Source organism: Solanum verrucosum, unplaced genomic scaffold, assembly GCF_900185275.1.
Source record: "Solanum verrucosum unplaced genomic scaffold, falcon-dt-bn FXZP01000293.1, whole genome shotgun sequence".
NCBI lineage: Eukaryota > Viridiplantae > Streptophyta > Magnoliopsida > Solanales > Solanaceae > Solanum > Solanum verrucosum.
Genome location: NW_026020620.1, coordinates 198,160 through 314,291, shown reverse-complemented (window position 1 = coordinate 314,291; position 116,132 = coordinate 198,160). Strand labels below are relative to the sequence as shown.

General features: G+C 34.6%; 2 protein-coding genes and 7 pseudogenes across 2 annotated transcripts; 3 read left to right on the top strand and 6 right to left on the bottom strand.

Moving 5' to 3' along the window:
• Positions 1-9,526: 9,526 nt before the first annotated feature.
• LOC125811380 (uncharacterized) lies at positions 9,527-10,367 on the bottom strand (annotated as a pseudogene).
• Positions 10,368-33,318: 22,951 nt separating this feature from the next.
• Positions 33,319-34,399, bottom strand: LOC125811379 (uncharacterized; annotated as a pseudogene).
• Positions 34,400-34,549: 150 nt separating this feature from the next.
• LOC125811378 (uncharacterized) lies at positions 34,550-43,228 on the top strand (the record flags this gene model as incomplete). The annotated part of the gene is made up of 2 exons (XM_049490865.1): positions 34,550-35,344; positions 43,187-43,228. Coding segments are annotated over 2 exons (837 nt in total), but the record flags the coding sequence as incomplete, so codon positions are not given.
• Positions 43,229-52,785: 9,557 nt separating this feature from the next.
• On the top strand, positions 52,786-59,208 carry LOC125811377 (TMV resistance protein N-like; annotated as a pseudogene).
• A 1,677-nt stretch (positions 59,209-60,885) lies between these two features.
• On the bottom strand, positions 60,886-62,217 carry LOC125811376 (uncharacterized; annotated as a pseudogene).
• LOC125811375 (uncharacterized) lies at positions 62,216-65,995 on the top strand (annotated as a pseudogene).
• Positions 65,996-68,720: 2,725 nt separating this feature from the next.
• Positions 68,721-70,620, bottom strand: LOC125811374 (TMV resistance protein N-like; annotated as a pseudogene).
• Positions 70,621-70,794: 174 nt separating this feature from the next.
• LOC125811373 (TMV resistance protein N-like) lies at positions 70,795-73,413 on the bottom strand (annotated as a pseudogene).
• Positions 73,414-74,949: 1,536 nt separating this feature from the next.
• LOC125811372 (uncharacterized) lies at positions 74,950-75,540 on the bottom strand. Its single transcript, XM_049490863.1, has 2 exons — positions 75,520-75,540; positions 74,950-75,480 (listed from the first exon to the last, which is right to left on the bottom strand). The coding sequence occupies exons 1-2, from the start codon at positions 75,538-75,540 to the stop codon at positions 74,950-74,952; spliced, it is 552 nt and encodes a 183-aa protein (XP_049346820.1).
• Positions 75,541-116,132: the final 40,592 nt, after the last annotated feature.

Below are 116,132 nucleotides of genomic sequence, written 5' to 3'. Positions count from 1 at the left end.
GGTCTATGTCCGGGTCGAGTCTGCCCATGCTTCAGGCTCTGAGTCTGCCCACTCTTCACGATCCGAGTCTGCCCATGCTACAGGGTCTAATGCCAAATCATCCACAGGGTCTGGAGAGAATGACCAAGCAGTCTCGTCTGATGAGGCAAATAGCTCAGAGTCCACACCTGCACCACGGAATGATGACCCCTTTCCTGTAGCAGGCGTGCTAAATAGGTGGTGTGTAGAGGGTCAATGGCAAATTTATCGGGATGCTAAGATGGTCAACGACAAACAAAAGATGGCCCGACTAATTACAGAGGAGCGCAGAGTCCTCACGGGGAGCCTGCATACTGTTCAGACATTCACCGGCTGTTCAACCTTCACAAGTGTGACTGAATGGCTCAAGACCCAGGGACGTCCAGCGAGGAGATTGTGCGGGAGTTCTATGCTTCCTATGTTGCCACTCTCCGTGGTTCCATTTCCAAGCGGTCAAAGCCACTAGCGCATGACTCGCTCACTTCCACTTTGGTTCGAGGGTGCCCGGTGGACATATCACCTGCCACGATCAGATGCTTTCTCTATGGTCCTACTACGGGTCACTCTTGGTCTCTCAACACAGCTGAGTTTGACTATAGATGGGACATCGTGCGGAGTGGCGCTTTCCAGAGGAATGCTGAGGAGCGAGATGCTGTTCTACTATGGTTGGCTAGGTACATTGCTGCAGATGGAAAGCGTGCAGAATGGGTAGCCGCTCCACGGTTGGGCATCCGGAAGGCCACACTAAATTTTGTGGCCAAGTTCTTCTGGTTGCTGGTGCGTAATAGAGTGTCGCCAACAAAAGCTGATAATCAAGTATCTTGGGACAGAGCGATAATGGTTGCAACATTGGTAGCAGGAGTGGAGATCGACTTTGCCCGCATGCTGCTGGCAGAAATTCACGAGAGGGCTTTCAGAACCTCCACTACTTACCCCATCCCATGTATAATTTTTCATTTGTGCAGGGACTCTAGAGTGCCGATCTGGCATTGTGACAAGTTAGTCCACCCTACAAGGGCATTAGACATTGGCCTTATTCGAGATGAGGCAAATGTGGCAGCACCTCGCAGAGAGCCCCAGATTGAAGTACCTCCCTTGGGTACCAATCCTGCAAACACAGTGGGGTAGGCACAGGTCGGTGACTCCATGATCCCAGACCACACCGACACTGTCCCGGGCTCCTTATCTCAGGCAGCTAGTATGGTTCCTAGCTCTTCCCGGTCCACACCACAGTTAGGAGCTACTGTCGTCCCGATGGCCAGAGTACAAAAGTTAGAGGCACAGATGGCCACACTGCTGCATCACATCTAGCCGTGGATGCAAAAGTCGATAGCCGAGTCTGAAGCTAGGATGGAGCGCAGGATGGAGGAGACAATGGGCCGGAAGATCCAGGCTGTTAATAAGCGTCTTGATCCCTTTGAGTTGCGAGTCCTCGAGCGATCATCTCCGGCCATAGACCTATCTGCTTTGCAGGCTGACGTAGCCAGCCTCCGGACTGACGTTGATGCCATTCTTGCTGCACCTTCAGTTGAGACTCAGGCTGCTCCTAATGCACTGGCTGATGATACAGTGCTAGATGCTCTATTCAGTGGGACCGTCGAGGAGGGGCCTTCACCGACACATGCCAAAGGCAAGCGGCACTGTTCTCATCGCACAGAGGAAGAGAAAGCTCACAAGAGACAGCTTCGGCAGTAGAAGGAGGCTAGGAAGGCTTCGATTGTAGACAAAGAGTTGCGCCAGCAGAGGGTGCGTGAGAGAGTTGCAGGAGCATCGAGCTCTGCCCCAGTTGCAGAGGTTCAGCCTATTTTGAGGGACGTGGTGAGCACCACTGATGGTGCAGAGAGATTGTTAGAGAGCACTACTGAGGGTGCTATGATTGCTGATGTGGGCACTACTGAGGGTGCCCCCACTATTGTTCCAGCGGGTTCCGGGAAACCGGACCCCCTGCTTGTTGATGATTCGCCGGCGCTTTGAGCTACAGGTTTGCTTCACCCAATCCATTTTCTTTTAATGCTTATGTATGCATTGGGGACAGCTGCATCTATTTTTGTTGGGGGTGGGGTAAATGGATTGTGAGTGATAGGGTGAAATCTGAATAACCCAACTCATGAATCCTCTCTTGGGGTTTTCTTGCCTGTGTTTTTTTCCCCAAGGGACTGTTTAATTTTTGTCGAACCGGCATGTCTTAGGATCGTATGTGTAGAAGCATGATGAAGAAAGAAGCCTGATGGCTTATGATACCCCCCAGATTATAGGACGTATGTTAGAATTAGTAGGCTACGATTAGTTGAATGTGCTGACTCTTAGTATGACATAATCATGAACCAACTTGATAGCATGACTTAAGCTGAAACTTGAACTGGGTAATCTAATAACCTGATGATGGAACTATGTGCCAAGAGTGTGTGAGAATCGTTGAGTGTTCAAACAGTTTTTGTGCAAAGCTAGAACTTGCCTGGTTAGTCCTGCTAAGACAATTCAATCTAGAGGTTAGGAAGTGATCATAGGCCATTGTTCTGAAAAATCCACAAATCGCCTAAAAGAAGGATCCAACCAAATAAATAATGCTCCCTTTGATCCAAATAATTTGATCCTAAAATTAAACCATTTCTTTCTAAACCCTTAACTCACTTTCCCATAATCTACTATGTTGGCCCCGGTCCCTCCTTGGACATGTGCACTTCGACTTAGGCCAAAAGCCTAAGTTGAGGGTGGCTAATGTAAAAAGTAACTTCAATCTTGGCCCTGACCTGACATCGGGTATTGTGTACCTCAACTAATGGAAAATCCATAAGTTGAGGGTGACTATGAAAGAGGGAACTGAAAGAAAATTGGGTATGAAAAGAGGGATGTGAAAAAAATAAAGCTAAAAGAGAGAAAAGAAAGGATGTGACTTGTTGAAAGCTAAAAGGAAAAAAATAAAATAAAAGTAAAAAGAGCTACAAAGTCTGAAGTCACATTCGGGGTTGAAGAAAATTAAGGGAAAGCAGGTAAAATGATAGGATGACAAAAATAGGACAAAAAGAGGTTGAAAGCCGAGTGTAATGTCAAGGAGGGCAGAAAGTCACTAAGCAGTACCCAAATGTACCACACCTGACCCTGAGCCTACGTTACAAGCCAAGAAAGTCCTATACTGATCCTAGAGTCTATTTTGGAAAGTCTAAGCAGTGAAAATAAGGGCAAGCTTATGGCATTGAGCACTAACTGTATTTGAAATTACTTCTGAGCGTGAGTGTTGAATAAATCCTTGTACCATGAATGTCATTCATTCTTGGGAAAAGGGGATTTCGTTTGAAGTAAGGGCATTAGTTACATTGACGGAAAGTTGGTACTTTGGTGATAGTGAGAAGGTGTATATTGTGTGTTAGTTGGTCAATCTGTGTCATGGTGTGATCCACATGAATTGGCTTGTCGAGTCTAAGAGAACGAATGTGCACCCGAACAATGAGGAGGGTAGAGAGCCATGTGATTGCTTGGGGTTGAAAATGCTTGCTTCTATACAAGTGTCGTTTAGAGTTGTAGTGCGTCGCTTGAGGACAAACAACGAATTTAAGTTGAGGGTGTTGATATACTGTGAGTTTACGGTATTTCTAATACATTTCACTTACAAGTTGTGTGTGTCTAGGGCCTTTTTATATTGGTTTTTATGTGTTTTTATCATGTTTTGCAGGAAAGATGTTCAGGCGCGGAAGTATAGAGACAACTGAAAGAAATGTAGAAACAGGGCATTCACGGAGGTGATCTACGGACCATAGGTCCATCCACGGTCCGTAAGTGATGACCGTAGATCACTCATCATTATCAAAGAATCTCAAGCTCACAATACTTGCTTCAAATGCAGCTTCAAGCTCAACAAAAGTGTTCAAATGCCCTCACAAAAAAGATGATTCCATATTCACACACAATGGTTCACAATTTAAAGCTCTGGAATCAAATGCAATGCTCACACTCACAAAGATGAACACAATGCATGATTTTACCCATAAGTTTGCCCTTATTTTCCATCCAACACTTGTTTCTGCTCACTCAAGATCAAAAAGGTCTTTTCAAGGCTTGTAATGGGGCTGAGTGCACGGGTATGGTCATTTAGGCTCAATGGTTGTAATCCTCATGAAATGTGGTGTGAAAAAAACTTTCTTTCCTTTTCTTTATCATTCTCCTTCGTGCTCACAAGTCACCCATTATTCATCTTCCATGGACTGTTGGATACCCCATTTTCTTTTCACTTTCACAACTTTATTCCACAACTTTTTTGTTCTTTTTCTTTTTCATTCTTTTCTTCTTTTTCTCTTTTTTTTTTATATATATTTGGAGGGGTTCCATTCTTTTTCTCAAAACCATAGGTCAAAGGAGACTTTCTTGCACTTCTTGATTTACCTTCTTTTTTCACCACACCCCCAACTTAGGCTTTTGGCCTAAGTTGGCTATTCAAACTAATTCATGAGGATTATAGGTAATGGATAAACAAAGGTCACAATTTCATCAAGTTTCTTCCAAGAAAAGGTGAAGGCTCAAAGAGGGTTCAAGCGAGGATCACACACTCACAAGGTAGGCCACAAAAGAGGTATAATGTCAAATTGTTTCACACTTTTCAAAGTTGCCTAAGATCATATTAAGAGTTTACATCACTTAGTAAACCGGACTAACGAGGCAAATTCTAGGTGTCATCATGCATGGTTCACGGTAAGCTCATCACACAAGGCATTTACACCAATGTCAAACAAGACTCCACACTTTCGCTAGTATGCAATGCTCATCACAAGAGACTCAATTTGTCGTCAAGGGTAGCTTGTGGATTTCGTCGGGGGTGATCTCTAAAAGGTATGTGAGATCACATAGCATTGGGTTAGTTCATCCACACGCCAATCATGATTCAATTCAACAAAATATGTGTGATTTGAAAGTAAATCCTTTGAGTTCTTGATGAAATTTGTTTGAATTCTTGTGGGTTGTTATGTTGAAGTTTCTTGTGATTTGATTCATGTTTCCGGGTGTAATTTCGGTTTGAATCTATCATAAATTGAGGGTATAAATGATCCTAAGTGTTTGGGGAAAGAACCGTTGAAGTTTAGAGGGTTTAGAGTTGAAAAATGGAGAAGAAAAGTCGTCTAACACCTGGGGAAGGGGTGGGGAGTCGCGCCAGCCAGCACACCCCAAAGCAGTCCCTGAATGTGGGGCTCTGGGGAGACGCGCCAGCCAGAGCGCCATAACTTGGTCCGTGAATCTCAAGGGCTGGCGCCCAATGCCTCTCAGAGCGCCAGGGATGCCAGTTCTTCCCATTCTTCCCCCATCCTTTCGTACTTGTTCCTTAGCAATGTACCTATGTTTTCTATTTGATTCCAACACTCTAAGGTACATCTAAACATCATGAAATCATCCATAAACATGAGATCATGAACCTTGAATCCATAATCCAATTCAAGGAAAGTTAAGATCAAAGTCAAGAGAAGTCAAGAGTCAAGTTAAGATAAGTTCTTAAAAGTTTTTCAAAAGTCTTTTTTTTTCCAAATGTTTAACTTTGTGTTAAGACTTAAATTTCAAGTTGACTAAAGAGTAAAGCTTGAAGTTAATTTCTTCAAAAGTATATGGGGTTTATGTATTTCCAAAGGGTTTAAAATGTTTTCACATTTAAACAAGAAAGGAAAACGTTGATTTCTAAAGAGCATTTGAGCTAGTTTTTCAGAAAAGAGTAAATGCTTTCATAATTAAGCAAGAGGGGAAACTTTGATTTCCAAGATAGCGTTTGAGCTAAGTTTTGAGCAATTATATCAAATCACAGAAACAAGTATGTTTTAAACATAAAAAACTAGTATATTTTGGGAGTAGTATTGAGCAACGATATGGGAAAGAGTTCATACAACTATCAGTCCCCATAAACCATGTAGCCATCATGGGTAGAAAAGGGTCATACTTTTTAGATGAATCCTTTTTGAATAGACTAGTGGATCCACTTAGTAATTCAGGTCATATACCTTGGGCATGGTATAGGATGCGCTGGCAGCGTGAGGGAGATCGTTGTATCATCACAATAGCTCTTATGTGATAGTTGTCGGTTAGAAAAACTCCCACAACATTATTTTGTATCTTTATATACATCAGATATATTTGTATTTGTTATATACAAGTAGAGTTCATATTGTATCTTTGCATACATACAGAGTTGTTATTGTATTTCTAAATACACAGAGTTGACATCATGTTTTTAAACAACTTTTCCTTATATTGCACTTGCTTTTACATTGCTTTATATTGAAATGAGTCCTGTTATGTTGAGTTAAGTTGAGCCAAGTAAGTTCTTCAGATTCTTTTTCAAGCCTTTGTTGTGTTTAGTATTCCAACTCACATACTCGTACATTCAATGTACTGATGTCAGTTGGCCTGCATTGTCTTATGATGCAGACACATGTAACTTGGATCGGCATCCAGTGCACCGTTGATCCAGTGAGCAGTTCAGAGTCTATTGGTGAGCCTCCTTGCATTTCGGAGGACTCCTTTTACTGCTTTTACTTTTATTTTCAAATCATTAGGATGTTGTGGTGTTTGTCCCAACGTCCATCTCAGTTGTTTTAGAGGCTTCATAGATAGTTAGACAGTTAGTTATGAGTCTTTTAGCTTTGTATTTCAAATGTTTTGCTATGAGACTTGAGTAGCCATTTTGTCCAGTTGAATGCTCCTTTTGAGACATTCTAAGTTTATTTCACAAGTTCTTTATTTAGACTATTCTTGTGTTTTAAGTCTTCCGTTGAGTAAGTAAGCCATACCAAGGGTTCTTTTGGGCCAGTAATGTTCTTCGAGTGCCAGTCCCGCCCAGGGTGTAGGCTCGGGGCGTGACATCAACATTTCTCTCTCACCCTCTAAGCTCAACTTTTCCCTCTCTGTAAAAGTTCATCTGTCTCACTCTCGTAGCTCTCTCTTCTCACTCTCTTACTCTTGACTCATTCATTGAGATTTAGGTTTTGGCATACAATTATTTTGAGAGAAATACAACTCTTCATCTCGTATCTTTCTGGTAATTTTGATTTTGTCAAGTTTTGGAATGCGGATCTACTCATTTAAGGTATTTATCTTCCTAATTTGTTTGATTTTGCTCTTTATATTCTAGTTTACATCTTCAATTATCTTGCATGTGGGTTTTTGAATCTTTGAGAGCAATTTGTAGTGAAAAAAAGTATAAAACAAGTTATTTTTTGGAATTGCTGGTAGATTTTGGGGAATTTATGGCCAAAAGTGTTTAGACTGTATTTGAACTCTCGGAGAAAGTGAAATTTTATGGCTAAATTGATTTTATGGCTAAAGTGTTTGAGAACATGAACTGACTCATTTGATAACCACCAAATTGACTTTAGTCAAGTAGAAAATTTCGTGTGAAACTGAATGATTAAACAATTATCTCATATGTACAAAAAAAAAACAGTTGATCTCATATTAATTTTGTTATTCTTGCTAGTTGTATTTAACAGACTTCTTATCATATATTCCAGTTTTTGTTTACTTGTTAATTTGATTGGGCTTCTTTTATGGTGCAGGGAGAGTTTTAATACTTATATAACTGACTTGCAAGTCTAAATTTGTTTGAAAATATTAATAAACTCATTTGAAACTGAATAATTGAACAGTTATTCTCATATTTTAGTCACAAAATTTTTGTCATTTGTCATATTTAATCTCATATTTATCATTTGCCTTCTTACTCATGGTCTCAAGGTTTCCTTTACTAGTTTCCGCATGACACCTGCTTATATCAGTACTAACAACCAAAAACATCAAATGGGAATTTCACAGACACTCTACTGACTTGCAAGCAAACACTAAAGGTTGTTTAGAAAGGAGTTGGCAACAACAATCTATGAATCACAGATATACCACAAATGAATTCTAGGAGATTCATGTACTGATATAGCACAAATACAAATTGAGATAGAAGTTAGAATAGAACAACTCAAGTGTACAAAAATAGCTCATAGTCATAGATAGAGGTATTTATGGATTAGTTATCGGCTGGATTGTTATCAATTAGGTTCAATTGTTTAGTTATTAATAATAGATGAAAATAAAATCAAAACACAAGATATGAAATAGAAAATCAAATTAATTAGAAAACAAGCACCTGCCAACTTCACCTATGATAATGTACTTTTTCCTTTCAAGTTGAATTTTCACCAATAGGGGAGAAAATGAAATGAAAACCAGAAGAGACAACAACTGAATCATGCCCGAAATTGATTCAATTAAATCCAACAATATAATTCTTTTTTCCCTTCGATTATTATTTGCACCGCCTTTATTCCACCATACAACTAGTTAGTGATATCGTTTGTTTTGGGTCTAGACCCACAAGGTTTTAAAAACGTCGCCAGATTAGTGTCATGAGGTCTTCTAACTTTTATACCTAATAACTCTCGTGCGTTTTGTCGACGTGGAGTTCTTATACTAAGCTGGGAAGTGACATAAACCACCTCTTATAATCTATATATATACATAAATTCTACATTTCCTTTTCAAACCAAACAACGGTTCGTTCCGCTAGTGATATTTTTCGTTTTGCCCTAGATCCACCCAAATTTAAAACGTGCAGCTAAAATGTAAGATCTGCTTACTTATCATATGTTTTTGTCGATGTGTAGTTCTTATCCTAAGGAGATGTGTCACAAACACCCTCTCTTATGGACTCAACGTCCTCGCTGAGGTTTGCCCCACCATTGTTATTTTCCCCAGTACTTGAGATTTGTCAAGACCTAGCAAAGATGTTTGCCTCACCTTATCGGAATTTCGCTAAACTTAGGTTAACTTTAGCTTGCATCGACATAGTTAACACAAAAGTTACTCTAATACCATCTCTATATAATTGCCTAACCCACTAGTGATAATGTTCTATCTGGGCATAGACTTGCACAACTTTTAAAGGCATCATTAAAGTACACAGACTACTTACTTATATATGCTTAACATCTCTTATGTGTTTTTCTTGTATGCTACTTCTTATCCTAAGTTAGGGTGTAACACATACAACCTCTCTCCTGATTTTTCAAAGAAAATTAAATCATTTTTTACTTTAAAAACCAAGTGTGAGATGAATTCTTTAATACTTTGATCTAATAAGTGATGCAGTAAAAAATAATTTGAACAAGCGATTCAAAATAAAAGAAATACGGGCCTGATAGTTGCTCATACAAACCTGGACTCTATATAAAATAGAACAACTTATCTTCAAAATAGAAGATTTACGCATTTTGGTCTAGACTTACATTGGACAATAAGCCTCCACCGCTAGAGCCCATCCAAATAAAACTCAATAACTAATTCAAACATAAAGACCCTGCATATTGTTTTTTCACCAACTTAAAAACTACAATTGAAATCAAATAAAAGACCTTGCATACTGTTTTTTAACCAACAATAGACTGCATATAAAGTAAATAAGAACTCAAATTGCTATTTTGTTTCCAAGGAAACAAAACTTGAACTTTTTCACATTCATTGAAGGTTCTGATCATGGAGTTTCCTACCCTTATCCTCCTCTTTCTTCTTATTCTCCTTCTTCATCATCATCATCATCATCTTCTTCTTCTTCCTCCTCATCCTCCTCTAGTTTATCATGATATCCTCCATAATGATGCTGCCCGTAGAGCAAATTTAATTGCCTACTAAACTGATAATTCTCACATGTCATTCCCAAATGCAAGCATTTACAATTGACACAGAAAAGTCTCCAACACTCAAGACATGCCCTAATTAGAAATTCCCTTAGATCATCAACCAGTGTACCCATACAATCCATAAAAGGGCAATCAATAACAATTGGCGAAGCCAGAACATCCGTTAGTCGAATGACATCTCTTACTCACATAAGGATATCAACCGGCATTATTGAATCGATATCTAAAATTCCATTGCATTCAAAAGCAGGGTGCTTCATAGAAATCATCTCATGGATATCCTTATTAAATTTTTTGCCTATGCATTCTTCACAATAAAGATGATTGTAATTCATGCCCCACATCATTGTGTTTGGCAGCGGAAACACATTTTTACAAATTTGACAAAAAGTACATGAAGATTCCCCTTTTTTAGAAGTTTTTTTCTTAAGGTTAAGTGAATTAGGAATAACAGAATACTTGATTTCTACAAGGTTTTTACCAACACCATGATTAGAGCTTGATTTCAAGATTACATGAATGAAACTGAGTTGAGTAGAAGAGAATTTGTTGCAGCTCGATATCATTATCTCCGCTATCATAACCATATTTATTTTCGGTGATAGCGACGACAACAGAATTCAGCAAGGTGGGATCAACTTCGATTTCGCCAGAGTCCAAAATTTGTAAATCTCTTGATTCCATTTCAACTTGATTTTACCGTCAATGGGACCCTATATTTCTTTCCCAATATATGCATATATGTCGTATATATACTATTTTTTTCAGGTTCTTGTATTTATATTACTTTTAGGGTTTAGAATTAATTTGGATTATACCAAATTTGTAATAAATTAACGCAATATGCGCAATTTGGTATGATGTGTCGAAAGACGTGTCAGCCAAGTGAAACAGTCAGTAAGACCATGCCACACGTTGAAATTGATACAACGTGTCTAATCAAATTAAACACGTATGAAAACATGCCTTGTCTACAACTGATGTGTTTGAACTATTAAAAAACATAAACTGAAATTTGATTAGTCAAAACAAATCACCCTAATCACAATACTTCTCACTCAATAAAACTAACATGTTCAAACCAATCAAATATCATCATCCAAATTCAGCGTAATCAATAAAAAAAAGGACCTCGTCACATTTGTTTCTTCCCAGCACAAGTGACATGTTTCATCCAATCTAAAATTATCATATCAATCAAAATACGGCTAAAAAAGTTGTCCTGATCATATATGTTCAACCCTAGCAGAGGTGGCATAATCTAGTTAATCAAATATCGTTATGAGAGTTTCAATTTGATTGGTTGAGAAGAGTTTGTCATCTCTTCCATCTTGACACAAGTGACATTCTTGAGTCAATCAATATCATCATGTCGACTTCAATATGGTTAAAAAGAGTTTGTCCTTGTAACAATTCTCCCAACCTACAACTATAATAAGGATTTTCATAATTTAACAAGGCAAAGGATTCTCATGGATGAAATGTTATAAGTTCTCTATGAAGATCAAGAACGAAGGCAAACTAAATATCTAGACATTGAAAATAAATCTAATGAAGTCATATCAAATACCAGGGTGTTCAAAAATCATATTCAATTATTTTTGTCCATCAAATTATTTTTGATGAATCAGGTTCAAATCCAACATAAATTCGAAATTAAAAACAAATATCCTTAAAATTATATTCAAAGAAAAGGATAAGAGGACTATTAGACACTATAACACCAATTATTCTTAAATACAATGCCATAAATATTTCTCATTCTTATTATTTACTTGGCATGAACTTTATTGTCTACCACTCGTTCCTTTTTCGCCAAGTATGAAGACTGTTATGTTCTCATACTTTATGTTAAGTAACTCCGTTGACTTGAGAAAGTAACATTCCCAATAGAAAAAGTAAAGTTAAAACAAAACCACAACTACCATATGCCTTGTTAGAAAAATAGATGAAAATTATATAAAAAAAAAAAGGGAAATAATGAAGTGAATAAAAAAGGAGTTATGCTACAGATTTATAAGTAAAGGGAAGTTAATAATGATCAGTTGAATTATCATTTTAATTCAAGAGAAAAAAAATACAAACTTCTAAGAAGTAAATAAACTTTAAAAGGAATATTAATATTCTGAACTAATTGCAATATGTGAAGCCTTGAAATCGATCATCAAAAGAACAAGGTGCATGCATGAAAAAAAACTTGAGCGACCATATTGGGGTTTTAGTTAAGGTGAAGAACAAATATGTTGAGAGCAGAGCTATGGATAATAAGAAACATGGTAAGAAACATACGAGTAGAAAATTAAAAAAAATAAGAAGAAAATTAAATAAATTATATCCGGAATATAAACAACTTAATATCACAAAGACTGATAATGAAAAATTAGATCAATTAATAAATAATATATCTAAAATAGAATATAAATATATTCAATATTTAAAATACAATTAATAACAAGAATAACGAATATAGACAAAAACTTAATGAAATAATTATAGAAAAACGACAAAAATTAGAACATAGGCAAAATAGACTTAACAATAATATATTCGCAGGAATTTGTCACAAATCTATAGTAGCACAAAGAAAAACTATTTTATATCTAGAAATACAAATAAATAACTTAGAATATAAACTACAACATAATTTATAAATGAATAAAGAAGAATACGCAATAGATGAAAAAACATATGAAAATTATGACTGATTAAAAATAAAGATAATATTTTCTAATCTAGGAAGAAGATATAAGAAAATAGGTGACAATAGAAGTTTAATGTTAGAAAAAGAAACGGTAAAACTAGAAGATAGTTTAACTGCTATGGTAAAAATAACAAAAGAAAATGAAGAAATAGATAGAAGAACGGAAATTGAAAAAATAAAACAACAAGCAAAAAAGGAAGTACAACAATTAGAAGAAGTAAAAAATACTAAAATAATAGAGCTAGAAAAAGAGCTAGCAATATTAAAAGAAATGTATGAAATTAAACAAAAAGAAAAAGAACAAAAAACAAAATTAGCAAATGAGATAATTAAATTTAAAGAAAAATTGCAATTACAAGATGAATTAGGAGAAAAATAAGAAAATAACCAAGATAATCTACCCGAAATAAGAGTTGATGAAATAAACGATGATGATCTAGAACAACATTCGGAAATAAGCGAAACATATACGGAACTTTTAGCAAACATAGATAATACAAAGAATTTAGAAGTAAATACAGAAGACGTAGACATGGACGAAAAACCTAGCACATCAGGGGTAAAAAGCCAAAAAAAATTAATCCAAAATATTATAATGAAAATTATGAACAATATGATAAAGAAAAAACTACATGAGATAAAAGATTAAATAAAAATGGACGCCTAAACCAATAACTGGACAACATGAATTTTTAGATTTAGACTGTGTAGCAGACATAAATAAAACAATCCAATTATGGGTAGGATACATATCAAAACAATTAATAGATAACAAGATAGTAAAAGCAGAGGCACCAGGATACATAGAAAGGACACTTATAGGAACAGTAAAATTATGGCTACAAAATTTAACAAATGAAAGCTTAACAACTTTAAGAAATAATAAAAAATTGATGGTGGAACAGCCACTACAACCATGGAAATATTATATAAATATGAAATAGCTATAAGAAATGAATTTAGTAGTATGACAACAGAAGTAGAAGAACAAAATAAAGAAAAAATTGTAAATCGAAATCTAATGACAAAATTAGCAATATGTAATATGTGTTACATAGATGAATATACATGTGCATTTAGAGAATATATTATAAAGGAACATATAGCATAGAAGAAAGTAAAGAAATAAGAAAATTATATTTTACAAAATTACCAAAACCTTTTAATTCAAAAGTAAAAAAAGTTGGAATGAAGCAGAATTAACAGATACCTTAGGAGCTAGAATAAAATTCCTACAACGATGGTTTATGGAACTATGTGAAAACATAAAGAAGAAATAAAAATGGAAAAAATATTAGTAAAAAACTTGGCATGTTGCAAAAATAAGACAGCACCTCAATTTGGTTGTACGGATAGGTATTATAAAAATAAAAAGAAATATAATAAAATATACAGATCAAAATACAAATATAAAAAACCAAGAAGAAGGTACTATGTAAAAAATTACAAAACCAAAAGACCATATAGACCAAAAAGAAAACTAACGGAATGTACTTGTTATAATTGTGCAAAATTAGGACATATAGATAGAGATTGTAAATTACCTAAAAATCCAAAGAAAAAACAAATATCAGAAATAATAATAGACGATGAAAAATATACACAAATAGAATACGTAGATTATGAATTAGAGAGCAATGATAGTATATATGAATTATCGGAAAATGAAATAGATAATGACATAGAAATAGAAAATGAATTCTATAATATAACAAATGACTGAAGCAGATATACAAATAATAAATAAAGAAAAACATCAAGACGAAGAATATTTAGAACAGAAAATAATATTTGATAATAGTATATTTGAACAAATAAAAGGAAAAGAATTAGACCTAAGCGTAGCAAAAATATTTGAAATACCAACAGTAAGAAACTGGTTTAAACGACAAAAAGAAGAATATTATGTAGTAAGTCAAAGAGAACATATCATAGATTGCAAATACACTAAAGGAAAGGCCAAAATACCAATAATAAATAAACGAATAATAAATAAAGAAATACAAGATATTAAGGCTAAAAATCCAATTAAATATGTACATTTAGGAGGAACAGAAATATTAATAAAAGCATGTTTTAGAGAAGGAATAGATACACCCATAGAAATATACTTAGCGGATGATAGAATTATACAACCCATAGAAAAAAGTATAATAAGTGCAGTAAGAGGTAACCTCATATACCAAAAATTTAAGTTTATAATAACTGCTAACTACTCAGTAGCAATAAATGACAGGAATATAGATAAATCACTAGTATTATACTACCGAATGTCAGGGATAGAACTAGCCCAGGAAGTAAAATATTTACAGCTAGATGTAAAAACTTATATGTTCTAACAACAAAACATAAAATAACAGCAAAAAATAAAATAGATAAAATAAAAATAGAAGATCCTTTTGAAAGAATAGTTACTGTCATAGCTAGAAACGATTATAGTTATAATGAAATTGATATAGAAGAAGATTTAGAAATAGTAAAAGAAAGACTAAGCACATCGAAAAGGATAAACAATGAGATACCCCAAATATCATCAAAAATGAGTACCTCAAGGAGAATAGATAAAACCCACAAAAATCAATAGAAGAAGATATAAAACCACATCATTACTACATAACGTGAATAATGGAACAACGAAAATATTTAATATTAATAGATACAGGGCGAGAAGAAAACTATACTACAAGAGAATTAGTGACAGAAGATGAAATAATAACTACTGAACAATCATGCTCCGAACTACCAAAAGCATTAATGTATACCGAAGAAACTACAGAAAAGGAATTAATCATCGGAGGAGTACCAATAGTAATAAAATTCAAAATATATCAAGGAAATGAAAATATCATTTAGGAATAAAATGGTTGGAACAAGTAAAACCATATAATCTAGAAGACAAACAGTTAACAATAAATTATGAAAATAAAAGAGTAATAATAAAAAGGACTTTGGTATGATAAAATATAAAAATAATGAAAATATATATACTTGCAAAGATAATAATAGAAGGATATTACAACCGATATTATACACCAATGATAGATACGGGAGCTGAAGCTAATATATGTAAATACAATTGTTTACCTGGAGATAAATGGGAAAAATTAAGAGCAACGATAGTAGTAACGGGATTTAATAATGAAGGAAGCATGATCACATATAAGGAAAAAATATAAAAGTACAAATATGGGATAAGATATTAACTATAGAAGAAATATATAACTTTGAATTAACTACAAAAGATATGCTATTAGGAATGCCATTTTTAGAAAAATTATACCCACATATCATAACAAAAACACACTGGTGGTTCACAACACCGTGTAAACAAAAAATAGGAGCAAAAAGAGTAAATAATAAAAAACGAAAAACAACAGAATGGATAAAAGGAAGTGAAAAATTACACAAAAATTAGAAAATATAAAAGAAGAAGACCCTAAAATAGAATTAATTATATTCTCTATAGATAAAGTAAAAATAATCCAAGATAAGTTAGAATTATTATATAGTGAGGATCCTTTACAAGGATGGGAAAAACACAAAAGAAAAGTAAAAATTGAGGTAATTGATAGCAACAGTATACTAACCAAAAACCATTAAAGTATAATTTTAATGATTTAACCGAATTTAAGATACATATAGATGAATTACTAGAAAAAGGATATATACAAGAAAACAATAGTAAGCATACAAGCCCGGCATTTATCGTAAATAAACATAGTGAACAAAAAAGAGGAAAAAGTAGCATGGTTATTGATTATAGAAATTTAAATGCAAAAACTAAAACATATAATTATCCAATACCAAATAAAATACTAAAGATAAGACAAATACAAGGATATAATTATTTTAGCAAATTTGATTGTAAATCAGGATTTTATCACCTAAAACTAGAAGAAGAATCTAAAAAACTAACAGCATTCACTGTACCACAAGGATTTTATGAATGGAATGTATTACCATTTGGATATAAAAACGCACCAGGTAGATATCAACACTTTATGGACAATTACTTTAAACAAATAGAAAATTGTGTAGTATACATCGATGATATATTATTATATTCTAAGACACAAGATGAACATATAAGATTATTAGAAAAATTTATACACATTATAGAATATTCAGGTATAAGTCTAAGTAAAAAGAAAGTTGATATAATGAAAAATCAAATAGAATTCTTAGGAATACAAATTGATAAAAATGGAATAAAAATACAAACACATATAGTACAAAAAATAATTAACTCAAATGAACAACTAGACACAAAAAAGAAATTACAATCATTCTTAGGACTAGTAAATCAAGTAAGAGAATACATACCAAAATTAGCAGAAAATTTAAAACCATTACAACAAAAATTAAAGAAAGATATAGAATATCAGTTTGATAAAAAAGACCAAATACAAATACAAAAGGTAAATTATTATGTAAAAACTTACCTAAACTATACTTTCCAGATGAAAACAAAAAATTTACTTATATACTAGAAACATATGCGAGTGAAAAAAGTTATGGAGGATTATTAAAATACAGGTATGATGACACTACGATAGAACATCAGTGCAGGTATTATTCAGGAACATTTAATAATACAGAAATAAAATGGGAAATAAATAGAAAAGAATTATATTCAGTATATAAGTGTTTATTATCATTTGAACCATCTATTGTATATAACAAATTTATCATAAGAACAGATAATACACAAGTAAAATGGTGGCTAACAAGAAAAATACAAGATTCGGTAACAACAAAAGAAATAAGGAGATTGGTATTAAATATATCAAATTTTACATTTACAATTGAAGTAATAAAAACTGATAAGAATGTTATTGCAGATTACCTATCACGACAAAGCTACTCAGACTGAGACTGAGGAAGAAGATACAATCGAAAAAATACTCAAAGCTATTACTACACTTTGTACAAAAGTGGATAGTATGGACAACGAGATACAAAAGCTAAAGACTAATGAAGATAATCTGAAGTCTGAAGCTAGTCAGCAGCATGACTATAAAAATGCGGAGCTACGTCGAACGAAAGACGGAAAAAAGCTAGAGCTAAGAGGAGACGATGGGAAACTCCTTAAAACCCATAATGTTTGTTTAAATACAGCTACAGGTACAAGCAAACAAGTAAGCGATAAACAACATAAAAATGTGAACTTAAACCAGCTATTTGCAAAACCATTTACCCAAAGGACACCTAGACATGTGTCCATAAAACCACAAACATCTACATACGCAGATAGTTTGCAAAACCAAAGTGAGAAAAAGACATATAACTACATCACACGACCTATATTTAAAATATCCACAAAATCCAAACCTATTTAAACCGTAACCCAGATCAACTACAAAAGAACCAAACCAAGATTATTTGACACAAATATTACAAGGATATAACAAATTAATTGCACAACCGAAAACTAACGCTAATTTAGTAAGAACATGTTACAACTACGGACTGTTAAATACCGTATAAACATATAACGGAGAAGAAGTTAGTGGAATACCAGAACTACACAAAGCATTCATCACATACAAAAGAGTTACGAAAGGAAATTTATTTTATATAAAATTCTATACAGCACCAGTGGAGATATTATACGAGGAAATAAAACCTCCAATACAGGTTATCAAGATAGGACTAACTAAAGATATGATTATACCCGAGAATATCAGACAACAAGAAGAGATATGCAAAATAGAGATACCAAGTTTTTATGCCAACAAAAGGATAATTGGTATATCAACAATTATACAAGAGTTAACAAATAATTATTTAAACGAAAACGCTATATGGAGCTACTATGCAAGAGACCAGTTAATGATTTATTCAAATTCAAGGGAGCTAAGGAAAGTAGATATGGATGAAGTCCAGAGATGGATTTTATCATTACTTAAGCCAGAAGAACAACCTACAACACGAGCACTAAAAGTAGGATTTATTTCGGCAGAATTATTAACGAGATATTGCAAGCTAATTGGTCACAAATACCCTGACCACATATGTTCGAAATGCAACGGAGAAGATAATATAATCCCAGACGTCCAGCTGGAATAATCTAAGAAGATAAGAAGAAGGAGTCAAGAAGACGGAAGACAAAGATAAGAAGAAAACAAAAAAGAAGATAGGTATTTTGAAAAGGTGTAAAGAGATATGTAAAAAGTCATAAAAATGTGTATTGTAGTAAGTAATGTGTCATAAAATGTAGTATATAAGTCGTAAAGTATATAGTAGCATGCATGTGCATAGTAGACAAGTGTAAAAGTTAGGTGTAAATAAGTCTTAATAGGATAAAGTAGGAACTATTCATGAAAAGTAGTGAATAGTAGTAAATAGTAAGTGGACAGATGTAAAAGACGTATTAGAGTATGTATGTCTATATAAAGAGTCGGTTGTAAATGTTGTAAGGCAGGCATTGCCTAACATAATAAAAACTTTCTTATAAACACTCTCTCCACTAAGATATAAAAATACTTAAAAGTTAATGGAACAACAATCTGAAATCCAATCAGATATTTCAGATAGCATGGTTAAGCAAGAGGCAAAGGTATATTGTTCAAAAAATATGCAGAACTAATTTCATATATTCCTGAATATCATATATATGATTGAATAAATTTATGTCAGTTATTATGTTATAGAATTATTTGAATCATGATTTCTAGTTTATTAGCACACTGGAAACAGGGAGAAAACTTCTATACTATGACATCCTAATGTTGAAACCGGTAGGCGAAGCCGTTTAGGGGAGTAAACAAAGTTGGTATCAGAGCTATAGATAATAAGAAACATGGTAAGAAACATACGAGTAGAAAATTAAGAAAAATAAGAAGAAATTAAATAAATTATATCCGGAATATATACAACTTAATATCACAAAGACTGATAAGGAAAATTAGATCAATTAATATATAATATATCTAAAATAGAATATAAATATATTCAATATTTAAAAATACAATGAATAACAAGAAAAACGAATATTGACAAAAACTTAATGAAATAATTATAGAAAAACGACAAAAATTAGAAAATAGGCAAAATAGACTTAACAATAATATATTCGCAGAAAATTGTCACAAATCTATAGTAGCACAAAGAAAAACTATTTTATATCTAGAAATACAAATAAATAACTTAGAATATAAACTACAACATAATTTATAAATGAATAAAGAAGAATACGCAATAGATGAAAAAACATATGAAAATTATGACGGATTAAAAATAAAGATAATATTTTCTAATCTATGAAGAAGATATAAGAAAATAGGTGACAATATAAGTTTAATGTTAGAAAAAGAAACGGTAAAACTAGAAGATAGTTTAACTGCTATGGTAAAAATAACAAAAGAAAATGAAGAAATAGACAGAAGAACGGAAATTGAAAAAATAAAACAACAAGCAAAAAAGCAAGTACAACAATTAGAAGAAGTAAAAAATACTAAAATAATAGAGCTAGAAAAAGAGCTAGCAATATTAAAAGAAATGTATGAAATTATACAAAAAGAAAAAGAACAAAAAACAAAATTAGCAAATGAGATAATTAAATTTAAAGTAAAATTTTAATTACAAGATGAATTAGGAGAAAAATAAGAAAATAACCAAGATAATCTACCCGAAATAAGAGTTGATGAAATAAACGATGATGATCTAGAACAACATTCGGAAATAAGCGAGACATATACGGAACTTTTAGCAATCATAGATAATACAAAGAATTTAGAAGTAAATACAGAAGACGTAGACATGGACAAAAAACATAGCACATCAGGGGTAAAAAGCCCAAAAAATTTTAATCCAAAATATTATAATGAAAATTATGAACAATATGATAAAGAAAAAACTACATGAGATAAAAGATTAAATAAAAAATGGACGCCTAAACCAATAACTGGACAACATGAATTTTTAGATTTAGACTGTGTAGCAGACATAAATAAAACAATCCAATTATGGGTAGGATACATATCAAAACAATTAATAGATAACAAGATAGTAATAGCAGAGGCACCAGGATATATAGAAAGGACACTTATAGGAACAGTAAAATTATGGCTACAAAATTTAACAAATGAAAGCTTAACAACTTTAAGAAATAATATAAAGTTTGATGGTGGAACAACCACTACAACCACGGAAATATTATATAAATATAAAATAGATATAAGAAATGAATTTAGTAGTATGACAACAGAAGTAGAAGAACAAAATAAAGAAAAAATCATAAATCGGAATCTAATGACAAAATTAGCAATATGTAATATGTGTTACATAGATGAATATACATGTGCATTTAGAGAATATTATTATAAAGGAACATATAGCATAGAAGAGAGTAAAGAAATAAGAAAATTATAGTTTACAAAATTACCAGAACCTTTTAATTCAAAAGTAATAAAAAGTTGGAATGAAGCAGAATTAACAGATACCTTAGGAGCTAGAATAAAATTCTTACAACGATGGTTTATGGAACTATGTGAAAAACATAAAGAAGAAATAAAAATGAAAAAGTATTAGTAAAAAACTTGGCATGTTGCAAAAATAAGACAGCACCTCAATTTGGTTTTACGGATAGGTATTATAAAAATAAAAAGAAATATAATAAAAAATACAGATCAAAATATAAATATAAAAAACCAAGAAGAAGGTACTATGTAAAAAATTACAAAACCAAAAGACCATATAGACCAAAAAGAAAACTAACGGAATGTACTTGTTATAATTGTGGAAAATTAAGACATATAGCTAGAGATTGTAAATTACCTAAAAATCCAAAGAAAAAACAAATATCAGAAATAATAATAGATGATGAAAAATATACACAAATAGAATACGTAGATTATGAATTAGAAAGCAATGATAGTATATATGAATTATCGGAAAATGAAATAGATAATGACATAGAAATAGAAAATGAATTCTATAATATAACAAATGACTGAAGTAGATATACAAATAATAAATAAAGAAAAACATCAAGACGAAGAATATTTAGAATAGAAAATAATATTTGATAATAGTATATTTGAACAAATAAAAGGAAAAGAATTAGACTTAAGCGTAGCAAATATATTCGAAATACCAATAGAAAGAAACTGGTTTAAATGACAAAAAGAAGAATATTATGTAGTAAGTCAAAGAAAACATAACATAGATTGCAAATACACTAAAGGAAAGGCCAAAATACCAACAATAAATAAACGAATAATAAATAAAGAAATACAAGATATTAAGGCTAAAAATCCAATTAAATATGTACATTTAGGAAGAACAGAAATATTAATAAAAGCATGTTTTAGAGAAGGAATAGATACACCCATAGAAATATACTTAGCGGATGATAGAATTATACAACCCATAGAAAAAAGTATAATAAGTGCAGTAAGAGGTAACCTCATATACCAAAAATTTAAGTTTATAATAACTGCTAACTACTCAGTAGCAATAAATGACAGGAATATAGATAAATCACTAGTATTATACTGCCGAATGTCAGGGATAGAACTAGCCCCAGGAAGTAAAATATTTACAGCTAGATGTAAAAACTTATATGTTCAAACAACAAAACATAAAATAACAGCAAAAAATAAAATAGATAAAATAAAAATAGAAGATCCCTTTGAAAGAATACTTACAGTCATAGATAAAAACGATTATAGTTATAATGAAATTGATATAGAAGAAGATTTAGAAATAGTAAAATAATGACTAAGCACATCGAAAAGGATAAACAATGAGATACCCCAAATATCATCAAAAATGAGTACCTCAAGGAGAATAGATAAAACCCCATAAAAATCAATAGAAGAAGATATAAAACCACATCATTACTACATAACGTGAATAATGGAACAGCGAAAATATTTAATATTAATAGATACAGGACGAGAAGAAAACTATATTACAAGAGAATTAGTGACGGAAGATGAAATAATAACTATTGAACAATCATGCTCCGAACTATGAAAAGCATTAATGTATACCGAAGAAACTACAGAAAAGGAATTAATCATCGGAGGAGTACCAATAGTAATAAAATTCAAAATATATCAAGGAAATGAAAATATCATTTTAGGAATAAAATGGTTGGAACAAGTAAAACCATATAATCTAGAAGACAAACAGTTAACAATAAATTATGAAAATAAAAGAGTAATAATAAAAAGGACTTTGGTATGATAAAAATATAAAAATAATGAAAATATATATACTTGCAAAGATAATAATAGAAGGATATTACAACTGATATTATACACCAATGATAGATACGGGAGCAGAAGCTAATATATGTAAATACAATTGTTTAACAGGAGATAAATGGGAAAAATTAAAAACACCGATAGTAGTAACGGGATTTAATAATGAAGGAAGCATGATCACATATAAGGCAAAAAATATAAAAGTACAAATATGGGATAAGATATTAACTATAGAAGAAATATATAACTTTGAATTAGCTACAAAAGATATGCTATTAGGAATGCCATTTTTAGAAAAATTATACCCACATATAATAACAAAAACACACTGGTGGTTCACAACACCGTGTAAACAAAAAATAGGAGCAAAAAGAGTAAATAATAAAAAACGAAAAACAACAGAATGGATAAAAGGAAGTGAAAAAATTACACAAAAATTAGAAAATATAAAAGAAGAAGACCCTAAAATAGAATTAATTATATTCTATATAGATAAAGTAAAAATAATCCAAGATAAGTTAGAATTATTATTTAGTGAGGATCCTTTACAAGGATGGGAAAAACATAAAAGAAAAGTAAAAATTGAGGTAATTGATAGTAACAGTATAATAACCCAAAAACCATTAAAGTATAATTTTAATGATTTAACCGAATTTAACATACATATAGATGAATTACTAGAAAAAGGATATATACAAGAAAACAATAGTAAGCATACAAGCCCGGCATTTATCGTAAATAAACATAGTGAACAAAAAAGAGGAAAAAGTAGAATGGTTATTGATTATAGAAATTTAAATGCAAAAACTAAAACATATAATTATCCAATACCAAATAAAATACTAAAGATAAGAAAAATACAAGGATATAATTATTTTAGCAAATTTGATTGTAAATTAGGATTTTATCACCTAAAACTAGAAAAAAAATCTAAAAAACTAACAGCATTCACTGTACCACAAGGATTTTATGAATGAAATGTATTACCATTTGGATATAAAAATGCACCAGGTAGATATCAACACTTTATGGACAATTACTTTAAACAAATAGAAAAATATGTAGTATACATCGATGATATATTATTATATTCTAAGACACAAGATGAACATATAAGATTATTAGAAAAATTTATACACAATATAGAATATTCAGGTATAAGTCTAAGTAAAAAGAAAGCTGATATAATGAAAAATCAAATAGAATTCTTAGGAATACAAATTGATAAAAACGGAATAAAAATGCAAACACATATAGTACAAAAAATAATTAACTCAAATGAACAACTAGACACAAAAAAGAAATTACAATCATTCTTAGGACTAGTAAATCAAGTAAGAGAATACATACCAAAATTAGCAGAAAATTTAAAACCATTACAACAAAAATTAAAGAAAGATATAGAATATCAGTTTGATAAAAAAGACCAAATACAAATACAAAAGGTAAAGTTATTATGTAAAAACTTACCTAAACTATACTTTCCAGATGAAAACAAAAAATTTACTTATATAATAGAATCAGATGCGAATGAAAAAAGTTATGGAGGAATATTAAAATACAGGTATGATGACACTACGATAGAACATCATTGCAGGTATTATTCAGGAACATTTAATAATACAGAAATAATATGGGAAATAAATAAAAAAGAATTATATTCAGTGTATAAGTGTTTATTATCATTTGAACCATATATTGTATATAACAAATTTATCATAAGAACAGATAATACACAAGTAAAATGGTGGCTAACAAGAAAAATACAAGATTCGGTAACAACAAAAGAAATAAGGAGATTGGTATTAAATATATTAAATTTTACATTTACAATTGAAGTAATAAAAACTGATAAGAATGTTATTGCAGATTACCTATCACGACAAAGCTACTCAGACTGAGACTGAGGAAGAAGATACAATCGAAAAAATACTCAAAGCTATTACTACACTTTGTACAAAAGTGGATAGTATGGACAACGAGATACAAAAGCTAAAGACTAATGAAGATAATCTGAAGTCTGAAGCTAGTTAGCAGCATGATTATAAAAATGCGGAGCTACGTCAAACGGAAGACGGAAAAAAGCCAGAGCTAAAAGGAGACGATGGGAAACTCCTTAAAACCCATAATGTTTGTTTAAATACAGCTGCAGGTACAAGCAAACAAGTTAGCGATAAACAACATAAAAATGTGAACTTAAACCAGCTATTTGCAAAACCATTTACCCAAAGGACTCCTAGACATGTGTCCACAGAACCACAAACATCTACATACGCAGATAGTTTGCAAAACCAAAGTGAGAAAAAGACATATAACTACATCAAACGAACCTATATTTAAAATATCCACAAAATCCAAACCTATTTAAACTGCAACCCCAGATCAACTACAAAAGAACCAAACCAAGATTATTTGACACAAAAATTACAAGGATATAACAAGTTAATTGCACAACCGAAAACTAACGCTAATTTACTAACAACATGTTATAACTACGGACTGTTAAATACCGTATACACATATGACGGAGAAGAAGTTAGTGGAATACCAGAACTACACAAAGCATTCATCACATACAAAAGAGTTACGAAAGGAAATTTATTTTATATAAAATTCTATATAGCACCAGCGGAGATATTATACGAGGATATAAAACCTCCAATACAGGTTATCAAGATAGGATTAACTAAAGATATGATTATACCCGAGGATATCGGACAATAAGAAGAGATATGCAAAATAGAGATACCAAGTTTTTATGGCAACAAAAGGATAATTGGTATATCAACAATTATACAAGAGTTAGCAAATAATTATTTAAACGGAAACACTATATGGAGCTACTATGCAAGAGACCAGTTAATGATTTATTCCAATTCAAGGGAGGTAAGGAAAGCAGATATGGATGAAGTCCAGAGATGGATTTTATCATTACTTAAGCCAGAAGAACAACCTACAACACGAGCACTAAAAGTAGGATTTATTTCGGTAGAATTATTAACGAGATATTGCAAGCTAATTGGTCACAAATACCCTGACCACATATGTTCGAAATGCAACGGAGAAGATAATATAATCCCAGACGTCCAGCTGGAATAATCTAAGAAGATAAGAAGAAGGAGTCAAGAAGACGGAAGACAAAGATAAGAAGAAAACAAAAAAGAAGACAGATATTTTGAAAAAGTGTAAATAGATATGTAAAAAGTCATAAAAATGTGTATTGTAGTAAGTAATGTGTCATAAAATGTAGTATATAAGTCGTAAAGTAAATAGTAGCATGCATGTGCATATTAGACAAGTGTAAAAGTTAGGTGTAAATAAGTCTTAATAGAATAAAATAGGAACTATTCATGAATAGTAGTGAATAGTAGTAAATAGTAAGTGGACAGATGTAAAAAACGTATTAGAGTATGTATGTCTATATAAAGAGTCGGTTGTAAATGTTGTAAGGCAGGCATTGCCTAACATAATAAAAACTTTCTTATAAACACTCTCTCCACTAAGATATAAAAATACTTAAAAGTTAATGGAACAACAATCTGAAATCCAATCAGATATTTCAGATAGCATGGCAAAGCAAGAGGCAAAGGTATATTGTTCAAAAAATATGCAGAACTAATTTCATATATTCTTGAATATCATATATATGATTGAATAAATTTATGTTAGTTATTATGTATTAGAATTATTTGAATCATGATTTCTAGTTTATTAGCACACTGGAAACAGGGAGAAAACTTCTATACTATGCCATCCTAATGTTGAAACCGGTAGGCGAGGAAAGCCGTTTAGGGGAGTAAACAAAGTTGAGGCGCTGATAAGAAGGAAGTATCCGCTAAAGTACGATGCTAGTAGTGACAGGAAAACATGATAAAGATAATCTAGTTCATAATGATCTAATATGAATTTAATCAATTATGAATATGATAGGAAGGAATAATTTGAAAATAAAAACTGCATAAACAACGAACATGATTACATATATGCATGACGAGATGATAAAAAATTATGAAACTTTAATATTATATATACTTAACGGTATAGAAATAATTGAATTAAGAAGAATCATATGGGAAAAAATATTTGATGACTATGAATCAGAAAATATATTAAATCAAGAATGGTATGAAATAGATTTACAAGATCTATATTTAGCTAAAGAAAGAATAGAATGGTACGATTTAGAAATAAATTCAGATTAAAATGAATTACGAATATTTACAATATTGGATAGAATCTATGGAAGATATAAAACTATTAGAACAATTAATAGAGGAAAATTTATCTATGTACCAAAGAACCGAAGATATGTTATATCTAGAATATATCATAAATAATATTAAATAAATATTCAGATTAAAACAACTATCGAAAGAATATTACAATAAATATTATTACATTTTACCATGAATTTCACACTACCAAAAAATAACATTAAAAAGATATCAAGATTAAAACACTTAACAAAAAATATTATAATAAAATCTTTAAATTAAAATACTCACCTATCACACTACCACCTACCACACTACCACTTCTATGAATTCCTCAATTATCAATTCCGCACCGAAATCTCAACTGGATATTCAATAAATACTATGTATATTGTTAGTTCAATATGTATATTGTTTCTTGCCTTATTTCCCAAAACCATTAGCACAACTCTATTGGAGTATCAATTCTTTGTTACAATCTTCATCATATTGTAACACAAAAAGAGCAATTTGACATTCCAACTATAGTTATTACTCTACTTTTAAGTTATCATGTAGAGACATGTTATGAATAAACTACTCGCTACGTTGAGTTTTTTCTTGTCCTGTGTGTAAAATGATAAATATATACACTTTTTAGCATACATTAAGAGAAAAATATATATATTTTTCATTGTTTACCGCATCAATTATCTAGCCAGTTTGGTCTCTATGTAATAAAAATTTGAGAAGAAGATGATCAAAGATTCAAGCTATTTTCCATATGTTTCCACTTTTTGTTGTTTTAGTTTATCTCCTTTTTGTTGGTCTGAATTGTAGGCCTTGTAGTGTTGAGAAGAAGTTGAGCCTATTTGGCCAATGTACTCCATAAGAAATTACATATCTAATAATAATAGGAAAAACTACCTATTAAGACATACTTTACTACCATATATACATATTTTGCCTCTACTTTAAAAATATTTCATATAATACCACTTTTTAATAACTATACCATATATTTTAAAAAGTTAAATCAGATACACAATCCCTTTAAATATGGTATTTAATAATTATCTTAAAATTACATCTCCTTAATTAGTGGGACATTAACAATTCAAATTTATTTCTCTCTCCAATTCTGCCTTTCCCTCATCTCCAATGCCATCAACATGTTTGTATCTCATTCCCACTCCCCCACGTAATTCTCACACATCCCCCATTACTCGTTCTTCATTAACCATCTCAATACACATTTTGAATGTACTAAATTCATATCCAACTCGACATAATCAACATTAGTTAAAGCAGCAAAGTAAGATTATTCTTATTGTATATTTGTTTCAACCGTATCATGTATCTGAATCAGAGTTGGATACAATGTATGCATTTCTGCACCTTTAAAATATCTTTACTTATTAGTTATGATTTTTCATATTACTAATTTAATGTTCATTTGTCAGGGACTATAGATCATATACAGCTGCATATGCTGAGTATCTTACTGATGGACAACAGATACCATCATCAAATTTTGATGTCGATCTATATTGTTTGAGATATGGTGCACTTTTATGGAATTATGAGAATCAAAACCCTCATTTGGTTCAATTAGCGATAAAAAAAGAACTTCAGATGACATTGAAAAGATAAATATAGATTAGTCATCTGAAGTTCTTTTTTTCAGATTTCCCCTTTCTTGAACTTAAGCCTCCTCTTGAACGCATTCATGTAATTAATGTCTACTCCAAAGTCACATTTAACATCTTCCTGAATGTCCTTTGGAGTATGCTTTCTTTATGATTCTCCTATTTTGGAGCAACTATTCCAGCTATTAAACCAACAGTTTCTTGACGATGTGACAACACTTTATCCTTTTACGGACATATGTGATCGTTATTGAAAGACCTCACTCAAAAAATATTAATTTTATTCAAACATGATGATTTGAATATCCATTGACCTCAGACATACAACTCAAAAAATAACTGCACACAAAGGCGTTACAATAGCTGAGGCTACCAGATACATGCTTAAATACATAAGATACAAATTAATGAAACTTAACATTTTTATGAATTCACTGTAACGCTATTCACAACAAACCTGGGATACATGCCCAACTAATCATTTATGCTACCCAAATTATCGCTCATTCAAGATACTTATTATTTATACGAGATACACACTATAAAATCTCTAGACATTTTTCTCATGTATATGTACTACATTATTTTTCAGGGATAACAGTTTAACAAAATATACACAAAATTCATTACTCTTAAACATGAGGTCGTTTAGTTGTCCGAGATACACTATAAAGTTATGGCACATTTATTTTCATGTATTTGCTCAACATTATTATATTAGATACATGCTTAATAAGATATACATGCTTTAAAATTTATCACTTTTAAACATTTGATTGTTACTTTTAATAATGTGGTATAAATTATTTGTTCGAGATACATATTATTTGTTCGAGATACACACTATAGAAATATGACTCTTGAAAATTAGATCATTACTTTTAAGAATGACCATGTTATGCAATTAACATACATGATAAAAACACATTTAACACTACATCTACTTTCATCAATATTCTGACACATTTTCATCGTGTTTCTAAGATACACAAAAAAAGATACAGCCACCAAAATAACAAACATGACTAGTCTCTTCTTGTCGGATCTTGCAACATTGTATTGGAATTGATTGTCTATGACATATTTTTGCATAACAACCATAATAGTCTTCTTGTACCTGTACACTACTTGACTTTAACAAATTTGTGACTACAGTCACCAATAACATGATTCGATTTAGTATTCAAAACACATAACGCATCTACACTACGATTTTCTGGAAGAACTGCGGCAGATACAGTCATGTCGTCATCCTCAACTTGAACAATTGATGTATCTGGCTCAAACGCAATTTCATCATTAATGCTACATCCAAAATTGTGATGTTTTGTTGTTATGCACAATGGATACAACCCGCACTTTGTTTGACATCTTTTCAATTCCATAAAAAACCTCATGTCCATCTCGTTTTAGATTTTCATTGGAGTTAGATTACCTTCATGTACCTGATGTCCATCCTTTTTTGAGTACAATTTGTTTTGAAATACCATCTACTAGATCGTTGTAGTTTGCATTAGCTCTCAAAAGTATTCCATCAATTCTATAATTTTCATATTCAATTTCAGAGGCCCAAGAACCCGAATGACTCAACAAATTTGCAAAAAGAGATCTCGAAAATTTTAAGATTCAAAAAATGAATTGATGAAGAAGATGAAGTTCTCACTTTTAGATTACTAATTTTTATGATGTCAGTTGATACAATGGATCCATTAATTACGTTTTGGTTGTTGAGTTTCCATAACTTACTCCTGTAATTAAGGGATTAAGTTACAACAATTAATTCAAATTAATTAAAACATGTATCACGTCCTTTGAATTCTAATAGAGTCATGTATCTTACGACTTATTAAACATGTATCTTACAAATGAAAAATGGTATAAGATGTAATATTGAAAACTAGTGGGATTTATGTAGCTACAAATTATTACTAACAACAATTCAATGAGAGAAAGATTAACGAATGAGAAAAATACCAACAAGTTAGTTTCAAGAAGCCATCTCTCTTTTCAACATAACACTTGCACTTTGGACATCTCCTCCATTTCTTGTTCTTAGCAATTCCCATCAGCATCACATCTCCTTTCCCTCTATTGTTTGATCTTCCCAAATGCTGAAAATCCTTACACTCCAATCCCTCATTGCACGAGACATTACACTAAGCACAGAACAATTGATGACAATTAGGACACTCAGAGTCAACCACATTGTCACTCACTCCCATCATCAACCAACATAGTTGAACAGTCCTGATAAGGACAATACTAAATCATCGAACCCGAAAACAAAGCATTATTTTCCAATTGAACCAACATTTCCTTAGGAACAATTTCTCTCCAAAACTTTGGTTTAATTATGGCCTTACTAGCTCATCTTACAGAGCTAGATTTGTCAGACATGGAAAAACTTGTATCTCTTCCAAGCAGCATTGGCATGTTGAAAGGTTTGGTGAAGCTAGATGTCTCGTTCTGCTCAAAACTTAGAAGCTTGCCACAAGAGATAGGTGATTTCAAGAACTTGGCGAAACTTGATGCCAGCGATACTCAAATTTCACAACCTCCTTCTTCAATCGCCCTCTTGAACAATCTTATATTCTTGAGTTTTGAAGGACTATGTTTAGAAGATGGTGAGTACTTTGTATTCCCTGGGGTGAATGAAGGGTTACGCTCATTGAAAATTCTGAATTTCAATTTTTGCAATATAATAGACGGAGGACTTCCGCAAGACATTGGATGCTTATCATCTTTAAAAGAGTTGCATCTCAGTTGAAATGATAGCCCAACTTAGTGCTCTTCAAATCTTGTACTTAACATATTGCGAGAGGCTTACACAACTGCCAAAATTTCCAGAGCAATTAAATACAACATTTGCAGATTGGAGCAATGAAAATTGGTACGTACATGATAACTTCTTGGGATTTATTGTATGTTAATGTGGCGAATTGATTAATATCACAACTCACTTGATTCCCTTATGTGATGATGGAATGTCGGGTATCACCCAAACACTTTCCTTATTTAACCATTCATACGGTTATCCTAAGATTTATTTTTTCTTGGTACCTTTTGTTGGCTTATGGGATACATATACGGCAAATGGGAAAACGCCAAATGACTATGGGCTTATTACGTTATGTTTCTCCGGAGAAATGAAGAAGTATGGATTACGTTTGTTGTATAAAGATGATACTGAGCTTGACGGGAGTTGATCCTCTTCTCAGAAACATTCCATTCTAATATTTTTGGAGAGTCGCGAGCCTCTTCAACTAATAAATATAGGTATTTCTATTATTTTTGTTGTCTCTTTTTATTTATATAACGCTCTCCATCTATTAGCTGCAAAGTCTTCTTCCAAAACCAATAAATTTCTTTTGTCATGAGCTTGTATTATATTTTTTCTTTGCTTGTATTTTTTCTGTATTTTCCTATTAATGTTTTAGTTGAATTATTAAAACCATATCAAAGCTGATTCTAATTTTAGCTATAAAAAAAAAGACCAGAGTAGTGAAACATCTGATTAAGGCTTCTTCTAGTGATGAATTTGAACAAAAATCATTAATGGGCGAGTAATTTGTATGTATCAAAAAGAGGAAAAGCGAGGCAAACCAAGAAGAAAACTAGTTTTTTTGTAACTTGCATCCTATCAAAGTTCAGGGAAAAGATGAAACAATTGAAGATGCAGCGCAGTGTGAGATAGTGGAAGAAGCTAGAGTATGAGGCATGTTAAGTTGAGGTTCGTTCTCCTTCGTTATCTCTTTATGTTCTTCATAGTTAAGCAGTAAATTTACTTAGAAGCTCTTTTCTCTCAAAACAGTTTGCACTGATTAAGGATTAAATCTGATGTTGTGGTCACTCCTTTTAGGGTTACTTTTGTAGTGCAAATTGAGAAGAGGAAGATTGTACTTTGAGAAAAGAACCAGTGACACTTCTTTGAAGGGAACATATATTTCCTCTGCCTAAGAAAGAGATTCATGAAAGAACTTGGATATGCACTAATTTACTTTTTTTAAATTTCATTTCGCACTATAATCACATCTTCTTATCCTAAGGAGATGTGTCACAAACACCCTGTCTTATGGACTCAACATCCTCGCTGAGGTTTGCCCAACCATTGTGATTTTCACCACCACTTGAGATTTGTCAAGACCTAGCAAAGATGCCTCACCTTATCGGAATTTGGCTAAACTCAGGTTAACTTTAGCTTGCATCGACACAGTTAACACAAAAAATTACTCTAATACAATCTGTAATTGCCTAACCCACTAGTAATATTGTTCTATCTGGACATAGACCTGCACAACTTTTAAAGGCATCATTAAAGTAAAAGGTCTACTTATACATATTTAATATCTCTCTTGCGTTTTGCTTAAATGTTACTTCTTATCCTAAGTTAGAGTGTAACACATACAACCGCTCTCCTGATTTTCCAAAGCAAATTAAATCATTTTTTACTTTAAAACCAAGTGTTAGATGAATTCTTTAATACTTTGATCTAATAAGTGATGTAGTAAAAACTAATTTGAACAAGTGATTTAGAATAAAAGAAATATGAGCCTGATAGTTGGTCATACGAACCTGGACTCTATATAAAATAGAACAACTTGTCTGCTAAATAGAAGATTTACGCATTTTGGTCTAGACTTACATTGGACAATAGGCCTCCACCGCTAGAACCCATCCAAATCAGACTAAATAACTAATTCAAACATAAAGACCCTTCATATTGTTTTTTCACCAACTTAATTACTTCAATTGAAATCAAATAAAAGACCCTGTATACTGTTTTTAAACCAACAATAGACTGCATATAATGTAAATAAGAATTCAAATTGCTATTTTGTTTCCAAGAAAACAAAACTTGAACTTTTTCACATTCATTGAAGTTTCTGATCATGGAGTTTCCTCCCCTTTTCCACCTCGTTTTTCTTCTTCTTCTCCTTCATCATCATCATCATCATCTTCATCTTCTTCTTTTTCCTCCTCGTCCTCCTCTAGTTCATCATGATATCCTCCATAATGATGCTTCCAGGAGAACAAATTTAATTGCCTACTAAACTGATAATTCTCACATGTCATTCCCAAATGCAAACATTTACAATTGACACAAAAAAGTCTACAACACTCGGGACATGCCCTAATCGGATATTCCCTTAGATCATCAACCAATGTACCCATACAATCCATAAAAGGGTAATCGATAACTATTGGTGAAGCCAGGACTTCCATTAGTTAAATGGCATCTCTTACTCGCATAAGGAAATCAACCGGCATTATTGAATCTATATCTAAAATTCCATTACAATCAGAAGCAGGGCACTTCATAGAAACCATCTCATGGATATCCTTATTAATTTTTTTGCCTATATAATTTTGTATGCATTCTTCACAATAATGATGATTGCAATTGGTGCCCCGCATCATTTTGTTTGGCAACGGAAACACATTTTTTCAAATTTCACAAAAAGTACATGAAGATTCCCCCTTTTTAGAAGTACTGTACTTTAGGTTAAGTGAATTTGAAATAACATAATACTCAATTTCTACAGGTTATTTCCCAACACCATGATTAGAGCTTGATTCCAAGTTCTTACCTGAATGAAGCTGAGTTGAGTAGAAGAGAATTTGTTGCAACTCGGTATCATTATCTCCGCTTTTGTAAATGTTTTTATTTTCGATGATAGCGGTGAAAACATAATTTAGAAAGGTGGGATCAACTTCGATTTGGCCGGAGTTCAAGATTTGCAAATATGTTGATTCTATTTCAACTTGATTCTACCATTAATAGGACCCTATATTTCTTTCCCAATAGATGCATATATGTTGTATATATATTTTTTTCAGGTTCTTGTATGTATTCTACTTTTTAGGGTTTAGAATTAATTTGGAATATACCAAATTTGAAATAAATTAATGCAATATGCGCAATTTGTATCACTTTCAACAGGTGACATTGTCTTACCAAATTGCGCATATTGCATTAATTTATTTCAAATTTGGTATAATCCAAATTAATTCTAAACCCTAAAAAGTAAAATAAATACAAGAACCTGAAAAAAACAATATATATATATATATACAACATATATGCATATATTGGGAAAGAAATATAGGGTCCCATTGACGGCAAAATCAAGTTGAAATCGAATCAACAGATTTGAAAATCTTGCACTCCGATGAAATTGAAGTTGATCCCACCTTGTTGAATTCTACTGTCATCACTATCACCGAAAATAAAAATGGTTACGAGAGTGGATATATTGATATCGATATGCAACAAATTCTCTTCTACTCAGCTGAGTTTCATTTAGGTAAGAACTTGGAATCAAGCTCTAATCACGGTGTTGGTAAAACACCTGTAGAAAGTGAGTATTTTGTAATTCCTAATTCACTTAACCTAAAGAAAAGTACTTCTAAAAAGGGGGAATCTTCATGTACTTTTTGTGAAATTTGTAAAAAAGTGTTTCCTCCGCCGAACAAAATGATGCAGAGCACCAGTTGTAATCATCGTTATTGTGAAGAATGCATTCAAAATTATATAGGCAAAAAAATTAATAAGGATATCCATGAGATAATTTCTAAGAAGTGCCCTGCTTCTGATTGCAATGGAATTTTAGATATCGATTCAATAATGCCGGTTGATTTCCTTATGCGAGTAAGAGATGCCATTCGACTAACGGAAGTTCTGACTACGCCAATAGTTATTGATTGCCCTTTTATGGATTGTATGGGTACACTGGTTGATGATCTAAGGGAATGTCCGATTAGGGCATGTCTTGAGTGCTGGAGACTTTTCTTTGTCAATTGTAAATGCTTGCATTTGGGAATGACATGTGAGAATTATCAGATTAGTAGGCAATTAAATTTGCTCTACTGGCTGCATCATTATGAAGGATATGATGATGAACTAGAGGAGAAAATTTTATCAATTACACTAGGGTCAGCCATGGAAAACATATAATATAATCTTAATAGCATGATTCAATACTAAATCAATCATAAACAAGTACTATCCACTCAATTGGAATCATATTCAACTTAACCCATAATACTGGAATGAACCCTAACTTGAATTGGGGATTCATCTTCACAATTGGGGGAATTCTAGGGGACTCCATAGATGGAAGAATCCATGGATGAATAAGCTATCATACCTTGGATACAAAGCCCTCACAAAGCTTGGAAGACTGGAGGAATTTGACCTAGCTTGATTCTCTTCTTCTTTCTTGAGTTTTCTAGAGAGAGACTTTTCTAGAAGATGAACTTTGGGATCTTTTGGGGTTTTGGAAATAATGACTTAATTGGGGTGATTAAAGGCTTAAAATAGTTTATATAGGTGTATAAAGTCTATACAAAATGGCCCCACTTAATACTAACTAAAAAAGGAATTTCCTAATTTGGCCTCACTTATGCAGCATGGGGCCAGGCACCACAACAGGGATCACGGGCCGTGGTCCACACCACAGGCTGTGGTCCTGCTCGTGGTTCATGGTCCAGTAGCTAGGACATAAGGACTTGGCCTCCAAAGGTCTAAGGCATGACCACGAGCCTTCACATGGCTCGTCGTGATGTGCTAACTTTAGGAAGCCTTTAGGGAGCTATTGCCCAAGCTCCACGGACCACTCCACGAGCCGTGGTCCTCACCACTGGCCATGGTGGTGGTAGTGAAGATGAGGCAGTGCTTGCCAAGGTTGGGGCAGTCTTGGCCTTTGGCTTGGGCCTTGCCCCTATTCCTTGGCTCTTACCCTCAAGTCTAGACTTGTTGCACCTTCACTTAGCCCTAGGTGGCGTACTAGACTACGGGGTGTTACAATATCTCTCTCTTGGCTTTATCCTCGATGCTATGAGGACTCACGAATCTTCAACTCCTTTCTCTTACTAAAAACCTAGCCTCAAAGATGGAAATCAATATCACCGAACCCTACATTTGATAAGAATGTAGGTATGAGTATGCATTAGTACAAAATGTACTAAATATGATAGCTAGCATATCATCATAAGACCATAACATATGTGTCACGCCCCGAGCCTACACCCTGGACGTGGCTAACACTTGTGAACCATTGCTGGCCCCAAGCGAACCCTTTGCCTGGCTTACTTAATTTAGCGGAAGACTTAACTTAACAAGATAATCTCAAAACATAACTTTAAAGAGAAATAACACTTACCCAAAACGGCAACTGAAGTCTTTAAACAACATCTGAATGATAAAGTAAAGACAACTGAACTACTAACTCTATGAATCCTCTAAAACAAGGAGGGATGTCAGGACAGGATCCCCGATCATCCTAACAACTGATTACTAGAAAATCAATGTAAAAAGGAGCCCTCCGGGAGTAAGGAGGCTCACCAACTGACTCTGCGTGATGAACCTGATCAACGAGGAGCTGGACGTTGATCCTAGTTACCTGTGTCTGCATCATAAGATGATGCATGCCAACTGGCATCAGTACATTGAATGTACGAGTATGCGAGTTGGAATGCTTAACACAACTTAAGCTTGAAAGGAATCTGAAATAAGCACTTACCTTGGCTTTTCTCAACTCATGAATACTTAACTCAAAATAAAGCAATGAAACATATGCAATATATGAAAAGCTTTGTAAAACAGTAAAAGCAACTTAGTTCTTTAAAGAAAATGTAATAACAAACTCAACTTTACTCATATAATAAATTAATATAGTTTCTGTGGGAGTTTCTCTAACCGACAACCACCACTATGAGCCTAAGTGGTGATAAAACGTCTTGCCCACGCTACCAGAACTATCCTACACTTTGCCGTCATATAGAATGCTTAACTTAGTGGATCCACTAGCTTATGCTAAATGCATCTGAAGGAGTCATCTAAAAAGTATGTTCCTTTCATACCCATGATGGCTACATGGTTTATGGAGACGTGAGTTAGCTAAACTGAAGTTCGTCCCAATATCGGTGCTCAATATTACTGCCAAAATATACTTTAGCTCATATGTTTGTAAAAACAAAACTCTTTCTTTAGTTTGAGATAATTACTCGAAAACATAGCTTAAAAGCTCTTTTGGAAATCTCCATTTCCTTTCTTGCTCAAATGTGAAAACATTTTAACTCTTGGGAATACTTAGTTCCCGTATAATCTTTGAAGAATGAACTTTACTCTTACTCTTTTACTGAAAACTAGCTCAAAGGCTCTTTTGGAAATCTCAGTTTCCTTTCTTGTTTAAATGTGAAAACATTTACTCTTTGGGATTACATAGTCCCGATATACTCTTCTGAAGAAATGCACTTCAAACTTTACTCTTTACTCAACTCAAAACTCAAGTCTTAAAACAAAGTTAAAACATTTGTAAAAGACTTTTGGAAAACATTATGAACTTCTCTTAACTTGACTCTTGACTCTTAACTTCTCTTGACTTTGATCCTAAGTTTCCTTGAATTGAACTATGGATTCAAGGTTCATGATCTCATGTTTATGGATGATTTCATGATGTTTAGATGTACCTTAGAGTTATGGAATGAACTAGAAAACATAGGTACATCACTAAGGAACTAGTACAAAAAGATAGGGGAGGAATGGGGGGATCTGGCGTCCCTGGCGCTCTGAGAGATGCGGGGCGCTGATCTTAGGCATATTTATATACCTAAGTAGTCGGAATTGGCCCACGAAGTGATGATGTTTGATGACAATCTTGATATATTAGCTTGAATTCTAGTTTAATTTATGATGATTGCATACTTACACACGTGATTAGTTGTTTCAGAAAATATTGATGGAATATGAATTGGGAAGATGGAAGAAGGAAGAAGGAGCAAGGAGAAACAGGAAAATGGCTAAGGCAACAATCACCAGTGGCTAGCGCACTGGTTGGCGCGGCGCGCCACTACTGGTACTTCAGAGAGCCTGTTGAGGCGTACTGAGAGGCGCGACGCGCCAGGAGGAAAACCTCAGAGGCATTGCTCAGGCGCTCTGCTTGGCGCGGCGCGCCAGGAGCTAAATAAGGGAAGATATGTTTTGGCGCGATAAGGGGAGCGACACGCCACATGTTCTCCGACTTAAACAAGTTTTTAACATAAGATAGGATTTCTTATTTGAGTAGGATTGGTTACCAACTTTTCCTACTAGTATAAATAGATCCTTAGGGCTTCAAAAAGGAGACTTTTGATTTAGTGTGCAAGGGCAAGAATTCAAGTTTGTAATAGGTTTTGATCCTTTAACTCTTCCAGTTTTCAGAAATTGCATGAACTATAGTATTTTCTTGTTTTCTAATAGCATGAGTAGCTAAACGTCTTAGTTCTGGGGCTGTAGCTATGAATTATGTGTTGAATGTTTGAGGCTTTATGAATTGATTTCCGGTTGTCAATCCAAATTACTTTTATATTCTTGTTTTACTATTTTATGCTTGCGCACCATAAAATAAATCTAGTGTCTAATCTTAAAATCGAAAGAGGAGGAATTAGATAGACCAGAGAATATAGAGAGCTCGGTCCACCCATTGAATTGAGGTGATTAGTGTTCAGGAGTGACACCTAGACAAACACCTTGCTTGGTTATGAAATAGGATGAAATATACATGCTCGCCAGTTAGTTTATTTATCCCCGCTCAACGATGTAGTTAGATGGCTAACTGGGGTAGGCGGCGAGAGGCGAACCACCTGGACCATACCATCAACCCTATAAACCAGTAATTTGACAACTGAAGTGAATTCTAAGCCAATGATATGATACATGATATTCATTGTATGCTGCAGCCCTGGAATTGTTTTTAAACTTGCTTGAACCACATTATATCAAAGTTGTTCACAATTAGTTACTTTTAATTAGTGCATAATTATTAGTAGATACTTAACTAAATCACAACTCTTAAAAAGGTTACTTGGTTACTTTTAATTATAGACTTGAGTGAATATAAGTTGATCATAAGTCCCTTGGGAACGATAACTCGTTTCTTGAATAATCTATACTACTTATACAACCACGTACACTTGCGTGTATTTTGGGAGTAACAAGTTTTTTGCGCCGCTGCGCCACCCCTCAAAATTCAGAGGGCAAGCTGGGGCGCTCTGGCTGGCGTGTCGCCCCAAAGCCCCACATTCAGAGGCTGCTTTGGGGCGCGCTGGCTGGCGCGATGCCCTACCCCCTTCCCCAGGTGTTTAATGAATTTTCTTCTTCTATTTTCAACTCTAAACTTCAATGGTTCTTTCCCAAAACTCTTAGAATCATTTATATCCTCAATATATGATAGATTCAAACCGAAATTACACACGGAAACATGAATCAAATCGCAAGAAAACTCCAACAACACAACCCACATGAATTCAAACAAAACCTTCAACAATGTTCATCAAGAACTCAATTTCTAAACTTGCAAAGACTTAAATTCGCTGAATTAAATCATGGTTGGCGCGTGGGTGAACTAACCCAACACTATGTGATCTCACATACCTTTTAGGGATCACCCCCGACGAAATCCACAAGCTATCCTTGACGAAGTCGACAAATCTTGAACGTTCTTCTCCTTTCTCCTCCTTTCTCCTCTTCTCCAAGCCCTAGCGTGAAATTCACTTTTCTAAAACTGAATAAAATCTGACTTTACCCCAATTAAACTCCTTAAAACGAATTAAAATAATTAGGTAAGCAAAATACTAATTTACCCTTCCAAAATCCGGATTAGACTTTCCTTAATCCAACAACCCAACTTCCAAAGGGCGTAACATACTCATACGAACTCAGAATCGCACAAACTTGGAGGCGTTGGAAAGATCATTCCAAGATTTTTCCAACCATATCTGGAAGTACACCTAAATCATCCTGAGCTAGGATTTATGGCCATTTGAAGTTGACCAACACTCAACCTTTCCTAACTCAAACAAATTTTGAGATTTTCGTTCTTTCCAAAAATGACTATTTCCAATTATTAGCTTCTTCCTAGTTATTTCAAATTGCGAGATGTTACAATATGGGTTAGTCAACATAAGGCATAAGCCACACGTATAAGAGATAATAACATACTCATAAGCATAATTTCCAACATAGACATAATGTAAGCATTATTCATCACAAAGCATAGTCCATATACATAGTCAATACTTAGACCTTCATATCATAAGAAAACCACTTCATAAGTAACCTACAAGTGTACTTGTGCAATGCATGGATAGGATCCCATAATCACATACATGCTAAGTATCCCCTTTGGTGATCATAATCATACTTACCATCCTATGGTCTCATCCTTAGCTTAGTTCTTCATAGAAAAGGTAATCTTCACCTTTAGTCAACATATCAAGGAAGGCAACTATAGCAATAATCTAAACTAAGTATACATAATATAAGAGAACACTTCATAATTAACTTCAAGTCATACTTGTGCAATGCATGGATAAGACCCCATAATCCTACCCATACTAAGTACCACTTTAGACTTTCATGCATATTGATCATCTCTTTGGTCTCATATTTAGCACATCATAAAGGACAACGGGAATCACCTCAAGTCATACATCTCATGGAATCATAAAGGACAAGGGGAATCACCTCAAGTCATACATATCATGGAAGGCCTATAGAGCTACAATCCATACAAGTCATTGTGCATAATACTCTTTACTTATTCTTAAGACATGGGAGCTCACCTCTCTATGTCTTATCATAAGGGCCAATGGGTATTCACCTCTCTATGTCTATCATATAGGCCAAATGGGTAATCACCTCTTACTTTACATGTATAGTCATAAGTATTCACCTCCATAACGATTTTAGGGAAACATAGGTATTATCCTCCATGCCCCACTATTATATGATATAGGTATTTGCCTCCACATCATTACACGAGGATCATAGGTATTCTCCTCCATGATCAACATAAAGGCTAATGGGTATTCACCTCTTGCCTTACTATAGAAGTTATATTTTAAGGGTAGTCACCACACACTTATCATATCATGTCATGGGTAATCTTCTCATGATTATCTACTTAGGGAAAAGGGAAGTCACCTCACATCTCTCTCACACAAAGGTCTTTGGGATAATCACCACAAGCCTCATCACATTTCATAGTGAACATAGATTAATTTTAGGTGAGCAAACCCTTCAACCTAGAATCATTCTATATGAGATAACCTTTCATATCATTTCATATTCATGCATAAGTGTGTGTGAATGGCCTTACATATCACAACAACATATCATAATCATAGACACTTCACTCTCAAAGTGTTCATAAGACATGTACATAGCTTTCATAAAACATGCATAAAATCATGTCTTGCCCTTTCAAGGGTCAAGGCTCATATCAAATCAACAAATCTAGTAATAATACATTAGACATAGATACTATCATAACTCAAGTGATTCTATCACTTCATACAATATATCATTCATAAGGTAGGTTAGGTAGGTAAAGGCTTTCCACCATAATTCTATCCATTAATCTTCTATTCTCATATAGACTTTACTCTCAAAGTCTTAACATACATAATTCACCTTATTAGCTTTACCTTCAAAACCCTAGAAGTCAACATTCATGATTACAAGCCGTACTCTCAAGATTCTACTTCTTACAATCATCATATATATCTAGACTTCAAGGCATTCAAATCACATGCTTAATTATTAAGTGATTCTAGTCCTAAATCATCATAAAGGTTCAACTCCAAACCTTACGAGTCATGATCTATCATATATACTATAATCTAATTCAATTCATGTCTACATGATTTTATTCTTGAACAATTACTATAGACATCATCAATTCTAGAAGATCATCTCTAAGTCTTCAATTTCCCTCTTTAAGGCACAAACCTACATTACTCCAATTTCATCAATTAAACTAGGGCTAGCCATAGAAAACATATAATATCATCTTAATAGCATGATTCACTACTAAATCAATCATAAACAAGTACTATCCACTCAATTGGAATCATACTCAACTTAACGCACAATATTGGAAGGAACCCTAACTTGAATTGGGGATTTATCTTCACAATTGGGGGAATTCTAGGGGACTCCACCGATGGAAGAATCCATGGATGAATAAACTATCATACCTTAGATACAAATCCCTCACAAAGCTTTGAAGATTGGAGGAATTTTACCTTGCTTGAGTCTCTTCTTCTTCTTCTTTCTTGAGTTTTCTAGAGAGAAATTTTCTGAAAAGATGAACTTTGGGATCTTTTGGAGTTTTGGAAATAATGACGTAATTGGGGTGGTAAAAGGTTTAAAATAGTTTACATAGGTGTATAAAGTCTATACAAAATAACCCCACTTAATGCTAACTAAAAAAGGAATTTCCTAATTTGTCCTCACTTAGGTAGCGTGGAGTCAGCACCACGACAGGGCTCACGAGCCGTGGTCCACACCACTGGTCGTGGTCCACACCACTGGCCGTGGTCCACACCACTAGCCGTGGTCCTGCTCGCGGTCCATGGTCCAGTATCTAGGATTCAAGGACTTGGCCCCCACAAGTCTAAGGCATAACCACGAGACATCCCACGGGTCATGGTCTTCACCACTGACCGTGAAGTTGCTCGTGGTGATGTGCCAACTTTAGGCAGCCTTTAGGGAGCTACTGCCCAAGCTCCACAGACCACTCCATGAGTCGTGGTCCTCACCACTGGCCGTGGTGGTGGACGTGAAGATGAGGCAGTGATTGCCAAGGTTGGGGCAGCCTTGGCCCTTGGCTTGGGCCTTGCCCCTTTGCCTTGGCTCTTGCCCTCTAGTCTAGACTTGTTGCACCCTCAATTAGCCCTAGGTGGCCTTCTAGACTACGGGGTGTTATAAGACGAGGAGGAAGAAGAAGAAGATAAAGATGATGAAGAAGAATAAAGAGGAGGAGAAAGGGAGGAAAGTCCATGATTAGAAACTTCAATGAATGTGAAAAAGTTCAAGTTTTGTTTTCTTGGAAACAAAATAGCAATTTGAATTCTTATTTACTTTATATGCAGTCTATTGTTGGTTAAAACACAGTATGCAGGGTCTTTTATTTGACTTCAATTGTATCTGTTAAGTTAGTGAAAAACAATATGCAGGGTCTTTATGTTTGAATTAGTTATTGAGTCTGATTTGGATGGGCTCTAGCGGTGGAGGCCTATTGTCCAATGTATGTCTAGACCAAAATCCGCAAATCTTCTATTTTGCAGACAAGTTGTTGTATTTTATATAGAGTCCAGGTTTGTATGACCTACTATCAGGGCCATATTTCTTTTATTTTGAATCGATTGTTCAAATTATTTTTTACTACATCACTTATTATATCAAAGTTCACACTTGGTTTTTAAAGTAAAAAATGATTTAATTTGCTTTGGAAAATCAGGAGACAAGTTGTATCTATTACACCCTAACTTAGGATAAGAAGTAACATATAAGTAAAATGCCTGAGAGATGTTAAGTATATATAAGTAAGTAGACCTTGTACTTTAATGATGCCTTTAAATGTTGAGCAGGTCTATGCCGAGATAGAACAATATCACTAGTGGGTTAGACAATTATAGATGGTATTAGAGTAACTTTTCTGTTAATTGTGTCGATGCAAGCTAAAGTTAACCTGAGTTTAGCCAAATTCCGATAAGGTGAGGCAAACATCTTTACTAGGTCTTGACAAATCTCAAGTGGTGGGGAAAATCACAATGGTGGGGCAAACCTCAGTGAGGACTTTGAGTCCATAAGAGAGGGTGTTTGTGACACATCTCTGTAGGATAAGAAGTCCACATCGACAAAAACACATGATAAGTAAGCAGATCTTACACTTTAGTGGCACGTTTAAAGTTGGGTGGGTCTAGGGCGAAACGAAAAATATCACTAGCGGGATGAACCATTGTTTGTTACGTTGGAAAAGGCAACGTAGAATTATATATATATATATATATATACTAGTTTTTGAGAACTGCGCTACACGTTTGTCTCATATAATTATTATCAAACAATTTTAATGATCGACCATTTCAATGACTTTTTGATCTTCTTCATTATTTAACCTCTACATGAAATCTAATAGGGAAATGTAGAAATGAAGGTAGAATATTGAAGAGGGGCCAATCATTAGTTGCTTCCAACATTACAAGACATTAGTTAAGATATAGAAACTTGAATTCACTAACAAAATGTTATATCACCATAGTAATAATGTTGACAGTGCTTGCTAAGATTAGAGCCATTAGAACTTGGGACAGAATAACCCTGTAAAAAGAGCTCAAACTATAAAAACAAAAACCTATTCTACAACTTCATTTAGCTAAGAATCATCAAAAGAATGCAAATATTTCAGAACGACATCCACATGTTCTTATAAATGAGTTTTGTGCATGAAACAATTCCATCAAGTTGTCCTGCTTGCCCGGGGACTAATGCCCAAGTAGTTTGTCATGAGACCCGTGATACCAAACATCATAGCCATTGAGATCTGCTTAATATCATTTTCCATATTCCTTATGTTAGCAAGGGATTGCACACTGAATATAATAACAAGCCACGAGCAAATCTTGTATCTGATAACATGGCACCAAAGACACCGAAGATGACGGCTATGAAGCCATAGTAATCTATAGGAAGATCTTGTGGACCAACCAGTGAAGCCTTGTGCGGTTTCGCCACCATATTCGAGTAAAAAGATTCAACGGGATTTGCAAATTCAATTGCTCTTTGGGTGACTTAAATAAGGGACCTTATGTATGGGAAGATGAAAAGAATCAAATTATTAAAGATATTTTAGCCAAAAATAAAAAAGACCCATCAATTTCCAACTTAATTGTTTGACCTTTGATCTTTATGAGTTTGCTCACAAACAAGAGATGAAGAAGCAATTGAAGAAGTATTGTGCCTCGAGAAAAGGAAGAGTCTATTGACTTAAATCATAATTATGAGTATTTTTATGCAATATTATTAATGTAGATGAAGATCAAAGGTCAAACAATTAAGTTGGAAATTGATGGGTCTTTTTAATTTTTGGCGAAAAAATCTTTAATAATTTGATTCTCTTCATAAATATGAGTATTTTTACTGCAGTATTATTAATGTCGAACAAATAATTGCTTTTTATTTATATAAAGTGTAAAACTGTAATTCAACTTTTGACTTGAGTTCTTCCCACTTATAATATAAACACGCGCTTTGCGCATGAACCCTATGTCAATAAGTATACGATTTAAAAAAAAAGTTACATCGATTGATAACATATTAGTGTTACAAAACAAAATAAAAGTTTGTTATACTTTTTATATCCACAAACATGATGTACGGTCGCAAAGTTGTAAAACAACATAGAACGACAATGTTAAATTATAAAGCTTATTAAGTTGAAGGACCTTGAATAAATATTTCAAATTGTTTTAATTTATACAACAACAACAACAACAACCCCAGCAACAACAACGATATATCTATATAGTACCATAAAGTGGGATGATTTTATTCTGTTAAAGTGTTTGAATAAATATTTAGTGTAATCCAACAAAGTGATTTAATAAATACATTTAAAGTAGTATTTTAAATAAAATAAATTATATTTCTTTTCGCATATTACAAATGTTACTTATAATGTATATGTATATATAGCATTCGGGAGCTAACTTTACAAATGTAAAGGTTTCTCAATGCAAATTCATTGTGAATTCTTAAATAATAGTAAGATTTAATCACAAAGATATACTATAACTTTCTTTAATTAATTAAGTTAATATGAATGGTTCTTATATTTGTATTTCTTTTAAGTTCAACTTTTTAAATATTTGTTAGAACAAATATTGATATTTTAGCATAAACAATTTTAGTAAGATCACTAAAATTTAAAAAATCTTTCAATTTTTTGGTGATTTTTTAGTATGCAGTTCAACTTTACAAGTAAGAATTTCCCACTTTTAAAACCACCCATGTGAAAAAAAAATGCATAACTCATGAATATTGTCAATTTGGAAAAAAAACTGCTACCATAAAGAATCGGTTGACAATAATGGTAACTTATCTTACTTATACAACGTAAGAATATGCAAGGCCATTTTTATGTAGGATATCTAGTAGTAGTATTTATCATCGTAAAAATGTTCTCTAACTGCATCATATTATGATTACAACATATTTCATAATTGGATACTTTTGAGATTATGTAAATTCTCTAGTCTTTTATTCCTATATAATTACTACTTTGTAGTATTAAATATCCAAATATAATTACTAATTAGAAAGTATATTAAGAGATTCTTGAATTGGGAATGAATTATATATCGATAAATAAAGAGTGCATGTTATTGTTTTGTAAATAATATTTATTTATTATTGCAAAGAGTATTCACACTATCTATATTTAAAGAGTTGAGAAATTTAAAAGAAATGTACCTGATAAATGGAAAAAGGCAAATATGAAAAAAATAAGTTTCGTGATATAAGAACTCAAAAGTTTCCAACAATAAAAAAACAAAAATGAAATAGAAATGAAAAAAAAAAAAGAGAGAGAAAGGCAATCTTAAAATTAAAATAACAATTACCGTGATCATAATAATCATGAACTTCACAGTATCCGTATACAAAAATTTTGCTCGATGTCAAAATTAAATCATCACTGTTAAACAAGAAATATAGATATTAAAATGTTCATCACATTTGTTACACAAAAAAATAATTTATTTGGAGAAATAAAATATTCATAAATATTTCAATATAGACTATGAATTTGTTTTACCTCATGTAATCTTCAATTTGATATAAAAAAAAGTATTTCATGTGCACAACAAATCTAATCTTATTTGCACTTGTGTACAACAATCCCTTCATACGATCGGAAAAGCAATTCCTTTAAATAGCCTCTAAACTCTGTTTGTTGTACCAATATTTTCCAACAATTTTATATCAAAACTGAATATACATTTGTAAATACCTAAAACTCTTATGAAAAGTTTTTTTAAAAAAGAAGACAAGCTCTTAATAGAGAAATTTTAAGAACAAAGCTCAAAGAATTGAACAAAACATTAATAGAGGAAATGAAAAAGAAGTTCAAACTAAAAATAAGACTCGCTATTTTGGATTAGAAACGATTGTAAGATCAATGGTGCTCTTTGAACTTATGTTTATAAGATATTACCCACATTACATGGACTTTTGGACTTCTTATTAAATAAAATGAAAAGAAATAGTGAAAAAAGATAACTAAAAGTGGGAAAATTGCTCAAAGTGGTAATAATGAAGTGACTTATTTAGTATATAAATCTTTATATGTTGGTGTATATTGTATCCTACTATTTAAATTACTTTTATCATGATTAAAACTATTGTCGCCAATATGACATAAGGGTCAACAATGCATTTTAAAATATATCTTGATTGCACATAACCCATCATAGATGCATACGATGCCAACAATAACATTTACAGAAAACAAAATGATAAATCCTTCTTACAAATACTTATCATATCCTAATAATCACGATTGAACCTGAAAAAGCTCTATTAAATTTATGTGTCAAACTGTTAATCCAAAGACAATATAATTTATACATTCTTATTATAAAGCTCTAGATCTTATTAAAATGAGAATTTAGAATCAAAACATAAGGACAAAGACAAGGGAATGAATGTAGTCACGATCGTAATAGTGTGTACACTAATTTATTCGAAGAGTAAAGTTGTATGGACTAACAAATGTTCTTGGTATACTCCTATTAAAATCTATAGTGTATATAAAATTTTTCGAATGAAGTTCACCTTTTTCCTCATTGTATATGAAACTTCAGATGTTGTCCAAAAGAAAATTACATTATAATTAAAGTGTGAGTTACAATAAATAGCAAAAGAAAATAGATATAATTATTGTATTACACAAATCAAAAAAAGATATTTAGATGATGATATCGACAAAACTATCAAAGCAGATAGCGTCCTATTACAATTTACAATATGTAAGACGAAAAAAGAATAACTCTTCCCTAAATAAAGAATGAGAATTAGCCAAACTATTACTGCATATTCTGTCTAAATGATGAAACCAACTTTACCATCTTATAAAATAATTGGATGGATAGTTGTCATTTACCTTCGAGTAATTTGGTTGTCATATGAAATTTAGTTTTTCAACTTCCTTTATCCATTTTAGAAATAGGAGTGGTATTTATACTATTTTATAGTAGTTCAATTGGAGAAGTCTAAAGGTTAGACTAATTTTAAATGTCCCACATTCATTTACAATGAATGTGGTGTGCATTGAATTTCATCTCTTAGAATTCTTCATGCTTCAAAAAAAATGTAAAAACATTTTAATTTGAGTAAAGTACGGGTCATTCTCATTCACATATCTTACTTAATTCCATCATCATTAAATAATTTAATGCACATTGAATACTTTTAAAACTGATTCCATCTATATATAATTAGTTATTAGAATATATATTTGGTTTTGTAAAAAAAGATAAATAGAAATAGTATTTTGAAGGGTAAAAAGGTATTTCAACTTTTCATTTTGATGTTCCCACTTTTAGTATAATATGATATGATATAATTATCTCACTCAAGCTTTGTTCATTACTCCCTCCGTCCACTTTTAATTGTCATGGTTTCTTTTTTTAGAGTCAAACTATAAAAACTTTGACTAACATTTTACGATATATTTTTTCATTATATTGATATGCAAAAAATTGCAATTTATAGTACTTTTCGTATAGTTTTTGAATATCATTGAGTAGTTAAATTTGAAAAATCATATTATTATTTTAAGTTCTATGTTTGAGTTATGAAAATAATTAATGTTGAGTTGTTGACTATGAAGAAAATGTTCTTGTCCCATCAAAAGCCTTAAATATCTTTTTGTACTTTTTGGTTTGCCTCGATGCCTTATTTTAAGTTCTATATTTGGCTCTAACAATAATAATCTTATTATGCATTGACATATATACATTCATTATAGTAAGAAACCGATGATAAATTTATACAAAGTAATTGAGAAAAATAGTATGTTCAACTACTGTTTATTTTAAAGGTGAGGATTATACATATTTCTATTTTATAAGTCTATTAAAATTATATTTAAATTTAAAAATAAATTTACATATATAAGCGATAATGAAACTTTAACAAAAACTAACAACCTTTATTTACTAAAGCTAATTATTATTTGGCAATCAAGGCCAATAATAAAAAAGTTTACAACTAATTGCTTGAAATTTTAGTATGGTCTCTTCTTTGATGGTGTAAAATGTGTATTTACCTCATTGAACTTGCTTAAAGTACGATTCATCAGTAGTTGCTTTCTCTATCATATATTTGTAGTACATTTATAAACAAAAAAAAAGGAAAAACATAAGATTATCATTTCAAATGAAACAAACAGAAGAATGTACCTAAAAATGCAACAAAAAATAATATTATACATAAAATCTATATTTATAAAGATAAAACCACATTAAATAAAAACAAAATTTGGCTCAATCTTTGTTGCCTAAATACATGTATGAAAATTTTAAAGAGAAAACAAGTTGTTATAATACCCTCTTAAGGGACCATTGGGGGATCTATCTCCAGACAGGTGATCTTCATCATGGTAGATGTTTTCAGCCATATGCCAGATTTGTAATAATATATTATCTGAACTTTTGCTTGTATGCCGGCAACCACGAATAAATAGCAACTTTGGTGATCCATCTTCTGAAGTTTGTTTTTCATATATCGATCCCAACTCATGATTCTCCTACCAAGGCAACAAGCATATTTGTCCAAGAAGCTAAGATGGTTTCATTCTTTGGATTTCATCCAGCCTGGAAAAGTACTTCCTCTTTGTGACTATCCAAATGAGTGTATGTCTGTCATGGTACTCTGATGTAGCCATTTGAATTTCATACAATGAAGGATATAGGCCTATTTATAGTGATGTAACCCTTTAAATTCCGTACATAACTGATTATAGTCTTCATGCACCCTTTCAAATTTCCTAATTAAGTGATTTAAGTCTTTTCAACTTTCAAATTAATTGACAAAAAATGTTGCTCAATAATATTATTTAATTAATTAAAAATTTAATTACTTTTTAATTTGTTGTAAGGACTAAATGGTAATTCAACTTTGAAGATGGGAGCTTCCCGCTTTTAATAATATATGATATGATATATATATATATATATATATATATATATATATATATATAATAAGAGGTGGTTTATGTCACTTTCCAGCTTAGTATCAGAACTCCACATCGACAAAACACCTGAGAGGTATTAGGTATAAAAGTTAGCAGACCTCGTGACACAAATCTAATGACAGGTTTTAAAGCCTTGTGGGTCTAGACCCAAAGCAAACAATATCACTGATAAGTTGTATGGTGGAAAAATGGCGGTGCAAATAATAATTGAAGGGATAGAAAAATTATATTGTTGGATTAATTGAATCAATTTCGGGCCTGATTCAGTTGTTGGCTCTTCTCGTTTTCATTTCATTTTATCCTCTATTGGTAAAAATTCAACTTGAAAGGAAAAAGTACATTATCACAGGTGAAGTTGGCAAGTGAGTGTTTGCTTAATTTACTTTTCTATTCCATATCTCGTGTTTTGATTTTATTTTCATCTATGATTAATAATTAAACAATTGAACCTAATTGATAACAACCCAACCGATAACCAACCCATAAATACCCCTATCTATGACTATGAGCTCTTTTTGTACACTTGAGTTGCTCTATTTTAACTTTTATCTCAGTTTGTATTTGTGCTATATCAGTACATGAATCTCCTAGAATTCATTTGTGGTATATCTGTGATTCATAGATTGTTGTTGCCAGCTCCTTTCTAAACAACCTTTAGTGTCTGCTTGCAAGTCAGTAGAGTGTCTGTGAAATTCCCATTTGAAGCTTCTGGTTGTTAGTACCGAAATAAGCAGTGTCATGTGGAAGCTAGTAAAGCAAACCTCAAAAGACCATTAATAAGAAGACAAATGATAAATATACCAAAAGACATGAATATTTAACGTGGTTCGGTCAATCCACCTATATCCACAAAGAGGATGAGCAATCCACTATATAAATATGAGAGTACAAAATATAGAGAGAAATAACCTCAACCAATTCCTATTCACAATGTAACATTTGACAGTAGATGTCAATGGAGACTACGCTTCTTCAGTAGGGGAGAAACGCTCGAGCATTGGAGATACATTGGAAATAGTCCCCCTAGGCTTCTTTCATCCACCCATTTTTGCAAAGTTATAATCTGCAATTTGTTTTTTAGGCCAGTTATTGTCAGCAAAAGGAAAATATGATTATATTTCAAAATGAAATTTAAAAAGAACGAATTATTGCTTACCCAAGTTCTTTCGTGAATCTCTTTCTTAGGTAGAGGAGATATGTTCCCTTCATAGGCAGTGTCACCGATTCTGTTATGAAAATACTATCTTCTTCTTCTCAGTTTGCATGCTACCAACAAGGCGGTAGACTGTAAGATTGAAAAACTATTCATAATCCAAAAAGGAGCGACCACAACTAGTATTCTGTCATTTACTTTTAACATTTTTCCCTAAAAACTTATGCAACTTCAATTGTTTCATCTTTTCCGTGCATAAGAAAGAGAGATATTTGTATTTAAATCAGAGATCACGTTTGATATCTTAAGGAGTTTTGGGAATGATAACTCAGTGAAAACAATACAACAAAATTAAAAATAAATTTAGACAGAGCACCAAGATAGGACGCAAGTTGCAAAAAAGGACCAGTTTCTTTTTGGTTTACCTCACTTTTCCTCTTTTTCATACATACAAATCACTCGCCCATTATTGATTTTTGTTCAGTTCAACACTAGAAGAACTTTGATATTTTTAATAATTCAACTACAACATTAATAGAAAAAAATAGCAAAAATACAAGCAAAGAAAAACTAGAGACAACATAAATATTAGAATATTACCTATATTTATTTAATCTAAATTCCTTGTTTTGAAGCTGAAGAAGCTGACCACTCAACCAAATATATTTGAATGTTTCTTAGAAGAGGAGTAATTCGCGTCAAGCTCAGGATCAACTTTATAGAACAAACGTAATCCATAATGCTTCATTTCACCATAGAAACATAACGTAAAAAGCCCATAGTCATTTGGTGTTCTCCCATTTGCCTTAGATGTATCCCATAAGTCAGAAAGAGGTATCAACAAAAATGAAATCTCAGGATAACATTCTGAATAGTTGGATAAGGCAAGTTTCTGGGTAATACCCGACATTCCATCATCACATAAGGGAATCAAGTGAGCTATCATGTCAATCAATTTTCCAGAGTAACATACAACAAATCCCAAGAAGTTCTCACGTACGTATCAATTTTTAGGCAAATTGACTGATACACTTGTACTAGTTCCCTGATGGTGGAACCTACCTGGGATGTTGATCCCCCAACTCATAAGCGCTCTTAGTGACAAGGAATTTGAAGCATATGAGATATTCTGAAACAACGAATTACAGATCAAATCATTGCTCCAATCTGCAGATATTTTATGCAATTGCTTTGAAAATTCTGGTAGTTGTGGAAGCCTCTTGCAATTTCATAAGTACAAGGTTTCAAGATCACCAAGTTGGGCTATGCTTTCAGGCAAATGCACAAAATTATTTCCATTGAGATGAAACTCTTTCAAAGACAATAAGCATCCAATGTCTTCCACAAACTAAGATTCAGAATTTCCAATGAGTGTAACCCTTCATTCACCTGAGGGAACACAAAGTACACTCCATCTTCTAAACATTGTCCTGAAAAACTCAAGGATTTAAGCTTGTTCAACCGGACGATGGAAGAGGGAGGCTGTGAAATTCGAGTGTAGCTAGCATCAAGCTCCTCCAAGTTTTCAAAATCACCTATCTCTTCGGTCAAGTTTTTAAGTTTTGGGCACCACGACACATCTAGCTTCACCAATCCTTTCAACATGTCAATGCTACTTGAAAGAGCTACAAGTTTTTCCATGACTGACAAATCTAGCTTTGTAAGATGAGCTTGGTGCTGAATAATAGATGACGGTATTTCCCTTATCCCAATGCCTTTCACCTTTATCTCTAACTAGGATTTCTGGAAATTTCTCCAAACTTTGGCAACTCTGTAGATTCAAATGTTCAAGAGACTTCACATTAACACATGGAAACTCTCAAGGCTTTCACAATGATACAAATTTAACTTAATGAGTTTTTTGCAATCACCTAGGGAAGAGTGAACCTTTTTAAGACTACTACATCTCTCCAGATTCAAACACTCCAACTTTGGCATCCCTGTGAAATTTGGTGTTTGCATCAGTCTACTAGAGAAGCTCAGATCTAGCCGTTGTAGACACAGGAAAAGCTCCTATTCCCAACAAACAGACATTAATTTTAGTTTATGGAACTAATATCATCTTCAATTTAAAACACAAACATCAAATTCTAGGAAAAGCCAAATAGTAAGAATCTCAAATAAAATGATACCTTTCTTTTTGCCCATAAATCATGCAATAAACTCCATCCGAGATAGAGACGAACAAGCCTTTAAGGTTTAAAATTTTCTGGCAATGACTCCCAAGGATATTGCTTCCAGAAAATCCACCGCAAGTTGTTGGACAGACACTCAATGGAGCCATTGGAAATGTATTTTGAATCAATCGAAGAGGGGGGTAAAAATAAATTGTTTAAGCTACCATCATTTATGTACAATATCCTAAGCTTTTCATATTTTCATCGCCTCTTTATTAAAGATTATTTGCCAAATAAGTACACCAGATTGCTTCCACTGTCATGGTCCCTTGGCAAAAAGATAAATAAACGGCTAGGCCAATTAATGGCTTAAGAAGATAAGATAAATAAATATCAATATATGAAAATAGGAAATTGAATAATATTGCATTGTTTAACCTACTTACTGTGTTGTTGTCAATAACTTCTTTGAAATCTTCAATGTTCCATATTCTGCTAGGTTCTCCCAAATCTTTATGCATTTTCACCACGTATTTACCCATCTCTTGTATTAAGTCATGCATTCCAATAGTCTTATTTATAGAGATGAATACAAGAAATCCTGAGGAACACCTGCTACCCAGATTTTCTCGACTTGTTCCTTCTTCGTTTTCTAACCCCAATTCGCCTAAATTTAATTATTTTTCTCAATTCCTCTTTAGATTCAGATACCCAGCATATGTACACAAGAATCTAATCAAACACAACTCTAAAATCGACCTTAATCTCTCAAAACTCCTCAATCTCATCCCAAATTCAAGAACGAAAGAAATTCACGATTACAACTCAAGAACATCAAAGTCTCAATCTTTTAGGATGAAAATCATACTGAAATAAACATGTTTGGAGCGTGGGTGAATGAACCAACTCTATGTGAACTCACATACCTCGTAGGGATACAACTCAAGAACATCTAAGTCTCAATCTTTAAGATGAAAATCATACTGAAATAAACATGTTTGGCGTGTGGGTGAACGAACCCAACGCTATGTGAACTCACATACCTCGTAGGGATTACAACTCAAGGACATCTAAGACTCAATCTTTTAGGATGAAAATCATACTAAAATAAACATGTTTGGTGCGTGGGTGAACGAACCCAATGCTATGTGAACTCACATATCTCATAGGGATTACCCCTTGAAGAAATCCACCAGCAATTCTTCAAGAACTGATGATTTCCTTGCTTCTCCTTCTCTTTTCTCCTCTTCTTTTTTCTTCTCTCAAAACCCTAACTTATTTTTCAATTGCTAAACTGAATCCCATCAGTTGAGACCCCAACTAAATTACCAAAAATGAATTTAATTAATTGGGTAGTGAAAAGACCACAATACCCTTCTAAAATCTAGTTTTGACTTTTCTTATCTAGGAAGCCCAACTTCAAATGGGCATATCTCACTCATACGAATTCAAAACTGAGCAAACTCGGTGGCGTTGGAAAGATAATTCAAAGATCTTTCCAATTGTATCATGTAACACACCTAACTGATCATGAGCTAGGAGTTATGGTCATTTGAAGTTGAACCAAAACTCATTCTTAACATAACTTTGTCAAATTTCCAGATTTTTCATTCTTTCCAAAAATGACTCTTTCTAATTCTAGCTCTTTCTAGTTGCGGGGTGTTACAATGTTTGTATCTCATTCCCACTCCTCCACGTAATCCTCACACATCCCCATTACTCCTTCTTCATTAACATCTCAATACACATTTTGAATGTACTAAATTCATATCCAACTCTACATAATCAATATTAGTTAAAGCAACAAACTAAGATTATTCCTATTGTATATTTGTTTTAACCGTATCGTGCATCTGAATCAGCGTTGGATACAATGTATGCATTTCTTCACCTTTAAAATATCTTTACTTATTAGTTATGATTTTTCATATTACTAATTTAATGTTCATTTGTCAGGGACTATAAATTATATAAGCTGCATATGCTGAGTATCTAACTGATGGACAACAGATACCATCAGCAAATTTTGATGCCGATCTACATTGTTCGAGATACGGTGCACTTTTATAGAATTATGAGAATCAAAAGCCTCATCTAGTTCAATTAGCGATAACGAAGACCACCTAAGCCAATGAGCACGTTTGTTCTTTCAGATGACATTGAAAAGATTAATATAGATTAGTCATCTGAAGTTCTTTTTTTAGATTTCCCCTTTCTTGAACTTGCTAAGTCTCCTCTGGAACACATTCATGTAATTAATGTCTACTCCGAAGTCACGTTTAACATCTTCCCTTTGGAGTATGCTTTCTTTATGATTTTCATATTTTGGAGCAACTATTCCAGCTATTAAACCAACCATTTCTTGAAGATGTGACAACACTTTATCCTTTTACGAACATATGTGATCGTTATTGAAAGACCTCACTCGAAAAATAGTTATTTTATTCAAACATGATGATTTTAATATCCATTGACATTCCTCAGACATACATCTCAAAAAATAACTGCACACAAAGGCGTTACAATAGTTGAGGCTACCAAATACATGCTTAAATACATAAGATACAAATTAATGATACTTCACACTTTCATGAATTCACTATAACACTACTCACAACAAACCTGGGATACATGCCCAACTAATCATTCATGCTACCCAAATTATCGCTCATTCTAGATACATATTATTTATATGAGACACACACTATAAAATCTTTAGACATTTTTCTCATGTATATGTACTACATTATTTTTCATGGATAACTGTTTAACAGAATATACACAAAATTTATTACTCTTAAACATGAGGTCGTTTAGTTGTCCGAGATACACTATAAAGTTATGGCACATTTATTTCCATGTATTTGCTCAACATTATTATATTAGATACACGCTTAATAAGATATACATGCTTTAAACTTTATCACTTTTAAACATTAGATTGTTACTTTTAATAATGTGGTATAAATTATTTGTCCGAGATACATATTATTTGTTCGAGATACACACTATAAAATTATGACTCTTGAAGATTAGATCATTACTTTTAAGAATGACCATGTTATGAAATTAACATACACAATAAAATAGATTTAACATTACATCTACTTTCATCAATATTATGACACATTTTCATCGTGTTTCTAAGATACACAAAAAAAGATACAGCCACAAAAATAACAAACATGACTAGCCTCTTCTTGTCGGATCTTGCAACATTGTATTGGAATTGATTGTCTATGACAACTTTTTGCATAACAACCATAATAGTCTTCTTGTACTTATACACTACTTGACTTAAACAAATTTATGACTACAGTCACCAATAACATGATTCGATTTAGTATTCAAAACACGTAACTCATCTACACTACGACTCTCTGGAAGAACTGCGGCAGATACAGTCGTGTCGTCATCCCCAACTTGAACAATTGATGTATCTGGCTCAAACGCAATTTCATCATTAATGCTATATCCAAAATTGTGATTTGTTGTTGTTATGCACAATGGATACAACCCGTAATTTGTTTGACGTCTTTTCAATTCCATAAAAACGTCATGACCATCTCGTTTTAGATTTTCATTGGAGTTAGATTACCTTCGTGTATCTAATCTCCATCCTTTTTTGAGTACAATTTGTTTTGAAATACAATCCACTAGATCGTTGTAGTTTGCATTATCTCTCAAAAGTATTCCATCAATTCTATAATTTTCATATTCAATTTCAGAGGCCCAAGAACCAGAATGTCTCAACAAATTTGCAAAAAAAGATCTCGAAAAATTTAAGATTCAAAAAATGAATTGATGAAGAAGATGAAGTTCTCACTTTTAGATTACTAATTTTTATGATGTCAGTTGATACAATGGATCCATTAATTACGTTTTGGTTGTTGAGTTTCCATAACTTACTCATGTAATTAAGGGATTAAGTTACAACAATTAATTCAAATTAATTAAAACATGTATCCCGTCCTTTGAATTCTAATAGAGTCATGTATCTTACGACTTATTAAAAATGTATCTTATAAATGAAAACTGGTATAAGAAGTAATCTTGAAAACTAGTGGGATTCCTAGTAATTAGGATCTAAAGTAGTGGGATTGATGTAGCTTACCATTTTATTATTGCAACAACTTAAAACAAATTATTACTAACAACGATTCAATGAGAGAAAGATTAACGAATGAGAAAAATACCAGCAAGTTAGTTGCAAGCAGTCATCTCTCTTTTCAACATAACACTTGCACTTTGGACATCTCCTCCATTTCTTGTTCTTAGTAATTCCCATCAGCATCACATCTCCCTTCCCTCTATTGTTTGATCTTCCCAAACGCTGAAAATCCTTACACTCAAATCTCTCATGCCACGAGACATTACACTGAGCACAGAACAATTGATGATAATTAGGACACTCAGAGTCAACCACATTGTCACTCACTCCCATCATCAACCAACATAGCTGAACAGTCCTGATAAGGACAATACTAAATCATCGAACCCGAAAACAGAGCATTATTTTCCAATTGATCCAACACTTCCTTAGGAACAATTGCTCTCCAAAACTTTGGTTTAATTATGGCCTTACAAGCTCATCTTAGAGAGCTAGATTTGTCAAACATGGAAAAACTTGTAGCTCTTCCAAGCAACATTGGCATGTTGAAAGGTTTGGTGAAGCTAGATGTCTCGTTCTGCTCAAAATTTGGAAGCTTGCCACAAGAGATAGGTGATTTAGAGAACTTGGTGAAACCTGATGCCAACGATACTCAAATTTCACAACCTCCATCTTCAATCGTCCGCTTGTACAATCTTATATTCTTGAGTTTTGAAGGACTATGTTTAGAAAATGGTGAGTACTTTGTATTCCCTCAGGTGAATGCAGGGAATTTTTGCAATATAATAGATGGAGGACTTCTGCAAGACATTGGATGCTTATCATCTTTGAAAGAGCTGCATCTCAGTGGAAATGATTTTGAACATTTGCCTGGAAGCATAGCCCAACTTGGTGCTCTTCAAATCTTGTACTTAACATATTGCGAGAGGCTTACACAGCTGCTAAAATTTCCAGAGCAATTAAATACAATATTTGCAGATTGGAGCAATAAAAATTTGGTATGTACATGATAACTTCTTGGGATTAGTTGTATGTTACTGTGGCGAATTGATTAATATCACAGCTCACTTGATTCACTTATGTGATGATGGAATGTCAGGTATCATCCAAACACTTTCCTTATCCAACCATTCATATGGTTATCCTAAGATTTTTTTTTTCTTGGTACCTTTTGTTGGCTTATGGGATACATCTACGGCAAATGGGAAGACGCCAAATGACTATGAGCTTATTACGTTATGTTTCTCCGGAGAAATGAAGAAGTATGGATTACGTTTGTTTTATAAAGATGATACTGAGCTTGATGGGAGTTGATCCTCATCTCAGAAACATTCCATTCTAATATTCTTGGAGAGTCGCGAGCCTCTTCAGCTAATAAATATAGGTATTTCTATAATTTGTGTTGTCTCTATTTATTTATATAACTCTCTCCATTTGTTAGCTGGAAAGTCTTCTTCCAAAACCAATAAATTTCTTTTGTCACGAGCTTGTATTATATTTTTTCTTTGCTTGTATTTTTGCTATATTTTCCTATTAATGTTGTAGTTGAATTATTAAAACCATATCAAAGCTGATTCTAATAATAGCTAAAAAAAAAGACCAGAGTAGTGAAAAATCTGATTAAGTCTTCTTCTAGTGATGAATCTGAACAAAAATCATTAATGGGCGAGTAATTTGTATGTATCAAAAAGAGGAAAAATGAGGCAAACCAAGAAGAAAACTTTTTTTTTTTGTAACTTGCATCCTATCAAAGTTCAGGGAAAAGATGAAACAATTGAAGATGCAGCGCAGTGTGTGATAGTGGAGGAAGCTGGAGTATGAGGCAGGTGAAGTTGAGGTTCGTTCTCCTTTGTTATCTCTTTATGTGCTTCATAGTTAAGCGGTAAATTTACTTAGAAGCTCCTTTCCCTCAAAACTGTTTGCACTAATTAAGTATTAAATCTGATGTTGTGGTCACTCCTTTTAGGGTTACTTTGGTAGTGCAAACTGAGAAGAGGAAGATGGTACTTTGAGAAAAGAACCAGTGACACTTCCTTTGAAGGGAACATATATTTCCTCTGCCTGAGAAAGAGATTCGCGAAAGAACTTTGGTATGCACTAATTTGCTCTTTTTAAATTCATTTCGCACTATAATCACATCTTCTTATCCTAAGGAGATGTGTCACGACCACCCTCTCTTATGTACTCAACATGCTCACTGAGGTTTGCCCCACCATTGTGATTTTCCCCACCACTTGAGATTTGTCAAGACCTAGCAAAGGTGCCTCACCTTATTGGAATTTGGCTAAACTCAGGTTAAATTTAGCTTGCATAGACACAGTTAACACAAAAATTACTCTAATACAATCTGTAATTGCCTAACCCACTAGTAATATTGTTCTATCTGGGCATAGACCTGTACAACTTTTAAAGGCATCATTAAAGTACAAGGTCTACTTATATATACTTAACATCTCTCTTGCGTTTTGCTTATATGTTACTTCTTATCCTAGGTTAGGGTGTAACACATACAACCTCTCTCCTGATCTTCCAAAGCAAATTAAATCATTTTTTACTTTAAAAACCAAGTGTTAGATGAATTCTTTAATACTTTGATCTAATAACTGATGTAGTAAAAAATAATTTGAACAAGCGATTCAGAATAAAAGAAATATGAGCCTGATAGTTGGTCATACGAACCTGGACTCTATATAAAATAGAACAACTTGTCTGCAAAATAGAAGATTTGCGCATTTTGGTCTAGACTTATATTGGATAATAGGCCTCCACTGCTAGAACCCATCCAAATCAGACTAAATAACTAATTCAGACATAAAGACCCTGCATGTTGTTTTTTCACTAACTTAACAACTACAATTGAAATCAAATAAAAGACCCTGCATACTATTTTTTAACCAACAATAGACTGCATATGTAAATAAGAATTCAAATTGCTATTCTGTTACCAAGGAAACAACACTTGAACTTTTTCACATTCATTGAAGTTTCTGATCATGGAGTTTCCTCCCCTTCTCCTCTTTCTTCTTCTTCTCCTTCTTCATCACCATCATCATCTTCATCTTCTTCTTCCTCTTCGTCCTCTTCTAGTTCATCATGATATCCTCCATAATGATGCATCCAGTAGAGAAAATTTAATTGCCTACTAAACTGATAATTCTCACATGTCATTCCCAAATGCAAGTATTTACAATTGACACAGAAAAGTCTCCAACACTCGGTACATGCCCTAATCGGATATTCCCCTAGATCATCAACCAGTGTACCCACACAATCCATAAAAGGGTAATTGATAACTATTGGTGAAGCCGGGACTTCCATTAGTTTAATGGTATCTCTTACTCGCATAAGGAAATCAACCGGCATTATTGAATCTATATCTAAAATTCCATTGCAATCAGAAGCAGGGCACTTCATACAAACCATCTCATGGATATCCTTATATAATTTTGTATTCATTCTTCACAATAACGATGATTGCAATTGGTGCCCCGCATCATTGTGTTTGGCAACGAAAACACATTTTTACAAATTTCACAAAAAAGTACATGAAGATTCCCCCTTTTTGGAAGTACTTTTCTTTAGGTTAAGTGAATTTGAAATAACATAATACTCAATTTCTACAGGTTTTTTCCCAACACCATGATTAAAGCTTGATTCCAAGTTCTTACCTGAATAAAACTGAACTGAGTAGAAGAAAATTTGTTGCAACTCGATATCATTATCTCCACTTTCGTTAATGTTTTTATTTTCGATGATAGCGGTGACAGTAGAATTTAGCAACGTGGGATCAACTTTGATTTCGCCGGAGTTCAAGATTTGCAAATCTGTTCATTCCATTTCAACTTGATTCTATCGTCAATGGGACCCTATATTTCTTTCCCAATATATGCATATATGTTGTATATATTTTTTTTCAGGTTCTTGTATTTATTTTACTTTTTAGGGTTTAGAATTAATTTGGACTATACCTAATTTGAAATAAATTAATGCAATATGCGCAATTTGGTATGACGTGTTGGCCAAGTGAAACAGTCAATAAGACAATGCGTCGCGTTGAAAGTGATACAAATCAAACACATATGAAAACACGCCTCGTGTACAACTGATGTGTTTGAACCATTAAAAAATATAAACTAAAATGTGATTGGTTTGAACATGTTAGTTCTATTGAGTGGGAAGTATTGTGATTAGGGTGATTTGTTTAGACCAATCAAATTTTAGTTTATATTTTTTAATGGTTCAAACACATCAGTGTACACGAGGCGTGTTTTCATATGTGTTTGATTTGATCAGACACGTTGTATCACTTTCAATGCGTGGCATGGTCTTATTGACTGTTTCACTTGGCCGACACGTCTTTCGACACATCATACCAAATTGCGCATATTGCTTTAATTTATTTCTAATTTGGTATAATCCAAATTAATTCTAAACTCTAAAAAGTAAAATAAATACAAGAACTTGAAAAAAAAACAGTATATATATACAACATATATGCATATATTTGGAAAGAAATATAGGGTCCCATTGACGGCAGAATCAAGTTGAAATGGAATCAACAGATTTGCAAATCTTGCACTCTGGCGAAATCAAAGTTGATCCCACCTTGTTGAATTCTACTGTCATCGCTATTACCGAAATAAAAATAGTTACGAGAGTGGGGATAATGATATCGAGCTGCAACAAATTCTCTTCTACTCAGCTCAGTTTCATTCAGGTAAGAACTTGGAAAAAGCTCTAATCACAGTGTTGGTAAAAAACCTATAGAAACTGAGTATTTTGTTATTCCAAATTCACTTAACCTAAATAAAAGTACTTCTAAAAGGGGGGAATATTCATGTACTTTTTGTGAAATTTGTAAAAATGTGTTTCCTCTGCCGAGCAAAATGATGCGGGGCACCAATTACAATCGTCGTTATTGTGAAGAATGCATTAAAAATTATATAGGCAAAAAAATTAATAAAGACATCCATGAGATAATTTCTAAGAAGTGCCCTGCTTCTGATTGCAATGGAATTTCAGTTATCCATTCAATAATGTCGGTTGATTTCCTAATACGAGTAAGAGATGCCATTTGACTAATAAAAGTTCTAGCTTCGCCAATAATTATTCATTGCCCTTTTATGGATTGTATGGGTACACTGGTTGATGATCTAAGGGAATATCCGATTAGGGCATGTCCTGAGTGTTGTAGACTTATCTGTGTCAATCTTAAATGCTTGCATTTGGGAATGATATGTGAGAATTATCAGTTTAGTAGGCAATTAAACTTGCTCTACTGGCAGCATCATTACGAAGGATATCATGATGAACAAGAGGGGGAAATTTCATCAATTAAACTAGGGTTAACCATGGAAAACATATAATATCATCTTAATAGCATGATTCAATACTAAATCAATCATATACAAGTACTATCCACTCAATTAGAATCATACTCAACTTAACCCACAATATTGGAAGGAACCCTATCTTGAATTGTGAAGATTTTATCTTCACAATTGGGGGAATTCTAGGGGACTCCCTAGATGGAAGAATTCATGGATGAATAAGCTATCATACCTTGGATACAAATCCCTTACAAAGCTTGGAAGATTGGAGGAAGATGAACTTTGGGATCTTTTGGGGTTTTGGAAATAATGACTTAATTGGGGTGGTTAAAGGCTTAAAATAGTTTATATAGGTGTATAAAGTCTATACAAAATGACCCCACTTAATACTAACTAAAAAGGAATTTCCTAATTTGCCCTCACTTAGGCAGCATGGTGCCAGGCACCACGATAGGGCTCACAAGCCGTGGTCCACACCACTGGCCATGGTCCTGCTCGTGGTCTATGGTCCAGTAGCTAGGACACAAGGACTTGCCCCCCAAAAGTCTAAGGCATGACCACGAGCCTTCCCAGGGGTCGTGGTCTTCACCACTGACCATGAAATGGCTCATGGTGATGTGCCAACTTTAGGCAGCCTTTAGGGAGATACTGCCCAAGCTCCATGGAACACACCACGAGCCGTGGTCCTCACCTCTTGCCGTGTTGGTGTTCGTGAAGATGAGGCAATGCTTGCCAAGGTTGGGGCAGCCTTGGCCCTTGGCTTGGGCCTTGCCCCTTTGCCTTGGCTCTTGCCCTCTAGTCTAGACTTGTAGAACCCACACTTAGCCCTAGGTGGCCTACCAGACTACGGGGTGTTACAGGACGAGGAGTGAGAAGAATAAGATAAAGATGATAATGATGATGAAGAAGGAGAAGAAGAAGAAAGAGGATGAGAAGGGGAGGAAACTCCATGATCAGAAACTCTTAGGTGAGCAAACCTTTCAACCTAGAATTATTCTATTTGAGAGATCATTTCATATCATATCATATTCCTGCATAAGTGTGTGTGTGAGAATGTCCTTTCACATCACAACAACATAACATAATCATAGACACTTCACTCTCAAAGTGTTCATAAGGCATGTACATAACTTTCATAAAACATGCATAATATCATGTCTTGCCTTTTCAAGGGTCAAGGCTCATATCAAATCAACACATATAGTATTACTACATTAGACATGGATACTATCATAACTCAAGTGATTCTATCACTTCATACAATCTATCATTCATAAGGTAGGTTAGGTAGGTAAAGGCTTTCCACCATAATTCTATCCATTAATCTTCTATTATCATATAGATTTTACTCTCAAAGCCTTAACATACATAATTCACCTTATTAGCTTTACCTTCAAAACCCTAGAAGTCAACATTCATGATTACAAGCCTTACTCTCAAGCTTTTACTTCTTAGAATCATCATACATATCTAGACTTCAAGGCATTCTAATCACATGATTAATTATTAAGTGATTCTAGTCATAAATCATCATAAAGATTCAACTTCAAGCCTTACTAGTCATGATCCATCATGTATACTATGATCTAATTCAATTCATGTCTACATGCTTTTATTCTTGAATAATTTCTATCGACATCATCAATTCAAGAAGATCATCTCTAAGTCTTCAATTTCCCTCTTTAAGGCACAAACTCACATTACTACAATTTCATCAATTAAACTAGGTTTAGCCATGGAAAACATATAATGTCATCTTAATATCATGATTCAATACTAAATCAACATAAACAGGTATTATCCACACAATTGGAATCATACTCAACTTAACCCACAATATTGGAAGGAACCCTAACTTGAATTGGGGATTCATCTTCACAATTGGGGGAATTCTAGGAGACTCCATATATGGAAGAATCGATGGATGAATAAAATATCATACCTTGGATACAAATCCCTCACAAATCTTGGAAGATTTGAGGAATTTGACCTAGCTTGATTCTCTCCTTCTTCTTTTTTCTTTCTTGAGCTTTCTACAGAGAGAATTTTTGAGAAGATGAACTTTGGGATTTTTCGGGGTTTTGGAAATAATGACTTAATAGGGGTGGTTAAAGGCTTAAAATAGTTTATATAGGTGTATAAAGTCTATACAAAATGACCCCACTTAATACTAACTAAAAATGAATTTTCTAATTTGCCCTCACTTAGGCAGCATGGTGCTAGGCACCACGACAGGGCTCACCAGCCATGGTCCACACCACTGGCCGTGGTCCTGCTCGTGGTCACTGGTCCAGTAGCTAGGACACAATAACGTGGCCCCCACAAGTCTAAGCCAAGACCACGAGCACTTTAGGGACTGACCATGAAGTGGCTCGTGGTGATGTGCCAACTTTAGGCAGCCTTTAGGGAGCTACTGCCAAAGCTCCATGGACCACTCCATGAGCCATGGTCCTCACCACTGGCCATGGTGGTGGTCGTGAAGATGAGGCAGTTCTTGCCCAGGTTGGGGCAGCCTTGGCCCTTGTTTGGGCCTTGCCCCTTTGCCTTGGCTCTTGCCCTCTAGTCTAGACTTGTTCCACCCTCACTTAGCCCTAGGTGGCCTACTAGACTTCGGGGTGTTACATGATGAGGAGTAAGAAGAAGAAGATGGAGATGATGATGATGATGAAGAAGGAGATGAAGAAGAAGCGGAGGAAACTCCATGGTTAGAAACTTCAATGAATGTGAAAAAGTTCAAGTTTTGTTTCCTTGGAAACAAAATAGAAATTTGAATTCTTATTTACTTTATATGCAATCTATTGTTGGTTAAAAAACAGTATGCAGGGTCTTTTATTTGATTTCAATTGTAGTTGTTAAGTTGGTGAAAAAACAATATGCAGGGTCTTTATGTTTGAATTAATTATTGAGTCTGATTTGGATGGGCTCTAGCGGTGGAGGCCTATTGTCCAATATAAGTCAAGACCAAAATGCGCAAATCTTCTAATTTGCAGACAAGTTGTTGTATTTTATATAGAGTCAAGGTTCGTATGATCGACCAACTATCAAGGCCATATTTCTTTTATTTTGAATCGCTTGTTAAAATTATTTTTTACTACATCACTTATTAGATAAAAGTATTAAAGAATTCATCTCACACTTGGTTTTTAAAGTAAAAAATGATTTAATTTTCTTTGGAAAATCAGGAGAGAAGTTGTATGTGTTAAACCCTAACTTAGGATAAGAAGTAACATATAAGCAAAACGCATGAGGGATGTTAAGTATATATAAGTAAGTAGACCTTGTACTTTAATGATGCCTTTGAAAGTTGTGCAGCTCTTTGCCGAGATAGAACAATATCACTAGTGGGTGATGGTATTAGAGTAACTTTTGTGTTAACTGTGTCGATGCAAGCTAAAGTTAACCTGAGTTTAGCCAAATTCCGATAAGGTGAGGCAAACATCTTTGCTAGGTCTTGGCAAATCTCAAGTGGTGGGGAAAATCACAATGGTGGGGCAAACCTCAGCAAGGACTTTGAGTCCATAAGAGAGGGTGTTTGTGACACATCTCCTTAGAATAAGAAGTCTACATCGACAAAAATACATGATAAGTAAGCAGATCTTACACTTTAGTGGCACGTTTTAAAGTTAGGTGGGTCTAGGGTGAAACGAAAAATATCACTAGTGGGACGAACCATTGTTTGTTGAAAAAGGTAACGTAGGATTATATATATATATATATATATTATAAGAGGTGGTTTATGTCACTTTCCAGCTTAGTATAAGAACTGCACATCGACAAAACACATGAGAGTTATTATGTATAAAAGTTAGATGACCTCATGATACTAATCTAGTGACACGTTTTAAAGCCTTGCGGGTCTAGACCCAATGCAAACGACATCAGTAACAAGTTGTATGATGGAAAAAAGGCAGTGCAAATAATAATTGAATGGATAGAAGAATTATATTGTTGGATTAATTGAATCAATTTTGGGCATGATTCAGTTGTTGGCTCTTCTGGTATTCATTTCATTTTCTCCTCTGTTGGTGAAAATTCAACTTGAAAGGAAAAAGTACATTATCACAGGTGAAGTTGGCAGGTTCTTGTTTGCTAATTAATTTACTTTCCTATTCCATATCTTGTGTTTTGATTTTATTTTCATCTATGATTAATAACTAAACAATTGAACCTAATTGATAACAACCCACACCGATAACCAACCCATAAATACGCTTATCTATGAATATGAGCTCTTTTTGTACACTTGAGTTGTTCTATTGTAACGATTATCTTAGTTTGTATTTGTGCTATATCAGTACATGAATCTCCTAGAATTCATTTGTGGTATATTTGTGATTCATAGCATTGTTGTTGCCAGATCCTTTCTAAACAACCTTTAGTGTCTGCTTGCAAGTCAGTAGAGTGTCTGTGAAATTCCCATTTGAAGCTTCTTGTTGTTAGTACCGAAATAAGCATATGTCATGCGGAAGCTAGTAAAACAAACCTCGAAAGACCATGAGTAAGAAGACAAATGATAAATATACCAAAAGACACGGAGATTTAACGTGGTTCGGTCAATTGATCTATATCCACAAAGGAGATGAGCAACCACTATATAAATATGAGAGTACAAAATATAGAGAGAAATAACCTCAACCAATTCCTATTCACAATGTAACATTTGACAGTAGATGTCAATGGAGATTACGCTTCTTCAGTACAGGGAGAAACTATTTGAGCTCGAGCATTGGAGCTACATTGGAAATAGTCCCCCTAGGCTTCTTTCATCCACCCTTTTCGCAAAGTTATAATGTGCAATTTGTTTTATAGGCCAGTTATTGTCAGCAAATGGAAAATGAGAATATATTTCAAAAGGAAATTTAAAAATAAGGAATTATTGCTTACCCAAGTTCTTTCATGAATCTTTTACTTAGGTAGAGGAGATATGTTCCGTTCATAGGCAGTGTCACCAATTCTATTCTTAAAATACCAACTTATTCTTCTCAGTTTGCATGCTACCAACAAGGCTGTAGACTGTAAGATTGATAAACTATTCATAATCCAAAAAGGAGCGACCACAACTAGTATTCTGTCATTTACTTTTAACATTTTTCCCTAAAAACTTATGCATCTTCAATTGTTTCATCCTTTCCGTGCATAAGAAAGAGAGATTTTTGTATTTAAGTCAGAGATTACGTCTGATATGTTAAAAGAAGTTTGGGAATGATAGCTCAGTGAAACAATACAAAAAATCAAAAATAAATTTAGATGGAGCACCAAGATAGGATGCAAGTTGGAAAAAAAGGACCAGTTTTCTTTTCGGTTTACCTCACTTTTCCTCTTTTTAATACATACAAATCACTCGCATGTTATTGATTTTTGTTCAGTTCACTACTAGAAGAAGCTTTGATATTTTTAATAATTCAACTAAAACATTAATAGAAGGAAGGAATAGAAAAGGTTCAAGCAAAGAAAAACTAGAGACAATACAAATATTAGAATATTACTTATATTTATTTAATCTAAATTCCTTGGTTTGCAGCTGAAGAAACTGACGACTCTCCTAAGAATATTAGAATATTTCTTAGAAGAGGAGCAATTCGCGTCAAGCTCAGGATCAACTTTATACAACAAACATAATCCATAATGCTTCATTTCACCATAGAAACATAATGTAAAAAGCCCATAGTCATTTGGTGTCTCCCATTTGCCTTAGATTTATCCCATAAGCCAGAAAGAGGTATCAACAAAAATGAAATATCAGGATTACATTTTGAATGGTTGGATAAGGCAAGTTTCTGGGTGATACCCGACATCCCATCATCACATAAGGGAATCAAGTGAGCTGTCATGTCAATCAATTTTCCACAGTAACATACAGCGAATCCCAAGAAGTTTAACGTACGTACCAATTTTTTAAGAAAATTGATTGATACACTTGTACTAGTTCCCTGATGGTGGAACCAACCTGGGATGTTGATCCCCCAACTCATAAGCGCTCTTAGTGACAAGGAACATGAAGCAAATGAGATATTCTGAAACAACGAATTACATATCAAATCATTGCTCCAATCTGCAAATATTGTAGGCAATTGCTTTGAAAATTCCAACAGTTGTGGTAGCCTCTTGCAATTTGATAAGTACAAGGTTTCAAGATCACCAAGTTGGGCTATGCTTTCAGGCAAATGCACAAAATTATTTCCATTGAGATGCAACTCTTTCAAAGACGATAAGCATCCAATGTCTTCTGGAAGTCCTCGATCTATTAAATTGCAGAAACTGAGATTCAGAATTTCCAATGAGTGTAACCCTTCATTCACCTGAGGGAACACAAAGTACATTCCATCTTCTAAACATTGTCCTGAAAAACTCAAGGATTTAAGCTTGTTAAATCGGACGATGGAAGAGGGAGGTTGTGAAATTCAAGTGCAGCTAGCATCAAGCTCCTCCAGGTTGGAACAAATAAACATGCATTCCGGCAAGTTATTTAGTTTTGGACACCACGACACATCTAGCTTCACCAAACCTTTCAACATGCCTATGCTACTTGGAAGAACTACAAGTTTTCCATGACTTACAAATCTAGCTTTGTAAGATGAGCTTGGCGATGAATAACATATGATGGTATTTCACTTATCCCAATGCCTTTCAGCTTTATCTCTAACTACGACTTCATATTTCCAATGAATTCTGGAAATATCTCCACATTTGGCAACCCTCTAGATTCAGATGTTTAAGAGACTTCACATTAACACATGGAAAATTATGTAGGCTTTCACAACAATACAAATTTAACTTAAATAGTTTTTTGCAATCACCCAGGGAAGAGTGAACCACTTTAAGACTACTACATTTCTCCAGATTCAAAAACTCCAAATTTGGCATCCCCGTGAAATTTGGTGTTTGCATCAGTCTTCTAGAGAAGCCCAGATCTAACCATCGTAGACACGGCAAAAGCTCCTATTCACAACAAACAGAGAAATTGCTTCCAGAAAATCCACCGCAGGTTGTTGGACAGACACTCAATGGAGCCGTTAGGAATGTATTTCGAATCAATCGAAGAGTAGGGTAAAAAGATATTGTTTAAGCTACCATCATTTATGTATAATATCCTAAGCTTTTTCATATTTTTCATCGCCTCTTTATTAAAGCATATTTGTCCAAAATAAGTACACCAAATTGCTTCCACTGGCATGGTCCCCTGGTAAAAAGATAAATAAAAGGCTAGTAGACCAATTAATGGCTTAATAAGATAAGATAAATAAATATCAATATATGAAAACAGGAAATTTAATAATACTGCATTGTTTAACCTACTTATTGTGTTGTTGTCAATCACTTCTCTGAAATATTCAATGTTCCATATTCTGCTAGGTTCTCCTGAATCTTTATGCATTTTCACCACGTATTTACCCATCTTTTGTATTAAGTCTTGCATTTCAATTGTATTGTTTATAGAGATGAATACAAGAGATTTGTCAATTAGGACACGCAATCCAATATTTGCTCCAGAATAACAGCTCTGAAGAATTTTCATGATGTAATCTTTATCTTTCCCTCGAAAGAAACATGCTATATCTAGAAATATATCTCATTGTACGGTCTCCAATCGATCATAGCTAATTCTGAGCTCTTCAACAATTTCTAAATTAGAGTTATTCTTCATTTCCTCCATAGCACTTCTCCACTCTATTATGTCCGTCTTATGTAATAAAGAACCCCACACTTTTAGGGCTAAAGGAAGGCCTTTAGCATGATGTAAAACCTCTATTGAGAGCTTCTCAAAATATTCATCGGGAACTTCATTTTTGATGAAAGCATATTGATTGAACAATTTAATAGCTAAATGGTCAATTGGTGTAGTCAGTTCATATATCATCACTCGTCTCAATCAAATGATGATCTCTAGTTGTTGCAAGAATTCTACTCCTATTACCATACCAATTAGAATTTTCTGCTAGGTAATCCAAATGGTCTCTTTGATCTATGTCATCAAGCACAACTAAAACCTTCTTAAAATGAAGTCTATGAGCTATCATATGCTTTCCGTCCTCCTTATTATTTACATAATTATCTTATTTCCTTAACAATTCCAAGAGAAGGATATTTTGCACAGAATGCATTCCACATTTGTTTTCTTTAATATGCGCAATGAAACTTGTAGTTTCAAATTGATACGAAAGTGTATCAAAAATTGTCCTTGCTATTGTCGTTTTACCAATCCACCCCCCCCCCCCCCCCATGCCCCAAATCCCCACACTCCGAACTTCATTGATTTCAAGCTTTAGTTGGGATTTTACTTTCTCTAAATGAGTATCTATTCCCACAACATCTTGCAAATAAGATACTGAAGTCTTGCATAATTTGAGCGACGTTTGATTAACAATTTATTGAATATTTTCTGATTCAACCCTACATAAATAAGAAGATTAATTAAATAAGCGTCATCACATATTGTGGATAAGCATAATAAAGTTAAGTATTATAAGTGTTTCATAGTGTAATATCCCATATTTTAAACAAGGGCATATTAGTCATTAGCCAAAAAAATAATCAAATGGGCCTTAGCCCATCAGAAGCCTAATAAGGGAAAAATTAATTTAAGCTAAGAGATTATTGGAGTTAAAAGTTTTGTTAGCAACTCTTGGAAAAAAACGGAAGAAAGAGCACGTTCTTTGTGTCTCTTCCTATGAAGGAGCATGAAGATGATTAAAACAGAGAAATATAAATAAATGGAGAAGAAGTGGAACTCTTGCTATTGCAAGTATGGATTTCAAGGTAAGTTTCTTAACATAGTTTTAAAGATTGATTTTGTATATTCCCTTACTATAAATTTGAGAACTGAGAGTTTGAAAAACATGGGTTTAGAAGGAATAAAGGAATCTGTTAAACTCTTATTATCTTACGGTTTGAGTGAGTATGTTAAATGTTTGGACCAAACTTTTGTAGTTTGGCATAAATTGAAGAAGAATTGTTGGACAGTGACATTAGTTCTATTTATTATAGGGTGAAGTAATCAACAATCAGACTTTTTGTGGAATCTGAAGCACCAATTTGAAATAAATTGACAGATTGAGAGTATATCATAAAACCTTGAAGATTGGGTATTCTGAATTTAGTATGAATTAGCCTAAACGAAGAAAGTATTACGAGACCGCTATGATGTGATTATAGATTGATTGAAGTAAGTCATACAGATTGCCCAAGTGACAAATTTGGTACTTCAACACGAGTATTGTGAGTAGTAATCTTACCACAATTGATGTTTTATAACTTGCATGATTTTCACATGGTTTATAAAGTAAATGTGTTATTGAATGTTTTGAACTTGCATGTGGGACAAGTCTTTTACTGGATATGATAATGAAAAGATTATTTGAGATGATCTCATTCTTACAAGAGATGATTACTGTTATTGAAAAGGTTTTACACTTACTTGAGAAATAGTATTTTGACAGGTGATTGTTAACTTTGAAATGATATGATTTGATAAGATTTAAATGCTCCGTTCAATTTTGAAATGCTTCTACTGATTACAAGAAAATATAAATGGGAGTAGACCTTAATGAATCCCCTAGATAACGGCGGGTTCGTTACACCTAGTGCCACCTTGTAGTTACAGATTACCGATAAAGCCCTTGCTAGTGGGAATGTAGAACTAGTATATTATTACTAATATCCCTCGAGTATGGATCTACTGATATGAATATTTAACTCCTTTATGAGGAGCTCACTGTTATTGGTTACTTCTTAAAGAGATGGCCACACTAATTACATGATTCATCCTTGGAAATCTCCCAACTATAAGAGTTGATGTGGAAATGTTTTTCTGAGTTTACTATTAAGTATTTACATTGATTTTGCTTATATGAGGCACATAAGATTGAATATTGAACCGTTTCTGAAAGGGCATTATTTCATTATTTTGATTATTATACTAGCATGTTTTCTGACTTGTCCTACATTAAAATGGTTGTGGTTTAGTATTATTACTCACTAAGCTAGTGACTCACTCCTTGATAATTGTTTTTACAGAGAACTCAGGTGGTATTGGTGATGATTTCATTAACTAGAGAGTGTGATTGGTAGCATCTGGTGAGCCCCACGTTGATTCGCGTGGCAAGATAACTATTGATTTACTATGGTTTATTTAGTTTCTTTTAAAAACTCTTAGAGTCACTCCATTTGTCGTACCTTTCATTCGAGTCATGATTATTCCTTTGTATTGTAGTCAAGTCACTAGATTTGAACCTCTTTTTCGCATTTGGAGATAAATTGGTATTATTGCGTGACAATTAGATCATCGATGGATATTATGTTTTAATTTATAGTTGTTATTAGTTGTGTTGTGGAATTTTGAGATAGGAAAAATTCAGGATAGGCCCAAAAATAAAGGAATCTCTGCCCGATTTTCTGTAGAATTCTGGTAAGGCTTGCTTTGGGATTCTTCCCCTTAGCGCCGGTCACGAACCTAATTTGGGTCATGACACATACTCTATGTTATTTGGCTTAAATGAATGTATATAGCTTTTAAAATGGGTAATGCTGGTGAAGTTAAGGTGTTTGGTGTTGGCACGGTCTGTTTGAAAACCAATATTGGTTCACCGTTAGTCCTAATAACTCTAATTTGTTTTGTCGATGTGGAGTTCTTATACTAAGCTGGGAAGTGACATAATATATATTATGTCAAAACACATGAGAGTTATTAGGACTAACGGTGTCTATATATATATATATATATATATATATATAATTCTACATTGCCTTTTCCAACCAAACAATGGTTCATCCTGCAAGTGATATTTGTTGTTTCTCCCTAGCCCACCCAACTTTAAAATGCACCACTAAAGTGTAAGATCTGCTTACTTATCATGTGTTTTTGTCGATGTGGACTTCTTATCCTAAGAACATGTGTCACAAACACCCTCTCTTATGGACTCAACGTCCTCGCTCAGGTTTACCCTACCATTGTGATTTTCCCCACCACTTGAGATTTGTCTAGACCTAGCAAAGATGTTTGCCTCATCACCTTATCGGAATTTGGCTAAAATCAGTGTTAACTTTAGCTTGCATTGACGCAGTCAACACAAAAGTTGCTCTAATACCTTCTGTAATTGCCTAACCCACTAGTGATATTGTTCTATCTAGGCATAGACCTGCACAACTTTTAAAGGCATCATTAAAGTACAAGGTCTACTTACTTATATAGACTTAACATCTCTCATGTGTTTTGCTTATATGTTACTTCTTATCCTAAGTTAGAGTGTAACACATACAACCTCTCTCCTAATTTTCCAAAGCAAACTAAATCATTTTTTACTTCAAAAACCAAGTGTGAGATGAATTCTTTAATACTTTGATCTAATAAGTGATGTAGTAAAAAATAATTTGAACAAGTGATTCAAAATAAAAGAAATATGGGCCTGATAGTTGGTCATATGAACCTGGACTCTATATAAAATAGAACAACTTGTCTACAAAATAGAAGATTTGCGCATTTTGGTCTAGACTTACTTTGGACAATAGGTCTCCACTGCTAGAGCCCATCCAAATAAGACTCAATAACTAATTACCCTGCATATTGTGTTTTCACCAACTTAAAAACTACAATTGAAATCAAATAAAAGACCAACAATAGACTGCATATAAAGTAAATAAGAATTCAAATTGCTATTTTGTTTCCAAGGAAACAAAATTTGAACTTTTTCAGATTCATTGAAGTTTCTGATCATGGAGTTTCCTCCCCTTATCCTCCTCTTTCTTCTTCTTCTCCTTCTTCATCATCATCGTCATCTACATCTTCTTCTTCTTCCTCCTCATCCTCCTCTAGCTCATCATGATATCCTCCATAATGATGCTGCCAGTAGAGCAAATTTAATTGCCTACTAAACTGATAATTCTCACACGTCATTCCCAAACGCAAGCATTTACAATTGACACGGAAAAGTCTCCAACACTCAAGACATTCCCTAATCAGATATTCCCTTAGATCATCAACCAGTGTACCCATAAAATCCATAAAAGGGAAATCAATAACTATTGGCGAAGTCAGAACTTCCGTTAGTGGAATGGCATCTCTTACTCGCATAAGGAAATCAATCAGCATTATTGAATCGATATCTAAAATTCCATTGCAATCAGAAGCAGGGCACTTTATGGAAATCATCTCATAGATATCCCTATTAATTTTTTTGCCTATATAATTTTGTATGCATTCTTCACAATAACGATTATTGCAACTCGCGGTGCCGCGCATCATTGTGTTTGGCAGCGGAAACTTACAAGCTCATCTTATTCAGCACCAAGCTCATCTTACAGAGCTAGATTTGTCAGACATGGAAAACGTTGTAGCTCTTCCAAGCAGTATTAGCATGTTGAAAGGTTTGGTGAAGCTAGATGTCTCGTTCTGCTCCAAACTTGGAAGCTTGTCAGAAAAGATAGGTGATTTAGAGAACTTGGTAAAACTAGATGCCAGCTATACTCAAATTTCACAACCACCGTCTTCCATCATCCGCTTGAACAATCTTGTATTCTTGAGTTTTGAAGGACTATGTTTAGAAGATGGAGGGTACTTTCTGTTCCCTTGGGTGAATAAAGGGTTCCGCTCATTGAAAATTCTGAATCTCAATTTTTGCAATATAATAGACTTTCGAAATACATTGGATGCTTATCATATCTGAAAGAGTTGCATCTCAGTGGAAATGATTTTAAACATTTTCCTGCAAGCATAGCCCAACTTGGTACTCTTCAAACCTCGTACTTAACATATTGCGAGAGGATTACACAGCTGTCAGAATTTCCAGAGCAATTAAATACAACATTTGCAGATTGGAGCAGTGATTTGATCTGTAATTTGTTGTTTCAGAATATCTCATCTTTTATTGTTATGGACCATAGCACTATCTTCAATTCCTTTTTATGATCGTGCTATTGATGATAAAGAAATTAGTGTGATTTTGACCTTCGTTTTCTCTGTAGCTTCTGTCTGTTTGTACTTTTTAATAGAGTTCAAACAAAAATTTCCTTCTTAGTTCAAAGAGAATTAAGAAACTTCACAAAAATTTCCTATTTGTGAATGAATAATAGTCAATTAGAGTAAACCCCTTCTTCGTTGAATTTTGTCCCAAATTTCAAGGAATTAACTTAATTCATGGCATCAACTTTTGTGAGTAATTCACAATACTGTCCTCGATGGAAGTACGATGTCTTCTTAAGGTTTAGAGATGAATTAGATACTCGTAAGACAATTACGGGTTACTTGTATGAACGTTTTACAAAGAGGGGAATAATCAACCTTTCAAGATGATAAAAGGCTGAAGCATGATGATTGAATCCCACAAAAACTCTTGAAACCTATCGAAGACTCTCAAGTTGCCCTTGTCACTTTCTCAAAACAATTATGCTACATCGAGTTGATGCTTGTATGAACTAGTGAACACATGGAATAATTTTTAAGACTATCATGTATACCCTAACGGGTGAGTTAGACGAAAGGAGTAATTTTTAAGACTATCTAAACATAATTATATTCTACTCTATCAAACAAAGAATCTCTACCTCAAAAATGAGTAAAAAAAAATCTAAAGGACTGACTCTAGCACCTTATTTCAGCATTTGACTCTCCAAAAAGATAAACTCTCTTCTTGTTACAATCCTCATTGCGCACACCATAACCAAGCCTAGGATTATTAGAGAGTTTTCGCCAGAACATTTAGAGTTATCTGTTGACCAAGGTACTAGAGGTAATAACTTAGACTATAGGGGAAATTTTTAAAAGTAAATGACAGAAGCTTTGGATTATGAATACATGAATATTTTTTCAATCTTACAGTCTACTGTCTTGTTGGCAGTGCAAATGGAGAAGAAGAAGATGGTATTTTGAGAACATAACCAGTGACACTGCCTATGTAGGGAACATGTTTCCTCTGCCTAAGAAAGATATTCGTGAAAAAACACATTGCAGATGAATGGCAAGATAACTTTGTCATATTTAAATATCATTTTGAAATATAATCACATTTTCCATTTGCTAACCCGTAGGCCGTAGATGCCCCCCAAAAAGAAAATTGTAGATGAACTGTCTTATAGACATATTAACAATTCTAGTGACCACATATACACATTTTATTGACATGATTGTGTCTTATGAATATCCAATCTGACTTGTCAACATGCATGACAGACTTTTACCTCCTATGGTGATGGGGGTTTTGCAAGAACAATTCTCAAGGGGGTGAGGTTACCTTGTGTAACACCTCGAATTTCGAAAGAGCTAAAGAGAGGTTGGTACAAGTCACCATTAGTTTTAAGTTTGGGTCAACTTCAAATGACCATACATTTTACCACATAAAGAGTTAAGTGGCACATGACCTATCGAATTAAAAGTCTTTGAGTCATCTTTCCAACGCCGCCAAGTTTCCTTATTTCCGAGTTCGGGGTAAAAAGTTATGCATGTTCGAGTGAAGGTGCCTCTTTTTTAAATGCACCTCAATCATTTTTAGAAGGATAGTTTGGTTTTTCCCTGTTTTTCCTTGTAAGCCTAGCCACGTTTGTCTTCAACCAAATAAGGGTCTAATCAGATGCTAAACCACATTTTCACGTTCCTAAACAATTAGAGAAATTAGAGCGAGGTTCCAAGAGGAGAAACACTAGGATTTCAAGCGTTCTTCAAGATTTGTCGATTTTCGACAAGAACATTGTTCTTTCCAGGTATGTAAGGCTTCTGAAGGTGTTGGACTTGTTCATCCTCATGTCTTTCATCTAATTTATCCATGAAATCATTTTATCTAAGGGATTCTTGACTAGTTCTAGATTGTTGTTCAATTCTTTAACAGGGTGTGAATTCTTTTGTGTTGTGGATCTTTGGTAAAAGTTGTGTTCCTAAAGGAAATTGAGTAGAATTCTTCATGTATTCGTGTTGGGTTTGACAATTAAGAAAAGTTTAGGAGAATTTTCCCCATTCTAAATGAGTTAGGACCCTAATTTAAGCTCTAAAATTCACTGGGTTGCTGGGGAGGGGCCTGGGGTGGCATGCCATGATAACGCCAAGGTTGAATTTCAGTAGTTCAGGCCCTGGTGCGATGAGTCAGCAGTACTCCAAGGCCTAACTTCTAAAGTTCAGGTCCTGGTACGACGCGCCAGCAGTACGCCAAAGAGCACTGACCTATTATTTTCTCTGTTTCATCTGGCGCATTTTCCTTTAAGTTGTGGCTATGTTTCCCTTCTTTGTATTAGCTCTTAAAGGCTCCATTTACTTTTGAGAATTCCTACATGTTCTAATCAAATGTCTTAATGGACACTCAAAACTAAAGTGAGTTTAAGAGAAAAGATCAAGAGATTTTGTTGAGTTGATTTTGAGTTCTTGAGTTCCTAATCCTTTTTTAAACTCTATTCCTATATATTGAATTGCTACATGTTATATATTGAGATTCTTGAGTTGATTCATTCATGTCTATATTTAAGCATGGACCCTATTAATTGAGTATTCTTAAGATGAGTAGTATTGTTGAATTCTGAGTTCTTGAGTTCTGAGTATTGAGTTTCTATATTGTAATTGAGATCCTTGAGTGATTCGTTCATGTCTATATTTTAGCATGAACCCTTTTTGAGTTATAAATCTTGAGAATCTTTTAAAGACTATTTTTGTTTTAAACTGAGTTTTTGAGGAAGGTTTAAAGAGACATTTTGAGTAAAGTTTAAGGGAACCAAGTATTCCCAAATATATCAATTTTACATTGAAAAAAGAAAAACTTTGATTTCTATAAAGAGTTTATGAGTTCAAAGATATTTACCTCTTTTAATAGGATAGTCTAAAAAATTATCTCAAACCTAGGAAAGAGTATCTTTTACACAATTGAGCATGAGTATACATATTATTGGGAGTAGTATTGAGCACCGATATGGGGATGAGTTAAACCAACTCACACTCCTCATAAACCATGTATCCAACATGGGTAAAAGATCGTACTTTTTAGATGACTCTTGTACTGACGCCATTTGGCATGTATCTTTAATAATGCAGATACAGGTAATCAGGATCATCAACCGGCACTTCATTGATCCAATCGTGTTCCAGCTAGAGTTGGTGAGCCTCCTTGCTTTCCAGAGGGTTTCACGTTGAGTTTACATTTCATCTTTGTTTATTAAAATGTCGTGGGTCTTGTACCGACATTCATCTCAGTTAGTAAAGGCTTGATAGATAGTAGTAGTCGAGGAGTCTTTTCATTTCTATTGTTCGTGTTTAAGACTTGAGTTGCCTCTTTTTCCAAGTGAATGTTTATTTCTAAATATTCTGATTTAAGTATTTGAGACATTTGAATTAAAACTTTACTTTTGAGTTCATTTATTGATGAGTAATTCTTCCGCTGAGAGTTGAGCCAAGCCAAGGGTTCGTTTGGGGCCAGCAATGGTTCTCAAGTGTCAGTCGCATCCAAGGTGTAGGCTCGGGGAGTGACATCTTGAGTGATTTTGTAACATCCCGCCTTAGAAAAAAGCTAAATTTAGAAAGTGCTAATTTGGAAATAGCTAAATTGAAAATTTTGCAAAGTTATGCTAAGTTATGAATTTTGAATCAACTTCAAACGACCATAACTTTCACTGCAGGATGAGTTAGGTGGCCCATAAGATATCAAATGGAAGGTCTTGTAATCCTCTTTCTAACGTCACCGAGTTTGCTACGTTTCAAGTTTGGATGAGGGAGATATGACCATTTGAAATATGCCTGTCCAGTTAAGGAATGTTACCCAAATTAATAGGGGGTATTTTGGTCTTTTCCTTACCCCTTCAGCTTAAAATGATTTTTGGTATTATTTTGGGGTCAAATCTGATTTGGTTCAGTTTTACAATCTCATATACGCTTAGGGTTTTGAGAGATGAGCAAGAAGAGGAGTAAAGGAGAAAAGTCAAGGCGTTCTTCACGTTTTCTTTTGAATCGAAGGTTGTTTTCGTGAAGGATTCGATCCTAAGAAGTATGTGAGTTCTCACAGTGTTGGGTTCATTCACCCACACGCCAATCATGATATTTTCAGCACAATTTCATTCTCAAAAGTTGAAGGATTTGAGCTCTTAATAAGTTTTCTTTAAGTATTGTTTCCATTATTGAATTAGGATGGGTTTGATGAGTTCTTGATATAGTCGTATTGAGTTTAAGAGTTGTATTTGATTATATTCTTGTATTGGGTAATTGAATCTATGCAAAATTTTAGGAAATCAACCGATTAGAAGTGTTTAAGGATCAGAAAACGAGAAGAAAAATTCGTCAGGATTGTCTGGGGGAGGGGTGGAGTGGCGCGCCCTAGATGCACCAGAGTGTCTAGGGCAGTGTGCTAGTAGTTTGCCTGAAATGACTCTCTGGACTTTAGGGGCAGGTGCCTAGCGTCAACAGTGCGCCAGGGTTGCCTTCCCCCACTTTTTTTTTTCTGTCGTTTGCTCTGTTTAAGTTCTTCTAAAGTATACCTTTACTCCCTATTCATTCTAATCACTTTAAACTACATCTAAACATCAAAAGATTATTTATAACATGAATCATAACCTTGAATCCATAATTCAAATTCAAGGTAGAGCTAAGGGTAAAGTCTTGAGAGTTCTTCCGAGTCATTTTAATAAGTCTTTTACTATCGTTTTAAACTTGTTTTAAGACTTGAGCATTTGAGTTTCAGAAAGAGTAGCATTGAGTTCATTTTATTTAAAATGATATCTGGGAACTAAGTATTCCCAAGAGTAAATGTTTTAACATTTAAGATGAGAGGAAACATCGATTTCTAAAAGAGTTTTTGAGCTGTTTTGAGTACCATCTCTTTTAAGAGAAAGATTTTGAGTATTAATCTCAAACCATAGAAAGAGTTATGTTTTTAAGCATATGAGCTAGTTACATTTTGGGAGTAGTATTGAGCACTGATATGGGGACGAGTTCAGATAACTCAAAGTCCTTATAAACCATGTAGCCAACGTGGGTAGAAAGGGTCATGCTTTTTAGATGATTCTTTAATTCTTTTTAGCATAGATTAGTGGATCCACTTAGTAGTAGATTTTATACCCCAGCAAAGTATATGACAGTTTTGGCAGCATGGGCTAGACGTTGTATCATCACTTAGCTCATAGTGATGGTTGTCGGTTAGAAAATATCCCATGGAGTTTATTTTATATTTTCATATACAAACAGAGTTTATTTTGTATCCTTGCATACAAAATGAGTATATTGTATTTTTAAATACATTTACTAGTTACCTACTATTTTAAAAGCTTTTCTTTATACTGCATTCTTTACTACTGCTTTATATGATGCCGATACAGGTAACCAGGATAAGCATCCAGTACTTCTTTGATCCAGTTGAGTTCCAGAGTTATTGGTGAGCCTCCTTGCCTTCGGAGGATCCCTTGTTTCTTTTTATCTATTTCAGTTTGTTAGGATGATCGGGGGTCTTGTCCCGACATCCCTCATAGTATTTGAGGCTTCATAGATAGATAGACACTAGTTCATGAGTCTTTTCATTTTTAGTTGTTCATGTTGAGACTTAAGTTGCCTCTTTTGGCTAGTTGAATGTTTCTTTAAACATTTATGAGTTTATCACTTGAGTTATAGTTTTCTTTCTAAAGTTCATCTTATTTATGATTAAGTCTTCCGCTAAGAGTTAAGCTAGGACAATGGTTCACTTGGGGCCAGCAATGGTTCTCGAGTGTTGGCCACGTCCAGGGAATAGGCTCGGAGAGTGACAAACTTGGTATTAAAGCACAAAGTTCAAGAGTCCTAGGGTGTTTATGAAGTCGTGTCTGTATATTCCTAGTTATCCGTGTGAAGCGCACTACATCTATAATTAGGAGGCTGGGACATGTAGGAAATATCTCACTTCTTTCATACTTATTTGGTTCGATAGAGTTAATCTCTATAAAGTTTCCTTCTAATTTGTGCTTATACGTATCTCTCAGATCATGCCTCCACGAAGAGCTGTTCGAGGTCGTCCCGCTAGGAGTAATGTTGAACCTCAGGATCAAGGGGTACCCGATGCACCAGAAGTGCAACCTCAAGGCGAGGTCACTAATGCTGAGTTTCGGGAAGCTATCCGGATGTTGAGCCAAGTTGTGACCAACTAAGTTGGGCAATAAGGAGGGGTTTGACAGGATGTGGATGATATGTCCAGGATCTGGGAGTTCTTAAGGATGAATCCTCTAGACTTCACCAGTTCAAGTGTCACTGAGGATCCGGAGAACTGTGTGGAAGAACTACATAAGGTTTTTAGGATTATGCATGTTGTTGATGCTGAGCGAGTAGAACTAGTTTCATATGAGTTGAAGGGTGTCGCTAGAATCTAGTTTGACCAATGGAAGAAAAATAGAGCTGAAGGTGCATCAATTGTGAGCTGGGCGGTATTCGAGGAGGCCTTCTTGGGGCGTTTCTTTCCCTGTGAACTGAGAGAGGCCAAGGTAAAGGAATTCCTCACTCTTAAGAAAGAATGCATGAGTGTACATGAGTACATTCTTAAGTTCACCCAATTGTCTCGTTATGCTCCGGAGATGGTTTCTAATATGAGGAGTAGGATGAGTCTGTTTGTTGATGGGTTGTCTTGTCTGTCAAGAAAGGAGGGCAAGGCAGCTATGCTGATAGAAGATATGGACATAGCAGAGATGATGATCCATGTGCAACAGGTTGAGGGGGATACGCTAAGAGATAGAGAAAAGTTTAGAAATAAGAAGGCCAAGACATCAAGGAATGAGTCCGGGCAACAGAAAAGTAATATCAATCGGTCTTCTTTACAACAAAATCAATAGGGACCTGCCCCATCATCTGCTAGTGCACCTGCACCAAGGAACATAGGTGAGTTCAAGCATGAGAATTCGTAGAATTTCAGAGCTAGAGTTGCACAGTCTCAAGGTAGTGTGGCATAAGGAGGTAATGGGACTTATGTATGTGCGAAGTGTGGTAGGACCCACTCAAGAGTGTGTCGTGTTGGCTCCACTGGTTGCTTCAAGTGTGGTCAGAATGGTCACTGCATGAAGGAGTGCCCTAAGAATCGACAAGGTAATGGTAATGGGGGCAATAGAGCCCAATCTTCTTCAGCGGCTCCACCAGACGGAGATGCGCCTATAGGAGCTACTTCAGGGACAAGCAAAGGAGCAAACCATCTGTATACTATCAATAGTCGTCAAAAGTAAGAGAATTCGCCAGATGTTGACACTGGTATGATCAAAGTCTTTACTTTTGATGTGTATGCTTTGTTACATCCATGAGCAAGTCTATCTTTTGTGACTTCTTATATTGCTATGTATTTTGATATTCTTCTTAAGAAACTTCTTCAGCCCTTCAGTGTTTCCACACCTATTGGTGAGTCTATTCTAGCTAAGAGAGTTTATCGTGATTGTACCATTTCCATCAATAACAAAGACATCGTGGTTAAATTAGTCGAGTTAGACATGGTAGATTTTGATGTTATTTTAGGTATGGACTGGCTTTATGCCTGTTATGCCTTAGTTGATTTTAGGACTCGAGTAGTTAAGTTCCAGTTTCCTAATGGTCTAGTTATAGAGTGGAGGAGTAGTTCAGCGGTGCCTAAGGGTCATCTTATTTCGTACCTTAAGGCGAGAAAGTTAGTTTCCAATGGTTGTGTCTATTACTTAATTCGAGTTAATGACTCAAGTGTTGAGACACCTCATATTCAGTCAGTTCTAGTTGTGAGTGAGTTTCCAGAGGTCTTCCCAGATGATCTTCCCGGAGTCCCTCCTGAGAGAGAAATAGACTTCGGTATTGTAACACCCCGTATTCGAATTAGGCCAAAAATGCAGATTTTGAGAAGTTGCAGGTGCAACCTACGTTTGCCATCCATGGACCGTAGGTTAGACCACGGCCCGTGCTGATGGTCTGTGGTTCACCACTGCAATCCCTCCCCAGCCAAGCTCAGAAAAATCGGCTAAGTCTTGACTCACGGACAGACCCACTGTCCGTAGATCAGACAACAGTCCGTGGTCTATGACCGTAGATCAAGACCTCCTTTACCCAGCCTCTGACACAAACTACGGTTGACCAGCACAGACGGTCAATCGATCCACGGTCCGTAGGTCTGACCGTAGATGAGGGTCAGTAACCAGTTAGCTGAAAATTGTTGATGGGTCAACTTCAGATGGTCATAAATCTTAGCACAAAATGTATTATGTGTCCCATGACCTATGACTATATATATAATTGAATTATTTTTCCAATGCCACCGAGTTTGCTAAATTCTGACTTCCGAGTAAAAAGTTATGCTCGTTTTAGTGAAGCCCTGTCAGGCAGACTCGACCTACCGATCCAATCGACGGACCGTCGATTGAATGACGGCCCATCAGTCCAGTCCGTCACTCACTCCGATAGCAGCTAAGTCAGGGGTCTTTTGGTCTTTTTCTATTTCGTTTAACCCCTAAGAAGCGTCGTTTAGACCCTAAATCATGAGATTTTAGTCAGTTTAAGCCTAAAAATATAACTAGAACTTACCTAAGTCAAATCATTAATCAAACTTAGAAAAATTAGAACGCTAAAAAGAGAAGACAAGTCAAGAACCCTAGTTCAAGAACGCAACAAAGTTTCATCAGTTCCAGCCCCGAAATCGAAAGATTTCTCCGTGGAATTCGTCACCAAGTATGTGGGATTTCACTAGTGGGTTCTTTTCGCCCATTAGGTCCTTAGAATTCAGTCATATTCTTGATTCCATGATTATGAATAGACCTAGGGTTTCTAGAATTTGAACAGATCATCATGAATTAGTTATTTAAATGTTCCAAATCAGATTATCATGTTATTGCTCAGTTTTTTGCATGAATTTCAGAACCCTAGCTATGTATTTCTTTAGTTCTTGAATTACACATGCTAGGTCAGATATCTCAGTTATTCAGTTATACAGTCCTCAGTTTATGAATGCATCATTATTAGATTAATTGTTGCATTCTCAATTTGCATGTTCAATTTCGAGCTATCCAGTATTTATAGAAATTCAGTCATAACCAGTTAACCACTTAATTCATTGGGAGTAGAATAATACCGAGTTACACTAGGGTTCAACGTACCTTTATAGTCCCAGAACTACGAGCCACGTAGGTGTAAGTCCTCTCTGTAGGCAACATCAGTTTAGTGATCACGCCAGCATGCCTCTATACCTCCGGCAGGGTATATTGGGTCCTCTCGATGGGACGTATACATCAGACTCCACATTTAGCTCATGTGGTTTTATGTCAGTTATTAGTAGCTCCCACAGTTCAGTCAGACTCTATTGCATTAACCATATTTCAATACAGTCAGTATTCAGTCTCAGCATGTTATAAATTTGGTCTTTACATCAGTTAGCTCAATATTCAGTATTTTCAGTATCCATATCATGTTGAGATTATTTCATTGTTAAGTATGCTTTGTTCAGTTATATGTTATTTTAGCTTTACTCTATCCTACATGCTCAGTACCTCTCAAGTACTGACGTATACGTGCGCTACATCTTCTCGTGATGTAGGTTCAGGTTCTCAGCATCCAGATCACGCTTAGATCGGTTCCCGATCTTTAGTTCAGCAGCATCAGTGGTGAGTCCTTATTCTTCGAGGACTAGTGACATGTTTATCTTTATCGCTTTTAGTCTTTAGTTTCAGTTTTGGTAGACCTAGTTGGGGCATGTCCCAACATTTCTAGTCAGTTTAGAGGCTTATTTCATATATAGTTAGATTCAACTTAGTATTTTGAGTTTGATATTCCTTTTGATTTAAACTCTCAGATTTGATATATTCAGTTATTGTATATGGGTATTCCCTATCTTTTCATTTTTATTTATGATTTAGCTTCCGCATCAGTTTATTAGCTTTAGTATGCTCATGATCATGCCAGCAGGGTTAGCTTGGGATCACTTGTGGTCCTAGGTCCCGTTCCCGCGTCTTGTGTTTAGCTCGGGGCATGACAAACTTGGTATCAGAGCACTAGGTTTAAGTGTCCTAGGATGTCTGAAAACCCGCACTAGGTAGAGTCCTTTTCATGGGTGTGTTGTGCGCACCACATCTAATGAGAGGGAGACTGCAAAGTGTCGTAGGAAAAATCTTCACGAATGCAAATGCCAGGAACGCAAACGCAGCTCCTCCAGTTCCAGATAAGGAAGTCTCGAATGATGAATTCAGGAATGCCATTAAGATGTTGGCTCATAGTGTCGCTAACCAGAACAATCAGCGGGTTCAAGCTCCTGTGAATGTAAATGGTGGATCAGCAGCAGCAAGGGTCCGTGACTTTGTTAGGATGAATCCTCCAGAGTTCTTAGGATCACAGACTGGTGAAGATCCCCAGAATTTCTTGGATGAGATCAAGAAGATCTTTGAGGTGATGCAGGTCACTGGGAATGATCGGGTTGAGTTAGCATTTTACCAACTTAATAATGTAGCTCATAGCTGGTATACTCACTGGAAAGAGAACAGGGGTACAGATGTTGCTCCTATTAATTGGGAATGTTTCAGCGAAACCTTTCTAGACAGGTTCTTCCCCGTAGAGTTGAGAAAAGCAAGGGCCCAGAAATTTATGAACTTAAGGCAGGGCAACATGACTGTCCAAGAGTATGGGCTCAAGTTTAACCAACTCTCCAGGTATGCTCCTTACATGGTTGCTGACTCCAGGGCTCATATGAATAAGTTTCTGTATGGAGTGTCAAACTTAGTGAAAACAGAGTGCAGAAATGCTATGTTGTTGGGAGACATGAACATCTCTAGGCTCATGACTCATGCTCAGCAGGTTGAGGGTGATAAGCTTAGGGAATAGGCTAAGGAGACTAAGAAAGCAAGAACAGGTAACTATGAGTATTCCGAACAGAAATCAGGTGGTGGAAATCGCTCGCAGTTTCAACAGAAGTCTTCGACTCCAGCCCCTTCATCAGCTAATGTTCCATACCCTAGGTTCCGTAATGATCAGAAGGGTAGGGCGTCAGGCTCTAAGTTTCAAGGTAGTGTTCCAGGCACCAAAACTTACCCAACTTGCCCGAAATGTAGTAAGAACCATCCAGGCGAGTACCTTGCAGGTAAGGAAGGATGTTTTGGGTGTGGTCAGTTTGTCATAGATTGAAGGATTGCCCTTCTAGACATAGTCAAGGAGGAAATAATGGTAGAGCTCAGTCTACAACTTCAGCAGCACCAGCAGGTTGCCTAACTCAGAAGGGTAACTTATCTGGTACAAGTGGCGGACAGCGCCAAAACAGGCTCTATGCTCTTCAGGCTCGTCAAGATCAGGAAGATTCTCCTGATGTAGTCACTGGTACGTTACGAGTCTTTGATCTTGATGTTTATGCATTGTTAGATCCAGGGGCTACTTTGTCTTTTGTAACTCCTTATATAGCTTTCCAATTCAGTGTTAGCCCAGAAATTCTCTTAGAACCTTTCTCAGTCTCTACTCCAGTCGGTGACCCAATTATAGCTAGATGGGTATACAGAAATTGCCTTGTCACAGTCTCTCAGAAAGTCACCTCAGCAAATCTTGTAGAGTTAGAAATGATAGACTTTGATGTCATTCTAGGCATGGATTGGTTACATTCCTGTTATGCCTCAGTCGATTGTAGAACTAGGATTGTTCATTTTCAATTTCCAAACGAACCAATGCTAAAATGGAAGGGTAGTAGCTTAGCGCCTATGTGTCGATTCATTTCTTACCTTAAGGCCAGAAAGATGATCTCTAAGGGTTATCTTTATCATCTAGTTCTGGTTAAGGATTCTAGTTTCGAATCCCCAACTCTTAAGTCAGTTCCAGTGGTTAATGAGTTTCCAGAAGTGTTTCCAGATGATCTTCCCGGAGTTCCTCCCGAAAGGGAAATCGACTTTGGAATTGATCTCCTTCCAAATACCCAGCCTATCTCTATTCCTCCTTATAGAATGGCTCCAGCTGAGCTTAAGGAATTGAAAGAGCAGTTGAAAGACCTTCAAGATAAGGGATTCATCTGACCTAGTATTTCGCATGGGGTGCACCAGTGTTGTTCGTAAAGAAGAAAGATGGTTCTCTCATAATGTGCATTGACTATAGGCAGTTGAACAAGATCACAATAGATAATAAGTATCCCATCCCCAGGATTGATGACTTGTTCGACCAACTTCAAGGTGCTAGTTATTTCTCAAAGATAGACCTCAGCTTATCATTAGCTTAAAGTCAAAGATAGTGACATTCCGAAGACAGCCTTCAGAACTCGATATGGTCATTATGAATTTGTAGTTATGTCATTTGGACTAACCAATTCTCCTGCAGCTTTCATGGATTTGATGAACATAGTGTTCAAGCAGTACTTGGACTTGTTCGTTATCGTCTTTATTGATGATATCCTCATTTACTCTAGGAATGAGGAAGAACATGCAAGTCATTTGAGAGTTGTTCTGCAAACTCTTAAAGATCGCCAGTTATTTGCAAAATTTAACAAGTGCGAGTTTTGGTTACAATCAGTTGCCTTCCTTGGGCATATTGTGTCTAGTGAAGGAATTCGAGTAGATTCCCAGAAGATAGAAGTGAAACAATGGCCCAAACCTACCTCTGCTACAAATATCATAAGTTTTTTGGGTCTAGCGGGCTATTACAAAAGGTTTGTGGAAGGATTTTCATCCATAGCCTCACCATTGACTAGGTTGACTCAGAAGATGGTCAAGTTTCAGTGGTCAGATGATTGTGAGAAAAGCTTCACAGAATTGAAAACTAGGTTGACTACAGCTCCTGTCTTGACTCTACCAGAGGGTTCAGATGGTTATCTGATCTATTGTCATGCATCCAGAGTCGTCCTGGGTTGTGTGTTGAAGCAGCGAGGTAAGGTTATAGCTTATGCTTCTAGACAACTTAAGGTGCATGAGAATAACTACCCAACTCATGACCTTGAGCTAGCAGCAGTGGTGTTTGCACTTAAGATTTGGAGACATTACTTGTATGGTGTTCACGTAGATGTGTTCGCAGACCATAAGAGCCTTCAATCTATGTTTACCCAGAAAGAGTTGAATCTTCGCCAGAGAAGATGGCTAGAGTTCCTCAAAGATTATGACATGAGTGTGCATTACCATCCTGGTAAGGCAAATGTAGTAGAAGATGCCCTTAGCAGACTATCTATGAGTAGTGTAGCACATGTTCAGGAAGAAAGAAGAGAGCTAGCAAAGGATGTTCACAGACTTGCTCGCTTAGGAGTTCGTCTTATGAGCATATCAGATGGTGGTGTAATAGTTCAGAATGGGGCAAAATCTTCTTTGGTAGTTAAGATTAAGGAAAAGCAAGATAGTGATCCAATCTTTCTTGAACTTAAGGGTGCAGTCCACAATCACAGAGTGGAGGTTTTCTCCCAAGGGGGGAGATGGTGTACTTCGCTATCAAGGTAGATTGTGTGTTCCTGATGTGGGTGAATTGAGACAACATATTCTTGCAGAGGCCTAAAACTCCAGATATTTTATTCATCCAGGCGCCACTAAGATGTACCGCGATCTGCGGGAAGTCTATTGGTTGAATGGTATGAAAAGAGATATAGCAGATTTTATGGCTAAGTGCCCCAATTGCCAGCAAGTCAAGGTAGAACATCAGAAACCAGGAGGTATGCCTCAAGAGATTGGCATTCCTACTTGGAAGTGGGAAGTGATCAACATGGACTTCATCATAGGTTTACCTCGTACTTGTAGACTACATGACTCCATTTAGGTGATTGTTGATAGGGTTACTAAGTCTTCTCGCCTTTTGGCGGTCAAGACTACAAATTTGGCGGAGGATTACGCCAAGATTTACATTAATGAGATTGTGAGGTTGCATGGGGTTCCTTTGTCTATCATCTCAGATAGAGGTCCTCAGTTTACCTCTCATTTTTGGAAGTCATTTCAGAAAGGTCTTGGTACTCAGGTTAATCTTAGCACAATATTTCATCCACAGATGGATGGTTAGGCAGAGCGTACCATTTAGACCTTAGAGGACATGTTGAGAGCTTGTGTGATCGACTTCAAGGGTAGTTGGGATGATCACCTTCCTCTGATTGAGTTCGCTTACAACAATAGTTACCATTCCAGTATTCAGATGACCCCTTATGAGGCATTGTATGGGCATAGATGTAGATATCCAGTTGGTTGGTTTGAAGTAGGTGAAGCAGCCTTGATAGGACCAGATTTGATCCTTGATGCTGTAGAGAAAGTGCAACTCATTAGAGATAGACTTAAGACTACCCAGAGTCGCTAGAAGTCTTATGCAGATGTGAGAAGAAGGGAACTAAAGTTCCAAGTTGATGATTGGGTTTTCCTGAAAGTGTCACCTATGAAGGGGGTGATGCGATTTGGCAAGAAAGGGAAGCTCAGTCCCAGGTATGTAGTCCCTTACCGGATCTTGAAAGGGATTGGTAAAGTGGCTTATTAGTTAGAGTTGCCAGCAGATTTAGCAGCAGTGCATCCAGTCTTTCACATTTCTCTTCAGTCAAGGTTTTGTGGAGGAGTCAGTCAGTAGAGGGAGCTACTTGGGAAGCAGAAGCAGCTATGAAGTCCAAGTATCCTCACCTCTTTCCTTTCGATTCCATTCCAGCTTGAGGTAATAGTTCCTCATCTGTTTTTTAGTCATTCATGCATAAATTCAGTCTTAGAATCATGTTCTTTCAGTTTGTACTTGCATTTTCAGTGTATTTGCATGTCGTTGGAACTCAGTTCAGTCAGAAATTCATTTCTCAGTGTTTAGTGGTAGGGATTGCAACCCTTTCCCTACATTTCAACTAGTTTAGACTTCATTCGAGGATGAATGGTCCCAAGGGGGAGATAATGCAACACCCCGTATTCAAATCAGGCCAAAAATGCAGATTTTGAGAAGTTCCAGGTGCAACCTACGGTTGCCATCCACGGACCGTAGGTCAGACCACGGCCCGTGCTGGTGGTCCATGGTTCACCACTGCAATCCCTCCCCAACCAAGCTCAGAAAAATCGGCTAAGTCTTGACTCACGGATAGACCCACAGTCCGTAGATCAGACAACGGTCAGTGGATCAAGACCTCCTTTACCCAGCCTCTGACACAAACTACAGTTGACCAGCACGGACCGTCAATCGATCCACGGTACGTAGGTCTGACCGTAGATGAGGGTCAGCAACTAGTTAGATGAAAATTGTTGGTGGGTAAACTTCAGATGGTCATAACTCTTAGGACAAATTGAATTATTTGTCCCATGACCTATGGTTAGATAGCTAATTGAATTATATTTCCAACGCCACCGAGTTTGCTAAATTCTGACCTCCGAGTAAAAAGTTATGCTCATTTTAGTGAAGCCCTGTCGGGCAGACTCGACCTACGGATCCAATCGATGGACCGTCGATTGAATGACGTCCCGTCAGTCCAGTCCGTCAGTCACTCCGACAGCAGCTAAGTCAAGGGTCTTTTGGTCTTTTCCTATTTTGTTTAACCATTAAGATACGTCGTTTAGACCCTAAATCATGAGATTTTAGTCAGTTTAAGCCTAGAAACATAACCAGAACTTATCTAAATCAAATCATTAATCAAACTTAGAAAAATTAGAACGCTAAAAGGAGAAGAGAAGTCAAGAACCCTAGTTCAAGAACTCAGCAAGGTTCCATCAGTTCCAACCCCGAAATCAAAAGCTTTCTTCGTGGAATTCATCACCAGGTATGTGGGATTTCACTAGTGGGTTCCTTTCGCCCATTAGGTCCCTAGAATTCAGTCAGATTCTTGATTCCATGATTATGAACAGACCTAGGGTTTCTAGAATTTGAACAGATCATCATGAATTAGTTATTTAAATGTTCCAAATCAGATTATCATGTTATTTCTTAGTTTATCGCATGAATTTCAGAACCCTAGCTATGTATTTCTTTAGTTCTTGAATTACATATGCTAGATCAGATATCTCAGTTATTCAGTCATACATGCCTCAATTTATGAATGCATCATTATCAAATTAATTGTTGCATTCTCAGTTTGCATGTTCAGTTTCGAGCTATCCAGTATTTACAGAAATTAAGTCATAACTAGTTAACCACTTAATTCATTGGGAGTAGCATAATACCGAGTTGGACTAGGGTTCAGCGTGTACCCATATAGTCCCAGAACTACGAGCCACGTAGGTGTAAGTCCCCCCTGTTGGCAACATCAGTTTAGTGATCACACCAGCATGCCTCTATACCTCTGGCAGGGTATATTAGGTCCTCTCGATGGGGTGTATACATCGGACTCCACATTTAGCTCATGTGGTTTTATGTCGGTTATTAGTAGCTCCCATAGTTCGGTCAGACTTAATTGCATTGACCATATTTCAATACAGTCAGTATTCAATCTGAGCATGTTATAAATTTGGTCATTGCATCAGTTAGTTCAGTATTCAGTATTTTCAGTATCCATATCATGTTCAGATTATTTCATTGTTCTGTATGCTTTGTTTAGTTTTATGTTATTTCAGCTTTACTCTATCTTGCATGCTCAGTACCTCTCAAGTACTGACGCATACGTGCGTTACATCTTCTCGTGATGTAGGTTTAGGTTCTCAGCATCCAGATCACGCTTAGATCGATTCCCGATCTTCAGTTCAGCAGCATCTGTGGTGAGTCCTCATTTTTCGAGGACTAGTGACATATTTATCTTTATCGCTTTTAGTCTTTAGTTTCAGTTTTGCTAGACCTAGTTGGGGCATGTCCCAACATTTCTAGTCAGTTTAGAGGCTTATTTCAGACATAGTTAGATTCAACTTAGTATTTTGAGTTTGATATTCCTTTTGTATTAAACTCTCAGATTTGATATATTCAGTTATAGTATATGGGTATTCCCCATCTTTTAATTTTTATTTATGATTTAGCTTCCGCATCAGTTTATTATCTTTAGTATGCTCATGATCATGCCAGCAGGGTTAGCTTGGGATCACTTGTGGTCCTAGGTCCCGTGTCCACGTCTCGTGGGTAGCTCGGGGCATGACATGTATAGATATTCTTCCTGATACCCGTCATATCTCTATTTCACCATATAGAATGGCTCCAGCAGAGTTGGAAGAGTTAAAAGAGCAGTTGAAAGATCTTCTTCAGAAATGTTTTATTCTACCAAGTGTCGCACCTTGGGGTGCTCCGGTCTTATTTGTGAGAAAGAAAGATGATTCTCTTATAATGTGTATGGATTACCATCAGCTGAATAAGGTTACTATTAAGAATAAGTATCCTCTTCCGAGGATTGATGATCTTTTCGATCAGCTTTGGGGTGCCACTTGTTTTCTAAGATAGGCCTTAGATCTGGCTATCTGCAGTTGAGAGTAAGAGAAAGTTACATTCCTAAGACAACATTCAAGTCCCGTTATGGTCATTATGAGTTTCTAGTCATGTCATTTGGTTTGAATAATGCTCATGCCTTATGAACATAGTGCTTAAGACTTATCTTGATATATTTGTTATCATATTCGTTTATCACCTTATAATCTATTCGAGGAATGAGGAAGACCATGCTAGTCATCTCAGAGTAGTTCTCCAAATTCTCAAGGATAGAGAGTTGTATGCTAAATTCTCTAAGTGTGAGTTTTGGCTTGAGTCGGTGGAATTCTTAGGCAATATTGTTTCTGGTGATGGGATTCAAGTTGGCACACATAATATTTGACGTAGTACGAAATTGTCCTAGACCCAAATCTCCAACTGATATTAGGAATTTCTTAGGATTAGCTAGTTATTATAGAAGGTTCGTCGAAGGGTTCTCATCTATTATCCTCTTTGACAAAGTTGACTCAAAAGACGATGAAATTTCAATGGTCTTAAGCTTGTGAGAAAAACTTTCAGGAATTGAAAAGTAGGTTGACTACTGCCCTAATATTGACCTTACTAGAGGGTACACAAGGCTTTGTTGTGTATTGTGATGCACCCAAAGTGGGATTGGCTTGTGTATTAATGCAAAATGGCAATGTTATAGCTTATGCCTCCAGAAAACTTAATGTTCACGAGAAGAATTACCCTACCCATGATCTAGAGTTGGTTGCTGTAGTGTTCACTTTGAAGATATGGTGTCACTATCTTTATGGTGTGTATGTGGATGTGTTCACTGATCATAAGAGTCTGCAGTATGTGTTTTAATCTCAGACAAAAGAGGTGGTTGGAAATACTCAAAGATTATGACATGAGTATTCTATATCACCCAGGTAAGGCTAATATTGTTGCTGACGCCTTGAGCAGGTTTTGTATGGGTAGTACTACTTATGTTGAGGAAGATAAGAAATAATTATCTAAGGATGTCCGTAGACTCACACACTTAGGAGTCCAGTTGTTGGATTCCAATGAAGATGGAGTAGTGGCGATGAATGGGGCTGAATCATCATTAGTCTCTAAAGTGAAAGAGAAACAAGACCAAGACCTTATTTTGTTTGAATTGAAGGCAAATGCTCATAAGCAGAAAGTAATGGCTTTTGAACAAGGGGGAGATGGTGTATTGAGGTATCAAGGTAGATTGTGTATACCAAGGGCGGATGAAATCTGAGAGAAGATCATGGAGGAAGCTCATAACTCCATATATTCTATTCATTCGGGTTCCACAAAGATGTATTGTGATTTGAGAACAGTATATTGGTGGAGTAGTATGGAGAAGTGTATTGCTGAGTTTGTTGCTAAATGCCTGACTTGTCAACAAGTTAAGGTAGAACACCAAAGGCCTGGTGGTATGGATCAGAATATAGAGATTCCGAAATGGAAGTGGGAGATGATCAATATGGACTTTATTATTGGTTTGTCGTGGTCTCAAACACAACATGATTCAATTTGGGTGATTGTAGATCGAATGACTAAATCAACCCACTTTTTGCAAGTAAAGACTACCCATTGAACAGAGGATTATGCCAAGTTATATCTTCAAGTAGTAGTTAGACTTCATGTAGTTCCATTGTTCATCATTTCAGATAGAGGTGCATAATTTACTGCACAATGTTTGGGTTCGAATGTGAACTTGAGTAGTGTTTTTCTTCCTCAGAATGATGGTCAACCAGAGCGCACCATTCAGACTTTAAAAGATATGTTGATGGCTTGTGTGATCGATTTCAAAGGTAATTGGGATGATCACTTACCTCTCATAGACTTTGTTTACAACAATAGTTATTATTCTAGCATCAAGATGGCTCATTATGAAGCTCTTTATGGGAGAAGATGCATATTTCCTATTGGATGGTTTCAGGTTGGTGAAGCTAGGTTGATAGGAACATACTTGGTTCATCAAGCTATAGAGAGAGTGAAGATTATTCAAGAAAGGTTAAAAACAGCTCAGAGTTGTCCGAAATCCTATACTGATGTTAGGAGAAGAGACTTAGAGTTTGAAGTAGATGATTGGGTGTTTTTGAAGTTTTCACCTATGAAGGGTGTTATGAGATTTGGTAAGAAGAGGAAGCTTAGTCCCCGGTATATTGGTCCTTACAGGATATCCAAGAGGATTGGTAATGTAACTTATGAGTTGGAGCTACCATAAGAGTTAGCAGTAGTCCATCCGGTGTTCCACATTTCAATGTTGAAGAAGTGTATGGGTGATCCGTCACTTATTATACCGACTGAAAATGTTGGTATTAAGGGCATCCTATCTTATGAGGAGATTCCCGTTCAGATTTTGGATCATCAAGTTCGCAAGTTGAGAACCAAAGAGGTAGCATCAGTCAAGGTTTTATGTTGAAATTAGTTCGTTGAGGAGGCTACTTGGGAGGCTAAGGAGAACATGAAGAAGAGATACCCACATCTCTTTGAGTCCGAAGAAAATTCAGACCAAGGTAATGTTTATGAAAAACACTCTTTTAATTGATATACTATGTTGTGTTGAATTGTATGTTGGGTGTTTGAGTTGGGTGTTAGATGTTGCCACCCTTAGTTCTACTTAAAGTGATCTCATTCGAGGTAGAATGTTCCCAAGGGTAGATATAGTAACATCCCACCTTAGAAAAGAGCTAAATTTAGAAAGCGCTAATTAGGAAATAGCTAAATTGAAAATTTGGCAAAGTTATGAGTTTTGGGTCAATGTCAAACGAGCATAACATTCAGTACATGATGAATTAGGTGGCCCATAAGATATCAAATGAAATTTCTTGGAATCCTTTTTCTAACGCCACCGAGTTTGCTAAGTTTTGAGTTCGGATGAAGGAGATATGACCATTTGAAATCTACCTGTCCAGTTAAGAAAAGTTACCCGAAATAATGACGGGTATTTTGGTCTTTTCCTTACCCCTTCAGCTTAAAACAATTTTTGGTATTATTTTGGTTTCAAATCTGATTTGGATCAGTTTTACAAATCTCATATACACTTAGGGATTTGAGAGGAGTTCAAGAAGAGGAGAAAAGGAGAAAAGTCAAGGCGTTCTTCAAGTTTTCTTGCGAATCGAAGGTTTTTTTTGCCAAGGATTTGAACCTAAGAGGTATGTGAGTTCTCATAGTGTTGGGTTCGTTCACCCACACACAATCATATTTTCTTCAGCGCAATTTCATTCTCAAAAGTTGAAGGATTTGAGTTCTTTATAAGTGTTCTTGAAGTATTGTTTCCGTTCTTGAATTAGGATGGGTTTGATGAGTTCTTAAGATAATCGTATTGAGTTTAAGAGTTGTATTTGATTAGATTCTTGTGTACTTGTATTGGGTAATTGAATATAAAGAAAATTTGAGGAAATCAATCGATTAGAAGTGCTTTAGTATCAGAAGAAAAATTCGTCAAGATTGTCTGAGGGAGGGGTGGCATGGCACACCTTAGATGAACCAAAGAGTCATGGGCGGCATGCCAGCAGTGCGCCAGAAATGACTCTCTAAACTTTAGAGGCTGGCGCCCAGCGCCAACAATGCGCCAGGGTCACCTGCCCCCACTCTCTTTCCGTCATTTGCTCCGTTTAAGTTCTTATAAAGTATACCTTTACTCCCCAATGATTCTAATCACTCTAAACTACATCTAAACATCAAAAGATCGGTCATAACATGAATCATGACCTTGAATCCATAATTCAAATTTAAGGTAGAGCTAAGAGTCAAGTCTTGAGAGTTCTTCCGGGTCATTTTAATAAGTCTTTTACAATCGTTTCAAACTTGTTTTCAGACTTGAGCATTTGAGTTTGAGAAAGAGTACAGTTGAGTTCATTTTGTTTAAAATGATATATGGGAATTAACTATGTATTTCCAAGAGTAAATGTTTTCACATTTAAGATGAGAGGAAACACCGATTTCCAAATGGGTTTTTGAGCAGTTTTGAGAACAATCTCATTTAAGAGAATTCAAATAACTCTAAGTCCTCATAAACCATGTAGTTAATATGTGTAGAAAGGGTCATACTTTTTAGATGATTCCTTAATGCTTTTTAGCATACACCAGTGGATCCACTTAGTAGTAGGTTCTATACCCCGACAAAGTGTAGGACAGTTCTGGCAGCATGGGCTAAACAATGTATCATCACTTAGCTCATAATGATGGTTGTCGGTTAGAGAATATCCCATATAGTTTATTTTGTATTTTCATATACAAACAGAGTTTATTTTGTAGCCTTGCATACAAACTGAGTATATTGTATTTTTAAATACATTGAGTTGTTATCTACTATTTTAAATGTTTTTCTTTATACTGCATTCTTTACTACTACTTTATATTGAAATGAGTTGAGTATCCCTGAGTTGAGTTGAGATGAGGTAAGTTTTTCTTTCAGTTCCAGTTCAAGCTTATGTCTTGTTTAGATTTCCCCTCACATGATTGTACATTCCACGTAATGACGCCATTTGGCCTGCATATTTTTTGATACAGATACAGGTAACCAGGATCAACATTCAGCGCTTCATTGATCCAGTTGAGTTCCAGAGTTGTCGGTGAGCCTCCTTGCTTTCGGAGGATCCCTTGTTTATTTTCATCTATTTCAGTTTGTTAAGATGATTAGGGGTCTTGTCCCGACATCCCTCATAGGATTAGAGGATTCATAGATAGGTAGACACTAGTTCATGAGTCTTTTCATTTTCAGTCGTTCATGTTAAGACTTGAGTTGCCTCTTTTGGCCAGTTGAATGTTTCTTTAAACATTACTGAGTTTAATCACTTGAGTTATAGTTTTCTTTCTTAAGTTCATCTTATTTATGAGTAAGTATTCCGCTAAGAGTTAAGCCAGGCCAAGGGTTCACTTGGGGCCATCAATGGTTCTCGAGTGTCGGCCACGTCCAGGGTGTAGGCTTGGGGCCTGACAGATTTAGGGGGAACTGAGAGATTTTAGGAGCAAAATAAGTGGGTGTGATAAGAGAGAACATTGATTAGTATAAAAGGAGAAAAAGTTTCTACAAGTTTTGTATCAAAACGAGGGACCTGACTCATAACCATTTTCTTAAACAATAACCATTTTCCATAATTAACTTAAACTATAGTTATGGAGCATAATTAACTACTAAATATTAGCTTAGTTATATAATTTTCTATTTTAAAATAGTAGTTTAAGTTAAGGTTCATGGATTTAGGTCAACATTCAATCCAAATTATATTGGATGTAAAAATCTTAAGTAACTAGTAAAATTAACCGCACCTCGCGCGGGAATTTATTCTCACGGAATTTGTAATATGATACTTAAAACCTATTAGTCATTAAAACTAAAACACTATATTATCTTACATACAAGATTACATAGTAACGAATATTAATAATGTAAAGAAAAATAATAATTATAACATCTTATCATTTATCCTTCAATCAATCATCTTTAATTTGATTTTATAATTTATCCTTTTGCCTTTAGGAAGTGTTACTATTTGATATTTTTGGGAAATCAAATGCACATCAACCTTAGATATTAAATTTTCTAATAAATAAATAATCATTGGTGAAGGGATAAATAAATTTTAAAAGGATGAAAAGTGAATAAATATTCTAAATTTAATGTGTAGAAAGTTCATCCCTACCTTTTGCTTTACATATAGCATTTTAAAGTTCCTCATTTAAATGTATCATAAGTAATTATTAAAATGGAAAATTAAATGGAAAATGTATCATATGAGATAACAATTCAACTTATTATATATACTTGAAAGGAGAAAATATTACACAAAACTATTCAGTTTGTTTGGGTGCTTTTTAAAAATCAGGATACCAGAGTGATGAAGTTCAATTTGAAACTACACTTCTATTCCAATCGCAGTATCGAGAAACACATCTATTACTGTTGGGATATATACTATAAATCATGTGTTAAGAAATAATATTTATTATAGAATAAATATTTGCTCAATTTTAATAGATCATATATTCGTTTATTGTGTCTGTATACCTATATAGTAGATGATTTAGTGCGTAGTTTTAGCTTATAGACAGAGGATTAAAACATCGATTCTTATAAGTATAAAGTTTTTTGTTCACAATCTAAGATGGAAATTGGACATGTCATCGGTACGATTGTAGCATAAGATTATATGTAATTTATCTTGATTATGGGAACGGTATAGTTCCAACTTCTTGTGCTAGTGCATTTTGTATGTATTGAACGGGACCAAGTAGATATAGTTGTTTTAGAATGACTGACAAAACATATTCTCTAAACTATTAAATGTACTTATATTCTTAATCCTGATATAACTATTATGATCTGTATATATTAATTATCGTTTTGATTCATTAAAAGGTGAGATTCTGAGATGGGTCAATATGCCTGGTAAGTTGGATGATAATAATATATATTGGTGAAATAATAAGTTAGTTGATGGAATCCATGTGTCGTTATAGAGATTGATTGATATGCCTTTTTGAGAAACTTATAAGTTTTCATTTGTGTCAAACCTTGCAGGTGGATTTATGAATCCGACACATGAAATAAGTTAAGTAGTGTTCTAAAGGAAATTAATCATTAAGTTAAATTCGTCAGTAATTTAATTTATTGATTAATATCTGAAATCTTAACATGGGGAATTACATAAGTGTTTAATGGGGAATTACGAAATATAAATAGAGGAGTGCAGTTACGAATTTCTAGTGGAATAATTTGTAATTTATTATTGTAAGAATAATTCAAATTAATTATTTGGATTATTTCCATAATAGGAAGCCTCAGTAATTAATTATATGGTCCCTCCAGTGCCCATATTTAACTAGAACTTAGAATCCTATATCTTAGGCGAAAAAGGAGTAGGCGTGTGTGTTCGTGTTTTTCAAGAAAACTGGGTTTTCTTCTCCTCTTTGGATTGGGGAAGAAATCTCTATAAATAGAGATTCTCCAAACCTAGAAAAAGAGGAATTAGTTTTCTATCGATACTTGTGCACCAAGTATTGAGAGAGTTCGGATGTGAACTTGGGATCACTGTAGAAGATCATAGATGTTGTCTATCTTGTAGATTCGCTTGAAGGTCGTCTAACTTGTGGAGTCGCTTAAAGGTATCTGTTCACGCTTCAAGAGGAATTTATCGAATTAAATTTTAGCAAGTTTATGTGTTTTAGCATGATTATGTGTTCTAGCATAAACGGTATTGGTTATCTATTATTCATGTAAGTAGTAAGATTCTAGTATGCTTCCGCCGTGCATACAATTTTCCAACAATTGGTATCAGAGCCTCGCTTACATCTAAATAGATAACTTGAATTATATATGTGTTTTGAATGTATACACAATTGGTGGCGGAACAGGAATAAACTTGGAAATATTTGATTATATTGTGAGTGGCGGCAGAAGTGGGTTTAACTCCACTAGCTAATACACCAATTTCTTTATTCAAGTTTTGAGTTTAAAGATTTGCGCAGGTCAATAGTAGTGGCCACTGGATTTTTTTTTCATAACTGTTCAACACCAAAATGATAAATCATGTGAAAAGTTTTTTGATGTTTGTACGTAGACTGTTTTGACGGGGATTGACTAGGGCTGATTTGATTTTTGTGACTTTTGAAATATAAGGTTAACAAAAATATGTTTTGTCAATGTCACGCCCCGAGCCTACACCCTAGATGTGGCCGGCACTCGAAGACTATTGTTGGCCTCAAGCGAACCCTTGGCCTGGCTTACTAACTTAGCGGAAGGCTTAACTCATCACATACACACTTATGAAGTAACTAGAATGTTATAAAGGAACATTCGACTGGATATTAAGGCAAACTCAAGTCTTTAACATATGAAATGAAAAGTAAAGACAACTGAATTAACTAACTGACTGTCTGACTATCTATGAAGTGTCTAAACAACTGAGATGGATGTCGGGACAGACCCACGACATCCTAATGAACTAATACTAAAACTGAAAGCAATGCAAAGAGGCTCACCAACAGACTCTGAACTGCTCATTGGATCAAAGAATACGTCGGATGCCGATCCTAATTACCTGTGTCTGCATCATAAGACGATGCAGGCCAACTGGTATCAGTACATTGAATGTAGGAGTATGCGAGTTGGAAAGAAAAAACGACATAGGCTAGAAAGATTCTGAGAGAAACTGAAGAACTTACCTAGCTCAACTCAACTCAACCTGACTGAACTCATTTCAATATAAAGCAATTTAAAAGCAAATGCAATATAAAGAAAAGCTATTTGAAAACATGATATCAACTCTGTATATATGCACATATACAATATAACTCTGAGATGTATATAAAAATACAAATAAACTGTTGTATATTAAAATACAATAACTTTTATGGGAATTTCTCTAACTGACAACCATCACTTAAGAGCTATAGTGATGATACAACGATCTAACTCACGCTGCCAGCGCATCCTATGCCTGGCCAAAGGCATAAGACCTGAACTGCCTAATGGATCCACTAGTCTATTTCGAAAGGGGTTCATCTAAAAAGAATGACCCATTTCTACCCATGATGGCTACATGATTTTATGGAGATGTGATTTATCTGAACACATTCCCATCCCCAATTCAGTGCTAAATACTACTCCCAAAATATACTAGCTCTTATGTTTTAAAAAAACATACTTCTTCTGTGATTTGAGATTAGTGCTCAAAAACTTAGCTCAAAGGCTATCTTGGAAATCTCAGTTTCCCTGCTTGCTTCATTTAGAAAGCTAGTACTCTTTTATGAAAACTAGCCCGAAAGCTCTTTCGAAATCTCAGTTTCCATTCTTGTTTAAATGTGAAAACATTTTAAATCTCTTTGGGAATACTTAGTCCCCATATCTCTTCTTCATATCCTCTTCAGCTTCCCATGTAGCTTCTTCAACAAATTGGTTCCTCCAAAGGACTTTGACTGATGCAACCTCTTTTGTCCTTAACTTGCGCACTTGGCGATCTAGAATCTGGACTGGAATCTCCTCATAAGATAAGCTATCCTTGATCTCAATATTTTCAGTTGGTACTATTAATGAAGAATCCCCCATGCACTTTTTCAACATGGAGATGTGAAATACCAGATGAACCGCTGCTAGCTCTTGTGGTAGCTCTAGCTCATAACCTACATTTCCCATCCTTTTGGATATTCGATAAGGTTCAATATACCGGGGACTAAGTTTCCCCTTCTTACCAAACCTCATAACACCCTTCATGGGTGAAAATTTTAGATAAACCCAATCATCTACTTCAAACTCTATCGCCATTCTTCTAATATCAGTGTGAGATTTCTAATTACTCTGTGCCATTTTCAACCTCTCTTGAATCACTTTAACCTTCTCCATAGCTTGATGGACTAAATCTGGCCCTATCAACCTTGCTTCACCAACTTCAAACCATCCAATAGGAGATCTATATCTTCTCCCATAAAGAGCTTCATATGGAGCCATTTGGATGCTAGAGTGGTAACTGTTGTTGTAAGCAAACTCAATTAAAGGTAGGTGATCATCCCAATTACCTTTGAAATCAATCACACATGCCCTCAACATATCTTCTAGTGTTTGAATGGTACGCTCTACTTGATTATCTGTCTAAGGATGAAAGGCAGTACTCAAATTCACCGAACCCAAGCCTTTTTGGAAAGACTTCCAAAACTGTGCAGTAAATTGTGCGCCTCTATCTGAAATAATGGAGACCAAAACCCCATGAAGTCTTACCACCTCTTGAATATAAATCTTATCATAATCTTCTGCTAAGTTGGTAGCCTTTACCGGCAAAAAGTGGGCTGATTTTGTCATTCTATCGACAATCACCCAAATAGAATCATGCTGCCTGCGAGACCTTGGCAAGCCTGTGATGAAACCCATATTAATCATCTCCCACTTCCATTTCGTAAGTTCTATATTCTGAGCCAAGCCACCAGGCCTTTGGTGCTCTACTTTAACTTGTTGGCAATTTGAGCACTTAACAACAAATTATGCAATGCCCTTCTTCATACTATTCCACCAGTACACCTCCTTCAAATCACGATACATCTTTGTGGAACCTGGATGAATGGAATATCTGGAGCTATGATCTTCCTCCATGATCCTCTCTTGGAGTCCATCCACCATAGGTACGCACAATCTACCTTGATATCTCAATACACCATCTCCCCCTTGTTCAAAAGCTAATACTCTTTACTTATGAACATTTTCTTTTAAGTCTAGCAAAATGGGGTCTTGGTCTTGCTTCTCTTTCACTTCTGACACTAATGATGACTCAGCCCCATCCGTCACCACTAATCCTCCTTATGTATCCATAAGTCTGACTCCCAGGCATGCAAGTCTGTGCACATCTTTTGCTAACTCTTTCTTTTCTTCCTCTACATGGGCGGTACTACCCATAGACAACCTGCTTAAAGCATCAGCAACAATATTAGCCTTACCTGGGTGGTAAAGAATACTCATGTCATAATCCTTGAGTAACTCTAACCACCTCCTCTATCTGATATTATGCTCTTTCTGCATGAACACATATTGTAAAATCTTGTGATCGGTGAATTCATCAACATGAACACCATACAAATAGTGACGCCATATCTTCAAAGCAAATACTACAGCAGCCAACTCTAAGTCATGGGTTGGGTAGTTCTTCTCATGAACTTTTAACTGTCTAGAGTCATAAGCTATAACTTTGCCATTCTGCATTAAAACACAACCCAAGCCAACTCTAGATGCATCACAATACACCACAAAACCTTGAGTACCTTCCGGTAAGGTCAAAACTGGAGCAGTAATCAACCTCTTCTTCAATTCCTGAAAGCTTTTCTCACAAGCTTCAGACCATTGAAATTTCTCTGTCTTCTGAGTCAACTTTGTCAAAAGTGATGAAATGGACGAGAAACCCTCTACTAACCTTCTATAATAGCCAGCCAAACCCAAGAAACTCCTAATATCAGTGGGAGATGTAGGTCTAGGCCAATTCTGCACTGCCTCAATTTTCTGAGTATCAACTTTAATTCCCTCTCCTGACACAATATGGCCTAAGAATGCCACAAACTCAATCCAAAATTCACACTTAGAGAATTTAGCATACAATTCCTTATCTTTCAATGTCTGAAGAACTATTCTGAGATGGCTAGCATGATCTTCTTCATTTTTTGAATAGATTAGTATGTCATCAATGAAGATGATAACAAATATATCTAAATAAGGTTTGAAGACTCTATCCATAAGATCCATGAACGCTGCTGGTGCATTGGTCAAACCAAAGGACATGACCAAAAACTCATAATGACCATATCTAGTTCTGAAAGCTGTCTTGGGAATATCACATTCCTTTACTCTTAACTGATGATAACCTGATCTGAGGTCAATTTTTGAGAAACAGGAAGCACCCTGAAGTTGATCGAAGAGATCGTCAATTCTTGGAAGATGATACTTATTCGGTAGTCTATACACATCCTAAGGGAACCATCTTTCTTTCTCACAAATAAGACCGGAGGGCCCCAATGTGAGACACTTGGTTGAATAAATCCCTTATCTAAGAGATCCTTTAACTGCTCTTTAAGCTCTTTCAACTCTGATGGTGCTATTTTATATGGCGGAATAGATATCGGACACGTATCTGGGAGAAGATCTATACCGAAGTCTATTTCTCTCTCAGGAGGAAATTCGGGAAGATCATCTGGAAAGACTTCTGGAAACTCTTTTACTACTGGAACTGACTGAATAGGTACCTCAGCACTTGAGTCATTAACTCAGACTAAGTGATAGATACAACCTTTAGAAACTAATTTCCTTGCCTTAAGGTACGAAATGAAAAGACCCTTAGGCACTGCTGAACTGCTTTTCCACTCTAAGATTGGCTCATTTGGAAACTGAAACTTGACTACTCAAGTTCTACAATCAACTGAGGCATAACAGGCATGAAGCTAGTCCATACCAATAATGACATCAAAATCTACCATGTCTAACTCAATTAAATCAGCCATGGTACTCTTGTGATTGACGGAAATGGGACAATCATGATAGACTCTCTCTTCTAGAATAGACTCACCAACATGTGTGGAAACGCTGAATGGTTCACTAAGTTGCTCACGAATAACATCAAAATTCATAGCAACATATAGGGTTACAAAAGATAAACTTGCTCCTGAATCTAGCAAAGCATAAACAGTAAAGTCAAAGACTTGAATCATACCGGTGACAACATTTGGTGAATCCTCTTGATCTTGGCGACTAGTGATCGCATAGAGGTTGTTTGCTCCTCTGGCAGTATCGAAAATTACTCCTCTAGGTGCAGCTCTATCTGGTAGAGCAACTAAAGAAGATTGGGCTCTATTTCGCCCATTACCTTGCTTGTTCTTTGGACACTCTCGCATGAAATGCCCACTCTGAGCATACTTGAAACAATCAGTGGTGCCCTCACGACAAACACCTAAGTAGTTCCTACCACACTTGGCGCTTACTTCCCCCTTGCACTACACTTCCCGAAGAATAGGCAGGTTTAGCTCTAGAATTCTGACCATAGTACTCACTCTTGTTCTTAGGTGCAGGTGCACTAGCAGATAATGGAGCAGGTCCCTTTTACTTCTGTTAGAAAGATGAACGGTTGGCATTACTCCTCTACTGGCCAGACTCATTCCCTGTCTTAGCCCTCTTGTACTTGAACTCCTCCCTATCTCTCAGCTTCTCTTCCTCTACCTGCTGCACATAGACCATCAACCTCGAAATGTCCATATCCCCAATAAGCATTGCTGCTCGGCCCTCTTTGCTTGATAGACGACCCAAACCAGCAACAAACAAACTCATCTTACCCCTCATGTTCGCAACCATTTCAGGAGTGTAGCGAGACGGTTGGGTGAACTTCAATCCATACTCATGCACACTCAGAGAATCCTGCTTAAGTGTTAGAAATTCCCGTACCTTAGCCTCTTTCAATTCTCGAGGAAAGAAGCTCCCCAAGAAAGCCTCCTAAAAACATGCCCAGCTCGCATGTGGTGCATCCTCAGCTCTACCCCATCTCCACTGATCTAACCAAGTCCTAGAAACATTCTTCATATGATATGCAGCTAGCTCAACACTCACAGTATCAGCAATATGCATCACATCAAACACCTTTTTCTGTTCCTAAATGAAGTTCTCTGGATCCTCTACAGTGCTTGACCAAGTGAAACTTGAAGGGTTCATCCTCAAGAACTCACGAATCCTTGAAGTGTCAGCTCCTTCCTATCGAGCTCCCCTTTGCTGACCAACTTGGTTAGTCACAGTTTGACTCAGCATTCTAATTGCCTCTCTAACTTATCATTAGTAACTTCCCCTTGAGGTTGCACTTCAGGTGCATTGGGTAACTCTTGCTCTTGTTGCTCAACATTGCGTCTCACAGGACGACCTCTAACAGCTCTTCATGGAGGCATGATTATCTGAAAACACGCGCAAGCACGAATTAGAAGAAACTTTTTACAAATCAAACTCTAACGCACGAAAAGAGTATGAAAGAAGTGAGAAATTTTCCTAAATGTTGCAGCCTCATAATTATAGACGTGGTGCGCTTCACAGCGATAACTAGGACTCTACAGACATGGCTTCATAGACTCCCTAGGACTCTTGAACTCTGTGCTCTGATACGAAGTTTGTCACCCCTCGAGCCTACACCCTGGACGTGGTCGGCACTCGAAGACCATTGCTGGCCTCAAGCGAACCCTAGGCCTGGCTTACTAACTCAGCGGAAGACTTAACTCATCACATACACACTGATGAAGTAACTAGAATGTTATAAATGAACATTCGACTGGCCATTAAGGCAAAACTCAAGTCTTTAACATATGAAATGAAAAGTAAAGATAACTAAATTAACTAAATGACTGTCTGACTATCGATGAAGCCTCTAAACAACTAAGATGGATGTCGGGACAGGCCCACGACATCCTAATGAACTAATACTAAAACTGAATGCAATGCAAAAGAGTCCTCTGGAATGCAAAGAGGCTCACCAACAGACTCTGAACTGCTCATTGGATCAACGAATGCGCCGGATGCTGATCCTAGTTACATGTGTCTGCATCATAAGACGATGAAGGCCAACTGGCATCAGTACATTGAATGTACGAGTATGCGAGTTGGAAAGCTAAAACGACACAGGCTAGAAAGAATCTGAGAGAAACTGAAGAACTTACCTAGCTCAACTCAACTCAACCTTACTGAACTCCTTTGAATATAAAGCAATTTAAAAGCAAATGCAATATAAAGAAAAGCTATTTGAAAATATGATATAAACTTTGTTTGTATGCAAAGATACAATATAACTCTAAGATGTATATAAAAATACAAACAAACTATTGTATATAAAAATACAATAACTTCTGTGGGAGTTTCTCTAACCAACAACCATCACTTAAGAGCTATAGTGATGATACATCGATCTACCTCACACTGCCAACGCATCCTATACCTGGCCAAAGGCATAGGACCTGAACTGCCTAATGGATCCACTAGTCTATTTCGAAAGGGGTCCATCTTAAAAGTATGACCCATTTCTACCCATGATGGCTACATGGTTTTATGGAGACGTGAGTTATCTGAACTTATCCCCGTCCCCAATTCGGTGCTCAATACTACTCCCAAAATATACTAGCTCTTATGTTTTAGACTTATGTTTTAGAAAAACATACCTCTTCTGTGATTTGAGATTAGTGCTCAAAAACTTAGCTCAAAGGCTATCTTGGAAATCTCAATTTCCCTGCTTGCTTCATTTAGAAAGCTAATACTCTTTTCTGAAAACTAGCCCGAAGGCTCTTTGGAAATCTCAATTTCCGTTCTTGTTTAAATGTGAAAACATTTTAAATCTCTTTGGGAATACTTAGTCCCCATATACTTTTGAAGAAATGAACTTCAAACTTTACCTTTTACTCTTTGCTTAACTTCAAACTTAAGTCTTAAAACAAGTTAAAACGTTTGTAAAAGACTTATGAAAACTTGAAATGAACATCTCTTACTTGACTCTTGACTTTGATCTTAACTTTTACTTGAATTGACTATTAACTATCCTTGAATTGAATTCTGGATTTAAGGATTATGATTTGTGTTTGGAAAGATCTCTTGATGTTTAGGAATTATTTCGAATAGCTAAACTAAAGTTACAAAATCACCGTCTTGGAACATGTCCGCGATGCGGAGGTGTTTTAAATAATTATTCGCGAAATTAAACTTTGGGACAGAGGAGTCCACGTCCTTTTCGCTACGCGGAGCAGATTTTTGTTCACAGTGGGAACAAGTCCGCGACACGGACTTGTTTCATGAACCTTACTCCACTTTTTCCTTCTTTGTTTTTCAGCCTCAACCCACCTAAACTCGATTATCTTCCTCAAATTCATTTTAGATCCCAATACCCAGCATATGTACTCAAGAATCTAACTCAAAGTAACTCTAAAACACCACGTAAAGATCTCGGAAACTTCACAATTCAACCCAATTCAAGAACAACATTCAAATTCAAGAATTCATGTCAAGAACATCAACTTTCAAACTCTTTTAGGACGATTTGCGCTGAAACTAAACATGTTTGGCGCGTGGGGGAATGAACCCAATGCTATGAGAGACTCACATACCTTGTAGGATAAATTCCTTGGCGAATCCAAAACCAAAATCGATCGTTCTTGGCGAATCTTGCTTTTCCTCTTCTCCTTTTTCTTGCGTTCTTTCTCCAAAAGTCGTAACTCTATTTCTCAAAAGCGTAAACTGAAATAACTCAGTCTTGACCCCACTTAATTTACTAAAAACGGATTTAATTAATTGGGTAAGGATAAGACCGAACTACCCCTTTTAAAATTCCGGATTGGGCATTTCTTTATTCGTACAGCCCAACTTCCAACGAACATAATTCACTCATACGAACTCGGAATCGTGCAAACCCGACGGTGTTGGAAAGATAAATCCAAGAGCTTTCCAACCATACCTAAAACTACACCTAAATCATCCTGAGCTAGGAGTTATGGTCGATTGAAGTTGACCAATATCTCAACTTTACATTACTTAAAAATTTCCAGATTTCCTTATACTTTCCAAAAATGATTATTTCAAGTTCTTAGCTTCTTTCTAGCTATTTCAAGTTGCGAGATGTTACAGTCGATCCAAGTACGTCAGAAGGCTTTTGTTAATCACAAAGATTAGTATCAATATGTTGTTGATTTAATTTTTTTTTTTTAAATGTATGAATGTTGCAATCTGCTGGAGTGGGTTTTTTTCAACCCATTGTTGTTTAAAGTGCTTCTTTATGTATACAAAGATAAAAGCAATTAAAGGAGCTGTAGTTGTAGATTAGTCGGTGACTATTTTGATAATGCAAGTGTCGATGGCAGCGGTGTACTATGTTTTGGCAAAGTGAATATTTAATTATTTGCCAAATAATTGATACTACAAGCATGTGTTCGTTCCTTTGGATTGGCCAAGAATTATTTTTTAAAATTATTTGGGCATTGTCTTTGTTACACGATACCAATTTTTCTCATACACGTATAATGTTACATATGAACTGAGAGTTTGTGATTAATAAATAGTGCTGCCATTAAATGGTCAATTTATTTGAGATCACTGAAAAATTCTTAAGGCTTTATATATTGCAATACATAAATTGAGAATTATGATTAATAAATAGGATTAACTGAAGTTATCTATTTATTTGAGTCATTAAAATACGCTCAATGTATCATGCATAAGAAGGTATTGTGTGTCTTCAACAAAGGAAGGACTCAACCTTGTGCTCATGAGATAATCATTAAAAGAGAAGGAAAATTTAAATCAAGTTTTTTTTTAATCTTTAACTATGCCTAAAACGATTATTTTTCATATTTGGTCATAGTTTAGGTGGTCATGATTTTTGTGATCTCTGATTGACTTGAAATTTGATGGTTCCATCGAAATTTATATAGATGGGTTTTAGGTAGTTTGTTGGATTAAATTTTTATTTGAATATGATGAGATCATTCTTTATGTTAGTTATGTTTATGTTAAATTTGGAACATGATTGCACATGGTTATTTAACATGAATTGATATGTGATAAGAATGTATGTCATATTGTTTTAATTTCTAAAGATGCTTAAATTACTTATATTTGAATTTGGTCATGGCTTTGAAAATAGTTTTTTTCCAATTGACCTGAAATTTAATAAGTTCATTGGTAACGACCTAGTAAGAAAAGTACTCATTGCTATATGGTTATATTTTTGAGGTCATTAAAATGATTTTAAAGTTGTTCTTTGGAATTAAATGTGATTTAGTATGAATGACATCCTTTATATTGGTTTTATTTATCTTATATGTGGTACATGATTGCACGTGATGAGTTAACATAAATTGAATATGATAAGGATGTAGATTTGTTCATTTTTCCTCAAATTGTTTGAATCTGAATTTGATCATAGCTTTGGAGATAAATATTATTTTTGAACTCCAATTGATCTGAAATTCGGTAGGTTCATCAGAAACGATCAAATTTAAAATACTCATTGTTATGCAGTGATTTGGTAATTTGAGGTCGTTCAGATGATGTTTTTTTTAGACAATTTTTGTATCTTGAAAAATTAATTTTACTGAAAAATTACTCAACTATGATATATAATGGTGATAGAGTTTGTTCTCTATGGTCTTCATGACTAAAATTTAGTGAAGTATTAAGTTCATGTGTTGGCTTAGACCTTCCTCCATAACGGATGAAATTAATACAATTCATTAAAGTTTAATATCTAGTTTTGATTATATGTATTGACTCTCCTAAACTGAGTAATATTTGATTGGATCAATGGATCTAGGGATAATGATATTCACTTGACTTAAAATAATATATACTCTCCATCTGAGTTAGCTTTTGTTCTAAAATTGTTGAAGTGAATAGCTGACACCACATATGTATGTTGCATGAGTAGTAATTTTTTCATCAAAATTTATTGTTCAAGATGCATTGATATCTATGAGGTGTGTTTTTGAATTTTAATATTCAATGTATACATAAGCATGCTTTTCTTTTGGAATTTTAGAATTTCGTTCTTTATTCTTAATTCGTGTATCTATTTCACAAAATGATGATATATGATAAGAAGCGGGAAAATATTAAATTATATTTTAGCCAAACAACGTTTTCAACTAAATTGATCATAGTTTTGGAATTCGAAAAAAAAAAGAATTCTGATTGATATGAAATTTGGTACATTCATAAGAACGACCTAGTAAGAAACTAATTTTTTTTTGGATCAGTATATGAGTTTTTGGTCATATTTGATTAAATAGTAGTAAAGTATTAATTTTTAGTGTGTTGGCTTAAACATTCCTCCCTATCGGATGAAATTGATACGAGTCATTATGTATTTAATCGTCTAGTTTTGATAATCTGTATTAACTCTCCTAAACTGAGTAATATGGATTGGATCAATGTAACTAGAGGATTTTCACTTGACTTAAACTAACAGTAGACTCTCCATCTGAGTTAGGTCTGTATAAGTTTATGGAGTGAATAATTGGTTATTGTACATATGTATTGCATGAGTAGTTCTCCAATCCCATCGATTGGCTATTCGAGATGCATGGATATATATGTATAAATGAGCCCTGAATTTTGTTATTTCGGATTATTCGAAATATTATGATCTATTTAAAGTATTATATCTCATATTATCAATAGACTTTACACACCCACTTAGTACTACTTAAGATTTTCTTTTGGTAGAGATAAAGAAATTAATTCAAAGAATGCATTGTACATGTACCTTATGTTAGAAGGAATTATTTTCAGTTTCTAACTAGATAAGAGATGAGTATTTAATATTTTTGGTTGTAACTCTCCTACCATTGAGTTTGATGAATATTTTATTTCTTGTGGTATATTGATGCGTGATTCTTTTATTAGTATTATTTCTTATGAATTGAATTATATTAATCTGTCTCATAAGGAACAATATCTTTTAAATTGAATGAAACTTATCTGTACATTAGTGTCTAAGTCATTTATTCTGAATAGAATTTCAAGGTTGGTTAATGGATGAACATAACGGTACATTGAAAGTGAAGTCACTACCAACATGTGAGTCCTATTTAGAAGAAAAAATGACCAAGAGACCTTTCCTCTTAGAAAATGAAAAAGAGGTAGTGATAAGTTATAATTAATCTATTCTGATTTGTGTAATAAATTAATGAGCATTTGGGCAAGAGGTGAATTTGAGTATTCTGAGTTTTCAAGAAGGTTACACATGATATGGATATATTTTTGATGTTTTGTAAGTCTAAATGTCTTGATAAACTCGAAATATTTAACACACATGAAAATAGCATCATGCAAATATATAAAGTCACTGCAATCTAATTTTAGTGACGTAAACCTCTCTGCAGAGCTCATAAGTCACTTATCTTATAGAATAATTGCATTTCAACTGTTTACACCAGACACTCTATAATAGATTGGTGTAGAAGAGAAAAGAAGTAGACTCTTATGAAGATGATAAGATTAATTATTGACTTATTATTAGTTATTTTGTTTCTTTTGGGATAGGTTCTAATAACTACATATCACATTCTAAATGCAATTTCTTTCAAATCAATACCTTGAACAACTATAGAACTAGTAGGATTTGACGTAAGTCTAATCTGTGACATGTTCAGATATAGGATTGTTCTGCACATGTGCTGAGTGGGAGAATAAGAAAATTGAAATTAAGAACGGAATGTGTGTGTTAATTAGATATCCTAAAGAATGAAAGAGGGTTTATTATAGTGTCCTAAAGAAAATAAGACAATTGTTAACACAACTGTCTCATTTCTAGAAAAGGATCATTTAGTAAACCATGTTCCTAGAAGTAAACTAGTTTTACAGGAATTGAACAAAGGAATACAAATAAGTCAATTATAAATTCAGACGCTCAAAAACATCTAATCGGTATGTCAGAAATGACGTTCCATTGCATTTAAGTGGTGGGAGAAACATTGCTAGACATAAGAAAACTACTACCTCAAGTAGTGGAAGTGATGTTGAGCAAATTGAAGAATACTACATGAAAAGTTGTTAATATTTCAATATGGAAAAATTTTGAAGAAAATATTAAGACTCAAGATCATGAAAGTGTGATTATGTAGTGCTTAGTCGTAGTGGGAGAATCATAGCGAAGATTGATTTTTTTTGTATGCTTGAGAGAACTTTAATGATCTGAAAAGAAGTACACTCTTGGAAGGTTTCATGAGAAGCACTCTCAAGATCTAGTAAAAAATCGATTTGTTACGACGAAGCACTACCAGACAAAATTGCATGAGAAAATAGAAATAAAGGAATGCTTGTGAAAGTTGTAAATGCATAGTTAAGAGTCTAAGTGGGAGATTGTTAGGGTATATACTATTAATCATGTATTTAGACATAGTATTCTAACAATTTTCAAGATTAAATATCTAAGTGGGAGATTGTTAGGGTATATACTATTAACCATGCATTTAGATATAGTAAATTATAACAATTGTGATGGTTAAAAGTCTAAGTGGGAGATTGTTGGGATATATACTATTAACCATAGGTTAAGAAATAATATTTATTATAGAATAAATATTTGCTCAATTTTAATAGATCAAATATTCGTTTTTGGTGTCTGTTTACTTAGATAGTAGATGATTTAGTGTGTAGTTTTAGCTTATACACAGTGGATTAAATCATCGGTTCTTATAAGTATACAATTTTTTGTTCACAATCTAAGATGGAAATTGTACATGTCATCGGTACGATTGTAGCAAAAGATTATATGTAATTTATCTTGATTATGGGAACGGTATAGTTCCAACTTCTTGTGCTAATGCATTTTGTATGTATTGAACGGGACCGAGTAGAGATAGTTGTTTTAGACTGACTGACAAAACATATTCTCTAAACTATTAAATGTACTTATATTCTTAATCCTGATATAATTATTAAGATCTGTATATATTAATTATCGTTTTGATTTATTAAAAGGTGAGATTCTGAGATGGGTCAATATGCCTAGTAAGTTGGATGATACTAATATATATTGGTGAAATAGTAAGTTAGTTGATGGAATCTATATGTCGTTTTAGAGATTTATAGAGATTGATTGATATGCCTTTTTGAGAAACTTATAAGTTTTCATCGTGTCAAACCTTGCAAGTGGATTTATGAATCCGACACATGAAATAAGTTAAGTAGTGCTCTAAAGGAAATTAATCATTAAGTTAAATTCGTCAGTAATTTAATTTATTGATTAGTATCTGAAATCTTAACATGGGGAATTACATAAGTGTTTAATGGGGAATTACGAAATATAAATAGAGGAGTGCAATTACGAATTTCTAGTGGAATGATTTGTAATTTATTATGGTAAGCTTAACTCAAATTAGCCTCAGTAATTAATTATGTGGTCCCTCCAGTGCCCATATTTAACTAGAACTCAGAATCCTATTTCTTAGGCGAAAAAGGAGTAGGCGTGTGTTTTCTTGTTTTTCAAGAAAACAAGGTTTTCTTCTCCATTTTGGATTGGGGAAGAAATCTCTATAAATAGAGATTCTCCTAACCTAGAAAAAGAGGAATTATTTTTCTATCGATACTTGTCCACCCAAATATTGAGAGAGTTCGGATGTGAACTTGGGTTCACTGTAGAAGATCATAAATGTTGTCTATCTTGTAGATTCGCTTGAAGGTCGTCTAACTTGTGGAGTCGCTTAAAGGTATCTGCTCACGCTTCAAGAGGTATTTATCGAATTAAATTTTAGTAAGTTTATGTGTTTTAGCATGATTATGTGTTCTAGCATAAACGGTATTGGTTATCTATTATTCATTTAAGTAGTAAGATTCTAGTATGCTTCCGTTGTGCATATAATTTTCCAACAATTACTTCAAGAAAAGTATTACATCTCGCAGTAAATTTGAGAATCTATCTATACTTCATATTGAATATGAACAACTAATTTATTGTGTAGTTATCTATGTCTTTGGGATCAAAAGAAACTAGTCTAGTAATATTCCTCTATAGGTCATCTGACACAATATCCTTGAAGTCATGTCAAAAGTTTGTTAATTCTTCTCTTCTTTTCCTGGTTCACTTCGCACATCAAGGTGCGATAAGGTTTTTAAGGTCTTTATGTCCTTACAATGGCATACCAAATTTAATTTTTTACTTCAAGAAATTGTAGTATAGATCTTTAAGGAATTTTTTTATTGCACCTTCAACAATTTCAGTAGAGAAAACTTGCGCGTGAATACTCAATTAGAGTGTGTTATTAAATCTTTTCTAACAAACACTTATATAAAAATAACTTTGCAGAAACATGAACAACAAATTTTAAAGCATGTACTCAAAAATAGTAATTAATAACATAAGCATAAATTAATAACTGTAAAAACATACCAAGATCTGTAACAATAGAATGAAACACAAAGAAAAAAATCGAATCCACTGAATGCACAATGTCCCCTTAGGAAACTATTTTCCTATAGTACCGAGGTTTAAAGGAATTGATCCTCTCAGGATAGAATGATTTTATTCACGAGTGTATTGATACAAAAATAATGGTGTTAGTGAGCCACTCAACAGGAACAAAGTACACAAATATTTAATTGTGTAGAAGAAAAAGAAGAAGTTCAGAATTTTCATTGTTTTAATATTTAATATGAGAGGAAATCCCTCTATTTATAGACAACGAAGGGTAATGTGAACAAATGCTTATTGTGCCTTATCGGGAAGGTCACAACTCTTTAGAAAAGTTACAACCCTTCGGAAAGATCATAACCTTCCAGAAAAGTCACAACTTTT

What these genes read in the sequence shown, in the direction of transcription:
- LOC125811372 (XM_049490863.1), bottom strand. Translation starts at nt 75,540, where the DNA reads ATGTCTGACAAATCTAGCTCT. An exon ending in TGTCTGACAAATCTAGCTCT is followed by an intron (nt 75,481 to 75,519) that starts GTAAGATGAGCT and finishes TGAGCTTGTAAG; the next exon opens with TTTCCGCTGCCAAACACAAT.